This window comes from Salvelinus namaycush, chromosome 5 (assembly GCF_016432855.1).
Source record: "Salvelinus namaycush isolate Seneca chromosome 5, SaNama_1.0, whole genome shotgun sequence".
Classification (NCBI taxonomy): domain Eukaryota; kingdom Metazoa; phylum Chordata; class Actinopteri; order Salmoniformes; family Salmonidae; genus Salvelinus; species Salvelinus namaycush.
Window position 1 is genome coordinate 55,587,470 of NC_052311.1, and position 144,179 is coordinate 55,731,648.

General features: G+C 44.5%; 1 non-coding gene across 1 annotated transcript; it reads left to right on the forward strand.

Moving 5' to 3' along the window:
* The first annotated feature begins 103,916 nt into the window (after positions 1 to 103,916).
* On the forward strand, positions 103,917 to 103,993 carry trnas-uga. Its single transcript has one exon. It is a non-coding gene; the product is annotated as a tRNA-Ser (tRNA).
* Positions 103,994 to 144,179: the final 40,186 nt, after the last annotated feature.

Sequence of the window (144,179 nt, forward strand, 5' to 3'; positions counted from 1 at the left end):
GCATGTGAGGAGTGTCGCGAGCAGCCAAGCCCAGCAGACTCTGTTTACACACCAGCAGCACAGGCCAGGGACCCCTCCCCCCTCCCCCCTCCCCCCGTGTGTCTGTCTGTGTCTGTCTGCCTCGCGGCTGTTGCAGGGATTTTACTCACACACTTTAAGAGCTTTCTCTGAAAGCAAATAAACAAACACCACAATCCCGCAGAGCATTCATTCAACACACTCATGCGCGTGCGTACACAGACATACACCCACACGTGCACACACATACACACGTTGCAGTGCCACAAGGACAATTACAGTGTCTGAGTGACAAATGAGTGGTGTTGTAAATGCAGAAAAAAGAGGAAGAATGAATGAGAGTAATTGAAAGTGAGACATTTAAAGAGAGGTGTGATAGAGAGAGAAAGAGTGAGAGAGACTTGTTGTTGATGATGATGATCGTAGAGATGATATCATTCTAGTGATTCTATTTATTATGTGATGACGATGATGATTAGGCTGATTATCATCATGACAACAATATTTGACCATAATGTCATAGACATCCATGTTGACGGTGACGATGGCGCTGTTATAAGTCGATGACGACTGACTGAGACACCAGACAGATCTCGACAGTGAAAGCCCCTTCTCTTCTTTTCCCTTCAGACGGGACAGGGGCTGCACGCTGCAGCTAACAGGCAGGTTAGGTTCTCCATGGTGACTGAACATAGTGTACATTTCTCCTCACTGGAGAGGGAGGTGAGGTCAGGCAGACCTGGCTTCAAATAGTATTCACAATCTTTCAAATACTCTTGAGTGTTTACTCTAGCCTGCCTGGAGTGCTAGGTGGGAGGGGTTTGCCCTTTTGAGACTTTTCTATTGGTTCCTTGCAACAGGCAAGCTCAATCAAGCACAGATTAAACGCAGAACTTTAAAATGATTTCAAATAGTATTTGAACTCAGGTCTGAGGCTGGTCTGTTGCTCTGTGGTTTAGCTCTGCGGCCGATAAGAACGGAGCGAGCGACGGAACAATGACATGGATTGTGTACTTAAAGCCTGTGGGTTGAGTGAGGAGTCATGCAGGTATGCAAACAGCCGTCAAAACTATGAAAACAAACAACTTTTGGATGTGGTTTGGTTTTATCTCGCTCTCCTGGAGCTCTTTGACTTGACAACCTGAGTGCTTCTCTAAAGACATCAGATGCGTTACTTTGTTTTAATCCCATAGTTCTGTTCTGGATAGCCTCCTCTCTCTGCTTTACTGCTCACCACACTCAGTCTATACTGACATCTCAGACCAAACAACACAGAGAAATACATGTCAGTCTAGAGAAGAATGTTGTATATTATTGTAGATGTTCTCTGTGTATTATTTTATGTATTTTATAACTGTCAATTGTAATTGACAGTGATTGCTGCCTCAGTTGAGTTTAAAACAAGTTTTCATCTATCTGCAGAGGGAGATGGACCCCTGTGGTTGTGTTAAGAAGACGTCTACTTGACTATTGTACTGTACACTCCCCATGTACACATTCCACAGAGAGACAGCAATCTCTGAGTACCTTATCTGTCCAACCACTTAACCTAGGGGATGAGAGAACAGTCGCTGTGTCTGTCTCTGTGTAAATCTTCAAGAGATAAACCTCAACTGCTTCCCTTTGTGTGAAGACGAGACACCTCACCATGGGGGAGATAGAGATGAGAGATTCCCTTTCAACACAAAACAGAAACAAACAGACAGATGGCTTCCAGTTCCACGATCCTGCTACGTGCTCTCTGGGTTTCGCCATGAGGGACTCCTCTAAACTTTGAGTCAACCATTGATTGACTTGCTCTTTGGGGTTTAGGGGCGGGGTAAGTGTAAAGCCCTATGTGATAACTGCTGATGAAAAAAAGGCCTTTGATTTTGAATTTGATTGACTGAACCGTGCTTCAGTTCAGACCTGAGATGGGCAGGAACCTGAGCGTTAAAAGAACCTGTGCTAAATCAGTGGTGATGCGTCACGTGGGGCAGGTGGGGCCGAGCCATCCAATATCCAGGAGATTTGCATGCAATTATGTTATTTCATGTCACAACAATATAACACATCAGTTAGCAAAAATGTTATTTTATTTAAACAATTGCTTGATAAAAATAAGCATATGTGGTCGCTTTCCCATTGTATTGTTGTTTTGGTAAATTTTCGTTGAGTAAGGCAGCTCCAAAATGCAGTTGTTTTAGCTTCACTCTGCTTTCTGTGGTGGAGGGGCAGACAGAGAAAGCACAGAGCGCATGCCTTGTTGATCTTCTCTGGCTGCACGTGATTGGCTCAGGGTGCTGTCACTCATGGGGACACTATGTCACCGCAGCATCTGCTTGGAGAGCTAGCCAGCAAAAGCCCCTATTCTGTGCTCCATTGATTTACAGTAGAAGAGACCGTCCAAGAAGGCTCATTGTCATTGGCCACAGATAAATAAACGTCTTATGCTTTGATTGGACTGATGTGTCAACTTCATAGCTAGCTAGTTGTTTACCACACGCTGTTACCACGTCTTCAAACTAGGTGGCTAGGTTATCTATCTCCTAGCAAATAATTGTCAAACTTAACATTATGAAGGAAATGTAGCGATAAAATGTTTCGCTGCTCATTAGCCACCTACACTTTAAAATATGACCAACCATTAAAATAAAGCAAGCTGTAAAAGAAGATTCACGTCAAATAGTTGGTGGTGGATCATGGAGCAATGGCTAGCATCTGTTTTGAGGTAGGCTAGCTATAATGTCCTAAAGGCTATATGTCTTATTTTTTATGTTTGATGGCAGACTGTAATACCCATGGAACCACATGTAGAAGAAGGGTTAGTTATAAATATATTTGATGAAATTGTAACTGTGCAATAGATGAAGCAAAGGAATAATGTTATAAACGTTGCATATTGTTAACCGGGTCCTTCGTAACAGGCAGGCCAACACACAAAGTGTCACAATATTGTAGACTGATTTCTAGCTATTATACTTTATAAAAGTATCCTCGAGTACCCCTGGTCTTCTGTGCAATAACAGCTAAAGTTATGGGAAGTAGCCATAAACTGATCAATACCCAAATGTTATAACGATTGTGTGTATGGCTCAAAACTCATTTATGGGATTGGCTATTAGTGCATTTAATGTGTAGCCAGTGTAGACTACTGATTTCGATGCATATGAGCTTTGTTGATTAAGTTTTCCCCACCAATACTTCCATGTTAAAATCGTCATTGTGTTCAATGTAATCATCTGAATTTGATGACTGTCGCCCGTCGCCCCTCCAGACAGCTCTAGGAAAGTTACTGTAAGTCAAGGGAGCGGGAGGGCAGATGTATGCTTTCAATTATATCAGCCTCTTACTCATTGTCCTCATTCATCAAAATGCATCTGTATAACAGGTCTGTTACCTGTGTTTATAACTGTTACCTGTGCTGTGCAACCAGAGGCAGTGGAGAAAAACTGGACGGACGGCACCAAACATGGATCAGATCAGTCGCTGTTGATCACTCTCCTAAGCTGTTTAGGGGAGGAGGGCAAAGAGCGTTTTGGGATAAAGACAGAGGTTTGATGGGTGTGTCATAATCCGCTTCATTCCTATAGTGGTGCATGAGTGGCCCCCTGAACCACCCCCCTGTCGACCACGTCCCGCCAAACAGTCCACAGCTGTGTGAGCCACGTACCCCTAGACTGGGACGCTTCACTGGGGTCAGACTCTGAATGTGTCAGTAATGGGACCCTATTCCCTTTATAGAGCACTATGTTTTACCAGGGCCCTGGTCACTATATAGGGATTAGGGTGCTATTTGGGACGCATGCTCTGTCTGGACTCTCAACATGTTCACAGCAGTGGAACAGCCAGGGGATTTCTATGGCTAAACAATACTGTTGTACGATGCCTCAAATAGTGCACCTGTGGAAGGGTATTGCGATGCAAAAATGCAGAAGTTGTTGAACGTCATGTTGATGTACAGTGCCTTCAGAAACTATTCATACCACTTGACTTATTCCTCATTTTGTTGTGTTACAGCCTGAATTCAAAACGGATTCAATATTTTGTTTTCTCATCCATCTACACACAATATCCCATAACGACAAATTGAAAACATGTTTTTAGAAATTTTAGGAAATTTATTGAAAATGAAATACAGAAATTCCACACCTGGATTGTGCAACATTTGGCCATGATTTTTTTTTAATTCTTCAAGTTCTCTCAAAGTTGTCGTTGATCTTTGCTAGACAACTATTTGCAGGTCTTGCCATAGATTTCCAAGTAGATTTAAGTCAAAACTGTAACTCGGCCACTCAGGAACATTCAATGTCTCCTTGGTAAGCAACTCAGTGTAGATTTGCCCTTGTGTTTTAGGTTATTGTCCTGCTGAAAGGTGAATTCATCTCCCAGTGTCTGAACCAGATTTCCCTCTAGAATTTTGGCTGTGCTTAGCTCCATTCTGTTTACGTTTTATCTTCAAAAACTCTCCAGTCCTTAACGATTACAAGCGTACCCATAACATGATGCAGCCACCACTATGCTTGAAAATATGAAGAATGGTACTCAGTAATGTGTTTTATTGGATTTGTCCCAAACTTAACACCTTGTATTCGGGACAGTATTACTTTAGTGCCTTGTTGCAAACAGGATGCATGGTTTGGAATATTTTTATTCTATACAGGTTTTCTTCTTTTCACTCTGTCAATTAGGTTAGTATTGTGGAGTAACTACAATGGTGATCCATCCTCAGTGTTCTCCCATCACAGCCATTAATCTCTGTAACTGGTTCTCAATTAACTCCTCTCTGGCAACTGAGTTAGGAAGGACACCTGTATCTTTGTAGTGACTGGGTGTATTGATACACCATCCAAAGTGTAATTAATAAATGAATAACTTAACCATGCTCAACGGAATATTCAATGTCTGCTTTTTTTTTTACCCATATACCAATAGGTGCCCTTCTTGGTGATGTATTGTAAAATCTCCCTGGCCTTTGTGGTTGAATCTGTGTTTGAAATTCACTGCTCAACTAAAGGATCTTACAGATAATTGTATGTGTGGGGTACAGAGTTGAGGAAGTTGTTCAGAAATCATGTTAAACACTATTATTGCACACAGAGTGAGTCCATTATTTTACTTGTTAAGCACTTTTTCTCTCCTGAACTTACAGTATTTAGGCTAACCAGGAGGTTGAATACTTATTGACTTTTTTTAAATTTCTTTTTTACAGCTTTTCATTTTTAATTCACTTTTTTTTATTTTAATTTTTTTACATAATTCCACTTTGACATTATGGGGATATTGTGTTTAGGCCAAGGGGTTTGAACACTTTCTGAAGGCACTGTATATGTTTTTTTGGGAACCTGTCTTTTTGAGTGTTCTAGCTTGTACTATTGATAGGTTTGATCTCAGGTCGGTCTGTCTTGTATTGTTGCTGTGATGCGTTCCTCTCAGACATTCCTGCTCTGTTTTCCTGCATCTGTGACTCATTCTGTGCAGAGTGCAGGCAAGGTGTCTGCTGTGTGTTGGTTATAACATGGGGTGGGGAAGTACAAGGGATGAGATGAAAGTGACAGAGTCACTCCAGAAGGGTCTCTTTGCTTAGAAACGCACACTGCCCCATTCATAAAGAGCTTTACTTCAAAGATCAAACACAGGCATCTCCGGTATGAACAGAGGAAACGAGGAGCCTTGTGTCTCATGGCTAAATGTCCTAAATGTCTCCCTATTCACTATACAGTGCACTACTTTTGACCATGGCCCATATGGATCTGGTTACAAGTAGTGCACTCTATAGTGATTAAGGTGCTATTTGGGACTCAGACTTGGTCTTCGATCCTCAATGGATCTCCTCTATTCATTCACAAACACACACAAACTCTCCACGCAACACTGAATTACTGAGTGATCCACCAGATCTGGAAGGTTCAACTCTCCCACTACTGATCGAGGCCCTGGCTGTATCTTTTTACTTTGAGCACTGCTGATTATACCCCAAAAATATAATTACAGAGGAAATGGCTATAAGCTGAATCATCAAACCTACTCTGTTATAATTCACGTTCCACCGCAATTATCCCATTGGTAACAATATTTGTGTGTTAAATTTAAAGGAAGGAAAAAACATTTCTGATTGGATTAACCCTGATCTACCCCTCCCACTGACTACAGACTTTCTCCCTCTCTTTGTTGATTCAGAACCCTGACATATCCTGACAGACATATCCTCCTGGACCTACATGTCCTCTGCATTATCTCCCACATTATCTCCTCAGGCTGATTGGCACTTCTCTATGGCCATTATCAGATGGCTCAGCCAACCGGCATGCATGTGATCTGCTGCCCGCTGCTCATCCATGGTGATGATTCCGGAATGATCCATGGCATGATTCCGGAAATGGAGGCAGAATAAGTTGGTGCTGGTAGCGTCTTAGTTGTGGTACAACTCTTCCTTCTTCTTGTGTCTAGTCTCACCAAACCCAACCCAAACCACCACTCAGCCACCCAAACTAATCTCAAATATGAAAGCACACACTGGAGACCTTCCTCACTCTTTGGGAGACAGAGGCCCTTCACCCCTATTGTAGAATGAAGAGGAACAGTCCAAGTGGGGGAAGTTACTGTTCATTTCATTTGACCTGCATTTGAAACAGATTCCAAGTCCAGTTCAATTTCTCCACTGAGTGGAATCATACATTTTTTTCCTCTTCAGGGGTCTCAGTAGTCACCATTCACCAGAGCAGTAACAGAACAGCCCCTCTCTCTCTCTCTCTCTCTCTCTCTCTCTCTCTCTCTCTCTCTCTCTCTCTCTCTGTCTCTGTCTCTCTGTCTCTCTGTCTCTCTGTCTCTCTGTCTCTCTGTCTCTCTGTCTCTCTGTCTCTCTCTCTCTGTCTCTCTCTCTCTCTCTCTCTCTCTCTCTCTCTCTCTCTCTCTCTCTCTCTCTCTCTCTCTCTCTCTGTCTCTGTCTCTCTGTCTCTCTGTCTCTCTGTCTCTCTGTCTCTCTCTCTCTGTCTCTCTCTCTCTCTCTCTCTCTCTCTCTCTCTCTCTCTCTCTCTCTCTCTCTCTCTCTCTAATCTAATCTAATGTTTTGCTTTTCTCTCCCAAAGAACATGTCTTAATGGCTGACATTGATGAATGCATGTAAGAGATCTGCTGCAGGTAGGATAGGGTTACAGGCTGAGCTAGGAGAGGGAGGGGGGGGAGATGAAGGGGAGGGGTGTTTGTGTTGTAGGGGCAGGGGGCAGGATGTTTGTGTTCCAATGAGGCGTGACCCTGGGAGAAAGAGGTGGGGCCGCAGAGGGTTAGAGCATCCTCACAGAGAGGTCCTCAGAGCAGGTGAGGAGCGAACATGACTTTGAGGGGGTCCAGGGGGTGTACTTGTACATCAAATCAATCAAATTGTATTTGTCACATGCTTCGTAAACAACAGGTGTAGACTAACAGTGACATGCTTACTTACAGCCCTTTCTTACAATGGAGAGTGAAAAGTATAGACAAAATTAAACTCATCAAAAAAAGAAACGTCCTCTCACTGTCAACTGCGTTTATTTTCAGCAAACTTAACATGTGTAAATATTTGTATGAACATAACATAATTCAACAACGGAGACATAAACTTAACAAGTTCCACAGACATGTGACTAACAGAAATGGAATAATGTGTCCCTGAACAAAGGGGGGGTCAAAATCAAAAGTAACAGTCAATATCTGGTGTGGCCACCACCTGCATTAACTTCTTGACGCTACGGATCCCGTTACCGGGATCATTTATCAACAACAACGCTAAACTGCAGGGCGCCAAATTCAAAATAATACTAAAAATATTTATAATCATGAAATCACAAGTGAAATATACCAAAACACAGCTTAGCTTGTTGTTAATCCACCTATCATGTCAGATTTTGAAAATATGCTTTACAGCGAAAGCAATCCAAGCGTTTGTGAGTTTATCAATCACTAGACAAAACAGTAAGAACAGCTAGCCCCAAATTAGCATGGTCACGAAAGTCAGAAAAGCAATAAAATTAATCGCTTACCTTTGATAATCTTTGGATGTTTGCACTCACGAGACTCCCACTTACACAATCAATGTTCTTTTTGTTCGATAAATATTAGTTTTATAACCAAAAACCGCCATTTGGTTTGCGTGTTATGTTCAGAAAACCACACCCTCGTTCCGTTCCTGAAAGGCAGACGAAAATTCCAAAAAGTATCCGGAATGTTCGTAGAAACATGTCAAACGTTTTTTATAATCAATCGTCAGGTTGTTTTTAACATACATAATCGATAATATTTCAACCGGACGGTAACCTATTCAATAAAATGAGAAAGAAAATGTCGAGCTACCCCTCTCGCGCACAGGAACTAATCAAAGGACACCTGACTCGTTTTGAAAAATCTCGCTCATTTTTCAAAATAAAAGCCTGAAACTATGTCTAAAGCCTGGTCACAGCCTGAGGAAGCCATTGGAAAAGGAATCTGGTTGATACCCCTTTTGTCACGCCCTGGCCTTAGTATTCTTTGTTTTCTTTATGTTTTTTAGTTAGGTCAGGGTGTGACATGGGGAATGTATGTGTTTTTGTAGTGTCTAGGGGTGTTGTATGTGTATGGGGCAGTGTCTAGTGTAGTTGTCTAGTTATGTCTATGGCTGCCTAGATTGGTTCTCAATTAGAGGCAGCTGTGGTTCATTGTCTCTGATTGAGAGCCATATTTAAGGCAGACATAGGCATTGGGGTTTTGTGGGTAATTGTCTATGTTGAATGTTTGTTGCTTGTCTATGCACTTACGTCATTTAGCTTCACGGTCGTTTGTTGTTTTGTTTAGTTTGTATTCAGTGTTCGTTTCGTGTTTTTCCCTTCTCTCAATAAAAGAGAAATGTATTTTGCGCCTTGGTCCTCTCTCTCACCCATAGACGATCGTGACACCTTTAAATGGAAGAGGGGCAGGCAATGAAACAGGGATAAAAAAAAATGCACTTCCGGGTTGGATTTCCTCAGGTTTTTGCCTGCAAAATCAGTTCTGTTATACTCACAGACAATATTTTGACAGTTTTGGAAACTTTGGAGTGTTTTATATCCTAATCTGTATTTATGTAATTATATGCATATTCTACGATCTGGGCCTGAGAAATAGTCCGTTTACCTTGGGAACGTTATTTAAAAAAAAAAAAAATTCTGCCCCCTAGCTGAAAGAAGTTAAGTACTGCAGTGCATCTCCTCCTCATGGACTGCACCAGATTTGCCAGTTATTGCTGTGAGATGTTACCCCACTCTTCCACCAAGGCACCTGCAAGTTCCCGGATATTTCTGGGGGGAATGGCCCAAGGCTACACCCTCCGATCCAGTAGGTCCCAGATGTGCTCAATGGGATTGAGATCCGGGCTCTTCGCTGGCCATGGCAGAACACTGACATTCCTGTCTTGCAGGAAATCATGCACAGAACGAGCAGTATGGCTGGTGGCATTGTCATGCTGGACGGTCATGTCAGGATGAGCCTGCAGGAAGGGTACCACATGAGGGAGGAGGATGTCTTCCCTGTAACGCACAGCGTTGAGATTGCCTGCAATGACAACAAGCTCAGTCCAATGATGCTGTGACACACCGCCCCAGACCATGACGAACCCTCCACCTCCAAATCGATTCCGCTCCAGAGTACAAGCCTCGGTGTAACGCTCATTCTTTCGATGATAAATGCGAATCCGACCATCACCCCTGGTGAGACAAAACCGCGCTTGGTCAGTGAAGAGCACTTTTTGCCAGTCCTGTCTGGTCCAGCGACAGTGGGTTTGTGCCCATAAGTGACGTTGTTGCCGGTGATGTCTGGTGAGGACCTGCCTTACAACAGGCCTACAAGCCCTCAGTCCAGCCTCTCTCAGCCTATTGCAAACAGTCTAAGCTCTGATGGAGGGATTGTGCGTTCCTGGTGTAACTCTGGCAGTTGTTGTTTCCATCCTGTACCTGTCCCGCAGGTGTGATGTTCGGATGTACCGATCCTGTGCAGGTGTTGTTACACGTGGTCTGCCACTGCGAGGATGATCAGCTGTCCATCCTGTCTCCCTGTAGCGCTGTCTTAGGCGTCTCACAGTACGTACATTGCAATTGATTGCCTTGGCCACATCTGCAGTCCTCATGCATCCTTGCAGCATGCCTAAGGCACATTCACGCAGATGAGCAGGGACCATGGGCTTCTTTCTTTTGGTGATTTTCAGAGTCAGTAGAAAGGCCTCTTTATTGTCCTAAGTTTTCATAACTGTGACCTTAATTGAGTACCGTCTGTAAGCTGTTATCGTCTTAATGACCGTTCCACAGGTGCATGTTCATTAATTGTTTATGGTTCATTGAACAAGCATGAGAAACAGTGTTTAAACCCTTTACAATGAAGATCTGTGAAGTTATTTGGATTTTTAAGATTTATCTTTGAAAGTCAGGGTCCTGAAAAAGGGACGTGGAATAAATACACAATGAGTAACAATAACCTGGCTATATACACGGGGTACCAGTACTGAGTCAATGTGCAGGTGTACAAGGTAATTGAGGTAGATATGTACATATGGGTAGGGGTAAAGTGACTAGGCAATAGGATAGATAATAAACACAAGTGTGTGATGAGTCAAAAGAGTTAGTGCAAAGAGCAGATAGTCTGGGTAGCTATTTGGTTAACTATTTAGTAGTCTTATGGCTTGGGGGTGGAAGCTGTTCAGGGTCCTGTTGGTTCCAGACTTGGTGCATCGGTACCTCTTGCAGTACGGAAAGCAGAGAGAACAGTCTGTGATTGGGTGGCTGGAGTCTTTGACAATCTTTTGGGCCTTCCTCTGACACCGCCTGGTATAGAGGTCCTGGATGGCAGGGAGCTCGGCCCCAGTGATGTACTGCGCCATACACACTACTCTCTGTAGCGTCTTGCGGCCGGATGCCAAGCAGCTGCCATACGATGCGGTGATGCAGCCAGTCCAGATGCTCTCAATAATGCAGCTATAGAACTTTTTGAGGATCTGAAGGCCGATTAAGGTGCATCACGGTACAGAAACAGGCTCCTACCCTATGGGTCATTTTGGCTTGGACAAGGTTTACACATGATCATTAGTACTGATAATGACATAGTTCTAGACAATGTCATCTTTTACACTGACTTGTTCTCTGGCGAGCGTATATGGAGGGGTGATCTCCATTTCCTCTTCACTTGGGGGGAGATACAGTGTGACATTACAGTTCTTCTTTCAGTCATAGACAGTCATAAGACAAAGTGCTTTGTGTCTAAACCACATGAAGAGAGAGAGAGAGATGTCCACAGACAAGACAGTAGAGAGGATCCCTACAGTTATTAGGAACATTCCCTGGATAAAGGAGAGCAGGAGACAGAAACAGAGGCATAATGTGCTTTGATGTTCCCTGGATTTGGGCACAGAATCAACATGTAGCTGAACACAGAGCGAGCAGGGGTCGTCTTTGTGGTTGGATGGTTTGCATCAAACTCAAAATAGGCACGGACTTTAGACAGTACAAATAAGCAACTGCAAAATGTGTGTGGCTGGGAAAAATTGTTAGGAAAATCAAAACTGATCCCCCAGAAAGGACTAAAATTACCAAAATGAGACAAAAATACTCTGAAAGTACAGAGGTATGCAGTTTCCTTTGTGGTCTGTTGATAACTTAAAACCTCTTAAGGATTAGGGGTGGAGTTTACACTTTTGGGGAAAATCGTTCAAAATTTAAAACGGCCTCCTACTCAATTCTTGCTCGTACAATATGCATATTATTATTAATATTGGATAGAAAACACTCTCTAGTTTCTAAAACAGTTCTAATTATTTCTCTAAGTGAAACAGAACTCTTTTTACAGGCCATTTCCTATCCGGAAGTGAGATTTCCAAAATCGAGGTCTCTCTTCAAGAGCTTGTCTATAAAAGGGCATGTCACTTATGACTGTAGAAACACGCCATACGCCTTCCCCTGGGTGTCATGCGGAAGTGAGAGCAGAAATGAGGTGATTATCTCGTTCAGGGATTGAATACAACCTCTTTGATTGAGAGGACCGCCATTTATTTTTTGTTGGGAGGCGCGAATTTGGACCTGGTATCGCCTCCTGGAAAACCGTCGTTATTGATGAATATGATCTCCGGCTTCGATTTTATTCGATACATGTCACAATATCATCCTAAAGTATGTTTTTTCAATATAGTTTAATTATATTATTGAAATTTATTCGGGACTTTAGACGTGATGCGTTGGAGGAATTTCTTCAAAAAGGAGAGGTTAGCGCCGCACTGCCAGTGTGCTTGCTAATTCAAGAGGGAAATAGTTCGGACTGGACCCAAACAAAGACGGTTCTGAACAAAGGACCCCTTGTACAACATTCTGATGGAAGATCAACAAAGATAAGGACCCAATTTGGGATGCGATTTCATATATCTGTCGAACTGTGCTATCGCTACGTTTGCCTTGAATCAATGCTGTTTTGTGCTAGCTATTGTAGTAAGCTAATATAACGATATATTGTGTTTTCGCTGTAAAACACTTAGAAAATCGGAAATATTGGCTATATTCACAAGATCTTTGTCTTTCATTTGCTATCCACCATATATTTTTCTGAAATGTTTTATGATGTGTAATTAGGTAGTTGACGTTGGTGTCTATTTACCCTGGCTACTCCCGTGCTATTTCTGACTGTAGCTATGATGGTAGCTATGATGGTAGCAGTAATGTAAAACTGATTTATAGCTCAAATATGCACATTTTTTTAACAAAACATAGATTTATTGTGTAACATGTTATAGGACTGTCATCTGAGGGAGTTGTTTCTAGGTTAGTTAGGTTGGTTCTAGGTTAGTTAGGTTGGCTTTGTGCATGCTACCTGCATGCTACCGGTGCTGTGAAAAATGTCTGTCTATCTTTTGTATTTGGTGGTGAGCTAACATAAATATACGTGGTGTTTTCGCTGTAAAACATTTTAAAAATCGGAAATATTGGCTATATTCACAAGATCTTTGTCTTTCATTTGCTATCCACCATATATTTTTCTGAAATGTTTTATGATGTGTAATTAGGTAGTTGACGTTGGTGTCTGTATTTACTCTGGCTACTCCCGTGCTATTTCTGACTGTAGCTATGATGGTAGCAGTAATGTAAAACTGATTTATAGCTCAAATATGCACATTTTTTGAACAAAACATAGATTTATTGTGTAACATGTTATAGGACTGTCATCTGAGGGAGTTGTTTCTAGGTTAGTTAGGTTGGTTCTAGGTTAGTTAGGTTGGCTTTGTGCATGCTACCTGCATGCTACCGGTGCTGTGAAAAATGTCTGTCCTCTTTTGTATTTGGTGGTGAGCTAACATAAATATACGTGGTGTTTTTGCTGTAATACATTTAAAAAATCGGACATGTTGACTGAATTCACAAGATGTGTATCTTTCATTTGCTGTATTGGACTTGTTAATGTGTGAAAGTTAAATATTTCTCAAAAATATTTTTTGAATTTCGCGCTCTGCCTTTTCAGTGGAATGTGGGAGGAGTTCCGCTAGCGGAACCCCTATCCTAGACAGGTTAAAAGGACACGGTTATGGTTCAGGTTTTTTGTAGGTAGAGGTGATGGTAAATTGAATTTGTTGTTTTACTGTAATACTACACAGGCCTCTCCAATTTAAATTAATGTGGATGAATGAATGAATTGATGAATAGATGACTGACTGACTGAAATGTTTCACATACATTGTATATCTTGTGTCCCATAACTGTTCAAATCCTTCCTTCCTGGAACTGTGAAGTCACCTGCCCTGAAGCAGTCGACCCCCACCCCACAGACGCACCAATTTAGCCGTACATGGGTCAGCTGAACCTCTAAGAGGGGGAGATTGAAAAGTAATTCTTCACATTTCCCCTTTAAAGTAGCCTCTGCTCTCTCCATAGTCCTCTGGCAACGTTACAAAAATGTCCACACATGGCCCGCTCCAGAGGGGCTGGCGTTTATATGGGCTTTATATTGGATTTATCTGAAAAATGATGCGGAGTAGCTGTGCCAGCCAAGCCCAAGAACTGGAGTTTTCTGTTTCCAAAATTGCAAGCAGGTGTTCCTTCCTTCCTCCATCCATCTCTCTCTCCTCTTCCTGCACCGCTCCATGTCCCCCTGGCCTGTGTAATTGTGGAACATAAGTTCACAATGTACCAAAACCTTTTAAAATGTTTACTATTTATAATCTAAACATAGGTATGTTGTTTCCGATAAGGTTTGATTATTCTCTCTCTCTCTCTCTCTCTCTCTCTCTCTCTCTCTCTCTCTCTCTCTCTCTCTCTCTCTCTCTCTCTCTCTCTCTCTGTGTCTCTCTCTCTCTGTGTCTCTCTCTCTGTGTCTCTCTCTCTCTGTGTTTCTCTCTCTCTGTGTTTCTCTCTCTCTGTGTTTCTCTCTCTGTGTTTCTCTCTCTGTGTTTCTCTCTCTGTGTTTCTCTCTCTCTCTCTCTCTCTCTCTCTCTCTCTCTCTCTCTCTCTCTCTCTCTCTCGCTCTCTCTCTCTCTCTCTCTCTCTCTCTCTCTCTCTCTCTCTCTCTCTCTCTCTCTCTCTCTCTCTCTCTCTCTCTCTCTCTCTCTCTCTCTCTCTCTCTCTCTCTCTCTCTTTCTCTCTTCTGTTTCTTTCTATGCTTGGAAGGAAAAAACCTGGGGGAGAAATGTGAGTGGACGATGTGGCATTTAACGGCTATCCAGACAGGGATGCAGGTGATTTACAACCAAAGTGAAGGGGTATAAGAGGAAAGCATTCCACAGGCTTTACTACACTTCAGAGGAGAGTGGAGGGAGGGGGAACCCACCCACAACACAGCCTAGACCAGCCTGGAACTCCTCTCATTGAGGCTGCAGTAGCAGTAAGAGAGAGACACACACAGAGAGAGGGAAACACAGAGAGAGAGAGAGAGACATAGAGAAAGAGAAACAGAGAGAGAGAGAGAGCGAAAGAGAGAGACACACAGAGAAAGAGAGAGACACAGAGAGAGAGACACACACACAGAGAGCGAGGAACACACACATAGAGAGAGAGACCCAGAGAGAGAGAGATAGAGAGACAGAGAGACAGAGAGAGAGGCACACAGAGCGACACAGAGAGAGAGAAACAGAGAGAGACACAGAGAAAGAGAGAGACAAACAGAGAGAGAGAGAGAGACAGAGAGAGAGAGAGACAGAGAGAGAGAGAGAGAGACACAGAGACACACAGAGAGAGAAACACAGAGAGAGACACAGAGAGAGACATATGGAGAGAGAGAGAGAGAGAGAGAGAGAGAGAGAGAGAGAGAGAGAGAGAGAGAGAGAGAGAGAGAGAAACACAGAGAGAGAAACACAGAGAGAGAGAGACACAGAGAGAGAGAGACACAGAAAGACACAGAGAGAGAGACACAGAGAGAGAGAGAGAGAGAGAGAGAGAGAGAGAGAGAGAGAGAGAGAGAGAGAGAGAGAGAGAGAGAGACATACACAGAGAGAGAGAAACAGAGAGACACACAGAGAGAGAGAAACAGAGAGACACATAGAGAGAGAGAAACAGAGAGACACACAGAGAGAGAGAAACAGAGAGACACACAGAGAGAGAGAAACAGAGAGGCACACAGAGAGAGAGAAACAGAGAGACACACAGAGAGAGAGAAACAGAGAGACACGCAGAGAGAGAGAAACAGAGAGAGAGACATACAGAGAGCGAGAGACAGAGAGAGAGAGAGAGACAGAGAGAGAGAGAGAGAGAGAGAGAGAGAGAGAGAGAGAGAGAGAGAGAAACACAGAGAGAGAAACACAGAGAGAGAAACACAGAGAGAGAGAGAGAGAGAGAGAAACACAGAGCGAGAGAGAGAGAGAGAAACACAGAGAGAGAAACACAGAGAGAGACATATGGAGAGAGAGAGAGATACAGAGAGCGAAAGAGAGACATACAGAGAGAGAGACACAGAGAGAGAGAGACACAGAGAGAGAGAGAGAGAGAGAGAGAGACAGAGAGAGAGAGAGAGAGAGACAGAGAGACAGAGAGAGACATACACAGAGAGAGACATACACAGAAAGAGACACAGCGAGAGAGACACAGAGAGAGACATACAGAGAGAGAGAAATACACACACAGAGAGAGAGAGACACACACAGAGAGAGCGAGAGAGAGATAAACAGAGCGAGAGAGACACATACACAGAGACAGACAGTGAGAGATACACACAGACAGTGAGATATACAGAGAGAGAGAGAGCAGGGAGAGAAAGAGATACATTGAAAGAGAATAAAGCAAATTGAATTGATAGGCAGAGAGCGAAAGAGATTGACAGAGCCTGTGTAGTGTAGGGGTTTCCCTGTCGAGTGAGAGAAAGAGGTGAAATGTGTGAGTCTCCTCTTTAGTATGCCCTGAGGGTACAGCTGTAATGACCTGCTGGGTTACCTGGTCTTTGTGGAAAGAACATGCTGACAATACATCTCATCAAAGCCTGCACAAAGCCTGTGTTGTTGTATTCAAACTAACCAAGCTGACAGACACACACGTAACCTGCCTTAATTCACTTTCTCTAGCCCTTCTGATCCCTCGGTCTATCTCAGTTTGTTTTCCAGTAATTTTGTATATCTGTGTCCAATACTTTTTCACATTTTCTGCCGCTCATTCTGCAAGGTAATTTTATCTTCTTCAAAACTGTGAATCACAACTGGGTATGGGACGGTTTGGAACCAACATTTTCAGAAAAGGAAGACTATCATCTCCTGTCTTCTTTCTTTCCCTCTGTCCTCCTTTTTAAAATCTCCATCCCTCTGTAAGCTGTGTGTCTCTCTGGAGCTCTCAACTCCACCGTGTATAACTGGTCTCTCTCCTTGTCTACTACCCTCTCGTGGCCCTGAGGAACTCAGACAACCTCTTTGCTCCTAGATAACCAACTCTCTCCTTCTCTCTCCCGCTCTCTCTCTCTCTATTGCTACCCCCATTCCTACCTCGCTCCCTCCATTCCTCTCAATTTGTCTTCACATATCTGGGTAAAGCTCTCCAAAAAGCACTTGCCAGATCTCAAGGATTTGGAAAGCTCTGGTCTTTTTCCACCCCTGTACCGTGAGATTGATGGGCTGCCTAAGTGCTCTGATTTCCTCCAGTTATTAAACACATTCATCACACGCCTTCCTCTCAATTATTAAGATGAGAGAAAGAGAGAAAGAAAGGTATAGAGTTGGTAAGTCAGTAAGTGCTGTATGGCAGGGCTGCTGCTGGGGCTCGCCTGGCCTCGCTCGCAGTGATTAAATAGCATTTAAGAGGGCCATGCAGGCTTCCTCTCATTCTCCTCCTGTTGCCCTGGCCTGGGAATGTGATGCTGCATTTCACATGAAGGAGAAGCTATCAGCAGGAGGTTTATGTATCTTAACGTCAGGTCCAACTTCAGACTTATTACATAATTGTATCGGGCCTGGCCACTAATTCAACCTGTGATTAATTGCTGGGTTGATTGAGCCTGTGAGGAGAGTTTGCTGTCTGCCTCATTTCATTTAGACTACCAAAGCACAGTGTTCTTTTTTCATTAACACCAGCCAGACCTGGGTTCAAATACTATTTGAAATGAATGAAAATACTTAAGCTGTGCCTGATTTAGTTTGCCTGGCACAATGAAACCAACATAATAGTGCCAAAACCCACCCAACGGGCACTCCAGGCAGGCTGAAGCAATAGCTGAAAGTATTTGAAAGATTTCAAATGGTATTTGAACCCAGGTCTGAGACAAGCACAGGTACATTACTGGGTTTTAATGAGATGCTGAACTAGACTAGTGCCTTAAATAGATGATGTAGTCACATTTTAAACAAGCAACGTATGCTGGAAGCAATTAATACTATGTTTCTCCAAATGCTTCAACTGCCATTCATGTAAATGGTGGATATTTAAAAGAGCTGGTTCAGAAGGTCATCTGAACATTAATATATCAAAATATTTTTTTAAGGGCAGCTGCAACTACAGTATTTTCTGCAGGAACCGTTGGTCCACTTTATGAAGCTTATTTACATTTAGCATCAAGTTAAATCAAATCAAATCAAATTGTATTAGTCACATGCGCTGAATACAACAGTGAAATGCTTACTTATGAGCCACTAACCGACAGTGCAGTTTCAAAAAATATGGATAAGAATAAGAGATAAATGTAACAAGTAATTAAAGAGCAGAAGTAAAAAAGAACAATATATACAGGGTGGTGCCGGTACAGAGTCAATGTGCGGGGGCACCGGTTAATTGAGGTAGTATGTACATGTAGGTAGAGTTAAAGTGACTATGCATAGATGACAACAGAGAGTGGCAGTGGTGTGGAGAGGGGAGGGGGGGGAGCAATGCGAATAGTCTGGGTAGCCATTTGACTAGATGTTCAGGAGTCTTATGGCTTGGGGCTCTAAGCTGTTTAGAAGCCTATTGGAGGTCGGAGGCCGAGCAGTTGCCATACCAGGCAGTGATGTAACCAGTCAGGAAGCTCTCGATGGTGCAGCTGTAGAACCTTTTGAGGATCTGAGGACCCATGACAAATATTTTCAGTCTCCTGAGAGGGAATAGGTTTTGTCATGCACGCTTCACGACTGTCTTGGTGTGCTTGGACCATGTTAGTTTTTTGGTGATGTGCAAACCAAGGAACTTGAAGCTCTCAACCTGCTCCACTGCAGCCCCGTCGATGAGAATGGGGCGTGCTCGGTCCTCTTTTTACTGTAGTCCACAATCATCTCCTTTGTCTTGATCACGTTGAGGGAGAGGTTGTTGTCTTGGCACCACACGGCCAGGTCTCTGACATCCTCCCTATAGGCTGTCTCGTTGTTGTCGGTGATCAGGCCTACCACTGTTGTGTCATCTGCAAATGTGATGATGGTGTTGGAGTTGTGCCTGGCTGTGCAGTCATGAGTGAACAGGGAGCACAGGAGGGGACTGAGCACGCACCCCTGAGGGGCCCCTGTGTTGAGGATCAGAATGGCATATGTGTTGTTACCTACCCTTACCACCTGGGGGCGGCCCTACAGGAAGTCCAGGATCCAATTGCAGAAGGAGGTGTTTAGTCCCAGGGTCCTTAGATTATTGATGAGCTTCGAGGGTACTATGGTGTTGAACGCTGAGCTGTAGTCAATGAATAACATTCTCACGTAGGTGTTCCTTTTGTCCAGGTGGGAAAGGGCAGTGTGGAGTGCAATAGAGACTGCATCATCTGTGGATCTGTTGGTGCCGTATGCAAATTGGAGTGGGTCTAGGGTTTCTGGGATGATGGTGTTGATGTGAGCCATGGCCAGCCTTTCAAAGCAGCTCATGGCTACAGACGTGAGTGCTACGGGTCGGTAGTCATTTAGGCAGGTTACCTTAGTGTTCTTGGGCACAGGAACTATGGTGGTCTGCTTAAAACATGTTGGTATTACAAACTCGGACAGGGAGAGGTTGAAAATGTCAGTGAAGACACTTGCTAGTTGGTCAGCGCGTGCTCGCAGTACACGTCCTGGTAATCCGTCTGGCCCTGTGGCCTTGTGAATGTTGACCTATCTAAAGGTCTTACACACATCGGCTGCGGAGAGAGTGGTCACACAGTCTTCCGGTACAGCTGTTGCTCTCATACATGTTTCAGTGTTATTTGCCTCGAAGCAAGCATAGAAGTAGTTTAGCTCGTCCGGTAGGCTCATGTCACTGGGCAGCTCTCGGCTGTGCTTCCCTTTGTAGACTGTAATGGTTTACATCCGACTGTCACATCCGACGAGCGTCAGAGCCGGTGTAGTACGACTCAATATTAGTTCTGTATTGGTACTTTGCCTGTTTGGTTCGTCGGAGGGCATAGCGGGATTTCTTATAAGCTTCCGGGTTAGAGTCCCGCTCCTTGAAAGCGGCAGCTCTAACCTTTAGCTCAGTGCGGATGCTGCCTGTAATCCATGGCTTCTGGATGGGGTATGTACGTACGGTCACTGTGGGGACAACGTCATCTTTGCTCTTATTGATGAAGCCAATGACAGATGTGGTGTACTCCTCAATGCCATCGGAGGAATCCCGGAACATATTCCAGTCTGTGCTAGCAAAACAGTCCGGTAGCTTAACATCTTCTTCATCTGACCACTTTTCTATTGATCTAGTCACTGGCGCTTCCTGCTTTGATTTTTGCTTGTAAGCAGGAATCAGGAGGATAGAATTATGAGCAAGAGAGGATGGCTTTCATTTAAAAACCATTGCTCACATTCTATTGTAATCAGAGTGATATTACTGGAACAACATTTACAGCATATTAATGGTTGAGTAATTCCCCTTATGGCAATCTCTCTCTCTCTCCCTCTCTCTCTCTCTCTCTCTCTCTCTCTCTCTCTCTCTCTCTCTCTCTCTCTCTCTCTCTCTCACACCCTTTCTCACCTTCTCTCGCTCTCTTTGTCTCTCTCTCTGTCAGTGATTTTCATTTGCTCTCTGTGGCCTGTTTGCCATACATTCTGCAGCCTTCCATGAGCGCAATTTATAGATTTTATTACATTTCTTAAGACTTATGCCTTTGGCACTGTCGGATCAGGTTTGTTAAACGCAGGCACACACACGCACACGTGCACGCACACACACACACACACACACACGCACGCACGCACGCACGCACGCACGCACGCACGCACGCACGCACGCACGCACGCACGCACACATACACACACACACACACACACACACACACACACACACACACACACACACACACACACACACACACACACACACACACACACACACACACACACACACACACACACACACACACACACACACACACACACACACACACACACACACACACACACACACACACGTATCAGTTCCATCTGACTGTTCAATTCAGGGCCATGATGGCCAGAAGCAGCCTGGTCTAATTGAAGTCTAGGCCCTCAGTTTGATGGAAGGTAATGATACGTAGTATCTACTGCTTCTTTGATCCAATCAGGAAACTCAGCGGGACATGTCCCTTCCAACCACTGCCAGAAAGAATGTCTGCTTCTCATACTTTTGAAAATACACCAGATTGGTTTTGTTTTTTGATTACCACATGTTTAACAGTTTCTCTTGGACTGCCTACTAGCGTTGCCTGCCTCTCACTACAAAGTTCTCCTCTTGCAACAATTGACTCTGTGTTTCAGCTCCCAACATGCCAACACCCGCTCCTGCCTCCGCTGCAACCAGTCAACCTCCATGGCGATCTCTCTCCGCTTTCTCCTCTCTCTCTCCCTCTCTCTCTGTCTACTACACTCTCTCTATCTCCCTCTCTATCTCCCTCTCTCTCTCCCTCTCTCTCTGTCTACTACTCTGTCTCTCTCTAACCCTTACACTCTCTCTATCTCCCTCTCTCTCTCTCTCTCGCTTTCTCTCTCTTGCTACTTATGTCTGCCACTCAAGCAGAGCCTCGTATAGTCATCACCTCCCTACATAAAGCTCTGGGTGGTCAAACAGAGCAAGTAGGGGGAATCTGGAGCATCAGAGAGACAGAGAGAGAAAGAGGGAGAGAGACGAAGAGGGGAGACTACTGGGTGTATGTGTGAGAGAGAAATTGAGAGAGCTGGTGAGGGAGATGGAGAGAGATATGGATGGATGGAGTGAGAGATAGAGGCCACAGAGAGGGTGTTGAGTCAGAGAGCATCCTGTTGTTTCACACTACGGGAATGTGACTGTCTGTCTGTGTGTGAGTCCCTGGGACCTGCAGATGACCTGGTGTGTTAATGTAGCCGACTCTGGAGAAGATTGATTTCATTCAGCAGGCCATTACACACTGTCCATGAGAACATGCTCTCACACAAACACAGGTGGCCCCAAAACCCACCTCAAGCCACCGTCACCATCGCAATGCCTTCTGAACTCTTTGATCTTCATTTGACGTGAGGGTGACACATAAAGCATAGAGCGCCCAGGGTGGTACTAAAGACTGGAGAGGGAGTGGCCTGTCCCATCCAACCACATAGCACCTGTTTCATAAAAGACATCCATAAAGTCTTCATGGTTCGCACATGCTTAGTACACCACATCATCATGACAACCAAAACAGGTGGTACATGTTTTACTACTGAAATAAACCTGGATTGGGAGTTCTGTATACAGTATATAAAGAATGAATGGGTGAAATTAAGAAAAAGGGTTGTGCAGTGATCAGCTGTGAGTCTTTCTGGGTAAGTCTCTAAGATCTTTCCACACCTGGATTGTGAAACATTTGCCAATTATTGTTTTTCAAAATTCATTGCTAGACAACCATTTTCAGGTCTCGACATAGATTTGCAAGTACATTTAAATCAAAACTGTAACTCGGTCACTCAAGAAATTTCACTGTCTTCAGTGTAGATTTGGCCTTGTGTTTTAGGTTATTATCCTACTGAATGGCGAATTTGTCTCCCAGTGTCTGGTGGAAAGCAAACTAAACCAGGTTTTCCTCTAGGATTTTTCCTGTGCTTAGCTCTATTCTGTTTCTTTTTTTATCCTGAAAAAGTCCTTAACGATTACAAGCATACCCATAACATGATGCAGCCACAACTATGCTTGAAAAGGCCAGCATCCCGGAGTCACCTCTTCACTGTTGATGTTGAGACTGGTGTTTTGCAGGTACTATTTAATCCAGTTGATGACTTGTGAGGCATCTGTTTCTCAAACTAGACACTCTGATGTACTTGTCCTCTTGCTCAGTTGTGCACCCGGGCCTCCCACTCCTCTTTCTATTCTGGTTAGAGCCAGTTTGCGCTGTTCTGTGAATGGAGTAGTACACAGCGTTGTATGACATTGTTACGATCGTCATGGGAAGAAGTGGACCAAAGCGCAGCGTGGTACGTGTTCATTCTATTTATTTATTTAATGAACACCAACAACAACAAAACAAAATACGAACGTGACGTTCTGCAGGGCAAAATAACAACCAATGCAAAAATAAGATCCCACAAATGAAAGAGGGAAAAAGGACTGCCTATGTTTGATCCCAATCAGAGACAACGATGGACAGCAGCCTCTGATTGGGAACCACACTCGGCCAAAAACCAAGAAATAGATAACATAGAATGCCCACCCCAAATTACACCCTGACCTAACCAAATAGAGAAATAAAACGTCTCTCTAAGGTCAGGGTGTGACAGTACCCCACCCCCCAAAGGTGCGGGCTCCCGGCCACAAACCTGAACCTATATGGGAGGGTCCGAGTGGGCATCTACCCTCGGTGGCGGCTCCGGTTCGGGACGTAGCCCCCGCTCCCTACTCTGATCCCTCCGCTTCTGTGGAACCGGACCGTGGATCGTTGCCGGGGACTCCGGACTGTGAATCGTTGCAGGAGGAACCGGACTGTAGATCATCGCCAGAGGCTCCGAACTGGGAACCCCCGCTGGAGACTCTGGACTGCAGATCGTCGCTGAAGACTCTGGAATGCAGACCGTCGCTGGAGGCCCCGGACTGCGGACCATTGCTGGAGGCCCCGGACTGGGGACCACCTCGGGGACCGTCGCTGGAGGCTCCGGACTGGGGACCGTCGCTGAAGGCTCCGGACTGGGGACCGTCGCTGGAGGCTCTGGACTGGGGAGACACACTGCAGGCCTGGTGCGTGGAGCAGGCACAGGATTCACCAGTCTGGGGAGACACACTGCAGGCCTGGTGCGTGGAGCAGGCACAGGATTCACCAGTCTGGGGAGACACACAGGAGGCCTGGTCCGTGGAGCAGGCACAGGACTCACCGGGCTGGAGAGAGACACTGGAGGCCTGGTTCGTGGAGCAGGCACAGGACTCACCGGGCTGGAGAGAGACACTGGAGGCCTGGTTCGTGGAGCAGGCACAGGACTCACCGGGCTGGAGAGACACACTGGAGGCCTGGTTCGTGGAGCAGGCACAGGACTCACCGGGCTGGAGAGACACACTGGAGGCCTGGTTCATGGAGCAGGCACAACCCGTCCTGGCTGGATACCCACTTCAATCCAGCAAGTGCGGGGCACCAGCACAGGACACACTGGGCTGTGAAAGGACACTGGAGTTCTGGAGCTTAGAGCTCGCACAACCCCTCCTGGCTGAATCACCACTTTAGCCTGGCACGTTCGAGGCGCTGACACAGGACGCACTGGGCTGTGCAGGCGCACAGGAGACACCTTGAGCAGAGCCGGCGCAGGATATACCGGTCCGAGGAGGCGCACTGGAGACCAGGAGCGCTGAGCCGGCACCACCCTTCCTGGCTGGATACCCGTCTTTACGCGGCAGGTACGGAGAGCATGTACTGCACGCACTGGGCTGTGACTTTGCACTGAAGGCACGGTGCGTAAAACCGGAAAACATGGCACTGGAACCGTGACCAACTCCGCTCGCCCCGCTCACCAACCCGTGTACCCCACCCAAAATGTTTTGGGTTGCCTCTCGTGCTCCCGTCTCTGCCGTAACTCCTGATCTCTCCGCTCCTCTCTATCTGCCTCCGCCTTTTCCATGGCAGGCTTTTGTCGCCTGCCATGTTCTCCTCCCATGTCCACGATGTCCTAAACTCCCTTCTCTCCCGTGCCCAGGATCCCTTCTCCTCCTGGCCACGCTGCTTGGTCCTTTTGTGGTGGGATCTTCTGTCACGATCGTCATGGGAAGAAGTGGACCAAAGCGCAGTGTGGTACGTGTTCATTCTATTTATTAATTTTAATGAACACCGACAACAACAAAACAAAATACGAACGTGACGTCCTGCAGAGCAAAATAACAACCAATGCAAAAATAAGATCCCACAAATGAAAGAGGGAAAAAGGACTGCCTAAGTATGATTCCCAATCAGAGACAACGATGGACAGCTGCCTCTGATTGGGAACCACACATGGCCAAAAACAAAGAAACAGATAACATAGAATGCCCACCCCAAAACACACTCTGACCTAACCAAATAGAGAAATAAAACGGCTCTCTAAGGTCAGGGCGTGACAGACATCTTCAGTTTCGTGGCAATGTCTTGCATGGAAAAGCCTTCATTTCTCAGAACAAGAATAGACTGATGAGTTTCAGAAGAAAGTGCTTTGTTTCTGGCCATTTTGAGCCTGTAATTGAACCCACAAATGCTGATTTTAATTTAATTTAATTTTTATTTCAACTTTATTTAACCAGGTAGGCCAGTTGGGAACAAGTTCTCATTTACAACTGCGACCTGGCCAAGATAAAGCAAAGCAGTGGGACAAAAGACAACAACACAGAGTTACACATGGGATGAACAAAAGTACAGTCAATAACAATAGAAAAATCTATATACAGTGTGTGCAAATGGCGTAAGGAGGTAAGGCAATAAATAGGACATAGTTGCTAAGTAATTACAATTCAGCAAATTAACACTGGAGTGATAGATGTGCAGATGATGATGTGCAAGTACAAATACTGGTGTGCAAAAGAGCAAAAAAAGTCAATAAAAACAATATGGGAATGAGGTAGGTAGTTGGATGGGCTATTTACAGATGGGCTGTACAGCTGCAGCGATCGGTGAGCTGCTCAGATAGCTGATGCTTAAAGTTAGTGAGGGAGTTATAAGTCTCCAACTTCAGCGATTTTTGCAATTTGTTCCAGTCATTGGCAGCAGAGAACTGTAAGGAAAGGCGGCCAAAGGAGGTGTTGGCTTTGGGGATGACCAGTGAGATATACCTGCTGGAGTGCGTGCTACGGGTGGGTGTTGTTATCGTGACCAGTGAGCTGAGATAAGGCAGAGCTTTACCTAGCAAAGACTTATAGATGACCTGGAGCCAGTGGGTCTGGCGACGAATATGTAGCGAGGGCCAGCCGACGAGAGCATACAGGTCGCAGTGGTGGGTGGTATATGGGGCTTTGGTGACAAAACGGATGGAACTGTGATAGACTGCATCCAATTTGCTGAGTAGAGTGTTGGAGGCTATTTTGTAAATGACACCGCCGAAGTCGAATATCGGTAGGATAGTCAGTTTTACGAGCGTATGTTTGGCAGCGAGAGTGAAGGAGGCTTTGTTGCGAAATAGGAAGCCGATTCTAGATTTAATTTTGGATTGGGGATGCTTAATATGAGTCTGTATTTGTAGTTGTCCACATATTCTAAGTCAGAACCGTCCAGAGTAGTGATGCTAGTTTTACTAGCGTTTAAGAGCAGTTGGAGGCCATGGAAGGAGTGTTGTATGGCATTGAAGCTCATTTGGAGGTTTGTTAAAACCTCAATGGGCTTGGTGTACCGCTAGCGTGCCACTACGACAACATCCGGTAAAATTGCAGAGCGCGAAATACAAAATACAAAAATCGTAATATTAAACATTCATGAAAATACAAGTGTCATACATCATTCTTTAGCTTACAATCTTGGTAATCGAACCACTTTGTCCGATTTACAATAGGCTTCACGGCGAAAGCATAGCATTTGATTGTCTGAGGACAGCGCCCCACATAGACCCGCATAAAAATATTTTTCAAACCAGCAGAGGCGTCACAACAATCAGAAATAGCGATAAAATAAATCACTTACCTTTGAAGATCTTCCTCTGTTTGCAATCCCAAGGGTCCCAGCTACACAACAAATGATTGTTTTGTTTGATAAAGTCCTTCTTTATATCCCCAAAAAATCTGTTTAGTTGGCGTGTTTGATTCAGTAATCCACCCATTCAACTCGTTCAACATGCAGACAAAGGAATCCCAATGTTACCGGAAAACTTTGTCCAAACAAGTCAAACAATGTTTCGAATCAATCCTCAGGTACTCTAATATGTAAATAAACTATAAAATTTAAGACAAATGTAGTATGTTCAATACCGGAGATAAATAATGAAGTGCGTGCCCTCATTCACGCACGCCACAAGACTAGAGTCCTAATGAGGGACACCTTGGAAAAACTACAACTACTTGTTCATTTTTCAAAAAACAAGCCTGACATCCAGTGGAAGCCATAGGTACTGCAATCTGGGTCCTTTCTGGTTGGAAGGTCAAAAGGCCAACAGGAATGGCCTTGGAGCTAAAAAAAAAACAATTTCCGGATGGATTTTCCTCGGGTTTTCACCTGCCATATCAGTTCTGTTATACTCACAGACATTAATTTAACAGTTCTAGAAACTTCAGAGTGTTTTCAATCCAATTCCACTAATTATATGCATATCCTAGCTTCTGGGCCTGAGTAAAAAGCAGTTTACCTTGCCCCCTAGCCCAGAGAGGTTAACACAGTGTCCAAAGAAGGGCCAGATGTATACAGAGTGGTGTCATCTGCGTAGAGGTGGATCAAAGAATCACCCGCAGCAAGAGCGACATCATTGATATATACAGAGAAAAGAGTCGGCCCGAGAATTTAACCCTGTGGTACCCCCATAGAGACTGCCAGAGGTCCGGACAACAGGCCCTCCGATTTGACACACTGAACTCTATCTGAGAAGTAGTTAGTGAACCAGGTGAAGCAGTCATTTGAGAAACCAAGGCTGTTGAGTCCGCCGATAAGAATATGGTGATTGACAGAGTCGAAAGCCTTGGCCAGGTCGATGAAGACGGCTGCACAGTACTGTCTTTTATCGATGGTGGTTATGGTATCATTTAGTACCTTGAGCGTGGCTGAGGTGCACTCGTGACCAGCTCGGAAACCGGATTGCACAGCGGAGAAGTTACGGTGGGATTCTAAATGGTCAGTGATCTGTTTGTTAACTTGGCTTTCGAAGACTTTGGAAAGGCAGGGCAGGATGGATATAGGTCTGTAACAGTTTGGGTCTAGAGTGTCACCCCCTTTGTAGAGGGGGATGACCACGGCAGCTTTCCAATCTTTAGGAATCTCAGACGATACGAAAGAGAGGTTGAACAGACTAGTAATAGGGGTTGCAACAATGGCGGCGGATAATTTTAGAAAGAGAGGGTCCAGATTGTCTAGCCCAGCTGATTTGTAGGGATCCAGGTTTTGCAGATCTTTCAGAACATCTGCTATCTGGATTTGGGTGAAGGAAAAGCTGGGGAGGCTTGGGTAAGTAGCTGCGGGGGGTGCGGAGCTGTTGGCCGGGGTTGGAGTAGCCAGGAGGAAAGCATGGCCAGCCGTAGAGAAATGCTTATTGAAATTCTCGATTATCATGGATTTATCAGTGGTGACCGTGTTTCCTAGCCTCAGTGCAATGGGCAGCTGGGAGGAGGTGCTCTTATTCTGCATGGACTTTACAGTGTCCCAGAACTTGTTGGAGTTAGAGCTGCAGGATGCAAATTTCTGTTTGAAAAAACTAGCCTTTGCTTTCCTAACTGACTGTGTGTATTGGTTCCTGACTTCCATGAAAAGTTTCATATCGCAGGGACTATTCGATACTAGTGCAGTACGCCACAGGATGTTTTTGTGCTGGTCGAGGTCAGTCAGGTCTGGAGTGAACCAAGGGCTATATCTGTTCTTAGTTCTACATTTTTTGAAAGGGGCATGCTTATTTAAGATGGTAAGGAAATTACTTTTAAATAACAACCAGGCATCCTCTACTGACAGAATGAGGTCAATATCCTTCCAGGATACCCGGGCCAGGTCGATTAGAAAGGCCTGTTCTTAGAAGTGTTTTAGGGAGCGTTAGACAGTGATGAGGGGTCGTCGTTTGACCGCGGACCCATAACGGATGCAGGCAATGAGGCAGTGATTGTTGAGATGCTGATTGAAAACAGCAGAGGTGTATTTGAACTGTTTGGGCATAGACCTGGAAAGTATGACAGAACTTTGCAGGCTATCTCTGCAGTAGATTGCAACTCCTCCACCTTTGGCAGTTCTATCTTGAAGGAAAATGTTGTAGTTTTGGTGGCCTTCCTAAGCCTGGATTCAGACACGGCAAGGACATCAGGGTTGGCAGAGTGTGCTAAAGCAGTGAGTAAAACAAACTTAGGAAGGAGGCTTCTGATGTTAACATGCATGAACCAAAGGCTTTTACGGTTGCAGAAGTCAACAAATGAGAGCGCCTGGGGACACACAGGGTTCTGGGTTAACCTCTACATCACCCGAGAAACAGAGGAGGAGTAGGATGAGGGTACGGCTAAATGCTATCAAAACTGGTCGTCTAGTGCTTTGGGAACAGATAATAATAGGAACAGATTTCTGGCCGTGGTAGAATAGATTCAGGGCATAATGTACAGACAGGGGTATGGTAGGGTGCGGGTGCAGTGGAGGTAAACCTAGGCATTGAGTGATGATGAGAGAGGTTGCATCTCTGGAGGCACTAGTTATGCTAGGTGAGGTCACCACATGTGTGTGAGGTGGGACAAAAGAGGTATCTGAGGCATGTTGAGTGGAGCTAGGGGCTCCGCAGTAAAATTAAACAATGATAACTACCCTAAACAACAGTATACAAGGCATATTGACATTAGAGAGAGACATAAAGCAAGGCATAAAGCAATCACAGGTGATGATTGGAAGAGTTAGCTAAGACAACAACTGGTAAGACAACAACAGCTAATCAGCGAAGACAACAACAACAACAGGTAAAATAGCGATGAATGGGCGGAGAGGGTCAGTTAACTACACACAGGGTCTGAGTTCGAGACTGGGGCCGACAGATAAACAAAATAAACAAAATGAAGTACCGTGATTAATTAACAGTCCAGCAGGCATCAGCTATGTAGTCAGGTGATCATAGGGTCCAGTGAACAGCAATAGATGAAACAGGGAAGCCGTTAGGTAGTCGTTACTACGCTAGCAAGTGGGAGACACGGAGTTCATAAAGATAGCAGGCCGGGGCTAGCAGAAGCATCTTCTCTGGCGTCCGGCAAAGGGCGGTTGAGGGCACAACGGACGGAATTATGTCGGCAGACCAGTCGTGATGGATCGGCGGGGCTCCATGTCGACAAATACTAAACTAGTCTTAAAAGGCCCGTTTTATTGCTTCTTTAATCAGGACAACAGTTTTCAGCTGTGCTAACATAATTGCAAAAGGGATTAGTTAACACAACGTGCCATTGGAACACAGGAGTGATGGTTGCTGATAATGGGCCTCTGTACGCCTATGTAGATATTCCATAAAAAATCAGCCATTTTTACAATAGTCATTGACAACATTAATAACAATGTCTACACTGTATTTCTGATCAATTTGATGTTATTTTAATGGACAAAAATGTGCTTTTCTTTCAAAAACAAGGACATTTCTAAGTGACCCCAAACTTTGAATGGTAGTGTATATACATGTGTGAATAACTAGTTTACTAACAATTACAAATGTGGTAGTAATGATTAATAAATGCTGAGCAAACAGTTTGTAAATGGCTGGTTTTGCTTGTAAATACCTTTTTAGTTTTATTACATTTTCTAGTTTTAATGGTTTATTATGGACCCTGAAAATAAAGTGTTACCATAGGATGTTGCTGGGCCCAGCACAGGCAGTGTGGTCCCCGTTCTACTGGTCCCAGTGATACTAGGCTTACAGTGCATTCGGAAAGTATTCAGACCCCTTGACTTTTTCCACATTTTGTTACGTTACAGACAAATTGAGTAAATTGTTTTTCCCCCTCATCAATACACAAACAATACCTCATAATGACAAAGCAAAAACAGGTTTTTAGATTGTTTTGCAAAAAATTTTACAAAAAAAATGACATCACATTTACATACAGTTGAAGTCGGAAGTTTACATACACTTAGGTTGAAGTCATTAAAACTCGTTTTTCAACCACTCCACAAATGTTTGGTTAAAACAAACTATAGTTTTGGCAAGTCGGTTAGGACAACTTCTTTGTGCATGACACAAGTAATTGTTCCAAATTTTAAAAACTTTTTCTTAACTCTATTTCTTGAACTGCAATGTTGGTTAAGGGCTTGTAAGTATTCATTGTATTCGGCGCATGTGACAAATACAATTTGATTTGATTTGATTTGCACAGCTATTTCAGGTCTCTCCGGAGATGTTTGATCGGGTTCAAGTCCGAGCTCTGGCTGGGCCACTCAAGGACATTCAGAGACTTATCCCGATGCCACTTCTGTGTTGTCTTGGCTGTGTGCTTAGGGTCATTGTCCTGTTGGAAGGTGAACCTTCGCCCCAGTCTGGGGTCCTGAGCGCTCTGGAACAGGTTTTCATCAACGATCTCTCTGTACTTTGCTCCGTTCATTTTTCCCTCGATCCGGACTGGTCTCCCAGTCCCTGCCACTGAAAACATCCCCACAGTATGATGCTGCCTCCAACATATTTCATCGTAGAATCGTAAAAATATGACTTTTTATTTTTTCAACAAAAGTAACGCACTAGCCCTGTACTAGCCCTGTATTAGCTGACTGATATAGCCATCTGTAGCACGGGCAAAAACAATTATTCTGCGCACCCCGTTTCCGCAGCTATGCTTAGGAGTGACAGACAGACAGACTGACAGACAGACTGACAGACATACAGACAGAGTGTGCACACGGTGATGTGAGTTTGTGTGGCTGAAATTCCAAGCCTGAATTTTTGTCCCAGTCTGCCCCTGATGCACTGGACCAAAACAGAGACATTTCCTTTCCATGAGAAACATACTATTTAAATATATAAGTGGACCAAGCCGACCAAATAAGAGTATTTTCCACTTGGACTACAATATGTAAATAGATACACATACTTTCCCCCTCTCCAGAATGCTCTCTCCCCTGCAGGGCATGTCAAATAGCATAGCAGAGGGATGACAGGGCGATATTGCTGAGAGTTTGTTCAGCGCAGGCCTTCTCCTAGTCCAACCACAATCACTGACACATGTAAAGGTTTAGATGCATAAACCCCACTGTGCAGCGCTAGCTCCCACAGATCTAAGGTACACCCAGTGCCCAAAATGTCTCTGTTCAAAAGTAGTGCACTATACAGGGAATAAGCTGCCATTTGGGACCAAGCGCCAGTGAGAGTGAAGGCTACTGTCTGCAGTATCAGCTGGCTCCACAGGGCTGTGGAGGTCACAGGTTAAACCGGTGTACAGTAGACCAGGGTTGGAGTCAATTCCATTTCAATTCAGTAATTAAGTTATGTCATTGTAATTGAATTGACACCATCCCTGATATAGAATGAGTACCTGTAGCCAAAAGGCAACGGGCACAGCTAAATTACATTTTTATTTTTTGTACCTTTATTTAACTAGGCAAGTCAGTTAAGAACATATTCTTACCTTCAATGACAGCCTAGGAACAGTGGGCTAACTGCCTTGTTCAGGGGCAGAATGACAGATTTTTACCTTGTCAGCTCGGGATTTGATCTTGCAACCTTTCAGTTACTAGTCCAATGCTCTAACCTCTTGGCTACCTGCTGCCCCAATGCAGTCGAATTGAAATTCACTATATGTTTCACCGTAGGGATGGTGCCAGGTTTCCTCCAGACGTGACGCTTGACATTCAGGCCAAAGAGTTCAATCTTGGTTTCATGGTCTGAGAGTCCTTTAGGTGCCTCTTGGCAAACTCCAAGCGGGGTGTCATGTGCCTTTTACTGAGGAGTGGCTTCCATCTTGCCACTCTACAGTAAAGGTCTGATTGGTGGAATGCTGCAGAGATGGTTGTCCTTCTGGAAGATTCTCCCATCTCCACAGAGGAACTCTGGAGCTCTGTCAGAGTGACCATCGGGTTCTTGGTCACCTCCCTGACCAAGACCCTTCTCCCCAGATATCTCAGTTTGGCCGGGCAGCCAGCTCTAGGGAAGAGTCTTGGTGGTTCCAAACTTCTTAGATTTAAGAATGATGGAGGCCACTGTGTTCTTGTAGACCTTCAATGCTGCATAAATGTTTTGGTACCCTTCCCCAGATCTGTGCCTCGACATAATCCTCTCGATGCTCTAAGGACAATTCCTTCAACCTCATGGCTTGGTTTTTGCTCTGACATGCACTGCCAACTGTGGGACCTTATTTAGACAGGTGTGTGCCTTTCCAAATCATGTCCAATCAATTGAATCTACCACAGGTGGACTCCAATCAAGTTGTAGAAACATCTTAAGGATGATCAATGGAAACAAGAAGTACCTGAGCTCAATTTCGAGTCTCATAACAAAGGGTCTGAATACTTATGTAAGTAAGGTATTTCTGTTTTTTATTTTTAGTACATTTGCAAAAATGTCTTAAAACCTGTTTTCACTTTGTTATTATTGGGTATTGTGTGTAGATTGATGAGGAAAAACATTTATTTAATCGATTTAAAAAAAAGGTTGGAACGTAACAAAATGTATAAAAATTGAAGGGGTCTGAATACTTTCCGAATGCACTGTAACTAAATATAGGGTGTCTCATATTTTGGAGTTCTGGTAAAATGAGGTGGGAAGGTGAGCTGTGTCTACAGAGAATGTGTAATTGTTGTTACATGGGTAATTCTATACATCAGTATGTCCAGAGCCAGGCTACAACAGTAACCACATGTTAGTGCCTGGCCCTGTTCCCCTCTTTGTTTAACTTAGTGGCAAAAATTCCTGGGGCTTTCCTTGCTTTCCATAACCCAAGCAAGCTGACTGCTTTTGGACAATATTTTTTTTTACCACTTTGTTTTCTTTATGTATTTACGTATCCTATTTTAAATATATTCAACTAGGCAGATCTGGTCTCTAACAAGCCATTTTTGCTTTTCATATTTGATGTTATAGCCCATTTTATATTCAAGTTGGTATTATGGGCCTTCTGTGGTATAGAATTAAGGCCATATGAAGGAGCATGGATGGTTCAGGCATTAGACCCTGAGGGGTAGATGGAGTCGGGATACAGAAGTTACTGAGGATCGACTGGTGTACAGAACTGAATTGCAGCATACTGGTTTCTCTCTCTCTCTCTCTCTCTCTCTCTCTCTCTCTCTCTCTCTCTCTCTCTCTCTCTCTCTCTCTCTCTCTCTGTCTCTTTTTCTCTCTCCTCTATCTCTTTCTCTCTTTCTATATCTACTGTTGTCTTTCCCTCCTCTCTCTCTCTATATGTTACATCTAAACGTACATGTTCAGTACACTTGAAGTTTTGGTGTCTAGCAATTTGACAAATATTTGTACCAAAACAAACACTTTCCATCTGTTCTGGCTGGTTGTTTGAAGGCAAACATTTAGGTAATGACAGTAATCGTGACTGAAATTAATCTGTTGGTTTTGTGCTCAGTTTTATGGCAGCTTTATTAAATATTTTTGTAATGATTAGTATCATATTGAGAATAATACAAATTATTTAATATGTTATTCAACTTCAATGAAAAAGTTTAAAAAAAATTCTAAACTGAGTGTATCTGTTTCCCATCAGTTGTAATTCAAACAAACAGGACTGGTTTCCTTTCCTCACTGCGGAGAAAACTAAACCTCTAAGTGTGGAAGGTTGCCAAAAAAACTTGCCCTTGGTGTTTTGGCCCTGGCGTTTTCTCTCAAGAGGTATTCATTTCATTTGTGTGAAAATGTGATCAATTCAATAACATCAGTCACAATCAGTGAATAACAATGGGAAGATTGTTGTTGAATACAACAATGAATAGATTGTTATCCAGTATAGGCTCAAACTTGACCACACCACTCCCATCACTCAGTCAAATGTGTAAGAGTGCATGTTTTAGTGTATAACTTATGTGTATCCTTGGAAGCATCCCAAATGGCACCCTATCCCCTACATAGTGCACTACCCTACTGTTCAAAAGTTTGGGGTCACATAGAAATGTTCTTGTTTTTCAAAGAAAAGCACATTGTTTGTCCATTAAAATAACATCAAATTGATCAGAAATACAGTGTAGACATTGTTAATGTTGTAAATGACTATTGTGGCTGGAAACGGCTGTTTTTGAAATTGAATATCTACATAGGCATAGGGAGTAGTACACAGCGTTGTACGAGATCTTCAGTTTCTTGGCAATTTCTTGCATGGAATAGCCTTCATTTCTCAGAACAAGAATAGACTGAAGAGTTTCAGAAGAAAGTGCTTTGTTTCTGGCCATTTTGAGCCTGTAATTGAACCCACAAATGCTGATGTTCCAGATACTCAACTAGTCTAAAGAAGGCCAGTTGTATTGCTTCTTTAATCAGGACAACAGTTTTCAGCTGTGCTAACATAATTGCAAAAGGGTTTTCTAATGATCAATTAGCCTTTTAAAATGATCAACTTGGATTAGCTAACACAACGTGCCATTGGAACACAGGAGTGATGGTCGCTGATAATGGGCCTCTGTACGCCTATGTAGATATTCTATAAAAAATCTGCTGTTTCCAGATACAATAGTCATTTACAACATTAACAATGTCTACACTGTATTTCTAATCAATTTGATGTTATGTTAATGGGCAAAAAATGTGCTTTTCTTTCAAAAACATGGACATTTCTAAGTGACCCCAAACTTTTGAACGGTAGTGTACATTTGACCTTATGGGTAAGCCCTTTGGGCCCTGCTCGAAAGTTGTGCACTAGAGAACAGTGTGACATCTGGGACACAGACTGTGTATTTGCCTGTGGCCTATATATGTGTGTTATGTCATGTACCCAGCCACCCCGTGTCTGGCTACGAGAAAAGGAGAGATGGTTGCGTGATTCTGTTCAACTTAGAAGAAGATTGTCATGTCTGTCTTGTTCTTAGTGATCCCAACGGGAGCCTTTGAGTCATTACAAAATGTCCAGGTAGTAAAACTTCATTTCACTTTTCTTCTCTGGAATTGCAACCAGATTGCACATAGACTCACAGTCATTTTGTTGTCAGATGCATCACTACTCTTTCATGTGCTATGTTTGATTTGTGTGGGATCCTAGTACTAGCTGCATCAGAATTCTGAGTTAAATATTGTTATGTTCATCTGATGTCACGCTATCTGTATCTGGTGGGAAAGCTCTAGTGCAGTATCATGCTGAGTGTTTACAGAAAACACTGTAGTGTTTTGTACATTTCCTTGACTAGTTAATAGGCTGCAACAGTATCTTTGACTAGCGTCCATTGATATTAGCAGTATATTGTTGGGTGCTGGTGTATTTCTAACAGCAGTCTGGGTTTATATTGACCCCTGCTCCTGCCTCCATCTCTCGCTCTGCCTCAGTCTCTGCCTCTGCCTCCGCCTCTCCCTCAGTCTCTGTCTCTGCCCCGGCATCTGTCTTAGTCTCCGCCTCTACCTCTGTCTCCCCTGACATGTTGAGCTGCCGGGCTGCTCCGTTAGTTCAGGTGAGGACGAGGCAGCCACAGTGGCTGTACAAACACACGCCAGACCCATGTTACTGTGAACAAAGCCTTACTAAGTGGTTAAACCACGTGCCTAAAATTAGAGCTCCATAAGTTTATTATTGCTTTTATTCAGCTTCTAGTAAGAAGTGTCTGGGAAATAGTGTCGGGGAGGAGTGTTGAGAAGTTACTAGCCCAATAATATTTATTAGATCAGAATACGTACTGCTTTAAATGTTTATTCTATTCTACGGAGCCATTTACTTTATGTTCCTATTCTTTTATTTCTTATTTGTTATTATTGTTGTGTTGTCGAGAATGAACCTAAGCATTTCATTGGACGGTGTATACTATGTGTATCCTGTACATATGACTAATAAAACTTGAAACTTTAATGTGAACATTATGACTCAAGGATAAACACAGACCTATAGCTCAGAGGCTGGAGCAGTCTCCTGTTCTAAACCTCAGGCTAACTGAGAAGACTGAGGAGGCATGCCGTCCACACAGCAACCACTTTAAGTCAATCCCTCCAACTAAAGGTTACTAAAGGTTGTTTAGTTTACACTAAATGGCATGAAATTAACAAGAGGTTTTCTGTGATGTTCTCAAATCAAACATGTCAATACAGGCTATCACTGGTCTGATTACCTACCAAGACTACCATCTTCACAGTGGCTGTGTAACCCACATTCCAAAATATCTTTCAAATGATAACTCAAGTCATGAAAAGTGCTATCAGCTTGGAGGTTAAGTGAGAATGGGACCTTCTCCAACAGCAGACCAGGGTTATCACCATCAGCAGCACTCATCCATGCAGTCTGGCCTGCCATATCGTAGCGTATCTACCGTTCGGGTCCTCTACGGAAGATCCCAGGCATGTCCGGATCTGGGGCTGATGTGCTAATTGAAGAACAATGGGCATCTTGTTTAGTGTGAGGACCATGAAAACCCATTCCCAGTTCTTCCAACTAAACCACTCCAAAAGCACACAGGCTTGGCTTCACAGGGCTTCTCAGAACTTGGATTCTGAGATTGCAGTCATATGTAAGAAAAACATGATTCTGCAAGGAGCCATGGATTCCTGGCATTCCTCAGAATCTGTGAGAAGGAAGTAGGAGAGGTTTCTGGGGGAGAGAGAGAAGGAGAGACAGAGGTAGAATTGGAGGAGGTGGAGTATGCGAGAGAGTGGTGTTGGAGGAATAAGAGGAGGAGAGAAAGAATTAGGGGTGTTGTAGGAGAAGGAGTTGAGGTGTGTGTGAGAGAGAGAGGGAAGGGGAGGGAGGGAGGGAGGGAGGGAGGAAGCTGGGTCCTCTAAAAACAAACCATGCTCTCCCTACACCCCACACCCCACACCCCACAACCCTCACTCCACACCCCACACCTATGCCCTGGGACAGGAAGGGTGTTGCCCCGCCCGGTGGGTCACCTCACAGGTCACCCCTGTTACTAAGACGACCATTAATGCACTGCACCAACTCTAGGAAACAGTGAGTCGTTTATTCACTATGGCTGCGTCTGAAATGGCACCATATTCCCTATTTATTCCCATAAGGCTCCGGTCAAACGTGCTGCACTCCATAGGAAAAAGGGTGCCATTTCGGACACACCCTATGTGTCAGACCCAGCATCAACACTTCCTCATCACCCTCAACATCATGGCAGCGATTTTATGATTTATAGTTATAGGGGCAGGTCTGAATGTCAGCAGTGTAATTACTGTCTACTGCTCCTCTCAAACAACAACAGCTGTGGCCAGGAGCTCCATGGTCCACCCTGCTGAACTCACAGTCAAAAGTTCACTTCTGCTCCATAGAAAATCAGACCTGAAGGGCCCATAGGGCTCTGGTCAAAAGTAGTGCACTATATCAGGAATAAGGTTCCATTTGGGACTGACAGCCTTTCTGTACTCCAAAACCCTACATCACTACTGTACTATACTGTACTGAACTGTACTGTACATTACAGTGAATGGGTATTGGATGGAACCTGAAACAAGTAGGAAATAGTTGAGCTAGCCAATAAGAGGTCAGTATAGAGATGATGGAGGAGGATCAAACCAAAAGCAAATCACACTTTTTTCGTCACATGCTTCGTGAACAAGAGTGAAATGCTTACATACGACAGTCCCTTCCCAACAATAGAGAAATAATAAAAAAGTAAAACACGTAATAATAAATACACAATGAGTAACAATAACTTGGCTATATACACGGGGTACTAGTACCGAGTCGACGTGCAATTACGAGGTAATTGATGTAAATGTACATATAACTAGGAATAAAGTGACAGATAATAAACAGTAGCAGCAGCAGATGTGATGAGTAAAAAAAAGTTCCAAAAAGGGTCAATGCACATAGCTATTTGGTTAACTATTTAACTAACTATTTCTAACTAACTAACTAACTAGTCTTGTGGCTTGGGGGTAAAAGCTGTTTAGGGTCCTGTTGGCCCCAGACTTGCTGCATTGGTACCACTTGCAATGTGGTAGGAGAGAGAACAGTCTATGACTTGGGTGGCTGGAGTCTTTGATCATTTTAAGGCCCTTCCTCTGACACTGTCTGGTATAGAGGTCCTGGATGGCAGGGAGCTCGGCACCAGTGATGTACTGGGCAGTATGCACTACCCTCTGTTGCGCCTTGCGGTCAGATGCCAAGCAGTTGCCATACCAAGCAGTGATGAAGCCAGTCAAGGTGCTCTCAATTGTGCAGCTGTAGAACTTTTTGAGGATCTGAAGGCCCATGCCAAATCTTTTGAACCTCCTGAGGGAGAAGAGACATTGTTGTGACCTCTTTGAATGCTGAGCTTTAGTCAATGAACAGCATTCTCACATAGGTGTTCCTCTTGTCCAGGTGGGAAAGAGCAGTGTGGAGTGCAATAGAGATTGCGTCACCTGTGGATCTGTTGGGGCGGTATGCCCCAGGGTGTCTGGGATGATGGTGTTGATTGTGAGCCATGACCAGCCTTTCAAAGCATTTCATGGCTACAGATGTGATGGCTATGGGGAGATAGTCATTTAGACAGGCTACCTTGGCGTTCTTGGGCACAGGGACTATGGTTGTTTGCTTGAAACATGTAAGTATTACAGACTGGGTCAGGGAGAGGTTGAAAATGTCAGAGAAGACACTTGCCAGCTGGTCAGCGCATGTTCTGAGTAAGTGTCCTGGTAATCCATCTGGCCCTGCAGCCTTGTGATTGTTAACCTGTTGAAAGGTCTTACATCGGCTACGGAGAGCGTGATCACACAGTCCTCCGGAACAGCTGGTGCTCTCATGCATGGTTCAGTGTTGCTTGCCTCGAAGCGAGCGGAGAAGGCATTTATCTTGTCTGGTAGTCTCACTTCTGAGTTTCCCTTTGTAACCCGTAATAGTTTGCAAGCCCTGCTACATCCGACAAGCGTCAGAGCCGGTTTAGCAGGATTCGATCTTAGTCCAGTATTGACACTTTGCCTGTTTGATGGTTTGTCAGAGGGCGTTGTGGGATTTCTTACAAGTGTCCGGCAGCTATAGCCTTTAGCGCAGTGCGGATGTTGCCTGTAATTTACGGCTTCTGGTTGGGATATGTACTGTACATACAGTCAATGGGTGTTGGATGGAACCTGAAACAAGTAGGAAATAGTTGAGCTAGCCAATAAGAGGTCAGTATAGAAATGATGGAGGAGGATCAAACCAAAAGCACTTATTAATGAAGCCGGTGACTTATGTGGTAAATTCCTCAATGCCATCGGATGAATCCCCGAAAATATTCCAGTCTGTGTTAGTGAAACAGTCCTGTAGCTTAGCATCCGCTTCATCGGACCACTTCCTTTTTGAGCGCATCATTGGTACTTCCTGTTTGAGTTTTTGCTTGTAAGCAGGAATGCTGAGTTCGGTGGGATAACAACGCTTCATCTGTTCCTGTCATCCTGATCGGCGCTGCAGAGCACAGATGATTTGTAATGTGGATGGTGGGTTTGGGGGGAGGGGGGGAGAGAAGGAGTGAGGGTTTAACAGCAGGCAGGAGGCGATTGCCACCGGGAATAAAAGTATTTTGGCTCTGCTCTCTCTTGCCCATAGTGTGCTGTGTACAGCCGGATCTGTAAACCTCAATGGATTCCATTCGTGTAGAACAAGGCGTGGACCTGAGGATCTTCCCGCTCACAGAGAAACTCTCTCTCTCTGCCTCTCTCTGACTCTCAGTCTGTCTGTCCCAGATCAGCACCCCGTCAAGCAAACCAGGAGAAAACCAGCGTAATTATTTTTTGTGAAGCCACTATTTTCTGCTCTGCTTTTTTTCATCTTTTATCCGCAAGACAAGAAGTAAAAGCAGATGTTTAGTTTGTTTTAGACATGCAAAGCATCCAGGGATGTGTGTGATGTCCCAGGAGGCCGTGGGGCTGCTACACATTCCTCTGGATGACTACCTGACTACTAAACTACTACAACACTTTATTTTCCAGATAAGCCCAAATGTGAAACACAGACTTTTAATGGACAGTACCTAACTGGCTACTCCCAATACATCCGTGTGTGCACGAGTGTGTGAGTGTGTGCACGAGTGTGTGAGTGTGTGCACGAGTGTGAGAAAGATGCATTCTCTCCAGTCTACATCAGCCCGCGGATGAGACAGTTCAGACACTGTTACATTACTGTAAGTTATGTATTGATGACTCAGTGTTTTCTGGGATTGTGTGTGATGGTCGAACACACGTCACTGTTGTCTACTCTGTGCCCTCTGTCGCCAAGCCCATTGGCAGAAGCCCTCCCTCCCATTACTAGTGGGAAAGTCAGGCCCCATCACACCTTGTCTCCATTTCTACTGTTTTAAGATTAATGAGTGTATTCCAGATTTGACATCCATCCATTTGACTGTCATTACAGCCAATTAGCAATTTAGCAGTTGTAAATATATCATTTAAATGAGGAGTTTGCTGTATAGTGAATAATGACAGGCTGAACCATGGGCGTTACTGTGGATCAGTAATAAGTTAGGAATGTTGGGCAAGAAAATAGACTCACAGACTCCTTCAGTTTTACTGACTTGTCAAACGCTGCTAAGTCAGACATTTGACGCCCTATATATCACTTCTCAAGTTACACGTTTTGGCCACCCTTAAATAAACTCAATAAACTTCAAAATACCACACTCAGTCAGTTAACAATATTTGAATTACAAACACTATTTATCAAAACCCAAAGAACTCAACAAACTGAAAGGTTTTGTATGCCTTCCAATGTAACCAGTTATTTTTCAATTTGGACCACAATTCCTTAGAAATCTGAAGATGTTTTTGAGAAACTTCAAATAATACAGCAATTTGTCAATACATCATGTTATAAAACAATAACAAGAAGCATCCAAAAAGGTAAAAAATGAGTGATTCTGAATTCCTGGTATCCTAGTCAGTCATTCCGGGTCTCTCGCTCCACACATGAAGCAGGATGGATGAGCTTCTGTCATCTGGTTTCAATGATTAGGAGACGCTCTGTTTGGTGAACTTGTTGAAGGGCTCTCTAGCATAAACCTTTCTCTATTTCCGTACCTCTCTCGCTCTTGCTCTCTCTCTCTGTCTCTCTCTCTCTCTCCCTATCTCTTCCTGTCTCTCTGACTCACTCTCCGTATCTCCCTCCCTCTCAGTATCTTTCTCTCTCTTTTGTCTCTCTCTCGTCCATCTTTCTCTTTCTCTCCTCCCCTCTATTTCTCTCTCTCTCTCTCTCTCTCTCTCTCTCGTCCATCTATTTTTCTCCATCCCTCTCTCCCCGTCAATCCCTCTCACGTCTATCCCTCTCTTTCTCTTTCTCTCTCCCCATCCCCCTTTCTCTCTCTCTCTCTTTCTCCTCTCTCTTCCCTTGACTAAATAAACAGGAAAGAGAGCCTTGTAACCAGAGCTTCACATACAGGGCCAGTAAGGCTGGGGATGTGGCAGGCCAAGGGTTCAAGCAGCATACACATATTCACTGCTCCTCCATCCTCCATCCCACCATCCTGTCATGCTACTCCTGCCACAGAGCGCATCTGTAAGCAGGTTTGCATGTCTGTGAGCAGGTCTCTGACAGTATTTTTCTGACTGACTGACAGCCCCAAAGATTAAGAAGTAAGGACTGATTGACTGATGTACTGACTGTAGAACGTACAATATAATTATTCTGAATAGAAAACAACGTGCATAAAGCACCACTGAGCAAAATCCACACAAAAGATTGATTAGAATAAATATTATTTTACACTCAACAGTAGTTTCCTCTAGAGCTAGCTCAGCTTCTGGTTAGCACTGTACTGACTTGTGATTGGCTGGCTGGGGGTTCTTGTGGAGTTGCCCTCGGATGATCAGAACCCGTTGGGCTAAATGCCACGATGGTTCTCTGTGGGATCTGGGAAAGGGTGTGTGTGTTTGTACGTGCGTTCGTGTGTGTGTGTGTTTGGGAAAGTGTGTGGAGTGGAGTAGAGGGGAGGGGAAACTGAATCATGTATGGTTTCTGGACAATGAAGTTACTGTTTTAATCTCTCCAAAACCATATGAGGGCACACTTTATTTTTCCCATGTCTAAACACAGGGTCTGTCCTGTCATCACCTTATCCATGGCCACTGCAACACAGGCTTAATTGAAAGAGATTCCACCAGAAGCATTAGTTTTCTATGGACTCAAGGAATCTGTTGCTGGAAAACCCCCAAAAAGTCATTCATTTAGAGAGAATAATAAATAATCTATAATGCTCTTAATGCATTGTGGTTCATGATCAATTTACTGGTTGTCTTTACTTAAACCCTACAAATTCAAGTCACCCCCAGGCCCCATATTACAGTGTTTTCCAACTGCTTACACACGTTTTCAAAACTGTCTCCTTTTTTCAAAACTCTACACACAATTCCCAAAACTGCACACACAAAATGCAAAATTCCTCACATCTCCTTCAAAATGTAACACTGTATTCAAAATGCCATAAACACATGTCAGAATGAAGCATTTGCATCAAATGGCAAACCCTGCTTTCATAATAGTACATTTTTGGATATACCATGTAAACACTGTTGTTCTAAATCTAAAGCTCTTTGGTCTTTCATAGGCTTATAGCTACATTTCAATACAATGTTCTACAGTGAAAGTAATCTGCTGAGAGGGGTAACAAGTACACTGTAAACACAAATGCAATGTAGAAACAGAAAATATTTATTAGGCCAAACATTACTGTTGTATACAGTAGCATACAACAAAACCATAAACATATAAACATAAACCAAAAGTATATTCTTTAGAATACAGTAAAGAACACAATTGTGTGTGTGGGGTCCCGGGGGGGCAGTCCAGGAATTGGTAGGGGGGGGGGGCAGTCACCAGTGCTAAGCTACGCTTCATCTCTTCTCTGGCCTGGGTCTGGCCACAATACTTCGTCCACATCACAAGATACGTTTTCTCTTGCCAAACATCGAGGGAAGTATCTCCTAGCATGGCGTATCCAACCTTGGACAGAGGCAACCTCTATGTCCCCACATGCGTCCTCCATTGCCTGGAGAAGCGGCATGCGGGCATAGGGTTGGCGATCATACACTTTCCAGCGCCAGGCTGAGAAGAATTCCTCTATGGGATTTAGAAAAGGTGAATATGGGGGTAGGTACAAAACTACAAATTGTGGATGGGTGGCAAACCAGTTTTTGACCAGAACAGCCCGGTGAAAACTAACATTGTCCCATAAAACCACAAATCTAGCAGACTCCTGATCTGGATCAGGGACAAGCATTGTGTAAATTGCATCCAGAAAAGTGAGCATATGGCCGGTGTTGTACGGACCCAGTGTGGCATTGTGATGGAGGACCCCGTTTTGAGTGATGGCAGCACACATAGTTATATTACCCCCACGCTGTCCAGGGACATTGGTAATTGCCCTCTGTCCTATTACATTTCTTCCGCGGCGCCTGGTTTTGGTGAGGTTGAAGCCAACCTCCTCCACATAAATAAATTCATGGCGAATTACATGGGCATCCAGCTCCAATACTCTCTGTAACAGACAAAAGGATATACAGATGAGTAAATATGGTATGTCTGAAGTACTGGAAGTAGTGTTGCATACATACCTCTACAAAGTCATGTCGCATATTCTTGACTCTGTCAGAGTTTCTCTCAAATGGCACCTTGTAAAGTTGTTTCATCGTCACTCGGTGCCGTTGGAGGATGCGTTGTATGGTCGACAGGCTTACAGCATTGATGTTGTTAAATATGGTGTCATGATTCAAGATATGCTCTCTTATCTCTCGAATCCTAATTGCATTGTTGGCCAAAACCATATTTATAATTGCAGTCTCTTGTACATCTGTAAACAAGCGTCCTCATCCTCCATGATGTCTTTGCCTTTCCACTCTGTACAGAATTCAAACACAGTATGTGTTCAGCATAGGAACTGTAAACAATGTACAAAGAAATGTAGTACAGCATGATAACCAACCTCATTCATTCAATGCAGTGCAGTAAATGGATGGCTTAGAGTTACAAATGTTTATGCAATACTATGCAGTCATACGTATTTTACAGTACATTACTGTAATGCTAAAATAGTCATTAGATAGTTGCATACCTGTTCTCATTTCTGAAGGTTCGAATTATGGACGCCACTGTAAATCGACTCAAGTTGGGCTGGACTCTCAGTCCAGCCTCTCTCATGATCAAACCGTGGTTGATCACATGATCAACAAGTGTTGCCCTAATCTCATCAGAGATGGCTCTCCTTCCTTCTCTTCTTTGCCCTCCCTCTCTTCTTCCTCTTCCTCTCCCTCCTACTCCTCTTGCTCTCGGTCCATTGTTAGCATCTATTGTTCAAAACAGGTAATCTGACCTTTGACCTATTTATAGGCCTATACTACAGTAAAGCAGTGATTGGTTAGTGATCAGTTAAGCTATTAGTGTTTGCACATGTGAGGAGTGTGTGTGTGACCTGGTGAATAAGTGTAGCATTTTGATTGGTTGTGTTTGGAAAAGGAAAGCAAGTCACTTCCTGTTAGATTTTTGTGTTTTAGGTAGAGAATTGTGTGTAGTGTTTTGAAAAAAGTGTTTTATGCAATTGACAACTGAGTCAAAGGCTGCGAAATAGCTTATGGTTTTGGATATTTTGTGTGTAGTTTTGCACTTTGAGTGAGAGGTTTCAAAAACCGTGTGACATGAAAAGATTTTGTGTGTAAGCAGTTGGAATAAACTGTAAACCTTTTGGTTTTCGCCTTGTTTTTTCTTGGCTCATAGAAAATCTCTTTCAGTTCTGAGAATGATGGAGGGGTGGATGAGAGAGAAATAAAGAGATAAATAGATACAGAGAGAGAGAGAGGGAGGGAGAAAGAGGCATGGAGGGTTCACAGCTGTGCTCTACCCCATATGTGGGGTGTGTGGGTGTGCATACATCCCCCTCACAGACAATAACAGAGGCTTTGTGTGCTCATGCCAGGTCATGGGTCAAGGTGGCTGAGGCAGAGAGGCAGACATATTTATATGGTGTATGGAGGGGAGGAAGGCTAAGGCTGAGAGACTGACTGGAGGGCCAGTGTGTGTGTGTGTGTGTGTGTGTGTGTGTGTGTGTGTGTGTGTGTGTGTGTGTGTGTGTGTGTGTGTGTGTGTGTGTGTGTGTGTGTGTGTGTGTGTGTGTGTGTGTGTGTGTGTGTGAGTCTCTCTGTGTGTGTGTGTGTGTATGTGTGTGTGTGTGTGTGTGTGTGTGTGTGAGTGTTTGTGTGTGTGTGTGTGTGTGTGTGTGTGTGTGAGTCTGTGTGTGTGTGTGTGTGTGTGAGTCTGTGTGTGTGTGTGTGTGTGTGTGTGTGTGTGTGTGTGTGTGTGTGTGTGGGGGGGGGGGGGGGGGGGGGGGGTGTGGGTGTGTGTGTGTGTGTGTGTGTGAGTCTCTGTGTGTGTGTGTGTGAGTCTCTGTGTGTGTGTGTGTGTGTGTGTGTGTGTGTGTGTGTGTGTGTGTGTGTGTGTGTGTGTGTGAGTACATCACTGTGTGTGTGTGTGTGTGTGTGAGTACATCACTGTGTGTGTGTGTGTGTGTGTGTGTGTGTGTGTGTGTGTGTGTGTGTGTGTGTGTGTGTGTGTGTGAGTCTGTGTGTGTGTGTGTGTGTGTGTGTATGTGTGAGTCTCTGTGTGTGTGTGTGTGTGTGTGTGTGTGTGTGTGTGAGTCTGTGTGTGTGTGTGTGTGTGTGTGTGTGTGTGTGTGTGTGTGTGTGTGTGTGTGTGTGTGTGAGTCTCTGTGTGTGCGTGTGTGTGTGTGTGTGTGAGTCTGTAAGTGTGTGTGTGTGTGTGTGTGTGTGAGTGAGTCTGTGTGTGTGAGTCTCTGTGTGTGTGTGTGTGTGTGTGTGTGTGTGTGTGTGTGTGTGTGTGTGTGTGTGTGTGTGTGTGTGTGTGTGTGTGTTGAGAGAGTGTATGAGTTTGCATTCTGACATTCTGGGACCACTAAGGCTAATTGGGGCAAACTCCCACCTACACCTTTCTTTTTCTGCCTTTATTACCATCCTCTGTCTATAGGCTACATTCCATCCATCCACACTACCTCTGCCACCCTTCACTGTTTTATCCCATCGTTATTCCACTGCCTGTTTCCCATACATTCTGCTCTCTCACCCTGGCCCTTACTCTCCAATCCTGCATCCCTCTCTCCCTGCGCTCACTGCTCTCTTCTTATCGGTGTCGTCTGCAACCCTCATGGTGAGACTAATTTGCTGTCTGTCAGTGGCTGTGTGTGTGTGTGTTTCTGTGTGTGTGAGAGTGTGTGTGTGTGTCTGTCAATGGCTGCGTAACTGGAGACGTTTAGGAGGTAATCTCATCCAGGTGGGCGGGGGCCGGAATGTGTGACGGACCAGGAACCCTAGGTTCCCACACCTGTACCACCCCAGAGCCATGTCGGAATCATCTCATCTCATAGTATATAGAGGGGCATACGTAACCTAACAAATTATTAGGCATACGCAACCTGGTGAAATCTTAGGTATTAGGCATATACTACACTAAAACACTACAGTTTTAGAACACCTACTCATTCACTTACATTATACACTGTATTATTATTAGTGACCTCCTAAATCTATTCTTAAGTCCGACCTAAGATGTCTGAGTTTTATAATAACATGACATGACTCCTTACGTGGTCTGTATAAAATATAACTAGGTTGTTAATGCGTAATAATGATCATAATTCACTATGTAGGTTATGTGCACTACCGGTCAAACGTTTTAGAACACCTACTTATTCAAGGGTTTTTCTTTATTTTTTACTATTTTCTACCTTGTAGAATAATAGTGAAGACATCAAAACTATGAAATAACACATATGGAATCATGTAGTAACCAAAAAAAAGTGTTAAACAAATCAAAATATATTTTATATTTGAGATTCTTCAAAGTAGCCACCCTTGATGACAGCTTGACACACTCTTGGCATTCTCTCAACCAGCTTCACCTGGAATGCTTTTCCAACAGTCTTGAAAGAGTTTCCAGATATGCTGAGCACTTGTTGGCTGCTTTTCCTTCACTCTGCGGTCCGACTCATACCAACCCATCTCAATTGGGTTGAGGTCGGGGGATTGTGGAGGCCAGGTCATCTGATGCAGCACTCCATCACTCTGCTTCTTGGTAAAATAGCCCTTACACAGCCTGGAGGTGTGTTGGGTCATTGTCCTGTTGAAAAACAAATGATAGTCCCACTAAGCCCAAACCAGATGGGATGGCGTATCACTGCAGAATGCTGTGGTAGCCATGCTGGTTAAGTGTACCTTGAATTCTAAACAAATCACTGACAGTGTCATCAGCAAAGCACCCCCACACCATAACACCTGATCCTCCATGCTTTATGGTGGGAAATACATATGCAGAGACAATCCGTTCACCCACACAGCGTCTCACAAAGACACGGCGGTTGGAACCAAAAATCTCCAATTTGGACTCCAGACAAAAGGACACACATTTCCACCGGTCTAATGTCCATTACTTGTGTTTCTTGGCCCACGCAAGTCTCTTCTTATTATAGGTGTCCTTTGGTAGTGGTTTCTTTGCAGCAATTATACCATGAAGGCCTGTTTCACACAGTCTCCTCTGGCCAGTTGACGTTGAGATGTGTCTGAACTCTGTGAAGCATTTATTTGGGCTGCAATTTCTGAGACTGGTAACTCTAATGAACATATCCTCTGCAGCAGAGGTAACTCTGGGTCTTCCTTTCCTGTGGCGGTCCTCATGGGAGACAGTTTCATTATAGCACTTGATGATTTTTGCGACTGCACTTATGAAATTAACTTTCCATATTGACTGACCTTCATGTCTTAAAGTATTGATGGACTGTAATTTCTCTTTTCTTATTTGTGCTGTTCTTGCCATAATATGGACTTTTACCAAATAGGGCTATCTTCTGTATACCCACCCTACCTTGTCACAACACAACTCAAACTAATTAAGAAGGAAAGAAATTCCACAAATTAACTTTTAAGAAGGCACACCTGTTAAAACTGAAATGCATTCCAGGTGACTACCTCATGAAGCTGGTTGAGAGAATGCCAAGAGTGTGCAAAGCTGTCATCAAGGCAAATGGTAGCTATTTGAAGAATCTCAAATATAAAATATATTTTGATTTGTTTAACACTTTTTTTTGGTTACTACATGATTCCATATGTGTTAATTCATAGTTTGGATGTCTTCACTATTCTACAATGTAGAAAATAGTAAAAAATAAAGAAAAACCCTTGAATAAGTAGGTGTTCTAAAACGTTTGACCGGTAGTGCACATAACCTACATAGTGAATTATGATCATTATTACGCATTAACAACCTAGTTATATTTTATACGGACCACGTAAGGAGTCATGTCATGTTATTATAAAACTCAGACATCTTAGGTCGGACTTAAGAATAGATTTAGGAGGTCACTAATAATAATACAGTGTATAATGTAAGTCCATCCAATAAACACCTGTCATGATCTTTGTCAAACCTTTATAATTAGATTCATTCACTTCATGATAAATCCCGACATGACTTGACATGGTTATCTTGATGGAGAGTCGTTATTATTTATGAGAGTTGTCAGCTTTGAGTGGCCAGGACTCCCCCACTTTGTTTTTGTGTTCAGAACTTGTGTTGTGTTGGGTTTCAGATGAGCTTTGCGATAGCATTTTTCACAGATGTAATTGCTAAGGCTTGGGAGAGTCTTGCCCTTGAGTTGCGTGCGTTGTGTCAGATGTAATTACTGGGATGGGGTTTACCCCGTAAAGCATCTCATGTTGCTGTGGAAAATAGCAGAGAACGGAAGACAGTCTAAATCGACAACATACAGCAACATGAGGTACATTTGATTACATTTGTGAAACTGCTGTGCAAAATAACTATCAGAATCTCCCAATGCTCTTGTTAGCTAAGTGGCAATCTGAAATGGCACCATAAAGTTCTCTTAATCAGGCCAAAAGTTGTCAGAGGGAGGGAGGGAGGGAGGGAGGGGGAGAGAGAAATAACTACCTGTTGTGTGTGAGTGAATGGAGAGAGTCATGAGAGCAGAGCAGAGGCGACATAACAATGTAGGTTTGTTGTTCTGTCTGCGCTGGGTTCACAGAGAGGGGTCACGGAAATCAGGCGTGCTTTTGGAAATAAATACTTTATCACCTGGTGATTCCCTGGGGTAGAGTTACTAGTGAAAGAGAGGGAGATGGAGGGAGAGAGAAAAATATCATAGATGATAAGGGAGGAAGCGAGAGATGGGGAGAGAGAGAAAGAGAGAGCGTAGAGACAGACAAGTTTAATTGAAACATATACAGTACTGTATTTTATGTTAAAAGATAAAGTTGCAAACATGGTACATTGTAGAGTAATGTCTTTAAAAGATAATAATTTGTACCTCCCTGTACAATACCCTGATGGAGATCGACTGAGACTGTAATGTTAGTTAAAAGATCCATTACATTTTTGGAAGCATCAAGATTGGAACGAAAACCGGAAAATAAAGAACATTTTTGAGGAACTGAATCAGACCCGGGAACAAAAGTGATCTATACTGTCCCACAAAAAACGCAACAAAGCACCTATGCAAAGCCCTCACTCTGTCTCAGAAACGTATTCCAGTGTCTGCCCGCCAGCTGAAAATCTTTGCCAGTGTGTGTGCATGTAGGCTACCTGGCCCTCCCCCTCCAAAGCATACTAGCCTACTGATGTTACAAGCAGGATTCAGAAATTAGGGGGAGACATTTTTTATTTCAGAAGAATAGATTCACTTTTTCAAGACTAGTTAATGATATTATAGTTATTACGTTTCACATTGGATTTATTAACTACACAAATGTGAGATGTGTTTCAATTTTAATTCTGTTGCTGCTTTGCACACGCTTGTTAGTTAGCACTAGCTAGCTCTGGTCTAATGTTAAGCCTACTCTTGGATGTTCAAAGACAGATCCACTCCTCCGTAGGTATAATTCTGTGGGCCTAATTCAGATAATGCATGTCATCATAACAAGATGCCTAGCGCTTTAACCCAAGCCTCCTCCTCCACCCTCTCTCGCTTGCTTCCCACCTGCAACAAATTCAAATTGTGGTATGGACTCTACATGGTGTCAAAAGTGTTCCACAGGGATGCTGGCCCATGTTGACTCCAATGCTTCCTACAGATGTGTCAAGTTGGCTGGATGTCCTTTGGGTGGTGGACCATTCTTGATACACACGGGAAACTGTTGCAGTTCTTTACAGTTCACCTACTACCATACCCCGTTCAAAAGCACTTTTGTCTTGCCCATTCACACATACACAATCCATGTCACAATTGCCTGAAGGGCAATTGTGACATGGATTGTGTATGTGTGAATTAAAATTCCTGAATTAAAATGTGTGAATTAAAATTGAAAGTGAATTAAAATTAAAAGTGAATTAAAATAAAATATGTGTGAATTAAAATTCCTTATTTAAACTGTCTCCTCCCCATCATCTACACTGAATGAAGTGGATTTAACAAGTGACATCAATAAGGGATCATTGCTTTCATCTGGATTCACCTGGTCACTCTATGTCATGGAAAGAGCAGGTGTTCTTAATGTTTTGTACACTACATATTTCAGTGACATAATGCTTTAGATGTTAAAACTATGTTTTTATTGGTCTATCTCAGGCAAAAGCATTAGACAACCCTAACCCTAACCCTAGCTTCATGTCCACCTCCCAGTTCAACCATAACCCAATTCATGGCTTTATTCTAAGTGGCACAGTATGCTAGTTAGGTGTGCACATGGGAACAAAGCACATGTTTTTGGACTGGTGCTCTCAACATGTAAGATAGTGAAGGCCTGACCACAACTCCCACCCTACATCAACCTGAAGGGACACTCCCATTGCATCTAGTTCAGATGTCAGTGAAAGGGGGGGGGGGGGCATGGGCATGCTTACTCATGCGTTCCCTGCCCGTCCCGTGTGTCATGTCCACGAGGGTGATGACAGGGGTGTTGGGAGGTCTGGTGGGTTAGGGGGGCTGGAGTCCGCTCCCTGGGTTGAGGCGGTTCTCTCTGAAGTGTCCTAGTGACAGTAACTAGATCCCTTGTAAGGCTGTCTAGCCGATCAGTGAGCACCGAGCAGCTACCTGTCAGAATCATCAACATGACCTCTAACAGAGAAAGAGACACAGAGAGAGAGAGCCTGTTACTGTGCGCTGACCATGGAGACTGGAGGTCACTTACAGGGGTGGTAAGTGACCACCCACCACCCCACTGACAGTGCGGATCACAGAGCCCATCTCTAACTAACTTCTCTCTCTCTCTTCCTGTCACACCCTGACAGGAAGAGCTTTTTATGTCTCTATTTTGGTTTGGTCAGGGTGTGATTTGGGTGGGCATTCTATGTTAATTTTCTATGTTTTGTATTTCTTTGTTGTTTGGCCGGGTGTGGTTCTCAATCAGAGGCAGTTGTCTATCGTTGTCTCTGATTGAGAACCATACTTAGGTAGCTTTTTTCCCACATGGTTTTTGTGGGTAGTTGTTTTCTGTTTTTGTGTCTTCACCAGACAGAACTGTTTCGTGTTGTTACATTTTGTTATTTTGTCTCAGTGTTCAGTTTTTAAAAATATATAATCATGAACACTTCCCACGCTGCGCTTTGGTCCACACCTTCTTCAACAGACGATCATGACACTTCCCTCTCTCTCTCTGTATCTCTCTTTCTCTCACTCCTCTCTCTCATAGGGCACTTATTGAAAAGCAAAACGTCTGTAGCAAGTAGAAACAACAACAGCAACAGCAGTGCTGTAGTACTATGTACTGCTGGTCAATGTCTCTCCCTCTCTCGGCCTCTTCAGAGAGAGTGTTGCATCATGGGTTGTAACCCCCTGTGTGTTGCTTGTGAGCTATTTTCCCCATCCACAGGGTAGTTTATTCTGCTCCTGCCCTGCTGGCCCAGACCTGCTCTTAAATTCCAGCACTCGGCACTATTGGATTACGAGCTTGTAGTGGGAAAAGTAAAAACCTGCTTTATTGCGGCTCATCCATTTGGTTTATGTCTTATTAAATTATGGAGCAGGAAGGCCAGTAACAGGTATGTCAAACATGTCCCCCCCCTCCAAGTTTATATTGTCTTCATTTCAATATGCTGGGAGGACTTGTTTTCACTAAGCGTGTGTGTTGTTTTTCCCTGAGGACCAACACTAGGTAGGTCAATAAACTATAGGGAGAGTCTGTCTCTGTACCTAGACACTCTCAAACCCGAACGACCCCACATCTAGAAGCCTCTTCAACAAATAAAAGAAGAGGGTCTGTCTGTGTGGGGACATTCTACTTTACTGAAATGAGTTAATACTTTCTTTGCTTATTCGTGTGATTTTTCAGCATTTTCACTTTCTATGATTTGAAAATGACAAATGAATACACAAGTGTCAAATTGTCAAGCTCCCTTGAGGCTTAATAATATTGGAAATACAACCTCAAACATCTTTTGGGTACAATTTGTGCACATAGCTGTCTAATAAGTTACCCTTGCAAACATGTTAAGCTGAAACAAATATGAACACGCTGAACTGCAGAATAAGTCAGTAATAAAGAAGTGAATTTCTAAAAATCAATCCAAAATAACTTGACGCCATAATGAATGTTCCTGTGTTTCCTCTTCACGCTAAAGGTGCTAGGTCTGATGTTGAGATAAACAGATATATAGGTCATGACGGCTGTCTACCCTGCATGGGACGTTTAACCAAACACCTTATCTATGGGCAGCCGGCTGATATCTGTGGTGATATCTGATGGTTTGCTGCTCTTACCTGTACACTCACTGGAGAGCTGAGGGCTCTGTAGGCTACTACAAGAGCCAAGGAAGGGTTTCTTTCCAAAACGATGTATATACATTTTCAGAAATGTTGGTAAATTAGCTTTTATTGTTTAAAGATCTTATGAAAGAGATGAATGTGTTTTTTCACTATCTAATCATGGCATGGGCTTGTTAAATGACAGACACGTATTTGTTTGAACTCTATCACTTGCTGGTTTCATTTCAGAGAGACAAATAATCTTGTGTATTTAGCAAAACACTATATATGCCCCCCACTCTCAGAGAAATAAGTAGTACTGCTAGGTTTTTACACAGTCAAATGTAACAAATAACTCATTTTTTAATAAAGAAATGTACAAATTATACATTTCTGACATTAAATGTTTATTAATACATTAATATGAGATCTGTATGTAAAACATTCACATTTGAGATTTTAGTCATTTAGCAGATGCTCTTATCCAGAGCGACTTACAGTTACTGCATCCATCTTAAGATATCTAGGTGAGACAAATCCATATCACTGTCAAATATGCAGTAAATGGGGAGCAAAAGAAAAGAGAGTATCAATAGAGTCGTATTTCGTCCACATGCTTCCACAGGTCTGACCTCCTCAATGTATCAGTGTTGTAATTAAAACTACATTTCATGTCTCAGTGGCTTTCTCCATAATATTTACTACACTTACTTGTGTTGCTGCAGTTCAAGAGAATTCTCCCCGTATATGATATCAGGACAGGGAGAATTCAAATAAACATGCAGTTGGAGGTAACAGGTTTAAGATGTCACAATCAGACACACATCCATCATGGCCGCCGCCAATAGGCCAGCGTGTCGCTGTGGGTTACCAATAACAGGAAACCAGGAAGGGGGATACATCAGTGAAATTACACCACGTGTACACAGGCTGCGTCGCTCCTCACTCAGACATGGGAATAATTAGCCAAACAGTAAATATAGTGAAATAAAATAATATACAAACGGTAACACTGAGACAGATGTACATCAAGACAGTTGCTGGTAACTTTGGGAGAGAAGTGGAGAGTACTATAGGCCTAGTTTCCCCTGCTGCTGTTAAATTACAGGACTATACAGTCTGTCTGTGTACCAAATGGCACTCTATTCCGTATATAGTGTACTACTGTATGTTTCAACAGAACCCTATGGTCCCTGGTCAACAGCTGAGCACCATGTAGGGAATATGGTGCCATTTTGATTGCAAACTATGTATCATCTAGCTACTGAGCCCCTTCACTACTACTATCCCCTGGGACTTAGACAGGAATTACTGCCAGTCAGATAAGGTCACGAAGTCTGTTGTTCTTCTCTTCCTGCGAGTCATATTTTTACTGTTTGAATTATCTGACTGATTAAAAGTCTCCAAATCTCCTCAGACGTTTTTATCTGCAGTCCGTTGGGAGTGAGGAGAACCTAACGTGGTGAGTAGTTCCTCCTCCTCCCCCTTCTCCTCCTCTTCCTCTTCCTCCTCCTTCACCTCTCTCTAATGGCTGTATGTCCCACAGAGTATAAAAATGTCAGGCCAGAGGCCAGCAGAGCAGCAGACACCCCCGCCTCTTATCACCCCAGGAGTGATATTATCATGTCACCGTGACCACGGCAACAGCCATTGCTCTTCGAGAACAGAGAGGGAGGAGAGGAGGAGAGGCGGGGAGAGGAGAGGTGGGGAGGAGAGAGTAGGAGGCGGAGGTGAGTAGTGTGGTCTCATCTAGTAGGGGACCAAGGAGAAATAGGAGCGATAACACTGACTAACTTTTATTGACCTTCAGAGATTCTTGTGGAAAGAATATGCTCCAAAAAGTGACTTAGTACTTTATGCCATGAACAGTAAACAATATGACACGGTCTGCGGGAACACCTGCTAAAACATTGGAACATGTATCTTATTCCAAGAAACTTGTCCAAACCAGTTTTTCACAGACAACTTGATATTGATAAGTTGGGTTGACTGCTTCGGAAATGTTCAGCACAAAACAAAACAAAAATGGCAATAACCATCATCACTATTTATCCAACTAGATATCCCAAAAGACACTCTGTTCTCTGTACCACGTTTGGCCAGAGCTCTATGGGCTCTAGTCCAAAGTTGTGTACCATGAAGGGAAAAATGTGCCATTTGTGGGTTACAGCCACTGTAGTCGGTAGAGAAAAAGGGCACTGTGTCAGATGATGTATAGCTGACCGACGGAAAACCAACAAACCATCAAAACATTTCCATTATGTCAAAGTTTTCTGACAGCCTAGGGCAACCAAAATAGATCTCCACAAAAAAAGGAAAATTGTTGCTATGACAGCCTTTCCCCGGCCTGCTCACCCAAAGTATAAATCCACATGATTATGATCCATGTCTGGCCAGAGAAGCTCTGTGTGTTTCCCCTCGGCCCATTTGACCAATAAGTTATCTGGATATAGTGGAGGCGAGGAGTGCACCTCAGGCCCAATACATCCAACCACATGTCTCAGGCATGTCCCGCTGCACACGGCTCACACACGGCTGGCCCACACACGGGCTTGGTCCTTAGCAGTGACCGCGGGGGACGGCAGGGATAATCGCAGCCACATGCTCCAGACAGTTTTTACTGTAAATACACTTTCACACAGAAAACACAGTGTGAGAACTTTTTCACCAGCACGTCTCAGGCACCCATCCTCATTCCCCCCCCCCCCCCCCCCCCCCCCACGTCGCCCCTCTCTCTCACCCCGACCCCCCTCCCCCGCCTTTCTCTCCCCCTCCCCCACCTTTCTCTCCCCCTCCCTCCTTCTCCCCCTCCCTCTACCCCTCTCCTAGCTGCTCCCCATATGTGTAGGTTTGTGTCCTGTAACTATTGGACCAGGTCAGGTCAGAGACCTATCTACTTACCTGGAACCATGGAATCATGCCTAGCTACTCCTGGAAATCCTGGAACATGCAGCCTGCATGCAGCCTCAGATAGTAAACAGCCTGGTGAACAGGAACATCGTACCATTACATGGGCAGCACAGAAACTAGACAAACAAAAGGTGTAATGGGTTATGTCGCATAAAGCTCACTTCATTTTTTGATTTTTTTCTATTATTTTCACTGCATCAGGGATTGCATCCAAAAATCTGCATCAAGGATAGCGTACAAAAATCTGCATCAGGGATAGCATCCAAAAATCTGCATCAGGGATAGCATCCAAATATTTGCATCAGGGATAGCATCCAAAAATCTGCATCAGGGATAGCATCCAAAAATCTGCATCAGGTATAGCGTACAAACATATTTTTGAGTGCGGACCCATTACACTGAGAATCATCAATTCCATCTGTCAATGCCTCAGCTCCTAACCTCTTCCTATCAGCTTCCTGTCAACAGCTGCCATGCGGACCTCTCCTCTCCTCTCTCCGCTGAGCCTGGACAGTCCCTTCCAAATAACATCATTAAGTATTTTTATTAACAATGTTAGTCACACAGACACACACATCACCACGCACACACGACCACCACCTTCACTCGGCTGATATGACTTTTGACCTTAGGGACGTATTGGAGAGAAGTCGGGGTGAGGGCCTGTCACGGCCGACGCGGCCAGCCGAAGCTTGCAGGGCAGGGGGGGTTATGGGTAATGAGGGAGACGAGGGGAATTGTAGCTCATTTAGAGTTAGAGTGACCTGCTCGTTTATCACTGGTGACAAAGTGTAAAAGTCAGCTGGGGGGATATCATTTACACTCAGGTCGTAAATCAAGACATGGCAGGGCCTCTAACACTCTCGCTCTACTCTCTCCTAAACTCTCTCCCCCTTCTCTCCCTCCCTCTAAACTGCTCCGTCTCTCTCTCTATCCCATTGGTAAGGAGGAATCTAAACAGATGCTACTCAACAACTGAGCTTGGTTTTTGCAATTTCCTACATGAAGAACACTGCACTTATGACTTGCTGTAGTTTTGCTCTTATTAAATGAGAGACATCTTTGTCTCTGGTAGCTTGTAAGGGGGAAGGCTGGGTTGAGATGTCTGAAAGTTCTCAAACCCTCTGTTTTCCTCCCATCTACTCTTCTTTCTGGCACCCCTTCAGAAGAAGTAGGAAGGGAGAAGGTCTGAGGCTGAGCTGAGAGGGAGAAAGGCTGGGTTGAGAAGGAGGAAGGTTGGGTTGAGAGGGAGAAAGGCTGGGTTGAGAGGGAGAAAGGCTGGGTTGAGAAGGAGCAAGGTTGGGTTGAGAGGGAGAAAGGCTGGGTTGAGAGGGAGAAAGGCTGTGTTGAGAAGGAGGAAGGTTGGGTTGAGAGGGAGAAAGGCTGGGTTGAGAAGGAGGAAGGTTGGGTTGAGAAGGAGGAAGGTTGGGTTGAGAGGGAGAAAGGCTGGGTTGAGAAGGAGGAAGGTTGGGCTGAGAGGGAGAAAGGCTGGGTTGAGAGGGAGAAAGGCTGAGATGTCCAAGTGCTCAGTGACCTCTGTGGGGGTCAGTAAGCATCTAGACACATGTGAGCACAACAACCACAACAAAACAAACACCTCCTCAACCACCTTAACAAACATGCACAGCAACCCCCTCCCCTACCCAACACATATCAACCTCTTTCCCTACCCAACCTCCTCCCCTAACCAAAACACATCCACCTCCTTCCCTACCCAACCTCTTCCCCTACCCAAAAAACCCCCAACATCCTCCCCTCTCCAACACACACCAACACACACCAACCTCCTTCCCTACCCAACCTCCTCCCCTACCCAACACACAGCAGCCCCATTCCCTCCCCAACACCAGGGCTCTGGTATTTTAATTAGGAGCACCAGTACACCTAGAAAAAAATCACCCAAATAATCATTGTTATAATTTACATTTTAGTCATTTAGCAGACTATTTTATCCAAAGTGATTTGCAGTTAGTGCATTCATCTTAAGATAGCTAGGTGAGACAACCACATATCACAGTCGTAGTGAATACATTTTCCTTCAATACAGAAGTTATCAGCAAAGTCAGAGCTAGTTCTGATTAGGCTTCGCTGTACCCTTGTTTCCAAGTGCCCTAAAGGAAAAAGATCTAGCACATATTCGCTAGCATCATGGTTGTACCATTACTACAACAAAAAAATCCTCAACAGTTCAGAAGATATGACCCATATTACCGGCGCAGCGTTTTCTTTCTTACTATGGCGGATTGGCGGGCCGCATTTCACATTCATAAACTGTTCTAAAACACTACTTGTGGGTCATTTGTTTACACCTTGTTCAGCCATGTTACCTCATTACCTAGCTTCTCTCAAATGTTGTGTACAAATTTGATTACATCCCTGTTAGTGAGCATTTCTTTGTGGCATATCAAGAAGCTGATTAAACAGCATGATCATTATACAGGTGCACCTTGTGATGGGGACAATAAAAGGCCACTCTAAAATGTGCAGTTTTGTCAAACAATACAATGCCACAGTCTTAAGGGAATGTGCAATTGGCATGCTGACTGCAGGAATGGCCACCAGAGCTGTTGCCAGATAATTTAATGCTAATTTCTCTACCATAAGATGCCTCCAATGTAATTTTAGAGAATTTGGCAGAATGTCCAATTTTATGTTGTGCACCTAACTTGTAAAAGTTGGGAGCACCAGCGCTACCAATCAAATTGTTTAATTTAGAGCCCTGCCCAACACACATTCACATTGCACACCTCTCCCCAAACCACATGCAGAGCAACCACCTCCCCTCCCCACAAATGGGCTGCATCCCAAATGGCACCCTATTCTCTATGAGAATCATGGGTCAGGGGTGGCAGGTCAAGAGATTACTAAAGATCCCCTGTGAGGTGTCATTTTATCCATCTAGAGGCCTGTGAGGGAGGGAGGGAGGAATGGAGAGAGGGAGGGAGAAAGGGGTGGATGGAGGGAGGGAGAGAGAGAGAGCGAGAGAGAGGCAGATAGGGTAGAGGTTTCATGAGGTCTGCCTAGCTGGCGAGCTGGCTGGCTGGGAGAAAAGGAAACTATACATCTCCCACTCACTCAGCGTCCTCTTGACTTCTGCCAACTGGAAATAGCCCAACGGGAGGGCAGCTTTAGTGAAGTGGCCCAACAGGGGGTTGGAGGGGAGATAAGTGGTCCCTCTTTTTTCCTCATCTTTCCCCTCTCCTTCTATTTTTATCTTTCGATCTTCTCCTCTCTTTCCATGGCCCTCTATTTCTCTCTCTCTCTCTCTGTATCTTGTGGACTGGTTTAGTCTATATGATTTACTCAGTGAGAAGCATACTTAGTGATTATACTGTTATCTGGATTCAGCAGGTCTTCAGTGGGAATCAGGTCAAGGCAGTAGGTCAGGAAGTTTATCCATAGTTTGAGTGGCACTCAAACACCCCCTAAAATAATTGATATTTCATAGTGTATCTTTCTACCTAGAGCTTGAAGGGTAGAAAATGACACATACACAGGTACAGAGCACTGAAGCCAACATTGTAAGGCCAATGGTGATCTTTCTGGATACAGTAAAGAACAATAACACACAAATGATGGAAAGGAGAGAACACAGAGGAATTTGGGGATAGGGTCCACAGTCCCAATTTAATGACATTTTATCACACATCGACACATATCTGGTGGTCAAAACATTCACGCCTTCCTTACATAATGACAAAACCTTACACTGACTGTATGGTCAAATGAAAGTGAACAAATAAATAATTTGCCTAAATAATAAGTCACACAATCCAAGTCAATAATGGATTTTACAATGAATATTTGGATAATAAGATGAAGAGAGTCACAAATCCCCCCCAAAAATTTTTTTCTCCAAAAAGGAATTACTTTTTAAAATGTGTCTTTAGTTTTGGAGGACTTCTCAGTCAGAGAGCAGCACTATTTCCCACCTGACACAACATTAGCATTTGTTTAAAACAATCAAAGCAAATTTTATTTGTCACATGCGCCGACAAATAATTAAAGAGCAGCACTAAATAACAATAGCTGGGCTATATACAGGGGGTACCGGTACAGAGTCAATGTGTGGGGGTACCGGTGTCAAGGTAATTGAGGTAATATGTACATGTAGGTAGAGTTATGGTAGAGCAATGCAAATAGTCTGGGTAGCCATTTGATTAGATGTTCAGGAGTCTTGGGGGTAGAGTTTTTAGGGACTTCCTCTGACACCGCCTGGTATAGATGTCATGGATGGCAGGAAGCTTGGCCCCGGTGATGTACTGGGCCGTACGCACTACCCTCTGTAGTGCCTTGTGGTCGGAGGCTGAGCAGTTGCCATACCAGGCAGTGATGCAACCCGTCAGGAAGCTCTCGATGGTGCAGCTGTAAAACCTTTTGAGGATCTGAGGACGCATGCCAAATCTTTTTCAGTCTCCTGAGGGGGAATAGGTTTTGTTGTGCCCTCTTCACAACTGTTTTAGTGTGTTTGGACCATGATAGTTTGTTGGTGATGTGGACGCAAGGAACTTGAAGCTCTCAACCTGCTCCACTGCAGCCCCATTGATGAGAATGGGGGCGTGCTCGGTCCTCCTTTTCCTGTAGTCCACAATCATCTCCTTTGTCTTGATCACTTTGAGGGATAGGTTGTTGTCCTTGCACCACATCCTCAGGTCTCTGACCTCCTCCCTATAGGCTGTCTCATCGTTGTCGGTGATCAAGCCTACCACTGTTGTGTCATCGGCAAACTTAATGATGGTGTTGGAGTCGTGCCTGGCCGTGCAGTCATGAGTAAACAGGGAGTACAGGAGGGGACTGAGCACGCACCCCTGAGGGGCCCCTGTGTTGAGGATCAGCGTGGCGGATGTGTTGTTACCTACCCTTACCACCTGGGGGCGGCCCGTCAGGAAGTCCAGGATCCAGTTGCAGAGGGAGGTGTTTAGCCTCAGGGTCCTTAGCTTAGTGATGAGCTTTGAGGGCACTATGGTGTTGAACGCTGAGCTGTAGTCAATGAATAGCATTCTCACATAGGTGTTCCATTTGTCCAGGTGTGAAAGGGCAGTGTGGAGTCCAATAGAGATTGCATCATCTGTGGATCTGTTGGGGCGGTATGCAATTGGAGTGGGTCTAGGGTTTCTGGGATAATGGTGTTGATGTGAGCCATGACCAGCTTTTCAAAGCATTTCATCGCTACAGACATGAGTGCTACGGGTCGGTAGTCATTTAGGCAAGTTAACTTAGTGTTCTTGGGCACAGGAACTATGGTGGTCTGGCCTTGCGGCCTTGTGAATGTTGACCTGTTTAACGGTCTTACTCACATCGTCTGTGGAGAGCGTGATCACACAGTCGCCCGGAACAGCTGATGCTCTCATGCAGGTTTCAGTGTTACTTGCCTCGAAGCGAGCATAGAAGTTATTCCTGAGGGTTATTCTACACTCCAATGAGTGCCAGTTTTAGGATGACCTAAGTATCCTATTCAGTAAGGTGCCTTTCATATGCATGCCTTTCCTACGCACTTCTCAGTAGTTGCTATTCAGACTTACCTAGTGCAGGTGCTTAATGGGCTTTGCTGGCATGGTTCCCTTGCACGCGCTGAATACATTTAATTCAACCACTGAAAATCCTCCCATTTGCTGGCCAACAGATTTGAATTCAATAGGGTTTTCAGTACATTTATTTTAAGCCATCCCTTTAAGTACTGTGTACCTTTAATAAAAATTTTGTCGACAGACAAAATACATCGAGAGAACAGGTTCAGAATATTAGGGATCAACGAAAGAAAGCCATCTAAATACATGCATATTCATCTTTTGGGAATACATGCATATTCCTCGTTTGGGGAGCCTTTACGCAAAAACTATATTGAGGAATCAAAAATATAGTGGTTTGATTCATCCTGGAAGTTGTCATACTCAAGTCCAAACCATGAAATATTGGAAGGTGGAAAAAAGTGTACAATAAGGGTTGAACAATAGTCCTATGAATCTACTCTATTCCTCACTAATCATGGAGCTGGATGAAAATTGTCCAGTCTTTGTTAACTGTGCGCCAGGCTCCAGGTTTAATCTGCTACTTGTGGCCTGAGTTCTGTAATGATTCAAATAGACTACATGTCCCATATTCTTGCACAATGTTAGCCTAATATGATCTACTAATGCTAGAGACCCTCAGGAACAACTACACAGATGTGACTGAGGACAGAAAGGTAAACGGAATGGAATGGAATGATGCAAAATGTAAGTGTCACGCCCTGACCTTAGAGATCCTTTTTATCTGTCTATTTTGGTTGGTCAGGGCGTGAGTTGGGGTGGGCATTCTATGTTTTTGTTCTATGTTGTCTATTTCTATGTGTTTGGCCGGGTGTGGTTCTCAATCAGAGGCAGCTGTCTATCGTTGTCTCTGATTGAGAACCATACTTAGGTAGCCTTTTCCCACCTGTATTTGTGGGTAGTTGTTTTCTGTATTGTGTCTGCACCAGACAGGACTGTTTCGTTTGTTCCGTTTTGTTATTTTTTGTTCTAGTGTTCAGTGTTATTAAAAGTCATGAACACGTACCACGCTGCACCTTGGTCCTCTCCTTCTTCCTCAGACGAACGGCATTACAGTAAGCTACACATTGAAGAAAACTAACACAAAAGTGACAGTTCTAAATGTATGTGGATATTACTGATGGTGGCTCACCGATAGCAGCTAATATTTAAAATGATACAAATTGTAAAATGAAACTGAGAAAAGCCTGGCATATATACGTATCTGTAGACACACCTCCACCACACCTTCATTTCTTAGATCACCACCCCAAACAAATAGCGTTTGAATAGCTTGCTATTCTCATGCTTAAGTTCAAGGTCAGAATACGCATAGAGAGAAAAGTGCATAAAAAGGGAATTAAAATCCATTTACGCATGCTTAACTCGTGTCAGAATCTGCCCCTAAGAGTGTGTTTGGTTTGGCTACAAGGAGCGGATACTTGGGGTGGTTCTGGCTCTTTGTCCCTACTCAAATAAACCATATTTTATTATATTTATCTGTGTCCTCCTTATATCAATCCTACCTCATTTAGGTTCCTTTTGAATAACAGGTTCCTTTTGCATAACAGAACAGACCAAAAATGGTATGTCCTAAGAATGTGAGGATGTGAAATGAATTTGATTGCGTCATCATGTACTAACAGAACAGTACATCATACTTTTTATTTTGATAATGAGTCACATTCCTGATCATAGCAATGGAAAAAATGCATCATAATATGCCTAAATGTTATTCTGCTCTGTATCTCCCATGTACACTCATCTTTTCTGTCAGGAAACATGTTGAGTTTATTTACTCTATCCAAGAACACTGTCTGGGGCTCACTTTCTCCCCCTCTCTCTCTCTCTTGCTCTCTTGCTCTCTCTCTTTCCCTCCTCTCTCAAACCAACCAAGAGGCAATTAGGCTTACAATATAAAGAATTGCATTTGTGTTGAATTCAGGCCTCAAATCTTAAGCTTTAGTAAAAAATGTATCCTACTTCAGACAAAGACAGTGTTGAAATGAAAACCGAGAGAGAGAGAGAGAGATAATCATTTTGAGTTCAAGTAGCCACTATTGACTTCCCATATTGGAGTATCAAGTGTTTGGACCTCCATCTGCCTCCAGGACCAGGCCAGACGCTGGGGTGCTGACCCGACCCAGGCCAGGAGGAGAGAGGCCCGGGCTGGGTTCAAAGGTAGATCCACCCCCTCGGTCTGCCCACCCGGAGATGAATTAATGAATACTTTATTTTTATATAGTGAAATTTTACATACATACATGCTCAGACAGACGTATACACTGAGTTTACAAAACATTAAGAACACCTGCTCTTTCCATGACATAGACCGACAAGGCCTTGTTGATGTCACTTAAATCCACTTCAGTGGAAAAAGCCTTGAGACAATTGAGACATGGATTGTGTATGTGTGCCATTCAGAGGGTGAATGGGAAAGACAAAATATTGAAGTGCTTTTGAACGGGGCATGGTAGTAGGAGGCACATTGGTTTGTGTCAAGAACTGCAACGCTGCAGGGTTTTTCACGCTCAACAGTTTCCTGTGTGTATCAAGAATGGTCCACCACCCAAAAGACATCCAGCCAACTTGACACAACTGTGGGAAGCATTGGAGTCAACATGGGCCAGCATCCCTGTGGAATGCTTTTGACACCTTGTAGAGTCCATGCCCCGACAAATTGAGGCTGTTCTGAGGGCAACTCAATATTCGGAAGGTGTTCCTAATGTTTGGTATACTCAGTGTGTAGGTATACTGTGGGTGGTGGGTATACTGTGGGTGGTGGGTATACTCAGTGTGTAGGTATACTGTGGGTGGTGGGTATACTCAGTGTGTAGGTATACTGTGGGTGGTGGGTATACTCAGTGTGTAGGTATACTGTGGGTGGTGGGTCTACTCAGTGTGTAGGTATACTGTGGGTGGTGGGTATACTCAGTGTGTAGGTATACTGTGGGTGGTGGGTATACTGTGGGTGGTGGGTATACTCAGTGTGTAGGTATACTGTGGGTGGTGGGTATACTGTGGGTGGTGGGTATACTGTGGGTGGTGGGTTAAGGTTTATAGTCCTGTGTTGGTTGGTATGAATTACTTGCGTGCCTGGAGACTCTTCCTCCAGTGAGTAGATGTTGTACAATACAGTAGGCTAACTCTTTCTCCAGTATTACCTGTGTACGGTGTCCATCTCAGGACAGCCTAACTCTCAGTGTGGATGTCTCAGTAAAAAGGAGTGAAACAACAACCAAGCTAAAACCAAGCATTAACATATCGGCAATCACAAGATAGGCCTGGAATTCACTTCAAAACTGGTCAATCTTTATTGTCCCCTAACAGAGTGAACGGTCGAGATAGGACTAAGGGGCCCAACTAGAAATGTCTTCAGTTGGCCACGTCCCAACAGTCACAATACTTTGGAAATGTATGTTTCTATTCAGGTCTGTTTTTGTTCAAACACAAAATGCTGTTAAGCTTAACTTTTATTGTATTGCTTAAGATTACTCTCACTGGTCATCTCTCATAAACAATGATCCTTCTCTCTTGCGGGAAAGTTAATGACTCATAAGCAGATCATCTTTCACATTGTTTAGGGAGAGTCATTTAGGGCGAGCAGGGAGCGTCGGGGATGAATTTGTGAGAGGTCAAACCCGTCAGACAGAAACACAAATCAGATCAGTAGCTACTGTGTAATAACAAAAACAAATGACTAACATTCCAGAGTGTCACGTTCCTGACCTGTTTTCCATTGTTTTTGTATGTGTTTAGTTGGTCAGGGCGTGAGTTGGGGTGGGCATTCTATGTTATGTGTTTCTATGTTGGGTGAAATGTGTTGCCTGATATGGTTCTCAATTAGAGGCAGGTGTTTGACGTTTCCTCTGATTGAGAACCATATTAAGGTAGGCTGTTCTCACTGTTTGTTTGTGGGTGATTGTTGCTGTGTCTGTGTCTGTGCACCACATGGTACTGTCTCGTTCGTTCACGTCGTTTCTTTGTTTTGTATTTTGTCAGTGTTCTGTTTTGGTTGGATCTTCATTAAATTCCATTATGTATTCAGCACCCGCTGCGCATTGGTCCGCTCAATCACCTATAGAGATCGTTACAGAATCACCCACCAACGAAGGATCAAGCAGCGGGTTAACGGGCAGCAGCAACAGCGCAAGAAGGAGGAATGGACATGGGAGGAAGTTTTGGACGGCAAGGGTTGCTACACATGGGAGGAGATCCTGGCTGGAAGAGATCGCCTCCCATGGGAACAGCTGGAGGCAGTTAGGAGAGCAGAGGCAACCGGAGAGAGGAACCGGCGTTATGAGGGTACGCGGCTAGCACGGAAGCCTGTGAGTCAAGCCCAAAAATTTATTGGGGGGGGGGGGGGGGGGGCTACAAGGGAGTGTGGCGAAGTCAGGTAGGAGACCTGCGCCAACTCCCCGAGCTTACCGTGGAGAGCGAGAGTACGGGCAGACACCGTGTTATGCGGTAAAGCGCACGGTGTCTCCTGTACGTGTGCTTAGCCCGGTGCGGGTTATTCCACCTCCCCGCACTGGCAGGGCTAGATTGAGTATTGAGCCGGATGTCATGAAGCCGGCCCAACGCATCTGGCCACCAGTGCGTCTCCTCGGGCCGGCATACATGGCACCAGCCTTACGCATGGTGTCCCCGGTTCGCCTACATAGCCCAGTGCGGGTTATTCCACCTTCCCGCACTGGTCGGGCTACGGGGAGCATACAACCAGGTAAGGTTGGGCAGGCTCAGTGCTCAAGGGAGCCAGTACGCCTGCATGGTCCGTTATATCCGGCGCCACTTCCCCGCCCCAGCCCAGTACCACCAGTGCTTACACCACGCACCAGGCTTCCTGTGCGTCTCCAGAGCCCTGTTCCTCCTCCACGCACTAGCCCTATGGTGCGTGTCTTCAGCCCGGTACCACCAGTTCCGGCACCACGCACTAAGCCTCCTGTGCGTCTCCAGAGCCCTGTTCCTCCTCCACGCACTAGCCCTGTGGTGCGTGTCTCCAGCCCAGTACCTCCAGTTCCGGTACCACGCACCAAGCCTCCTGTGCGCCTCCAGAGTCCTGTGCGTCCTGTTGCTGCTCCCCGCACTAGCCTGAAGGTGCGTGTCCTTAGCCCGGTACCTCCAGTTCCGGCACCACGCACCAGGCCTACAGTGCGCCTCAGCCGGCCAGAGTCTGCTGTCTGCCCAGCGGCGCCTGAACTGCCCGTCTGCCCAACGCCGTCTGAGCTGTCCGTCTGCCAAGCACCGCCTGAACTGCCCGTCTGTACTGAGCCTTCAAAGCCGCCCGTCTGTACTGAGCCTGCAAAGCCGCCCGTCTGTACTGAGCCTTCAAAGCCGCCCGTCTGTCATGAGCCTTCAGAGCCGTCCGCCAGACAGGAGCCGATAGAGCCGTCCGCCAGACAGGAGCCGCTAGAGCCTTCCGCCAGACAGGAGCCGCTAGAGCCTTCCGCCAGACAGGAGCAGCCAGAGCCTTCCGCCAGACAGGAGCAGCCAGAGCCTTCCGCCAGACAGGAGCAGCCAGAGCCTTCCGCCAGCCATGAGCAGCCAGAGTCGCCAGCCAGCCATGAGCAGCCAGAGCCGCCAGCCAGCCATGAGCAGCCAGAGCCGCCAGCCAGCCATGAGCAGCCAGAGCCGCCAGCCAGCCATGAGCAGCCAGAGCCGTCAGCCAGCCATGAGCAGCCAGAGCCGCCAGCCAGCCATGAGCAGCCAGAGCCGCCAGCCAGCCATGAGCAGCCAGAGCCGCCAGCCAGCCATGAGCAGCCAGAGCCGCCAGCCAGCCATGAGCAGCCAGAGCCGCCAGCCAGCCATGAGCAGCCAGAGCCGTCAGCCAGCCATGAGCAGCCAGAGCCGTCAGCCAGCCATGAGCAGCCAGAGCCGTCAGCCAGCCATGAGCAGCCAGAGCCGTCAGCCAGCCATCAGCAGCCAGAGCCGCCAGCCAGCCATGAGCAGCCAGAGCCGCCAGCCAGCCATGAGCAGCCAGAGCCGCCAGCCAGCCATGAGCAGCCAGAGCCGCCAGCCAGCCAGGATCCGCCAGAGCCAGCCAGCCAGGATCCGCCAGAGCCAGCCAGCCAGGATCCGCCAGAGCCAGCCAGCCAGGATCCGCCAGAGCCAGCCAGCCAGGATCCGCCAGAGCCAGCCAGCCAGGATCCGCCAGCCAGTCCGGAGCTGCCCCTCAGTCCGGAGCTGCCCCTCATTTCGGTGTTGCCCCTCATTCCGGTGTTGCCCCTTAGTCCGGTGCTGCCCCTTAATCCAGTGGGGTTAATTTGGAGGGTGGCCATTTGGAGGAGGCTACGGAAGCGGGGATTGACTATGGTGGGGTGGGGACCACGTCCGGAGCCGGAGCCGCCACCGTGGACAGATGCCCACCCAGACCCTCCCCTAGACTTTGGTTGTGCGCCCGGAGTTCGCACCTTGAGAGGGGGGTTCTGTCACGTTCCTGACCTGTTTTCCATTGTTTTTGTATGTGTTTAGTTGGTCAGGGCGTGAGTTGAGGTGGGCATTCTATGTTATGTGTTTCTATGTTGGGTGAAATGTGTTGCCTGATATGGTTCTCAATTAGAGGCAGGTGTTTGACGTTTCCTCTGATGGAGAACCATATTAAGGTAGGCTGTTCTCACTGTTTGTTTGTGGGTGATTGTTGCTGTGTCTGTGTTTGTGCACCACATGGTACTGTCTCGTTCGTTCACGTCGTTTCTTTGTTTTGTATTTTGTCAGTGTTCTGTTTTGGTTGGATCTTCATTAAATTTCATTATGTATTCAGCACCCGCTGCGCATTTGTCCGCTCAATCACCTATAGACGATCGTTACACAGAGGGTGTCATTACGTAACTATGGTCACATTTCAAATGGTCTTCTCTATTGAAACATCCTCTTCCTGAGTATTATCTTAGTCACACCAACCACATGCCCTCAGTGCCAACCAGATGCCCTTATCTCATCCAGACTGACCTATATCTGCCCTGCAAGATAAAAAAAGGAATGCTAGTGAATAGCAGAAGCTAAGTTGTTTGATTTCTGTGGTGACCAAACCCAAACACGAGGGTGGGATTCCTCAGTTATATGATGATGATGACCTTACAGAGTCTTGCATTGGACTTGATTGGCTGAACTATCCTGTTCTCTTAGGGTGCATCTGAGATTACATCCTATTCCCTTTATAGTGCACTACTTTTGACCAGGGCCCACAGGACTCTATAGGTAATAGGGTGCCATTTGGACGCACACTTTTAATAATTTACCAGCTGGAGAGTTCAACGGTTAAAGGTGAACTTCACAAGACTGGGTGAGGGCAGATGATGGCCAGATCAGGATAGCCACTTAAAGACTCTTTGACCTCTGTATCAAAGTGTTATGGGTCAGCCAAGCAGCCTCACTCTCCTCGCCACAGCTAGGAGTATAGCCTGGTCCCGTCAGTCAGTCACTGGGTTGCCTTAGCCTCAGTTTGTATTGTTTTTCTCTTCTCCTCCTCCTCCTCCTCTCTATTCCTAGGTGTTGTGGATCCGAAGGAGCCGTAAAAAGGGCAATTCAAAGCTCTCAGCCATAACAGTAATAGGTCCTGAGTGTAATGGTACACAGCCATTAGGCTAATGGGCCCTACTCTAACGGCCCTCTTTGGGTTTCAGTTGCAGGGTGAAGGGCCCCTGTACTTCATATTGATATAAACATGGTGCAATGAGTCACGTTTATAAAGCATTAAATAGACCTGGATGGCCGCTCTCAGGTAAACAGAATTAAACCCAGGTGTCGGTTGATATATACCTCCCAAGACAAGTTGTAAACCCTTTTCTGATCCTGATTCCATGCCATCTGAAAAGGATAGGTACAGTATGCTAGTAGTTGGTCCACTACTCTAACTTGAACCCTAACTGTTCTAAACACTAGGGCTGCAGTCAGTCTTCTCTCAGAGACACATAGCCTACAGTACAGCTCTCAGTTACATCCTCCTCGTGAGAACAGGAAGCCAGGCACGGCTTTTACAGTCAGAACCATTTACTGTGTTTTAACCCTGGTTAGCAGGGCAGCACGCACACACAGACCTACCTCAGGTGGAGGGAGGGAGAGTGGGAGAGGGGTAGAGAGAGAGGAGGGGGGAGAGGAAGAGAGGGGAGGATAGATGGGAGTAGGGGTGAGAAAGACAAAGGGGGAGAAAAAGACAGAGAGAGAGAGATATTAGTGCCCCCTCCCTCTCTCTCTTTCTCTGCTCTGTTTGTTTTTACCAGAGAGCAAATGATAGTGTCCTCAATTAGAGGGGAAGTGCTTTTTTTTATGGGGCCTTCTCTGGTGGTGCAGTCCCAAAAACCCTAACCCCCAAAACCTTAAACCAAAACCTTAAGCTTAAAATAACATTTGAACAAACTCAGGACCTGAAAAAAGTTTTTGTTTTTCGACTTTTTCAGGACATTAAGGTGAAATGTTAGGATATTGGGGTTCCTAATAATGTAGGAAAACAAGTGTACACACACACACACACACACACACACACACACACACACACACACACACACACACACACACACACACACACACACACACACACACACACACACTGTGGGGTTGAGGAGAAGGGAATTTGAGCTGCAACTAATGCTCTTGTTACCTACAGCAAATTGAGTTAGAGCTCACCTATGGAAAGTTTGACTTTTGTCCATGTAATGTCCCGACATACTCCCTCTGGGTTAATCCCAAATGGCACCCTATTCTCTGGTCAAATGTAGTGCACTATATAGGGAATATGGTGCAATTTGGGACAGACTCTCTGCAATTCAAAGGAATACTCTGGGGATGTGGAAGCAACCAGCCTCATGCACACAGTAAGTAGTGTGTTTTCAATACATGGCTGCACACTGTCACAATGCTTCTACATCAGCCACAACAGGCTGAGCGGGAATGAACCTGTGAAGGCACTCCTTACGTAAAGACGTGCACACACACACTCTGAAAACCTGCACAGGAACAAATGCTAAGAGTGCCCTTGGATAACTATATATATGTATATAGAGAGAGAGAGTTTTAAATAATCTTTATTGGGTCTGGGAGCCCACCACACAATAAATACTCATACAAAACCACAGTTACACATCAATTAAAAACACAACTCCAACTCCTCCTCCACAGTAACTAAACACAACAGCCTCTGAATACCCCATATACTCATAAACAGATCAATATTATTGACCAGTTTATAATAGGCAAACTCAACCCTTAGTCTCACTGCCAACATTCCCTCCAGCATTCCCACCACATCCACAGACCCCTGTCCTCGAATACTGTTCTTTCGGGTCTTCCATATCGCTAATTTTGCTGCCCCTAACACAAATTAAGCAACACAACTACACCCTTTTGACTGAACCTGTACTTTGGCCCAAATATATACAGTTGGGAAGAGAAAACCTCTCCCAACGTTGAGAACCAATTAGTTATCAGGTCAATCATCCCGACCAACCTGGGACACAGTAAAAACAGATGTGTCAGAGTTTCAGACCCAGCACAAAATGGACACCCCTCCCCAACAGTAGGGTCCAGGTGTACCAGATGCGTGTTGGTGGCTATGGCTCCATGTATTATCCTCCATTGGAGGTCAGCTGTCCTCTTATCAATAGGCAGTTTGTATAATGATCGCCAACAGCCTTTTGGAGAGGCACCTGGACCAAGCACACCCGCCCACCTCGTCGATTTGACCCCTTCCAGGGAAGAGGCATGGGACACCTTTACACATATTCTGTACATGGCCTTCTTTCCCACCTCCTTGAACTCCCCCAGCTCCGGGGTATCGAAGGAAAGCAGCATCCCCACGTCCTCCCCGAATGCCCCCTAAGCAGCACTAACAATCAGTGCAGGGAACACATAATCCAGACCCTCCTTCCACCGATCAGAATTGGAAGTGTCAGTCACATACTGCATATGAAGCACTGGCAAGGAGTCACAGACCTCAGCGACGACCTTCCTCAGTAGGCGAGATGATCAGATCCCCGCTCTTTCTCCCAGCTCCTCCAACGATCTGCTCCTGCTCCGCATCAGATGACCCAGCTTGGTACACCCCACGCCTAACAGGCATGAACGTAGGCTAGCTGAACCCAGAACACGGGACTGGATGGCAGTGTTGTGAAAAAGAGGCTCTTTTTCAAAAAGCCACATCCCTGGTGGCGTGCCGGCCTTACGGGACTTGACAAGGACTCTCCAAGCCTGCATAACAGACTCATAAAATGGAGTCAGGCCAGGCAAATCACCCCCCTCCAGCTTTAAGAGGAAAAGGTGCTTGTCTAAGCCCAAACAGCCCGCTCTCCTCATCAATGTGTAGGCTGTTTCGACACAGCTAGAACCGTCTCTGTACAACAGTCTCTGGGCTGCTTGAAGCCGGAAAGCCAAGATCCTAGAGGAAATGTCCACCAGGCCTTGCCCACCCTTGTGCAGTGGCAGGTACAGGGCTGCAGCTTTAATCCAGTGTTGTCCAGACCAGAAGAAATTGACAAGGGTCCTCTGAAGCTCTTGTATCAGACCCTTTGGTGGCTGCAAAATCATTAATCTGTGCCACAGGGTAGAGGCAGCAAGATTATTAGCTACCAGGACCCTTCCCCTATAAGACAGCTGGGGCAGTATCCATTTCCATCTTGATAGTCTGGCACACACTTTCTCCAATACACCCTCCCAGTTCTTTTTCTGAAAGACATCGGAGCCTAGAAAAAAAAACAAAGTCTTCATCCCAACTCTGCCCCACTGAAGCCCCCCTGGTAACCGTGGAGCGGACCCCAACTGAAGCTGACCTGCCCACAGCGCTTCACTCTTTCCCCAATTGACTCTAGCTGAGGAGGCCCCCTCATACACCTTTAAAGCGTTTGAGAGAACCTTAACATCTTCACCCCCTGTAATAAAAACTGTCACGTCATCTGCATACGCAGACAGTGCTATCGTGGGACCCTTCATTACACCTGGCACAGAGAAACCAGTAAGCTTCGCTCTTAAAAAACAAAGCATTGGTTCAATCGCCAGACTATATAACTGCCCTGAAATTGGGCATCCCTGCCTGATGCCCCTTTGGACAGGGATGGGGCAACTCAAACCACCCCCCACCTTCACCATACACGAGGCCCCAGCATACAGTAAATTCATCCAAGACAAAAAAACATCCCCAACCCCAAAGGCTTTCATTGTTTTAAACAAGTACTGGTGGTCCACACGATCAAAAGCCTTCTCCTGATCCAAAGAAAGTAAACCCACATTTACATCAGACAGTTTACAAATGTCTAAAACATCTCTTATTAAAAACAAGTTGTCAACAATAGAGCGATCAGGTACACAGTAGGACTGGTCCTTGTGGACCAACAATCCCAGATACTCTTTCAACCTGTTTGAGAGACATTTAGAAACAATTTTGTATTCTGCGCACAGCAAAGCAACAGGTCTCCAATTTTTTACGAGAGCCAAATCCCCCTTTTTTGGCAACAGTGAAAGCACTGCACGTTGACAGGATACAGGAAGAGATCCATCATGAAAAGATTCACACACCACTTCATAAAAATCCTCCCCAATAGACCCCCAAAAGTGCTTATAAAACTCAGATGGTAAACCATCAATGCCAGGGGCTCGGCCTGCTGAGAGCTGCATAACTGCTGTGGACAGCTCTTGCAGTGTAATGTCAGAGTCCAATGCGACTCTCTGCTCAGGTCCCAATTGAGGAAGACCGTGTAACAACTGTTCAGTACACAGAGAGTCACAATCCTCCGCCTTATAGAGGGCAGAGTAGAAATCCACGGCATGTTGACGCATTTCACTGTCATCCGTGGTCACCTTCCCATCAGGGTGGACGAAGGCAGACCATCTGTTTAATTTGCAATGTCGACTGTCCTAGTTTTTTTTTTAAGTGCTAGGAGCATCCATATCCTTGAGGGAAGCGAAACGAGACCTAATCAAGGCACCCTTCACTCTTTCATGCAGAAACGACCTCAGTTCATGTCTCTTGTCCTGTAAGTTCATGACTAGTCCAGGGTCATTCTGAGTGAGCAGCTTCAATTCAATAGATTTGATGTCCTGTTCAAGGGCCTTGATAGTCTCTTTAACTTCAATTTGAGACAGAGCAGTATACTGTTGACAAAATAATTGTATTTGGGCCTTCCCAACCTCCCACCATTGTCTCAAGGACTCAAAATTCCCTTTTGTAACCCTCCATTTTTCCCAAAACAACAAAAACCTTTCACAAAACATGACATCGTGTAACAATTTAACATTAAAATACCAGTAAGGTGATGACCTTCGTGGACAGGACAAGTGAATATCAACAGTAACAATATGGTGATCAGAGAAACCCACAGGAGTAATGTCACACCTTCCAACCCTACTACAGTATTGCTCAGATACATACAACCTGTCTAGCCTTGCTGCACTGACACGACCTTCATTAACATTTAGCCATGTGTACTGCCTAACTTTTGCATTCCTAACTCTCCACACATCAGAAAGCTCTAACTCAGTTAATAGGCCAGACAGGCAAGTGGCTGACCACAGGTGAGGTTCTTCAGCGGTGCGATCAACAGTAAAATCCACTGTACAGTTCCAGTCTCCCCCTAAAACCACACCCCTCTTGGTCACACTGTCTTAAGGTTTCTTTTATTTGATCAAACACAACAAGACGCTCTGTACCCTCATTAGGAGCATAAACATTCAGAAAAACAAACAAAAACCCCATAACATCCACCTTGACCAATAAAACCCGACCCTTGACAATCTCTGTTGTAGATACCACAGTCACCCCTAAGCCTGAGGAAAACAAGATTGCCACCCCAGCACTGAAATTAGTACCATGACTGAGTATATGCTGCCCCTCCCACCACATACCCCAGTCAACCTCATTTTCGTCATCACTATGTGTTTCCTGTAGGAAAACTACATTAAGCCTTTTCTGTTTTATTACTTCTAATACCCAAGCCCTCTTATTCCTGTCCCTTCCCCCATTAATATTGAGAGAACCTACCCTTAGTACCTCCATATAGAAAAGATAAAAGAAAAGCAGAAGAAACCACAGAGAAACCAAAGAGAAAAAAGACACCCTATGAAGCATGATCATCATCATTATTTAATTTCTCTCTTATTAACCTGACTACGTTTCCCACCACCTTTTGCTGCTGCAACAGCAGTAACAAATTTCCTCAAGCGAAACCGCTTCTTCTCACTCAACTGGTCTAACCCCACCATCTTCTGTAACATCACAGCTGACCTCACAAACTTATCAACATCAAAATAATCTGCCAATTTGACAGATTTCCCAAAAGTCTGATCCAGAAACCCATTTACCTCCTCTAGATCGTAAATTGAGTCCTCACCAGCTGCTATCATATCAAAAGAGATATCCATATCCTTCTCCTGATCCTCCTCAGCTGAGGCCACAGACCCCTGACTTCCCTCTACCACATCCCTTTCAACACTCCCCACTTGCACCCCATCACTCGTACCAGGCATCTCCTCCACTACCTGGGAGACTAGCCCCACCTGAACCCCATTACTTGTAGTGGGTATCTCCTCCACTACCTGGGAGCCTAGCTACACATGAACCCCCTCCTGTACCCCATTACTCGTAGTGGGCATCTCCTCCACTACCTGGGAGCCTAGCTCCACATGAACCCCCTCCTGTACCCCATTACTTGTAGTGGGCATCTCCTCCACTACCTGGGAGCCTAGCTCCACATGAACCCCCTCCTGTACCCCATTACTCATAGTGGGCATCTCCTCCACTACCTGGGAGATTAGCTCCACATGAACCCCCTCCTGTACCCCAGCACTCGTACTGGGCACCTCCTCACCAGTCTGAGGAACTTGCTCTTCAGATCCGTCCTTACCTTCTACAACAATGTTTTTCTGCTGCATAACATTTCCCTCTAATACAAGTTGCAACTTCGTGCCCTCAACACGGATAACTTGTTCCTCAGCAACAGGTGCTTGTGGCTGCTCAACCACTGTCGGCCCACCTCTCCCTACATCAGTGGGCCCAGGCGTTACGATGACCACCTGCGCCCCTCCCTCTGCCTTCTCCTTTTTCGGGCAAGCATGTCGCTTATGACCGACATCCCCACACTCAAAACACCGTTGACTACCCGTATTAGCATAAGCCATATACAGTCTATTGTCATACTTGATTTTAAACGATAACTCTAAAGTCTGCTCCGGTGAGTCCAAAAACATAAACACCTGTCGCCGAAATGACATAACCTGTTTCAACACCGGGTGTTTGCAACCCAACGGGACAACCTTAATTGAACTTGCAAACTTCCCAAAGCGCAATAACTCGTGCTCCAATAGCTCATTTGGAATAAACGGCGGTACATTTGAAATCGTTACCCTTGTTGACGGAGAAAAAAGCGGCGTAACTTGAATAAACATTCCTTTAAGAAGTATGCCATGCTCAACCATACGATCTACAAGGCGCTAATTTTTAAGAAATACCACCACCGCTTTATTCATCCGTGAAGCATAAGCAACATTCTCATATCCTACCTTCTCTCCTACGGCGACCAGAAACTCTGGTGACAGGGACGGCAGAAACCGAAGTGACAGGGACGGCATCCCCATTCGGGCTGCCATCCGTGCCAAACTCAGGGTAATTTCGATACGAAAAACAGTTCTGAATATCTAATTCTACACAACACACGCACTCCTTCGCCCATACAATTCCCAGCATGCACCAAACACTCCCAGCATGCAGAGCGAGAGAGAGAGAGAGAGAGAGAGAGAGAGAGAGAGAGAGAGAGAGAGAGAGAGAGAGAGAGAGAGAGAGAGAGAGAGAGAGAGAGAGAGAGAGAGAGAGAGAGAGAGAGAGAGAGAGAGAGAGAGAGAGAGAGAGAGAGAGAGAGAGAGAGAGAGAGAGAGAGAGAGAGAGAGAGAGAGAGAGAGAGAGAGAGAGAGAGAGAGAGAGAGAGAGAGAGAGAGAGAGAGAGAGAGAGAGAGAGAGAGAGAGAGAGAGAGAGAGAGAGAGAGAGAGAGAGAGAGAGAGAGAGAGAGAGAGAGAGAGAGAGAGAGAGAGAGTTTGAGTTTTAAATATTCTTTATTGGGTCTGGGAGCCCACCACACAATAAATACTCATACAAAACCACAGTTACACATCAATTAAAAACACAACTCCAACTCCTCCTCCACAGTAACTAAACACAACAGCCTCTGAATACCCCATATACTCAAAAACAGATCAATATTGTTAACAAGTTTATAATAGGCAAACTCAACCCTTAGTCTCGCTGCCACCATTCCCTCCAGCATTCCCACCACATCCACAGACCCCTGTTCCCGAATACTGTTCTTTCGGGTCTTCCATATCGCTAATTTTGCTGCCCCTAATACAAAATTAAGCAACACAATGACACCCTTTTGACTGAACCTGTACTTTGGCCCAAATATATACAGTTGGGAAGAGAAAACCTCTCCCAACGTTGAGAACCAGTCAGTGATCAGGTCAATCATCCCGACCAACCTGGGACACAGTAAAAACAGGTGTGCCAGACTTTCAGACTCTGCACAGAATGGACACCCTTCCTCAACAGTAGGGTCCAGATGTACCAGATGCATGTTGGTGGCTATAGCTCCATGTATGATCCTCCATTGGAGGTCAGCTGTCCTCTTATCAATCGGCAGTTTGTATAATGATCGCCAACAGCCTTTTGGGGAAGCACCTGGACCAAGCACACCCGCCCACCTCGTCGATTTTACCCCTTCCAGGGAAGAGGCATGGGACACCTTTACACATATTCTGTACATGGCCTTCTTTCCCACCTCCTTGAAATCCCCCAGCTCCGGGGTATCGAAGGAAAGCAGCATCCCCACGTCCTCCTCAAATGCCCCCACCGCAGCACTAACAATCAGTGCAGGGAACACATAATCCAGACCCTCCTTCCACCGATCAGAATTGGAAATGTTAGTCACATACTGACGATGAAGAACTGGCAAGGAGTCACAGACCTCAGCGACGACCTTCCTCAGTAGGCGAGATGATCGGATCCCCGCTCTTTCTCCCAGCTCCTCCAACGATCTGCTCCTGCTCTGCATCAGATGACCCAGCTTGGTGCACCCGACACCTAACAGGCATGAACGCAGGCTGGCTGAACCCAGAGCACTGGACTGGATGGCAGTGTTATAAAAAAGAGGCTCTTCAAAAAGCCACATCCCTGGTAGCGTGCCGGCCTTACGGGACTTGTCAAGAACCCTCCAAGCCTGCATAACAGACTCATAAAATGGAGTCAGGCCATTCAACTCACCCCCCTCCAGCTTTAAGAGGAAAAGGTGCTTGTCTAAGCCCAAACAGCCTGCTCTCCTCATCAGTGCGTAGGCTGTGTCAACCCAGCTAGAACCGTCACTGTACAACAGTCTCTGGGCTGCTTGAAGCCGGAAAGCCATGATCCTAGAGGAAATGTCCACCAGGCCTTGCCCCCCCTCGTGCAGTGGCAGGTACAAAGCTGCAGCTTTGATCCAGTGTTGTCCAGACCAGAAGAAATTGACAAGGGTCCTCTGAAGCTCTTGTATCAGACCCTTTGGTGGCTGCAAAATCATTAGTCTGTGCCACAGGGTAGAAGCAGCAAGATTATTAATTACCAGTACCCTTCCCCTATAAGACAACTGGGGTAGCACCCATTTCCATCTTGACAGTCTGGCACACACTTTCTCCACTACACCCTCCCAGTTCTTTTTCTGAAAGACATCAGAGCCTAGAAAAACACCCAATGTCTTCATCCCATCTCTGCCCCACTGAAGCCCCCCTGGTAACCGTGGAGCGGACCCTATCTGAAGCTGACCTGCCCACAGCGCTTCACTCTTTCCCCAATTGACTCTAGCTGAGGAGGCACCCTCATACACCATTAAAGCGTCTGAGAGAACCTTAACATCCTCAGCCCCTGTAATAAAAACTGTCACATCATCTGCATACGCAGACAGTGCTATCGTGGGACCCTTCATTACACCTGGCACAGAGAAACCAGTAAGCTTCGCTCTTAAAAAACAAAGCATTGGTTCAATCGCCAGACTATATATCTGCCCTGAAATTGGGCATCCCTGCCTGATACCCCTTTGGACAGGGATGGGGCAACTCAAACCACCCCCCACCTTCACCATACACGAGGCCCCAGCATACAGTAAATTCATCCAAGACAAAAAAACATCCCCAAACCCAAAGGCTTTCATCGTTTTGAACAAATACTGGTGGTCCACTCGGTCAAAAGCCTTCTCCTGATCCAAAGAAAGTAAACCCACATTTACATCAGACAGTTTACAAATGTCTAGAACATCTCTTATCAGAAACAAATTGTCAACAATTGAGCGATCAGGTACACAGTAGGACTGGTCCTTGTGGACCAACAATCCCAGATACTCTTTCAACCTGTTTGAGAGACATTTTGAAACTATTTTATATTCTGCACACAGCAAAGCAACAGGTCTCCAATTTTTTATGAGAGCCAAATCCCCCTTTTTTGGCAACAGTGAAAGCACCGCACGTTGACAGGATACAGGAAGAGAACCCTCATGAAAAGATTCACACACCACTTCATAAAAATCCTCCCCAATAGACCCCCAAAAGTGCTTATAGAACTCAGATGGTAAACCATCAATGCCAGGGGCTCGGCCTGTTGAGAGCTGCATAACTGCTGTGGACAGCTCTTGCAGTGTAATGTCAGAGTCCAATGCGACTCTCTGTTCAGGTCCCAATTGAGGAAGACCGTGTAACAACTGTTCAGTACACAGAGAGTCACAATCCTCCGCCTTATAGAGGGCAGAGTAGAAATCCACGGCATGTTGACGCATTTCACTGTCATCCGTGGTCACCTTCCCATCAGGGAGACGAAGGCAGACCATCTGTTTACGTTGTAATTTCGACTGTCCAAGGTTAAAAAAAAAGGCACTAGGAGCATCCATATCCTTGAGGGAAGCGAAACGAGACCTAATCAAGGCACCTTTCACTCTTTCATGCAGAAACGACCTCAGTTCATGTCTCTTGTCCTGTAAGTTCATGACTAGTCCAGGGTCATTCTGAGTGAGCAGCTTCAATTCAATTGATTTGATGTCCTGTTCAAGGGCATTGATAGTCTCTTTAACTTCAATTTGAGACAAAGCAGTATACTGTTGACAAAATACTCGTATTTGGGCCTTCCCAACATCCCACCATTGTCTCAAGGACTCAAAATTCCCTTTTGTAACCCTCCATTTTTCCCAAAACAACAAAAACCTTTCACAAAACTTGACATCATGTAACAATTTAACATTAAAATACCAGTAAGGTGATGACCTTCGTGGACAGGACAAGTGAATATCAACAGTTATAATGTGATGATCAGAGAAACCCACAGGAGTAATGGCACACCTTCCAACCCTACTACAGTATTGATCAGATACGTACAACCTATCTAACCTTGCTGCACTGACACGACCTTCATTCACTTTCAACCATGTGTATTGCCTAACTTTTGCATTCCTTACTCTCCACACATCAGAAAGCTCTAACTCAGTTAATAGGCCAGACAGGAAAGTGGCTGACCGCAGGTGAGGTTCTTCAGCGTTGCGATCAACAGTAAAATCCACAGTACAGTTCCAGTCCCCCCCTAAAACCATACACCCCTCTTGGTCACACTGTCTTAAGGTTTCTTTTATTTTATCAAACACAACAAGACGCTCTGTACCCTCATTAGGAGCATAAACATTCAAAAAAACAAACAAAAACCCCATAACATCCACCTTGACCAATAAAACCCGACCCTTGACAATCTCTGTTGTAGATATCACAGTCACCCCTAAACCTGAGGAAAACAAGATGGCCACCCCAGCACTGAAATTAGTACCATGACTGAGTATATGCTGCCCCTCCCACCACATTCCCCAGTCAACCTCATTATCCTCATCACTATGTGTCTCCTGTAGGAAAACTACATTAAGCCTTTTCTGTTTTATTTCTTCTAAAACCCAAGCCCTCTTATTCCTGTCCCTTCCCCCATTAATATTGAGAGAGCCCACCCTTAGTACCTCCATGTAGAAAAGAGAAAGGAAAAGCAGAAGATACCACAGAGAAACCAAAGAGAAAGAAGACACCCTATGAAGCATGATCATCATCATTATTTAAATTTTTTCTTATTAACCTGACCACGTTTCCCACCACCTTTTGCTGCTGTAACAGCAGTAACAAATTTCCTCAAGCGAAACCGCTTCTTCTCACTCAACTGGTCTAACCCCACCGTCTTCTGTAACATCACAGCTGACCTCACAAACTTATCAACATCAAAATATTCTGCCAATTTGACAGATTTCCCAAAAGTCTGATCCAGAAACCCATTTACCTCCTCTAGATCATAAATTGAGTCCTCACCAGCTGCTGTCATATCAGAAGAGATATCCATATCCTTCTCCTGATCCTCCTCAGCTGAGGCCATAGACCACTGACTCCCCTCTACCACATCCCTTTCAACACTCCCCACTTGCACCCCATCACTCGTACCAGGCATCTCCTCCACTACCTGGGAGACTAGCCCCACCTGAAACCCATTACCCGTGGTGGGCATCTCCTCCACTACATGAGAGCCCAGCTCCACATGAACCCCCTCCTGTACCCCATTACTCGTAGTGGGCATCTCCTCTACTACCTGGGAGCCTAGCTCCACATGAAACCCCTCCTGTACTCCATTACTCGTAGTGGGCATCTCCTCCACTCCCTTGGAGTCTAGCTCCACATGAACCCCCTCCTGTACTCCATTACTCGTAGTGGGCATCTCCTCCACTACCTGGGAGATTAGCTCCACATGAACCCCCTCCTGTACTCCATTACTCGTAGTGGGCATCTCCTCCACTACCTGGGAGATTAGCACCACATGAACCCCCTCCTGTACTCCATTACTCGTAGTGGGCATCTCCTCCACTACCTGGGAGATGAACTCCATATGAACCCCCTCCTGTGCCCCAGTACTCGTACTGGGCACCTCCTCACCAGTCTGAGGAACTGGCTCTTCAGATCCATCCTTACCTTCTACAACAATATTTTTCCGCTGCATAACATCTCCCTCTAATACAAGTTGCAAACTCGTGGCCTCAACACGGATAACTTGTTCCTCGGCAACAGGTGCTTGTGGCTGCTCAACCACTGTCAGCCCACCTCTCCCTACATCAGTGGGCCCAGGCGTTACGGTGACCACCTGCGCCCCTCCCTCTGCCTTCTCCCTTTTCGGGCAAGCATGTCGCTTATGGCCAACATCCCCACACTCAAAACACCGTTGACTACCCGTACTAGCATACGCCATATACATTCTATTGTCATACTTGACTTTAAACGATATCTCTAAAGTCTGCTCCGGTGAGTCCAAAAACATAAACACCTGTCGCCGAAACGACATAACCTGTTTCAACGCCGGGTGTTTGCAACCCAACGGAACAACCTTAATTGAGCTTGCAAACTTCCCAAAGCGCAATAACTCGCGCTCCAATAGCTCATTTGGAATAAACGGTGGTACATTTGAAATCGTTACCCTTGTTGACGGAGAAAAAAGCGGGGTAACTTGAATAAACATTCCCTTAAGAAGTACGCCCTGCTCAACCATACGATCAACAAGGCGCTCTTCCTTAAGAAATACCACCATCGCTTTATTCATCCGTGACGCATAAGCAACATTATCGTATCCTACCTTCTCTCCTACGGCGACCAGAAACTCCTCCACCGTGACAGTAGCTTCAGTAACACACCTAAAGCCGTGCCGAAGTGACAGGGACGGCATTCCAATTCTGGAAGCCATCCCCGCCAAAATCAAGGTAATTTCGATACGAAAAAACCCAAATACTTAATTCTACCACACCAAAAAAAAATATATAATAATCTTAATCATGCACAGAAGAAACCAAAGAATGCCACCAAGAAAGAAAAAACCGAAAGAAAGTTCTAAATATCCAACTCTACACAACACACGCACTCACTCAATCATTCAATTCCCAGCATGCACCAAACACTCCCAGCATGCAGAGAGAGAGAGAGAGAGAGAGAGAGAGAGAGAGAGAGAGAGAGAGAGAGAGAGAGAGAGAGAGAGAGAGAGAGAGAGAGAGAGAGAGAGAGAGAGAGAGAGAGAGAGAGAGAGAGAGAGAGAGAGAGAGAGAGAGAGAGAGAGAGAGAGAGAGAGAGAGAGAGAGAGAGAGAGAGAGAGAGAGAGAGAGAGAGAGAGAGAGAGAGAGAGAGAGAGAGAGAGAGAGAGAGAGAGAGAGAGAGAGAGAGAGAGAGAGAGAGAGAGAGAGAGAGAGAGAGAGAGAGAGAGAGAGGCCAAACCACACAACTAAAAACATTGGACACTTGATGGAACACACGCACTCCTTCGCCCATACAATTCCCAGCATGCACCAAACACTCCAAATGAGCTATCTCATCCTGGAATATACAAGGTCTGAGGCCATCTGACTTTGGCCTAAAGAGCAGGAACCTGGACATCACCGAGTACAGAAATACAGAGATTGTCATTTTACAGGAAACATGGTATAGAGGAGATGGACCCACTGGTTGCCCTCTAGGTTACAGAGAGCTGGTAGTCCCATCCATCAAACTACCAGGTATGAAACTGGGAAGGGACTCAGGGGGTATACTAATTTGGTATAGAGTAGACCTAACTCACTCTATTAAATTAATCAAAACAGGGACATTTTACATTTGGCTAGAAATTCAAAAGGAAATGATCTCAACAGAGAAATATATCCTCCTGTGTGCTACCTATATACCCCCACTAGAATCCCCATACTTTACTGACGACAGCTTCTCCATGCTGGATGGGGAAATCAATAATTTCCAGGCCCAGGGACATGTACTAGTCTGTGGCAACGTAAATGCCAGAATTGGACAAGAACCTGACACCCTCAGCACACAGGGGGGCAAACACCTACATGGAGGTGACAGTATTCCCTTCCCCATATGCCCCCCTAGGCAGAACTACGACAACATAACCAACAAAAATGTGTCACAACTCCTGCAGCTCTGTCGCACGCTGGGTATGTCCATAATAAATGGTAGACTCCGAGGGGACTCCTATGGTAGGTACACCTATAGCTCGTCTCTTGGCAGTAGTCCTGTAGACTACTTTATCACTGACCTCAACCCAGGGCCTCTCAGAGCATTCACAGTCAGCCCACTCACACCCCTATCAGATCACAGATCACAGTCTACTTGAACAGAGCAATACTCAATCATGAGGCATCAAATCCAAAGGAATTGAATAATAATAAGAAATGCTGTAGATGGAAGGAAAGTAGTGTGGAAACCTACAAAAAAACTATTATTCAACAACAAATTCAGTCCCTTTTAGACAACATCCTGGACAAAACGTGTCACTGTAGTAGTGAAGGTGTAAACTTGGCATTAGAAGAACTAAACAGTATATTTGACCTCTCAGCTTCCCTATCAAATCAAAAAATGTCAAGCTGGAAACCTAAGAAAATTAACAACAATGACAAATGGTTTGATGAAGAATGCAAAAACCTAAGAACGAAATGTAGAAACCTATCCAAACAAAAACATAGAGACCCAGAAAACCTGAGCCTACACCGTCCCTATAGTGAATCACTAAAACAATACAGAAATACACTTCGGAAAAAGAAGGAACAGCACGTCAGAAATCAGCTCAATGTAATTAAAGAATCCATAGACTCTAACCACTTCTGGGAAAATTGGAAAACACTAAACAAACAAAAACACGAAGAGTTATCTATCCAAAACTGAGATGTATGGATAAACCACTTCTCCAATCTTTTTGGACCTATAACAAAGAACAAAGAGCAAAAACATATACATGATCAAATACAAATCTTAGAATCAACTATTAAAAACTACCAGAACCCTCTGGACTCTCAAATTACATTGAATGAACTACAGGACAAAATACAAACCCTCCAACTCAAAAAGGCCTGTGGTGTTGATGGTATCCTACATGAAATGATAAAATATACAGACAACAAATTCCAATTGGCTATACTTAAACTCTTTAACATCATCCTTGGCTCTGGCATCTTCCCCAATATTTGGAACCAAGGACTGATCACCCCAAACCACAAAAGTGGAGATAAATTTGACCCCAATAACTACTGTGGGATATGCGTCAACAGCAACCTTGGGAAAATCCTCTTTATTATCATTAACAGGAGACTCAAACATTTCCTCAGTGAAAACTTTGCAAATATCAAATTGTCTTTTTACCAAATTACCGTACGACAGACCACGTATTTATCCTGCACACTCTAATTGACAAAGACACAAACCAAAACAAAGGCAAAGTCTGTTCATGCTTTGTTGATTTCAAAAAAGCTTTTGACTCAATTTGGCATGAAGATCTGCTATACAAATTGATGGAAAGTGGTGTTGGGGGAAAAACATACAACATAAAATCTATGTACACAAACAAGAAGTGTCCGGTTAAAATTGGTAAAAAAATAAATAAAAAAATTCTCTCCACAGGGCCGTGGGGTGAGACAGGGATGCAACTTAAGCCTCACCCTCTTCAATATATATATCAACGAATTGGCTAGGACACTAGAACAGTCTGCAGCACCCGGCTTCACCCGACTAGAATCTGAAGTCAAATGTCTTCCGTTTGCTGATGATCTGGTGCCAACCAAGATAGGGCCTACAGCAGTACCTAGATCTTCTGCACAGATTCACAGACCTGTGCCCTGACAGGAAATATCAGTAAGACATAAATAATGGTGTTCCAAAAAAGCTCCAGTTGCCAGGACCACGTATACAAATTCCATCTAGACACCGTTGCCCTAGAGCACGCAAAAAAAATACATACCTCGGCCTAAACATCAGCGCCACAGGTAACATCCACAAAGATGTGAACGATCTGAGAGACAAGGCAAGGGTCTTCTATGCCATCAAATGGAACAGAAAATTTGACATACCAATTAGGATCTGGCAAGAAAATACTTGAATCACTTATAGAAAGCATTGCTCTTTATGGTTGTGAGGCCAACCAAGAATTTACTAAATGGGACAAACACCAAATTGAGACTGCATGTAGAATTCTGCAAAAATATCCTCTGTGTACAATGTAAAACACCAAATAATGGATGCAGAGCAGAATTAGGCTGATACCCGCTAATTATCAAAATCCAAAAAAGAGCCGTTAAATTTTACAACCACCTTAAAGGAAGCGATTCCCAAACCTTCCATAACAAAGTCATCACCTACAGAGAGCTGAACCTGGACAAGAGTCCCCTAAGCAAGCTGGTCCTGGGGCTCTGTTCACAAACACAAACAGACCCCACAGAGCCCCAGGACAGCAACACAATTAGACCAAACCAAATCATGACAAAACAAAAAGATAATTACTTGACACATTGGAAAGAATTAACAAAAAACAGAGCACTAGAGGCTATGTGCACACTGCTCACAAAATGAGGTGGAAACTGAGCTGCACTTCCTGACCTCCTGACAAATGTATGACCATATTAGAGACACATATTTCCCTCAGATTACACAGACGCACAAAGAATTAGAAAATAAACCCAATTTGATAAACTTCCATATCTATTGTGTGAAATACCACAGTGTGCCCTCACAGCAGCAAGATGTGTGACCTGTTGCCACAAGAAAAGAGCAACCAGTGAAGGACAAACACCATTGTAAATACAACCCATATGTATGTTTATTTATTTTCCCTTTTATACTTTAACTATTTGCACATAATACGACATTTTAAATGTCTTTATTCTTTTGGAACTTTTGTGAGTGTAATGTTTACTGTATTTTTTTCTTCTATTGTTTTTTTCACTTTTCTTGATGATCTACTTCACTTGCTTTGGCAATGTAAACATATGTTTCCCATGCCAAGAAAGCCCTTCAATTGAAATAGAATTTAGAGAGAGAGAGATGGGAAATGAGAAATGAGTTTCCCATCAGCTTGCTGTGCACCGTCTCTCCAGTCAGTTGGACCCCTGAGTGGAGACTCCTAAAGACCCAGAGACATGGGAAACCAGTTTCATCAAACTCTCTGTGTGTTCCATAGAGTCTGGGTGGACCCCTGCTCCCCTTCTCCCCTCCACCCTCCTCGCCCATTAACAATGAGGGGGATGTGTGAGAAAAGAACCAAGAAGTGTGGTTCTCCCTCCCCTCTCCGTCAGGCCAGGGGTGTAAATTCCACCCCACCCAGGGGCTCAGGATGAAGGGTTGGCTAAGACCTGTGTGCCCCCTCCTCTCCCCAGCAGGAGCCCCAGAAAATAATGAAGGCTGGGGCGGCAAGGCGGCTGGGGACCATTGGGGGGGCAGTCGGGGCTGGCGGGTTAGAGGATTCCAGCCTGATGGTGTGGAGAGGGTCTTTCTGTAACTCTCCGCAGGTAGCCAGGAGCACAGCCCTGAGGCAGGGATTCCTGGGCCTGCTCCCCTCATCACCTCTGACGACCGGGGTCTTAATCACACTGTTCACACACTCACACCTCACCCTGCATTTCCTCGCCCTCTCTTACTCACTCCCTTCTGTCTCCCTTCTGCTCTCTCTGCTCTGTCCCCCTTCTCTGTCTCCCCACAACACTATGTCTCCCTTCTGCTCTCTCTGCTCTGTCCCCCTTCTCTGTCTCCCCACAACACTATGTCTCCCTTCTGCTCTCTTTCTTTACTCTCTTTCTCAACCTCTTTTCCCATCCACAGCAGCTAACTTCCTCTACGATCATTCTCAGTCTGTCTTGCTCTCTTCTCCCATACTGTAACCAACTATACTTTACAGTAACCAACTATAATATACTGTAACCAACTATAATATACAGTAACCAACTATAATATAATGTAACCAACTATAATGTACAGTAACCAACTATAATATACAGTAACCAACTATAATATAATGTAACCAACTATAATGTACAGTAACCAACTATAATATACAGTAACCAACTTTAATATAATGTAACCAACTATAATGTACAGTAACCAACTATAATATACAGTAACCAACTATAATATAATGTAACCAACTATAATGTACAGTAACCAACTATAATGTACAGTAACAACTATAATATACAGTAACCAACTATAATGTACAGTAACCAACTACAATATACAGTAACCAACTATAATATACAGTAACCAACTACAATATACAGTAACCAACTATAATAAGCACACATAATAGTCCTCCAGGATAGTTGCTGTGAAAAACACGAAGCAAGTCATATCACCTTGCAAACACACACCCAGACAATTCAACCATACACCCCCCCCCCCCCCCCCCCCCCCCCACCAATGGATCCCCTCTCCAATCTACCTTCCATTAATAATTTGCACCCCCCCCCCTCCTCATGTTGGGGGTCTAACTCACAGCTCTCTCCAGGAGATAGAAGCCCAGCCCCTTGCCACTGCCCCCCCCTCTCCCAATCCCACTGACTGCAGACAGACATTGGCCTGGACCAAATAAAACCTCATAAAGGCTAATGTTGCATGCCACTTTCCAGAGGTGGGCCATGTCAGGTCACGGTTTGGAATATAGCTGGGCGCTAACCTAAGTTAATTACACTCTCACCGCATGCACATAAACACACACACACACGCAGGCATGCATGCACACACACACACTAACACACACACACCGGGGGTGGTGATTCCCGTTCCCGGTTTGTTAACTCCCTCCGGGCTATAACGTCTAATGTGGGGACGACCCATGGAGCCACAAAACGCCAGGAAGTGGGGTTTTATTTCCTTTATGCCTATCTGATTACCCACAAATCCCTTTGGGCTCCTTCCGACACAAAAAGTCCCCCTATCTGCTCTCTACGTCTCTCTCAGCCGTAGAGGAGAGAACAGATCTCCATAACTCATCTAATATAATTGAGAAGAATCTATGTAACTCAGAAGAGAACCCTCTGACGTCTGACACCTGGCTCACTTGGCAACAGCATGAGATTTCCTTCTTAAAATATCTCCACATTGTCTGCTGAAAAAGGGAGTGTTGCCATTAGTTAAATTGTTGTACACAAATGGAGGGTTTTCCAGACCCAGGATATTAAGCTTTACTCCTGGACTAAAGTACTTTTAAGTGCTTTTCTCTATTGAAAATTAAGTCTAGGAGTATAGGCTAATTTGTCTGGGTTTGGGAATCCATCATGACTGGTGGAATGTTGCATATACATACAGTGATGTGAAATGTATTTTCCCCCTTTCTGATTTTCTCTATTTTTGCATATCTTTGATAATGAATGCTATCAGATCTTCAACCAAAACCTAATATTAGTTAAAGGGAACCCGAGGGAACAAATAACACAAAGATTACTTATTTATTTTACAAACAAAGTTATGCAACATTCAACGACATGGGTCCTAATCACTGCATTCCACGGTAAGAACCTCATACCAATGGTCAAGCATGGTGGTGGTAGTGTGATGGTTTGGGGATGCTTTGCTGCCTCAGGACCTGGATGACTTGCCTTAACAGAGGAACCATGAATTCTGCTCTGTATCAGAGAATTCTACAGGAGAATGTCAGGCCATCCGTCTGTGAGCTGAAGTGCAGCTGGGTCATGCAGCAAGACAATGAGTCAAAACACACAATCAAGTCTACATGAAAATAGCTAAAAAGCAACAGATTGTACGTTTTAGAATGGCCTAGTCAAAGTCCAGAAATAATCCCAATTGAGATGTTGTGGCAGGACTTTAAAATGAGCAGTTCATGCTTGAAAACCCACAAATGTTGCTGAGTTAATAAAGCAGTTCTGCATGGAAGAGTGGGCCAAAATTCCTCCACAGCGACGTGAGAGACTGATCAACAACTACAGGAAGCGTTTGGTTGGAGTCATTGCAGTTAAAGGTGGCACAACCTGTTATTGAGTGTAAGGGGCAATTACTTTTTCACACAGGGGCATTGGGTGTTGCATTTGTTTACGAAATAAATGAAATAAGTATATAATTGTTTATTATTTGTTCACTCAGGTTCACTTGATCTAATATTAGGTTTTAGTTGAAGATCTGATTACATTCAGTATCAAAAATATGCAGTAGTAGAGAAAATTTGAAATGGGGCAAATACAGTGGCTTGCGAAAGTATTCACCCCCTTGGCATTTTTCCTATTTTGTTGCCTTACAACCTGGAATTAAAATAGATTTTTTGGGGGGTTGTATCATTTGATTTACACAACATGCCTACCACTTTGAAGATGCAAAATATTTTTTACTATGAAACAAACAAGAAATAAGACAAGAAAAACTTGAGCATGCATAACTATTCACCCCCCAAAGTCAATACTTTATAGAGCCACCTTTCGCAGAAATTACAACTGCAAGTCTCTTGGGGTATGTCTCTAGAAGCTTGGCAAATCTAGCCACTGGGATTTTTGCCCATTCTTCAAGGCAAAACTGCTCCAGCTCCTTCAAGTATGATGGGTTCCGCTGGTGTACAGAAATCTTTAAGTCATACCACAGATTCTCAATTGGATTGAGGTCTGGGCTTTGACTAGGCCATTCCAAGACAGTTAAATGTTTCACCTTAAACCACTTGAGTGTTGCTTCAGCAGTATGCTTAGGGTCATTGTCCTGCTGGAAGGTGAACCTCCAAATCTCTGGAAGACTGAAACAGGTATCCCTCAAGAATTTCCCTGTATTTAGCACCATCCATCATTCCTTCAATTCTGACCAGTTACCCATACCCTGCCGATGAAAAACATCCCCACAGCATGATGCTGCCACCACCATGCCTCACTGTGGGGATGGTGTTCTCGGGGTGATGAGAGGTGTTGGGTTTGCGCCAGACGTAGCGTTTTCCTTGAGGGCCAAAAAACTCAATTTTAGTCTCATCTGACCAGAGTACCTTCTTTCATATGTTGGAGATTCTCCCACATGCCTTTTGCATGCCTTTTTTCTTTAAGCAAGGCCTTTTTTCTAGCCACTCTTCAATAAAGCCCAGCTCTGTGGAGTGTACGGCTTAAAGTGGTCCTATAGACAGATACTCCAATCTCCGTTGTGAAGCTTTGCAGCTCCTTCAGGGTTATCATTGGTTTCTTTGTTGCCTCTCTGATTAAAGACCTCCTTGCCTGGTCTGTGAGTTTTGGTGGGCGGCCTTCTATTGGCAGATTTGTTGTGGTGCCATATTCTTTCAATTTTTTAATAATGGATTTAATGGTGCTCCGTGGGATGTTCAAAGTATCTGATATATTTTTATAACCCAACCCTGATCTGTACTTCTCCACAACTTTGTCCTTGACCTGTTTGGAGAGCTCCTTGGTCTTCATGGTGCCGCTTGCTTGGTGGTGCCCCTTGCTTAGTGACCTTTCAGAACAGATGTATATATACTAAGATCATGTGACAGATCATGTGACACTTAGATTCCACACAGGTGGACTTTATTTAACTAATTATGTGACTTCTGGAGGTAATTGGTTGCACCAGATCTTATTTAGGGGCATCACAGCAAAGGGGTGAATACATATTCACACACCACTTTTCATTTTTCTTTTGTTCAACATTTTTGTAATAAGTTATTTTTTTCATTTCACTTCACCAATTTGGACTATTTTGTGTATGTCCATTACATGACATCCAAATAAAAATCTATTTAAATTACAGGTTGTAATGCAACAAAATAGGAAAAACACCAAGGGGGATGAATACTTTTGCAAGGCACTGTACTCTTTCGCGGCACGGTATCTAGGGCAAGAGTACAGTGTGCACGTAATCAGTCTGTAAGGTACACTCATTTTTATGAAGTGACTGGTTCCACAGCATTTTTATTGTTTACTTAACTTTTCGGTCTAAGTGTTACCTGAACAACAAAAAAGGTGAAGGTATGGAGGGGCAGTTCCCCTTGCTGCTCCGTAGGCAAGCACCATGGTCTTGTAGTGGATGCGAGTTTCGACTGGAAGCCAGTGGAGTGTGTGTCACGGAGGCAAAAGCCTCCGTGACACAGAGGAGAACGGTCTCAGTTGAGTGAGCCGCCTTGAAGCCTCACCGGTTAGGGTCAAGAAGATAGTTCTGAGAGAGAAGTGTTTTGGAAAGAAAAGAAAGAAGGGATACCGGTCTGTAGTTTTTGACATCAGAGGGGTGAGTGATGGTTTTGAGTGTTGGTTTCTTGTGGAAGGGAGCAACGCTGGCCATCTTGAAGTCAAAGGTGACGCAACCAGTGGTCAGGGATGAGTTGATGAGGGAAATGATCTGGAATGGGAGAAGGTCTCTAGAGATGATCTGGAGAAGGGAGGAGGGGATGGGGTCAAGTGGGCAAGTTGTTGGGCGGACAGACACTAGTCACAGGATTTAATCTCTTCTCCTCGCATCCTCCTCTGCGCTCAGTGGGTGACCTTGCTGTCTCAGACAGACAGACAGGTACAGTATTATCGGAGTCTCTCTGTCCCTCAGTCTCTCAGAGACACCACATACATATGGACAGATTAATATCAAAACCTTTTTTTGACTCCTTAGTATCTGGCTGTACATTAGCTGAGAATGTGGTCCGCCAGGTATCCTATGGGTTTCTGTTGTGTGGGCCAGAAACAGGAAGTGAGGTTGATTTTTATTTATTTTATTTTATATTTAAACTTTATTTAACTAGGCAAGTCAGTTAAGAACAAATTATTATTTACAATGACGACCTTAATCAGAGCAGGAAGTAAGTGGGATATGTGCTGTATCCACCATGCTAAGACACATTGATCCTCTTGCAGTTACCTAATTTCTTTGTTTTCCTGAAACTCTGGAGGTAGTAAACAAATCATTTTAATGTTTCCAGCTGGAAACATGGTATATAATGGAATTAGGCTGGTCAGTGTGTGTGTGTGTGTGAGTGTGAGTAATAAACGCGGTCTCGCTCATTTGTTCCGCTGTGCAGGGTCATGGTGGTAAAGCTCTCTTCCTCTCCGTAGGGTGTGTGTGTGTGGTGTCCCACTCCCAGGAGGAAGCATCTGTGTGGCCTCCACGGCTGCATGTTTACCAACCTGACAACCAGGGAACAACCATGGAACCATCTGCCTAGGGACAAGCCAACCACCACCATGGACTCTCTCTGTGATGTGAGTGTGTGTGCGTGCCTGCCTGGTAATATAATGTGTGGGGTAGAGCCCATGCTGTGTCCTAAACACACCGTTTAGATGACATCATAGCTCTTTGGAACCTAGAGCAGACAGAGAAACTTAATAGCAGGTAATGCACATTGGCTGCATCCCAAATGGCAACCTATTTCCTACATAGTGCATTACTTTTAACCAGAGCCCTATGGTCCCTGGTCAAAAGTAGCTATTTAGGGAATAGGGTGCCATTTAGGATGCACACATCCTCTCTGACCTTCACTTCCCAAAGCTGCCCCCCCACACATTATAGTATATGTCTAAGTATACAAATTCTTAGAAGAACGTATTGACAAACTGAACAGGGAACTAATGTTGGAAAGTTGGAGAGAGAGTTTAACCATGTTTGGACCACCAGACAGAAACCGAACCATTGAACATAGACTGTGTCTGGTCTGGAGGGAAGGACCTCTATTTCAGGTGAGCCCTAAATTCAGCCAGCTGCATACCTTTATAATGAGAGGAATATCCAGCCAGCTATTCCAGCTCCGCCACAGAGAATGGCGCTCCCTCTTCCAAGAACAGCTAAGCCCTGTTGTTCTCCTTCTTCCTTCCTAAGCCGTGTTGCAGCCACATTACTGAACTAGAGCAAAGACTCTTCTCTCCTCTCCTTTCCTCTTCTCTACTCTCTCTTCCTCTCTACTGACAATGTGCTGGTTCTCTTTTCCCTGTCTCACCAGGCCAGACTCACTCGAGCAGCGTAAAGCTCCGCTCTGATCACACAATGAGCCACGACAGACAAACTGCCATGGGAGTTTTGGAAACTGCCGCGCTGGAACATGTGTAGTCGCCGATACGGACTTATCGCTGAGTTTCCGTGAGCGCTGCTCAGGGCGATGGGTGGCATTTCTTCCCCACTTTGTCCTTCGCTGCTCCTAGGGGAAAATTCAGTGATGTGAACTCAGTGGAGAGGTACATAATGGAGTCATCATTTGTCCTGACTTCCTTCTCTCTAAACTCCAGAGAGAGAATTGGAGGACAGTTAACCGACTCAATGGAAAACAACTGCAATCATCCACATCAGTCTTATTTAAAAAGGACCAAATATAGAATAAGAGTACAACTAACACATTTAGGAAAAATCACTGATGACAACCATTTGTGTATCTCTCTCTCTCTCTCTCTCTCTCTCTCTCTCTCTCTCTCTCTCTCTCTCTCTCTCTCTCTCTCTCTCTCTCTCTCTCTCTCTCTCTCTCTCTCTCTCTCTCTCTTTCTTTCTTTCTTTCTTTCTTTCTCTCTCTCTCTCTTTCTTTCTTTCTTTTAGAATTGTCAGTCTGGTTGGCGGACAAGGACCAGAGACCCTTATTGACGTCACAGCATTGGTCTCTAAAGACAGATCCACAGCTGCTCAAGTTAGGTGTTTGTTTTTTTTCAAACGAGGAAGAGGAAGCAGGTATAACTCTGAGTGCATCTTAAATAGCTCCCTATTCACTATATAGTGCACTATTTTTGACCAGAGCCCTGTTGGCCCTGGTTAACAGTAGTGCACTAGATAGGGAATTAGCGTGCCATTCGTGACGCACATTTTGTCTTTGAAAACACTCGGCAAAGCTTCCTGACTGGAGAACCACAGGCCAGACAGATACAGCTCAACCTGTCATTCTGTCAAACAACCTTTTCTCACTCTGACTCACTTTGCACTCACACAGACATACACACAGATTGATGTTTACACGCTCGCATAGACAACACACACTTGTATACACATGCACACAATTGTACACATATACACACCTTGTTTGGCTCTAAATCTGGGATTCACAAAAGTTTCTGTTTTGTGTGTTATGTGCTAATTTGTGCATTAATAGCTACTATCTGTGTTACTAGCTGACTGATTCCTAATTGTGCTACCATCAGACATGATGGCATGCATGAGTAAACATACACTCAGTTAATGTTCTTAAAGGGAACAAACAAACAGTCCTGGCGCTCCTACAAAAATAAACACTTTCCTGAAGAAAAAAAAATCTCCACATAAAAAAGAAGCTGTTAGATGGTGAAGTCTAATTTTCAACACCTTCCTTATTCCAAAGCCTGTTGGTTTCGGAGTCACTGGAATCTGACCTCATCAACGTCATCCTGGGGGAAAAAGACAATTACACAGGACATCATCTAAGTGCGAGTAATACATGTAGCATAAAGACCTGGAGAAGAAAGGAATTTGAGGGGAACTGATTGGCTGTAGCTTTGAACAGGACCTTCGGAGCGTTCAGGCCCTCTGATGACAGCCAGATGGCATCGTCTGATAATGGCTGTTCATCATCACCTCCATGAGCGCGCACACACACACACACACACACACACACACACACACACACACACACACACACACACACACACACACACACACACACACACACACACACACACACACACACACTCACACACTCACACACCTATATGCAGGTACACACACGCAGGCACACACACATACGCACGCATACATTCAGGCAGACATACATGCACGCACGCACAAACAACAATGATGAGACAGCCTACAGGGAGGAGGTGAGGGCCCTGGTGGAGAGGTGCCAGGAAAATAACCTCTCCCTCAATGACAACAAAACTAAGAAGCTGCTCGTGGACTTCAGCAGATGGAGCACGCCCCATCGACGGAACTGCAGTTGAGAAGGTGAAAAGATTCAAGTTTCTCGGCGTACACTTCACCAAACAGACAGTGTGGTGAAGAAGGTGCAACAGCGCCTCTTCAAACTCAGGAGGCTGAAGAAATTCAGCTTGGCTCATAAGACCCTCATAAACCTTTACAGATGCAGTATTGAAAGCATCCAGTTGGGCTGTGTCACCGCCTGGTGCGGAAACTGCACCGCCCGCAACCGCAGGGCTCTCCAGAGCTATGGATGCAAGGACTGACCATCCATGATATAACAATAATTGTTTTAACCTTGCTATGAGGCTATACAGTGTTTGTTTGCATTTACAATGTTTACAAAAATTTGAGAAAAACAAGTTTATATTTTGGGTTCTGATGGAGGGTGACAGTTGAACTAAGCTCATGAGGCATTTATACATTTATTCTTCAAGAATCAATGTATATATATACAGTTGAAGTCGGAAGTTTACATACACTTAGGTTGGAGTCATTAAAAACTCGTTTTTCAACCACTCCACACATTTCTTGTTAATAACAAACTATAGTTTTGGCAAGTCGGTTAGGACATCTACTTAGTGCAGGACACAAGTATTTTTCAAACAATTGTTTACAGACAGATGATTTCACTTTTAATTCACTGTATCACCATTCCAGTGGGTCAGAAGTTTACATACACTAAGTTGACTGTGCCTTTAAACAGCTTGGAAAATTCCAGAAAATGATTTCATGGCTTTAGAAGCTTCTGATAGGCTAATTGACATCCTTTGAGTCAATTGGAGGTATACCTGTGGATGTATTTCAAGGCCTACCTTCAAACTCAGTGCCTCTTTGCTTGACATCATTGGAAAATCAAAAGAAATCAGCCAAGACCTCAGAAAAAAATGTAGACCTCCACAAGTCTGGTTCATCCTAGGGAGTAAATTCCAAACACCTGAAGGTACCATGTTCATCTGTATAAACAATAGTTCGCAAGTATAAACACCATGAGACCACGCAGCCGTCATACCGCTCAGGAAGGAGACGCATTCTGTCTCCTAGAGATGAACGTACTTTGGTGCAAAAAGTGCAAATCAATCCCAGAACAACAGCAAAGGACCTTGTGAAGATGCTGGATGAAACAGGTACAAAAGTATCTATATCCACAGTAAAACCAGTCCTATATCAACATAACCTGAAAGGCCGCTCAGCAAGGAAGAAGCCACTGCTTCAAAACCACCATAAAATAGCCAGACTACGGTTTGCAACTGCACATGGGGACAAAGATCGTACTTTTTGGAGAAATGTCCTCTGGTCTGATGAAACAAAAATAGAACTGTTTGGCCATAATGATCATCGCTATGTTTGGCAGAAAAAGGGGGAGGCTTGCAAGCCAAAGAACACCATCCCAACCGTGAAGCACGGGGGTGGCAGCATCATGTTGTGGGGGTGCTTTGCTGCAGGAGGGACTGGTGCACTTCACAAAATAGATGGCATCATGAGAAGCAAAATGATGTGGATATATTGAAGCAACATCTCAAGACATCAGTCAGGAAGTTAAAGCTTGGTCGCAAATGGGTCTTCCAAATGGACAATGACACCAAGCATACTTCCAAAGTTGTGGCAAAATGGCTTAAGGACAACAAAGTCAAGGTATTGGAGTGGCTATCACAAAGCCCTGATCTCAATCCCATAGAAAAGTTGTGTGCAAAACATAAAAAACGTGTGCGAGCAAGGAGGCCTACAAACCTGACTTAGTTACACCAGCTCTGTCAGGAGGAATGGGCCAAAATTCACCCAACTTATTGTGGGAAGCTTGTGGAAGGCTACCCGAAACATTTGACCCAAATTAAACAATTTAAAGGCAATGCTACCAAATACTAATTGAGTGTATGTAAACTTCTGGCCCACTGGGAATGTGATGAAAGAAATAAAAACTGAAATAAATCATTTGATATTACTTTAATGGACAAAAATGTGCTTTCCTTTCAAAAACAAGGACATTTCCTTGACCCCAAACTTTTGAACGGTAGTATATGTAGATATATGTATCATTTATAAGTCCAAAAATGGACGTAGCAACAGATTGCCCCTTTAAGTCTATCAAAGTGTGCAAGTTTGAGCATATGTCCATCAGGCCTATTGATTTTGTTTTTATCAGCATGAATTACAGTGGCAAAAAAAAGTATGTGAACCTGCCCAGGGACAGCGGTTGAAAATTAGCCGGCTGGCTAAAACCGGCACTTTTACTGAAACGTTGATTAATGTGCACTGTCCCTGTAAAAATAAAATAAACTCAAACCCTTTGGAATTACTGGGATTTCTGCATAAATTGGTCATAAAGCTTGATCTGATCTTCATCTAAGTCACAACAATAGACAAACACAGTCTGCTTAAACTAGTAACACAAACAATTATACGTTTTCATTTGTTTATTGTACACAATGTGTAAACATTCACGGTGCAGGGTGGGAAAAGTATGTGAACCCTTGGATTTAATAACTGGTTGACCCTCCTTTGGCAGCAATAAACTCAACCAAACGTTTTCTGTAGTTGCGGATCAGACCTGCACAACGGTCAGGAGGAATTTTGGACCATTCATCTTTACAAAACTGTTTCAGTTCAGCAATATTTTTGGGATGTCTGGTATGAACTGCTCTCTTGAGGTCATTCCACAGCACCTCAAATCGGGTTGAGGTCAGGACTCTGACTGGGCCACTCCAGAAGGCGTATTTTCTTCTGTTGAAGCCATTCTGTTGTTGATTTACTTCTGTGTTTTGGGTTGTTGTCCTGTTGCATCACCCAACTTCTGTTGAGTTTCAATTGGTGGACAGATAGCCTAACATTCTCCTGCAAAATGTCTTGATAAACTTGGGACTTCATTTTTCCGTCGATGATAGCAGGCTGTCCAGGCCCTGAGGCAGCAAATCAGCCCCAAACCACGATGCTCCCTCCACCATACTTTACAGTTGGGATGAGGTTTTGATATTGGTGTGCTGTGCCTTTTTTTCTCCACACATAGTGTTGTGTTCCTTCCAAACAACTCAACTGTAGTTTCATCTGTCCACAGAATATTTTGCCAGTAGCGCTGTGGAACATCCCGGTGCACTTTTGCAAACTTCAGATGTGCAGTAATGTTTTTTTTGGACAGCAGTGTCTTCTTCCATGGTGTCCTCACATGAACACTATTCTTGTTTACTGTTTTACGTATCGTAGACTCGTCAACAGAGAGGTTAGCATGTTCCAGAGACTTCTGTAGGTCTTTAGCTGACACTAGGATTCTTCTTAACCTCATTGAGCATTCTGTGCTGTGCTCTTGCAGTCATCTTTGCATCTCCTAGGGAGAGTAGCAACAGTGCTGAACTTTCTCCATTTATAGACATTTTGTCTTACCGTGGACTGATGAACATCAAGGCTTTTAGAGATACTTTTGTAACACTTTCCAGCTTTATGCAAGTCAACCATTCTTAATCTTAGGTCTTCTGAGATCTATTTTGTTCGAGGCATGGTTCACATCAGGCAATGCTTCTTGTGAATAGCAAACTCAAACTTTGTGAGTTTTTTTAAGGGCAAGGCAGCTCAAACCAACATCTCTAATCTCGTCTCATTGATTGGACTCCAGGTTAGCTGACTCCTGACTCCAATTAGCTTTTGGAGGAGTCATTAACCTAGGGGTTCACATACTTTTTCCAACCTACACTGTGAATTAAAAAATTATGTATTCAATATAGACAAGCAAAATACAATAATTTGTGTGTTATTAGTTTAAGGTTTCCAAAAATGAATGGATAGGCAGCTTAAACTTCTTGAATTCAACCATTATTGGGTTCAAATACACATTTAGATTTGTGAACAGCCATCCACAATCAGTAAGGCGCAAATAGCTAAATGAGAGAGCAGCAGTGTGATTCACATCAGTACACTATATAGATATCAATAATAAGTGATATCCGTATTGCCGTAGACTACAACACTGCTGTCATCCTTACCCCCAAGCGTTTATTCAAGTTGGATAATCTTTGGATGCCGAGAGCAGTCGCACCATTGGAAGACATAGATTGGACTGTAGCCTACAAAAGACTATTCCTGCTCTTTTCCCGCGATCCATCAAACACACTTGGTGTGTTTTGTTGCTACATTTCGCTACACCCGCAATAACTTCTGCTAAATATGTGTATGCAACCAATACAATTTGATTTGATTTGAAACACACACAGGAGAGTCAAGGAGGAGGGGAGTGAGTATGCACTAACCCCCTTACCCCCCTTCAACACATAGGCTGGATACAGGGTGACTTCTACTCTGACTGCATATTTTACTGTCTAACAAACTCCCCCCCACCTTATCCCACCTCAACCATACCCCCCCCTCCACACACACACACTTCACTCCCTTCACCCCCACTCCTTAAACCCCAACTAACCCACCAACCTTTCCTTCCCAAAATGGTGTAAAACACAGACAAATAGACCCAGGGGAGTGAGGCCATAAATAAGGCCAGGATGACAGATAGACCGAGTGGAGGGGAATAAAGAAAACATACAAAGTCTGTGACCAACAGGGACTCCTCCGCTCACGGCCCTCTCAGGCTGCAGGCTGGCTGGGTTTTAGTGTCAGTGTTCAGATGATGAAACACCCTGGGCCAACCAGAGAGGCATCATTTATTACCCCCTGTTGAGAGGAATAGAAAAGTTATGTCTGTACTGAACCCAAGCCATCAGTGAGATAGTTCACTCTGTCTCTTCCTATGGTCAGATAGGACAGTCAGTTTGAAAGTAAAATCCTTGCCTTTGTCTCTGTCTGTATCTGTCTCTGGATCTTTCTCTGGATCTTTCTCTGGATCTGTATCTGTCTCTGTATCTGTCTCTGGTTCTGTCTCTGTATCTTTCTCTGGATCTCTCTCTGTCTCTGTATCTGTCTCTGTATCTGTCTCTGTATCTGTCTCTGGATCTGTCTCTGGATCTGTCTCTGTATCTTTCTCTGTATCTGTCTCTGGATCTGTCTCTGGATCTGTCTCTGGATCTGTCTCTATCTTTCTCTGTATCTGTCTCTGTATCTGTCTCTGTATCTGTCTCTGAATCTGTCTCTGGATCTCTCTGTATCTGCCTCTGGATCTGTCTGTATCTTTCTCTGAATCTGTCTCTGTATCTGTCTCTTGATCTTTCTCTGTATCTGTCTCTGGATCTGGATCTGTCTCTGGATCTGTCTGTATCTGTCTCTGGATCTTTCTCTGTATCTGTCTCTGGATCTGTATCTGTCTCTGTATCTGTCTCTGTCTCTGTCTCTGTATCTGTCTTTGGATCTGTATCTGTCTCTGTCTCTGGATCTGTCTCTGTATCTTTCTTTGTATCTGTCTCTGGATCTGTCTCTGGATCTGTCTCTGGATCTGTCTCTCTACTACAACGGCTCCACGGGTGCCGGTGACGTGGGTTCTGCTGTGTTTGCACAGCCTTTCCTCTACAGGGAGCCAGGTTTTCTCACTTAGCCTGTACTTTGTCAAGGTTTTTCTAAGGTTTTGATCAGTAACCATGGTCATAGTTTACCATGGTGTACTGTCGATTTAGGGTCAGATAATACTGCATTTTGCTTTGTGCTTGTGTTTTGTGTTTCCCAATAATGAACGTAGATTTGTTTTGACTGTGTTGTAATTTGGTTTATTTTGATTGATTGGATGTTCTGGTCCTGAGACTTCAGTGTGCCTTTTCTTTGCTCATCTTTTGGTATTGCAGGGCTTAGTAACGATATGAGCCATGGTCACTGTATTTTATATGTTTCCAAATCTTAATTGCAATTTTTTTTGTTTTTATTATTAGTGGATATTGGCCTAATTCTGCCCTGCATGCATTGTTTGTAGTTTTCCTCTGGACATATAGGAGAATCTTACAGAACTCTGAATTCAGGATTTCAATAGGTTGTTAATCCCAATGGGTGAAATGTTGTTTTGAAAGTGGATCCCACACCTCACTGCCTTAAAGTGCAATCACTTCAATGACACATTCAATTAGTTTTAGCCCAATTTTAATAGGTATTTCAATTTGAATTAGTTTTTTTAATGGCGCAGAATGTTCTGTGTGCTTTTTCTCTAAATTCACTCACTGCCTCATTGAGGTTTCCAATTGAGCCTCTCTCTCTCTCTCTCTTTCTCTCTCTCTCTCTCTCTCTCTTGCTCTCATTCTATCTCTGAGTGGCAATTGAATGCAAACTTCCCCCAACAATATATTGTTAAAACATTTCTAATCTGGATCTATCTAAGGGTAACAGGGTTGACGTGTTATGCTCGACCCGCTGGTGTTTTCCATCAGAAAACGACCAAAAAAAGGAATAGTTTCACCATATTAAAACGAGAGTTCAGTTCACATAACAGGGTTGACCTTAAAACGAGGGACAGACTTAAATAAATCACTAATCACATGAAATAAATAATAATCTTCAGAAATGACTTTGTCAAAGCAGCAAAATAACTAGGTCTCTGATACAAGCTTGACGGAGGGATATGTCAAAATACTGAATTTTGGCACTGTAGCAAGCCTTTTTCATATTCAAAATCAGATTTATTGAATTCTCCACGTGGTCTATATTAAAGGGCACTTCCATTTAATATAACAGGCTTTTAAAATCCAATATTGGTGCACAATTTCTACTTAAAACGTCAAAGGGCACTAATTTCATGGCACTCATTTCGTGAAAAGGAATGACCCAGTACTGTTCTAAACTCCATCCCAAATGGCACCCTATTCCCTACATAGTGCACTAGGGCCCTGGTCAGAAGTTCTGCATTACAGAGAATAGGGTGCATTTGAAACCTAGTCTATAACAGAACAGAACAGAGCCCATAACTGTCCATCTCTGTCCATTGTTTTCCACCATATGAAAACAGAGAATGTTTTAGTGCAAACTAAACCCAACCGACACCAAAGTGCTGCCAGTTTTTTGGTGAAAGCAGATACACCTCTGTGTTTTGTTTGGCAGACAACTCAACCCCTGGCTCTATAGCCAAACATGTTCTGTCCCAGCCGAGACACACACACACACACACACACTCAGGCAAATGCTTGCGTGCACACACACGCACACGCACACACACGCACACACTTTTCTCTCCTCTCCAGAGTTCAGAACCCTGTGGAGCTCGGGCACACTGGGCTTCAGACCCACAGAGAAGTCTCCGTCTGAGGAGGACATTAGAAGCAGAGACAGACCGAGGACTAGTTTGAACCCATGAACCCACAACCTTGGCTTGACCAGCAACTAGACCAAACCACCTACCCAAACACACACTCTCAGTACTCCTCACCCTGAAAGACAATTCATGAAATCCCAGCCATGCACCCAGCAGATGCTGGGCAGGTGTCTCTTTCTTGCCAAGCTGGGGGTGAAAACCACAAGCACTCTCTGAAATGCCTATGGCTAGCATGAAATAAATTATAAATACAAATTACCATGCAGGCGAGAAAGGGGCTGTGGTTTGTTACTCACAGCAGCCCCATGGTCGAGACACACTGAACACTGTACTTATGATGCTCTTCAGTGAGGACGACACTGAGAGACGTACAGTGCATTCAGAATGTATTCAGACCCCTTCACTTTTTCCACATTTTGTTACGTTACAACCTTATTCTAAAAATATATTAAATAGTTTTCCCCCCTTAAATAGTTTCCCCCACTGGAGGGCAGGCAGTGTGCCCCTGATGATGCGTTGGGTTAACCGCACCACCCTCCACAGAGCCCTGCGGTTGCAGACGGTTCAATTTCCATACCAGGTGGTGATACAGCCCGACAGGATGCTCTCAATGGTGCATTTCTTCAGCCTCCAGAGGTTGAAGAGGCGCTGTTGTGCCTGTCTGTGTGAAGGGACAATTTTAGGTTGTGATGTGCACTCTGAGGAACTTGAAGCTTTTGACCCTCTCCACTGCGGCACTGTCGATGTGGATGGGGGCATGCACTCTGCTGTCTCCTGTAGTCCACGATCAGCTCCTTCTTTTTGTTGACATTTAGGGAGAGGTTATTTTCCTGGCACCACTCCGCCAGGGCTCTCACCTCCTCCCTGTAGGCTGTCTCGTCATTGTTGGTAATCAGGCCTACCACTGTTGTGTCGTCAGCAAACTTGATGATTGAGTTGAAGACGTGCGTAGCCACGCAGTCATGGGTGAACAAGGAGTAGAGGAGGGGGCTGAGCATGCACCACTGTGGGGCCCCGTGTTGAAGATCAGCATGGCGGAGGTGTTGTTGCCTACCTTCACCACTTGGGGTTGGCCCGTCAGGAAGTCAAGGACCAAGTTGCACGAGGAAATGTTCAGACCCAAACCCAGACCCTGAGCTGTGTGATGAGTTTGGAGGGCACTATGGTGTTGAAGGTTGGGCTATAGTCAATGAATAGCATTCTTACATAGGTGTTTCTCTTATCCAGGTGGGAAAGGGCAGTGTGCAGTGCAATGGTGATTTCATCATCTGTGGATCTGTTGAAGCGGTATGCCAATTGTAGTGGGTCTAGGTTGTAAGGTGGAGGTGATATGGTCCTGAACTAGCCTCTCAAAACAATTCATAATGAGAGCTATGGGGCGATAGTCATTTAGTTCAGCTACCTCCACTTTCTTGGGTACAGGAACCATGATGGACATCATTTTTTTTATGTAAGCTTTATTTAACTAGGCAAGTCAGTTTCTTTCTGCCTATAGGTGGGGAGCAGTAGAATGGAGGTATGATCTGATTTGCCGAAGGGAGGGCGGGGGAGGGCTTTGTGGCAGTCCCAGAAGGGAGAGTAGCAATGATCAAGAGTTTGTGATGCGCGTGGTCCCGTGTGGCTCAGTTGGTAGAGCATGGCGCTTGAAACGCCAGGGTTGTGGGTTCAATTCCCACGGGGGGACCAGGGTTCAATTCCCACGGGGGGACCAGGATGAATATGTATGAACTTTCCAATTTGTAAGTCGCTCTGGATAAGAGCGTCTGCTAAATGACTTAAAAAAATGTAAACAGGAGATGTGTTGATTGAATTTCGGTAGTGTTTTCTTCAGATTTCCTTTATTAAAGTCCCCAGCTCCAATAAATGCGGCCTCAGGATATGCGGTTTGCAGTTTGCACATAGTCCAGTGTAGTTTCTTGAGAGCCATCGCGGTGTCGGCTTGGGGGGGGGGATATACACGACAGTGACAATGAACGAAGAAAATTATCTCGGGAGGTAATGTGGTTGGCATTTGATGGTGAGGTATTCCAGATCAGGAGAATAAAAGGACTTGAGTTCCTGTACGTTACCACAATCACACCATGAGTTGTTAATCATGAAACAAACCCCTCTGCCCCTCTGTCCGCGCAATAGATGGAGAACCTTGTTGCCTGAATGGACGGGGACAATATATCCAGAGAGAGCCATGATTCCGTTAAACAGAATATGTTATAGTCCATTGTCATGTCCTGACCATAGAGAGTCCTTATTTTCTATGGTGGAGTAGATCAGGGCGTGACTGGGGGGTTAGTCTAGTTTATATTTTCTATGTGGGGTTCTAGTTTTGTTTTCTATGTTGGTGCTTAGTATGATTCCCAATTAGAGGCAGCTGGCTATCGTTGTCTCTAATTGGGGATCATATTTAAGTAACATTTTTCCACCTGTGTTTTGTGGGATATTGTTTATGTGTAGTTGCATGTTAGCACTCCATTGTCGTTACGTTTCGTTTAGTCTTTATTGTTTTGTTGTGTGGTTCACTTATTTCTAATAAAAGATGTGGGACCCAGATCACGCTGCACGTTGGTCCGAGTACGCTTCCAACGATCGTGACATCCATGATGTCTCTCTGGAAGGATATTCTCACCCTGAGCTCATCTACTTTATTGTCCAAGGACTCAACATTAGCGAGTAATATACTCGGAAGCGGTGGATGGTATGCACGCCATCATTTCTTCTTCCTCTTCTCTGTTGTCAGCGGTTTGTTGCAGCCCCGGGATGAATAGAGCTCAAAACAAAGGATCCAGGTCAGGGAAGTCAAATTTCTTCTTGAGTTTTCTGGTGAGTGACTGCCAATCTAATGGCAAAAAGTTATTTTGGCTGTGGGTAATAATACAAGAAACGTTCTGAGCAAATTACATAAGAAATAAAACAACTAAAAAAGGTAATGCTGCAAAGTTGGCAAGGAGCTAGAAATAGGGTGACTGTGTCTGTCATTACCATCTTGTCATTAGCCTCTGTCATTACGTCTTGTCATTACCCTCTGTCATTACCGTCTTGTCATTACCCTCTGTCATTACCATCTGTCATTACCCTCTGTCATTACCCTCTGTCATTACCCTCTGTCATTGCCATCTTGTCATTACCCTCTGTCATTACCATCTGTCATTACCCTCTCTCGTTACCATCTTGTCATTACCATCTTGTCTTTACCCTCTGTCAGTGAGGTAGTGACCGCATTGTCTGTCTGTCCTATTTTCCTGCCTGTCTATCCGCCTGCCTGCCTGTTCATCTGTCTGCCTGTCTCAGCCTGGGCAATGTGACCAACGGGCAGAACAACCAAGCAGGCCGAGACAGGGCAAGGGAGCTGCCGTCTCTTCTCCAGTCTCTCTTCACATCTCTCTTTCCGCGTCGCTGCTGTTTTACGCCACATAGTTGGAGCCTGGAGCAGGAGGCTTATAGCTGCCAGACCCAGTCAGGGGCCATTGGACGCTCAGTTTGTTTTGCCATGAGTCATCTTTAAACATCGCTCAGGTGCTCGCCGTTCCCCTCCTCCCGTGCTTTACCCACGCGTCACTGTATGGGCTCTCTGCCAATGATGTCATGCGTCTAGGCCTTGTATGCTGAAAAAGCCCCCCCCCTCCCCCAAAAAACATTTGGTCAAAATAAATTAAATATTACTTTTTCAATATGACTTTTTGTTGGTTACTTCTATGGTAACCAACAAGGGGTTTATGACAAGGTCAGTACACATTCACACACCTAACTGTGATACTATCTGAAGCCTTGGTGGCTATACAGTACAGCTACTGTACATATTGTTCTATTGTTGTGTTAAACATGGTGGCCAGGCTTCATTACTGTATGTGTCTTCATCAGGCAGTTTAATGTTCAAATGTTACTGCCAGATACACAGATTCACTCTTACAGTGTCATCTGAGAGTGAGGTGGCCCTGACTGTGACCTCAATTGACCTCTCTGGTACAGGAGAATCTTTAGCATTTCACCTGATATCAGCCCTGTGTCAAATCCATATTTCAAATATTTGAAATACTTAATGTGCACTTGATTTAGTATACAGATGTCATACTTTTAGAATTATTCCATTGGCTTCATTGTGACTCACTCTGTAAATCAAGGTCACTTAAATTATTTCACACATTTGAAATATGTATTTGACCCAGTTCTGCATGATATTGTCACGGCTGTTGAAGGAAGAGGCCTAAGGTGCAGCGTGGTGAGCGTACATTTTCCTTTTATTAATAAAAATGACGCCGAACAAAACAATAAACACTATAAAAACAAACCGTGAAGTTAAAGGCTATGTGCCCTAAACAAAGTCAACTTCCCACCAACTTCCCACCAAAGGGCTACCTAAGTATGGTACCTAAGTAACGATAGACAGCTGCCTCTGATTGAGAACCACAAAGAAATAGAAAGCATAGAAATAAAGAAACTAGAATGCCCACCCTAGTCACACCCTGGCCTAACCAAAATAGAGAATAAAAGCCTCTCTATGGCCAGGGCGTGACACATATCAACAAAAACGATTTAGTGTGTTGTTCTTTTGGCATAGTTTTAGAGCTTCTAAGATTCTAAAACTAGTTCTAAAGCTCCATGGTTCTATTTCTTCTACTCATTAATCATATCTGGGAACCTTAGTCAGAGTTATGTGTTCTGTCTGTGTTCTGTGGCATGTTAATGAAGTGGGAGAACTATGAGAACATACTACAACTCTCTAGAACCCTTGAGAACTCTCTACATATCCGGACCTCTGGAGTGTCGGTCGGTCAGTTCATGGTCACCGCTGGTTCTACCTTGCCTCAGGACTCTTCTAGGCACTAGGCTAGCTAAGGTTTGGTGTGCTGTTAAAGAAATCCCAGATAGAGCCACCCTCTCTGTTCTTCCCTTAAAAATAGCCTTTAAACAAAAGGTCCTCTTGCCCGGCCAACATCAACATCCAATAAAGCCCAAGAATAAACATGGAGCAGGCTCCGTGGCAGAGTAGATTTCATCCCCTGGGAGCCACAGCCAAGTCTCCTCCATCTGCTCAAACACAAACCTGCTGCCTGGGTTGCATGGGCTTCACAGTGAACTAATCCAGTCTTAAATAAATGGTACCTGGACCTGAGTGTGTGTTTTAATATGAGCTCCAGATTGGTGGAATTCTGTCTGGTCATGTCCAGGGTGAGGGTTGTACCTTTCTAGTTATTGTCTGGTCATGTCCAGGGTTAGTGTTGTACCTTCCTAGTTATTGTCTGGGGTTGTATCTTTCTAGTTATTGTCTGGTCATGTCCAGGGTGAGGGTTGTACCTTCCTAGTTATTGTCTGGTCATGTCCAGGGTTAGTGTTGTACCTTCCTAGTTATTGTCTGGGGTTGTACCTTTCTAGTTATTGTCTGGTCATGTCCAGGGTGAGGGTTGTACCTTTCTAGTTATTGTCTGGTCATGTCCAGGGTGAGGGTTGTATCTTTCTAGTTATTGTCTGGTCATGTCCAGGGTGAGGGTTGTACCTTTCTAGTTATTGTCTGGTCATGTCCAGGGTGAGGGTTGTACCTTTCTAGTTATTGTCTGGGGTTGTCCAGGGTGAGGGTTGTACCTTTCTAGTTATTGTCTGGTCATGTCCAGGGTGAGGGTTGTACCTTTCTAGTTATTGTCTGGTCATGTCCAGGGTGAGGGTTGTACCTTTCTAGTTGTTGTCTGGTCAGGGTTAGTGTTGTACCTTTCTAGTTATTGTCTGGTCATGTCCAGGGTGAGGGTTGCACCTTTCTAGTTATTGTCTGGTCATGTCCAGGGTGAGGGTTGTACCTTTCTAGTTATTGTCTGGTCATGTCCAGGGTTAGTGTTGTACCTTTCTAGTTATTGTCTGGTCATGTCCAGGGTGAGGGTTGTACCTTTCTAGTTATTGTCTGGTCATGTCCAGGGTGAGGGTTGTACCTTTCTAGTTATTGTCTGGTCATGTCCAGGGTGAGGGTTGTACCTTTCTAGTTGTTGTCTGGGGTTGTCCAGGGTGAGGGTTGTACCTTTCTAGTTATTGTCTGGTCATGTCCAGGGTGAGGGTTGTACCTTTCTAGTTATTGTCTGGTCATGTCCAGGGTGAGGGTTGTACCTTTCTAGTTATTGTCTGGTCATGTCCAGGGTGAGGGTTGCACCTTTCTAGTGATTGTCTGGTCATGTCCAGGGTTAGTGTTATACCTTTCTAGTTATTGTCTGGTCATGTCCAGGGTGAGGGTTGTACCTTTCTAGTTATTGTCTGGTCATGTCCAGGGTTAGTGTTGTACCTTTCTAGTTATTGTCTGGTCATGTCCAGGGTGAGGGTTGTACCTTTCTAGTTAATGTCTGGTCATGTCCAGGGTGAGGGTTGTACCTTTCTAGTTATTGTCTAATCAGGGTTAGGGTTGTACCTTTCTAGTTATTGTCTAATCAGGGTTAGGGTTGTACCTTTCTAGTTATTGTCTGGTCATGTCCAGGGTGAGGGTTGTACCTTTCTAGTTATTGATTAATCAGGGTTAGGGTTGTACCTTTCTAGTTATTGTCTGGTCATGTCCAGGGTGAGGGTTGTACCTTTCTAGTTATTGTCTGGTCATGTCCAGGGTGAGGGTTGTACCTTTCTAGTTATTGTCTGGTCATGTCCAGGGTGAGGGTTGTACCTTTCTAGTTATTGATTAATCAGGGTTAGGGTTGTACCTTTCTAGTTATTGTCTGGTTATGTCCAGGGTGAGGGTTGTACCTTTCTAGTTATTGTCTGGTCATGTCCAGGGTGAGGGTTGTACCTTTCTAGTTATTGTCTGGTCATGTCCAGGGTGAGGGTTGTACCTTTCTAGTTATTGTCTAATCAGGGTTAGGGTTGTACCTTTCTAGTTATTGTCTGGGGTTGTACCTTTCTAGTTATTGTCTGGGGTTGTACCTTTCTAGTTATTGTCTGGGGTTGTACCTTTCTAGTTATTGTCTGGTCATGTCCAGGGTGAGGGTTATACCTTTCTAGTTATTGTCTGGTCATGTCCAGGGTGAGGGTTGCACCTTTCTAGTTATTGTCTGGTCATGTCCAGGGTGAGGGTTGTACCTTTCTAGTTATTGTCTGGTCATGTCCAGGGTGAGGGTTGTACCTTTCTAGTTATTGTCTGGTCATGTCCAGGGTGAGGGTTGTACCTTTCTAGTTATTGTCTGGTCATGTCCAGGGTTAGGGTTGTACCTTTCTAGTTATTGTCTGGTCATGTCCAGGGTGAGGGTTGTACCTTTCTAGTTATTGTCTAATCAGGGTTAGGGTTGTACCGTTCTAGTTATTGTCTGGTCATGTCCAGGGTGAGGGTTGTACCTTTCTAGTTATTGTCTGGTCATGTCCAGGGTGAGGGTTGTACCTTTCTAGTTATTGGCTGGTCATGTCCAGGGTGAGGGTTGTACCTTTTTAGTTATTGTCTAATCAGGGTTAGTGTTGTACCTTTCTAGTTATTGTCTGGTCATGTCCAGGGTTAGGGTTGTACCTTTCTAGTTATTGTCTGGTCATGTCCAGGGTGAGGGTTGTACCTTTCTAGTTATTGTCTAATCAGGGTTAGGGTTGTACCTTTCTAGTTATTGTCTGGTCATGTCCAGGGTTAGGGTTGTAACTTTCTAGTTATTGTCTGGGGTTGTCCAGGGTGAGGGTTGTACCTTTCTAGTTATTGTCTGGTCATGTCCAGGGTTAGGGTTGTACCTTTCTAGTTATTGTCTGGGGTTGTACCTTTCTAGTTATTGTCTGGTCATGTCCAGGGTGAGGGTTGTACCTTTCTAGTTATTGTCTGGTCATGTCCAGGGTGAGGGTTGTACCTATCTAGTTATTGTCTGGTCATGTCCAGGGTTAGGGTTGTACCTTTCTAGTTATTGTCTGGTCATGTCCAGGGTGAGGGTTGTACCTTTCTAGTTATTGTCTGGTCATGTCCAGGGTTAGGGTTGTACCTTTCTAGTTATTGTCTGGTCATGTCCAGGGTTAGGGTTGTACCTTTCTAGTTATTGTCTGGTCATGTCCAGGGTTAGGGTTGCACCTTTTTAGTTATTGTCTAATCAGGGTTAGGGTTGTACCTTTCTAGTTATTGTCTGCTCATGTCCAGGGTGAGGGTTGTACCTTTCTAGTTATTGTCTGGTCATGTCCAGGGTTAGGGTTGTAACTTTCTAGTTATTGTCTGGGGTTGTCCAGGGTGAGGGTTGTACCTTTCTAGTTATTGTCTGGTCATGTCCAGGGTTAGGGTTGTACCTTTCTAGTTATTGTCTGGGGTTGTACCTTTCTAGTTATTGTCTGGTCATGTCCAGGGTGAGGGTTGTACCTTTCTAGTTATTGTCTGGTCATGTCCAGGGTTAGTGTTGTACCTTTCTAGTTATTGTCTAATCAGGAATAGGGTTGTACCTTTCTAGTTATTGTCTAATCAGGGTTAGGGTTGTACCTTTCTAGTTATTGTCTGGTCATGTCCAGGGTTAGGGTTGTACCTTTCTAGTTATTGTCTGGGGTTGTCCAGGGTGAGGGTTGTACCTTTCTAGTTATTGTCTGGGGTTGTACCTTTCTAGTTATTGTCTGGTCATGTCCAGGGTTAGGGTTGTACCTTTCAAGTTATTGTCTGGTCATGTCCAGGGTGAGGGTTGTACCTTTCTAGTTATTGTCTGGGGTTGTCCAGGGTGAGGGTTGTACCTTTCTAGTTATTGTCTGGTCATGTCCAGGGTGAGGGTTGTACCTTTCTAGTTATTGTCTGGTCATGTCCAGGGTGAGGGTTGTACCTTTCTAGTTATTGTCTGGTCATGTCCAGGGTTAGGGTTGTACCTTTCTAGTTATTGTCTGGTCATGTCCAGGGTGAGGGTTGTACCTTTCTAGTTATTGTCTGGTCATGTCCAGGGTGAGGGTTGTACCTTTCTAGTTATTGTCTGGTCATGTCCAGGGTGAGGGTTGTACCTTTCTAGTTATTGTCTGGTCATGTCCAGGGTGAGGGTTGTACCTTTCTAGTTATTGTCTGGTTATGTCCAGGGTGAGGGCTGTACCTTTCTAGTTATTGTCTGGGGTTGTACCTTTCTAGTTATTGTCTGGTCATGTCCAGGGTTAGGGTTGTACCTTACTAGTTATTGTCTGGGGTTGTCCAGGGTGAGGGTTGTACCTTTCTAGTTATTGTCTGGTCATGTCCAGGGTTAGGGTTGTACCTTTCTAGTTATTGTCTGGTCATGTCCAGGGTTAGTGTTGTACCTTTCTAGTTATTGTCTAATCAGGGTTAGGGTTGTACCTTTCTAGTTATTGTCTAATCAGGGTTAGGGTTGTACCTTTCTAGTTATTGTCTGGTCATGTCCAGGGTGAGGGTTGTACCTTTCTAGTTATTGTCTGGGGTTGTCCAGGGTGAGGGTTGTACCTTTCTAGTTATTGTCTGGTCATGTCCAGGGTGAGGGTTGTACCTTTCTAGTTATTGTCTGGTCATGTCCAGGGTGAGGGTTGTACCTTTCTAGTTGTTGTCTGGTCAGGGTTAGTGTTGTACCTTTCTAGTTATTGTCTGGTCATGTCCAGGGTGAGGGTTGCACCTTTCTAGTTATTGTCTGGTCATGTCCAGGGTGAGGGTTGTACCTTTCTAGTTATTGTCTGGTCATGTCCAGGGTTAGTGTTGTACCTTTCTAGTTATTGTCTGGTCATGTCCAGGGTGAGGGTTGTACCTTTCTAGTTATTGTCTGGTCATGTCCAGGGTGAGGGTTGTACCTTTCTAGTTATTGTCTGGTCATGTCCAGGGTGAGGGTTGTACCTTTCTAGTTGTTGTCTGGGGTTGTCCAGGGTGAGGGTTGTACCTTTCTAGTTATTGTCTGGTCATGTCCAGGGTTAGTGTTGTACCTTTCTAGTTATTGTCTGGTCATGTCCAGGGTTAGGGTTGTACCTTTCTAGTTATTGTCTGGTCATGTCCAGGGTGAGGATTGTACCTTTCTAGTTATTGTCTGGTCATGTCCAGGGTGAGGGTTGTACCTTTCTAGTTATTGTCTGGTCATGTCCAGGGTGAGGGTTGTACCTTTCTAGTTATTGTCTGGTCATGTCCAGGGTGAGGGTTGCACCTTTCTAGTGATTGTCTGGTCATGTCCAGGGTTAGTGTTGTACCTTTCTAGTTATTGTCTGGTCATGTCCAGGGTGAGGGTTGTACCTTTCTAGTTATTGTCTGGTCATGTCCAGGGTGAGGGTTGTACCTTTCTAGTTATTGTCTGGTCATGTCCAGGGTGAGGGTTGTACCTTTCTAGTTATTGTCTGGTCATGTCCAGGGTTAGTGTTGTACCTTTCTAGTTATTGTCTGGTCATGTCCAGGGTGAGGGTTGTACCTTTCTAGTTATTGTCTGGTCATGTCCAGGGTGAGGGTTGTGCCTTTCTAGTTATTGTCTAATCAGGGTTAGGGTTGTACCTTTCTAGTTATTGTCTAATCAGGGTTAGGGTTGTACCTTTCTAGTTATTGTCTGGTCATGTCCAGGGTGAGGGTTGTACCTTTCTAGTTATTGATTAATCAGGGTTAGGGTTGTACCTTTCTAGTTATTGTCTGGTCATGTCCAGGGTGAGGGTTGTACCTTTCTAGTTATTGTCTGGTCATGTCCAGGGTGAGGGTTGTACCTTTCTAGTTATTGTCTGGTCATGTCCAGGGTGAGGGTTGTACCTTTCTAGTTATTGTCTAATCAGGGTTAGGGTTGTACCTTTCTAGTTATTGTCTGGTCATGTCCAGGGTGAGGGTTGCACCTTTCTAGTTATTGTCTGGTCATGTCCAGGGTTAGGGTTGTACCTTTCTAGTTATTGTCTGGTCATGTCCAGGGTGAGGGTTGTACCTTTCTAGTTATTGTCTGGTCATGTCCAGGGTGAGGGTTGTACCTTTCTAGTTATTGTCTGGTCATGTCCAGGGTGAGGGTTGTACCTTTCTAGTTATTGTCTGGTCATGTCCAGGGTTAGTGTTGTACCTTTCTAGTTATTGTCTGGTCATGTCCAGGGTGAGGGTTGTACCTTTCTAGTTATTGTCTGGTCATGTCCAGGGTGAGGGTTGTACCTTTCTAGTTATTGTCTGGTCATGTCCAGGGTTAGGGTTGTACCTTTCTAGTTATTGTCTGGTCATGTCCAGGGTGAGGGTTGTACCTTTCTAGTTATTGTCTGGTCATGTCCAGGGTGAGGGTTGTACCTTTCTAGTTATTGTCTGGTCATGTCCAGGGTTAGGGTTGTACCTTTCTAGTTATTGTCTGGGGTTGTCCAGGGTTAGTGTTGTACCTTTCTAGTTATTGTCTGGTCATGTCCAGGGTTAGGCTTGTACCTTTCTAGTTATTGTCTGGGGTTGTACCTTTCTAGTTATTGTCTGGGGTTGTCCAGGGTTAGGGTTGTACCTTTCTAGTTATTGTCTGGTCATGTCCAGGGTGAGGGTTGTACCTTTCTAGTTATTGTCTGGTCATGTCCAGGGTGAGGGTTGCACCTTTCTAGTTATTGTCTGGTCATGTCCAGGGTGAGGGTTGTACCTTTCTAGTTATTGTCTGGTCATGTCCAGGGTTAGGGTTGTACCTTTCTAGTTATTGTCTGGTCATGTCCAGGGTTAGGGTTGTACCTTTCTAGTTATTGTCTGGTCATGTCCAGGGTTAGGGTTGTACCTTTCTAGTTATTGTCTGGTCATGTCCAGGGTGAGGGTTGTACCTTTCTAGTTATTGTCTGGTCATGTCCAGGGTGAGGGTTGTACCTTTCTAGTTATTGTCTGGTCATGTCCAGGGTTAGGGTTGTACCTTTCTAGTTATTGTCTAATCAGGGTTAGGGTTGTACCTTTCTAGTTATTGTCTAATCAGGGTTAGGGTTGTACCTTTCTATTTATTATTTTTTTTGTGTCACTAAAACACAGTTTTAGTTTGCGGTCTGAGTATGCGATTGTATTCGTAGCATGTGTTACAAATCTCACCACACTCATTTACAGTTAGGGAGAGACAGATAGTGGGAGGTTTTAAAACGTCACTCTTACGATCTCACTTTCATAATGTCTTTGACTTTATAACAAGATCGTACCAAGGAGAATCTTCATTTTGGAACAGGTTTAGCCAAGTGGATGCACAACAGATGTTTTCTGTCATCACAAATAGAGGAAAATGGTTCCAAGGTAAATATACAAGGTTCATAAAGTAAAGTATCATTTGAAGAGGAAAACATGAGAGGTCCATCTAATAACATATTCAACTCCAGCTACCAGCTGCCAACTGGAACAACAGCACCGTCTAAAACAATTTCATGTGTGTCCTGGAAAAATGTGATAACCTTGAGTTTGGGTTTACTCTGTACTAAACTCATTTCAGTCTCACAGGATACAGGATACAGCATGAGATTTTTTTTACAGTCCTTTGTTTTCCAAGCTTTTTATGGGTGAGTGCTGGGTGTTTGTGTTCAAGAAGCAGTTAGTCTGAAGGCAGGCATCCATGAACATGACGATTTGCCACTAACTGACCCTGTTGTATATTATAATGACCCACTGCTGTAAGTGCCACCGCAGCTGCTGAGGTGTATAACAGGTCAGCTGCGTGTGTATGTGTGTGTGTGTGTGTCTCTCTCTCTCTGTGTATGTATATATCTGTATGTGTGTGTGTCTCTCTCTGTGTGTGTGTGTGTGTGTGTGTGTGTATATATCTGTATATGTGTGTGTCTCTCTCTCTCTCTGTGTATGTGTATATCTGTATGTGTGTGTGTCTCTGTGTGTGTGTGTGTGTGTGTGTGTATGTGTGTGTGTGTGTGTGTGTGTGTGTGTGTGTGTGTGTGTGTGTGTGTGTGTGTGTGTGTGTGTGTGTGTGTGTGTGTGTGTGTGTGTGTGTGTGTGTGTGTGTGTGTGTGTGTGTGTGTGTGTGTGTGTGTGTGTATATCTGTATGTGTGTGTGTGCGTGCATATGTGTGCATCAGTGTGCATGTGTTGGTGTGCGCATGCGTGCCTGCGTTAGTGTGTGCACACGTGTGTCTGAGTGTGTGTGTGTGTGTGTGTGTGTGTGTGTGAGTCTGCTATTGACCTGTCACTCTTTGCCAGCACACATATGTTTGGCTGCTGCCCTCTGAGACAACGTCTGGAATCTGGTAAGATAAACATAAAGGACAGTGCTACATGCTCAACAACAACTGTCTTCTGTGGATCTCACAGATAGTATAGGGGAAGGGTATGGGACACAAGTGAGAACTCTACTGTAATTGTTCACTATTGATTCCCGTTTCCCATCTCTCCGTGTTAGACACTGAAAAACCACTACACTAAATCCTTTGTTATTGCCTACATGGACACCAACCATGTGGGATGTGAGTCAGTGTATTCCCTAGAATGTTCTAAATAACAGCATTATTCCATTCACAGTGTTATAGTTGGTGCCCTCACTGGGGAGCCCTACACACCGCCAGTGGATCTGATTTTGCGTCCCAAATGGCAACCTATTCCCTTTACAGTGCACTACTTTTGACCAGAGCCCTATGGTCAAAAGCAGTGCACTATAGAGGGAACAAGGTGCTATTTGGGATGCCTCGTAACTAACGGGAGATGACATCACAAAGAAGGAGAATTTGATTATACTGTATATGGAAGCAGGCAGTGCAGACCTGTGAGCGCAGCGCTGCTGGCCATCTGGACAGAGAGAGGCAGAGGCAGTAGGAAAAAAAGGGTCAATTAAATAACATGAATGTGTGTGCGTGCATACATATGTGTGTTTATGTGTGTGTATGTGCGTGTGTGTGTGTGTACAGCTAGCCCAGCGCGCCCTGATAAGAAGTTAACCTGATGAGGGCCCTGCACGAGGCCAGAGAGGCTGGTTGATAGATGGGCTGGGTGGAGGTATTTCCACAGATGGAAAAGGAGTGTGTGTGTGTGTGTTTGTGTGTGTGTGTGTGTGTCTGTGTGTGTCTGTGTGTGCGTGCGTGTGCATGCGTATACGTGTTTGTGTGTGTGTGTAAGAGAAAAGAGAAAATAAGAGAGTGGAGGAGAGAGAGAGAATGTGGAGGGTGAAGAGAGGAGAAAGAGAGAGATAGAGTCTAGATTGATCTGACCACAGAAAACAAAAACAGGATGCTCTAGAGGTACTATGGGTCACTCAGTGTCTTGTCATTGTTTTTTTGTGTCTCCCCTTCCACTATAACACCGAAATATGCTTTGCAAGGTAATTCAACATAGCAGTACGAACATGTTTGTGATATGCTGATAAACACAAAGGGACGTTGACTAATCAGTGGATATGGAACCTAAACCTATATGTTAGAGCCATGATAGACAGAGAAAAACAACAACAACAGAGAGAGTGAGAGACAGAGAACAACAACAACAGAGAGAGTGAGAAAGACAGAGAACAACAACGACAGAGAGAGTGAGAGAGACAGAGAACAACAACAACAGAGAGAGTGAGAGAGACAGAAAACAACAATGATAGAGAGAGTGAGAGAGACAGAGAACAACAACAACAGAGAGAGTGAGAGAGAGAGAGACAGAGAACAACAACAACAGAGAGAGAGAGAGAGAGAGAGAGAGAGAGAGAGAGAGAGAGAGAGAGAGAGAGAGAGAGAGAGAGAGAGAGAGAGAGAGAGAGAGAGAGAGAGAGAGAGAGAGAGAGAGAGAACAACAACGATAGAGAGAGTGAGAGAGACAGAGAACAACAACGATAGAGAGAGTGAGAGAGACAGAGAACAACAACAACAGAGAGAGAGAGAGACAGAGAACAACAACAACAGAGAGAGTGAGAGAGACAGAGAACAACAACAGAGAGAGTGAGAGAGACAGAGAACAACAACGATAGAGAGAGTGAGAGAGAGAGAGACAGAGAACAACAACAACAGAGAGAGAGAGAGAGAGAGAGAGAGAGAGAGAGAGAGAGAGAGAGAGAGAGAGAGAGAGAGAGAGAGAGAGAGAGAGAGAGAGAGAGAGAGAGAGAGAGAGAGAGAGAGAGAGAGAGAGAGAGAGAGAGAGAGAGAGAGAGAGAGAGAGAGAGAGAGAGAGAGAGAGAGAGAGAGAGAGAGAGAGAGAGAGAGAGAACAACAACGATAGAGAGAGTGAGAGAGAGAGAGAACAACAACGATAGAGAGAGTGAGAGAGAGAGAGAACAACAACGATAGAGAGAGTGAGAGAGACAGAGAACAACAACGATAGAGAGAGTGAGAGAGACAGAGAACAACAACGATAGAGAGAGTGAGAGAGACAGAGAACAACAACGATAGAGAGAGTGAGAGAGACAGAGAACAACAACGATAGAGAGAGTGAGAGAGACAGAGAACAACAACGACAGAGAGAGTGAGAGAGACAGAGAACAACAACAGAGAGAGTGAGAGAGACAGAGAACAACAACAGAGAGAGTGAGAGAGACAGAGAACAACAACGATAGAGAGAGTGAGAGAGAGAGAGACAGAGAACAACAACAACAGAGAGAGAGAGACAGAGAACAACAACGATAGAGAGAGTGAGAGAGTCTGAGAACAACAACAATAGAGAGAGTGAGAGAGACAGAGAACAACAACGATAGAGAGAGTGAGAGAGACAGAGAACAACAACGATAGAGAGAGTGAGAGAGACAGAGAACAACAACGATAGAGAGAGTGAGAGAGACAGAGAACAACAACGATAGAGAGAGTGAGAGAGACAGAGAACAACAACGATAGAGAGAGTGAGAGAGACAGAGAACAACAACGATAGAGAGAGTGAGAGAGACAGAGAACAACAACAACAACATACCTGAGAGAGAGAGAGAGAGAGAGAGAGAGAGAGAGAGAGAGAGAGAGAGAGAGAGAGAGAGAGAGAGAGAGAGAGAGAGAGAGAGAGAGAGAGAGAGAGAGAGAGAGAGAGAGAGAGAGAGAGAGAGAGAGAGAGAGAGAGAGAGAGAGAGAGAGAGAGAGAGAGAGAGAGAGAGAGAGAGAGAGAGAGAGAGAGAGAGAGAGAGAGAGAGAGAGAGAGAGAGAGAGAGAGAGAGAGAGACCTTCCAATGCAATCCAATAACTCTAATGACTATCTGGTACTGGACTGGTTGTAATCAAAGGCACCTGAATCGGGCTCCGTCTAATATCCCTTCAGAAGAGCATGGTAATAATACAAGCTCTGTTATTAGAGGACAACCTCCAAGGAATTTACCATCATCATCCAGGGTCTGCCCAGGGTCACCGGGGTATAAACACTTGTTATTGTTACTCCTTCACAGTCTGACTCAAATCACTTTCTCTTTTTTTTTCTTGTTGAAAGAATCAATATCCTCTTAACCAGTCAGAACCATAATCCTGGCTTGGATCACGAGAGAGACGGCCTTTGACACCAGTAAACCTGTTACAGACATGGTGTCGAGTAATTATATAAAAAAACATTGTTATTGGGGCTACCGAGTGGCGCAGTGATCTAAGGCATTGCATCTCAGTGCTAGAGGCATCACTACTGACTGTGGTTTGATTCCAGGCTGTATCACAACCGGCCGTGATTGGGAGTCCCATAGGGCGGCGCACAATTGGCCCAGCTTCATCCGGGTTTGGCCTAGGTAGGCCGTCATTGTAAATAAGAATTTGTTCTTAACTGACTTGCCTAGTTAAATAAAGGTTCAATTAAACCCTAATTTTTTTTTATCGTGACCCACTGTTCTCTTGAATGAAAAGCATTAAGGAGAGTTAAGTAAATCAATTGTGAAGTATTTCGTATGGTTGTACCATGATCTGATCTCACACAGAGTCAGTGTGTTGTGGGATGGGATCCGAGAGAGAATGAGCCAATAGCTGGGTCTGTTCTAGGTGTGTTTATTTGGGTCTGATCCGCCCCGGAGCGTTTTACTAAGCTCCAGACAAAAGCCAGGTCATTGAGGGCATTGGCTTACCCCATTACACCAGCAGCACATGACGTGGTCAAGCAAAGCATCACAAGGCTTTACCTGGCTACGACCCATCCTCTCTATCCTCCTTGGCTTATGGAAAGACAGAGCATTGTGTTCGTTTCTTTCTAATGCATATCACACCCGTGTGTGACCTAACAGTATGTTGTAACACAGGGAGGTGGGCAGCAGGCCATGGTAATACTGCTGACTCTGTGAAATGGACAAGAAAGCTTAGACCTCTAGTTGTGATTAGCAAGTCCTCAGATCTATTACCCCCCCCTCTTTTTCTCTTTCTCTCCCCCTCTCTGTCATTCCCTCCTTCACTATGCAGTCCGTTTGACTGTACTGTAGCTCGAGCTGTGGGCCAGCTGCCTTCCGAACACCATGTCTAATTTCAATTCTTCAGCGTTTTTATTCAGTTATCTAATTGAATCTGCACTGAGTGGGTCTTGGGCACGGGAAGAGTATTGTGGCAAAACAAATCGAGACCCCAGAAATGCCAGATTAGAAGCAGACCCTCCATGTGGCTTTTGTATGGAGCAGAGTAGAGTATAGAGGAGGGGGTGAAACATAATACAAAGAGCCACAGATACTTTCTCTCTCTCCCTCTCTGTGTTGTGTGTGTGTTGCTGTGTGTGTGTGTGTTCCGCATCAGTATACATGTCTCTCTTCTCAGCCAAAAGGAACAAACCAGTGAGAGAGTAAAACCGAGCTGAGCAGAGCAGAGAGGTGGGCATTGTTAAAAAAGTACCACAAAGGGTAGGCCTACAAACGCTTCAAGTGCAGACAAAGTGCTGCCTGCTGACTGTGTGTCTGTGCCCCTTCTGGATTAAGCCACTTCACCTTGAAGTGCTTCAGCACATATCCAGCTGTGTAAATACTGGATGTGTCAAATGAACCCTAGGACTGAGTGCCCTGCATAAGGGGATCTGTTAAGGAAACAAACAAACCACCGCCATGTTAACCTACTATCTGCTGTGGTGTGGGGGTGTAATCAGATTAAGTGTGATTTTGGGGTTTTTGTGGTCTTCTTTTTTTCCTCTCGGCCCGTTACCTGTCACTGCACGGGGAAATCTTTCAGAGAAGTCTCAGGGGTCAACTTTGATCTTCGTGCTAAGAGTTCAGAATGATTGACAATCACGTAATAAAGTATCCTATTTTACTTAACCTTTATCCAGCAAGTCACTTGAGATGAATTATATATATTCTTTAGAAAGACTTTAAAGCGTCCTATGAAGTTGTTATTTAGGTCAATTATAAGTGTTGGGATGTCATTTTGTGGAGTGTGGCTCATCTGTACACCCTATGAGCCGAGCATAGTTACACGTACATAGTGATCTCTGTTATTTCCTTGCCGTTGTCTAATAGACCTAAAGCCTCAGCAAGTCAAATATGACCAAAGACCTCCCTCAAGACTTCCTCAAAATCCCAACCATGACCAATGAGAACAGGGATAGAACTACAGTACATATGAGTCAGCAACTGATGCAATTAGACAAATACAAATACTTCTCCTAACTGTCTCACAAGAGACGAGATCGTATAATCTACATTAAATTAGGAAAAACTAAATTGACCTCTACAGTTTGAACGGGAAATGGGAAAAGACAGAATAGAACAGTCTGTACAGGACCTAAGTAAAACCAGTGTGTCTATGTATGCGGATGACTCAACACTATACACGTCAGCTACTACAGCCACTGAAGTCACTACAGCACTTAAAACCTCTACCGATTCACCCTCCCGGATCCGGGATCCTCTTCATCAAAAAAGCTGACTAGCATAGCCTAGCCTAGCGCCACAGGGATATCATATAATATAATTTCATGAAATCACAAGTCCAATACAGCAAATGAAAGATAAACATCTTGTGAATCCAGCCATCATTTCCGATTTTTAAAATGTTTTACAGCGAAAACACAATATTTATAGGTATAAATCGTAGTTTTACATTGCAGCCACCGTCACAAATAGCACCAAAACAGCCAGAATAATTACAGAGAGCAACATGAAATACATAAATACTCATCATAAAAGATTTATGAAAAATACATGTTGTACAGCAAATGAAAGATAAACATCTTGTGAATCCAGCCAATATTTCCGATTTTTTAAGTGTTTTACAGCGAAAACACAATATATATTTATATTAGCTCACCACAATAGCCAAACACACAACGCCATTTATTCACCGCCAACATAGCTTTCACAAAACCCACAAATAGAGATAAAATTAATCACTAACCTTTGAACAACTTCATCAGATGACAGTCTTATAACATCATGTTATACAATACATTTATGTTTTGTTCGAAAATGTGCATATTTAGAGCTACAAATCGTGGTTTTACATTGTGAATACGTAGCCATAATGCACCAAATTGTCCGGAGAAATTTTGGACAGTCACGTAATCTAACCAAAAGACTCATCATAAACTTTACTAGAAAATACATGTTGTACAGCAAATGAAAGATACACTGGTTCTTAATGCAACCGCTGTGTTAGATTTAAAAAAATAACTTTAGTACAACGTACAGCATGCAATATTGTGAGACAGCGCCCACCAATTCTCCGCCTTGTTGGAGCCAACATAACCCACAAAAATACGAAATAACATCATAAATATTCTCTTACCTTTGATGATCTTCCATCAGAATGTAGTGCAAGGAGTCCTAGTTCCAGAATAAATCGTTGTTTTGTTTTAGAATGTCCATTTCTTCTGTCGAATTAGCAACTTTGGCTAGCCATGTGGAGCGCACATGTCCAAGAACTCTTGGCGCATGGAACGAAAAATTCCAAAATTCACAATAAACGTCGAATAAACTGGTCAAACTCAGTTGAAAATCCATCTTTATGATGTTTTTCTCATATGTATCCAATAAAGTCCGAGCCGGAGCATTTCGTCGTGTATACCTAACGCATTTCAGAAGACAATGTGGGGTTCCCTGGTGCGCAGTTGAATACTGCCAAAAGGGCGGACCTGTCACTCCAAAAGCTCACATCAAGCTAGACACCCCATTCAACATTCTACTGCCTGTTGACATCTAGTGGAAGGCGTATGAAGTGCATACATATCCATAAATATAAGGCAATTCAATAGGGAGGCCCTGACACAGAGCCCCATTTTCAGAATTTTCACTTCCTGTTTGGAAGTTTGCTGCCAAATGAGTTCTGTTTTACTCACAGATATAATTCAAACAGTTTTAGAAACTTCAGAGTGTTTTCTATCCAATACTAATAATAATATGCATATTGTATGATCTAGAACAGAGTACGAGGCCATTTAATTTGGGCACGATTTTTTCCCAAAGTGAAAATAGCGCCCCCTATTAAGAAGAAGTTTTAACAAAGAGCTGCAGTTAGTTTCAGAATAGGTCGCAAGGAATAAGTTAGTCCTAAATATTTCATAAACTAAAAGCATTGTATTTGGGACAAATCATTCACTAAACCCTAAACCTCTATTAAATCTTGTAATTAATCATGTGGAAATTGAGCGAGTTGAGTTAACTAAACTGCTTGGAGTAACCCTGGATTGTAAAATGTCATGGTCAAAACATATTGATACAACAGTAGCTTGGATGGGGTGAAGTCTGTCCATAATAAAGCGCTGCTCTGCCTTCTTAACAACACTATCAACAAGGCAGGTCCTACAGGTCCTAGTTTTGTCGCACCTGGACTACTGTTCAGTCGTGTGGTCAGGTGCCACAAAGAGGGACTTAGGAAATTGATAATTGGCTCAGAACAGGGCAGCACGGCTGGCCCTTAAATGTACACTGGGCGCTAACATTAATGATATACATGTCAATCTCTCATGGCTCAAAGCGGAAGAGAGATTGACTTCAATACTTTGTTTTTGTAAGAAGTGTTGACAAGCTGAATGCACCGAGCTGTATATTTAAACTACTAGCAAACAGCTCAGACACCCATGCATACCCAACAAGACATGCCACCAGAGGTCTCTTCACAATCCCGAAGTCCAGAACAGACTATGGGAGGTACATAATACTACATAGAGCCATGACTACATGTAACTGTATTCCACATCAGGTAATTGAAGCAAGCAGTAGAATCAGATAATAAAAAAACAGATACAAATATATCTTATGGGACAGCGGGGACTGTGAAGAGATACATACACACGATACACACACGTACATTGTAATATTGTTTTATGGTGGTATTATACATTTTGTATTGTAGATATGTAGTGGTGTAATAATGTTATATGATGTATGGTTTTATCTTTTGTTTAATGTGTAATGTAAGTGCCTTGATGTGTTTGGACCCCAGGAAGAGTAGCTGCTGCCTTGGCTAATGGGGATCCATAATAAATACAAATAAATACAAATAGAGACTTCACAAGAAATGGAGGCTCTGATACTTTTGGGAATGGAATGCTGTATGAATCATATCCAGTTGATTCATTCCAGTATTGGCTGTCAAAGTGCTGGTTCCCTTTCAGTCGGTCACTATGGGTAGTCAACGATCAATCCTATTCAACTGAAGCAAAGTGAAATCACGCTCAACGGGCCAATCAATCCCGAGCCTGCCCTCGGAAGCCCTGTCTTCCTGGCTGTAATAACGGGGATCGCAAACATTTCCTAAATTCTTCGCACTTCTGCTCGACTGGAAGAACATGTCACGCAATTTACAACTTTTTAAGAACAAGGAAGTTACGAGATTCGGCTCTAACTTAGGTTTCTGTTAGTGGGGAGAGAGTACTCGTCCCCCTAGATGTTACGAGATTCGGCTCTAACTTAGGTTTCTGTTAGTGGGGAGAGAGTACTCGTCCCCCTAGATGTTACGAGATTCGGCTCTAACTTAGGTTTCTGTTAGTGGGGAGAGAGTACTCGTCCCCCTAGATGTTACGAGATTCGGCTCTAACTTAGGTTTCTGTTAGTGGGGAGAGAGTACTCGTCCCCCTAGATGTTGCGAGTTTTGGGTCTTGGTATCGGTTTTTGTGTTTGCTAAAAGCTAACTACTTTCTGCTCTGCTTGTGTAGCCAGTGCTCCCTTACTTGAGTAAAATGGTCAGTGGTAAGAGTAAGTTCAAAAAGGCTATCCTGCCGAGTTTGAACCGGAGATGATAGGAGTCCGGATTCCAGGAATGATACACTTTCCTTGGTTGGCTCTGGTGGGTTTTCAGAGTGTCAATCAGATAACATCAATCTGTGGGAGTCTGAAGCCCCGGCTTTGGATTCGGTGGGGGAGAGGTGATTGAATGTCTTCTCCCCCGTAGCAGAGTTCTTCCAGGTGTGGGGAAAGGTTTTTACCTTCTGTCCCTGCAGCGGTGGAGCGTTGCTTAGCCCTGTTTTAAAGATTTTGCAGGTGAGCTATTGGTGACCTGGGATTCCCTTCATTCAGCCAGGCTGGTGCTACCAGGTTATGATGAGTTCATGAATGCAAAGGGTATGGAGGAGGCGGGGTTCGTTTGCACATTGCCGATGGATGGCGAGCTATGTAGATCCAGAGGCTATCGAGGGGGCTAATCCAGCACAGTACTTCTGAGTAAACAGTGCTGGTTCTCGGCGGATCAGCTGGACAAAGTGTATCAGGCTGAGGGTGAGGCGGTCCGGTCGTTGAATGTGGTCACTATGCTGCAGATGTATCATATCGATGTAGATGTATCAACTCTGGTTGACGTTGTCCTGGATTCCCGAGAGGCACAAGCAGATGTATTTGGATGAGCCAATTTCGCCAACAAGGACAACAGTGCTCCCAAGTGGCTTGGTCAATGGGGACAAGTTTCTGGTTGCTGAAGACCATAAAAGAACATTGTTTTTCTACCCAAGTTTCCTCTTTGTTCAGGAGTATCGAGAGTGCGGTGTTGTCTAGGTCTGGGCATAATAAACACAGTTCTTTCCCCACATTCAAAAACACGGTTGTCAAGAGTGGTGGATATGAAAACAAGAAAGACAAAAAAATTACATTTTCCCAGACCTGAGCGTGGCGCTCTGCCCCTTCAGGACTTAATGTATGGGAGACTGGCAGCATGCCCCATCCAATGTTGGGCATGCGCAGTTTCACCATTGGTGACGTGTGGGTACGGTTTACAGTTCGCTGTGCGTCCTCCTCCTTTTCGTGGCATCATTACGTCAATGGTTCCCAAGGTCCTAGCGCCTCTTGAGAGAGAATATTTCCTGTTTCTTTCAAAAGCAGGAAATTCGGATGGTTCTGTGTCAGAAGTACAGAGTGGTTGGGACAGCTGGTACTTCTTAGTTACCAAGAGAGATGAAACGTTGCGTCCCACCTTGGACTTGCGTGTTTTAAACAAGCAGCTCAAGGTTTGCAAGTTCAAAATGCTCACATTCGCCGGCTATTGCACTCGGTTCATCCCAGCGATTGTTTCATGCATATTTTCATGTGGCTATACATCCTCCCCACACAAGGTTTCTGAGGCTACATTTCGAGGGTGTGGGCTACGAGTTTCTGCTCCTGCATTTCTATGGTGGTGGAGGTGGCTTTGGCACCGGTGCGGTGCCAAGGGATCAGAATATTGGCCTATCTGGATGATTGGATGGTCGTAGCGAGAGAACAGGTGGAGCTCCACACTGCCACGCTGGTTTTCCATATTCAGTCACTGGGGTTCATAGTGAATCACAAGAAAAAGTTGTATGACTTCTGCTCAGCGCAATCAGTTATTGGGTCTCGTTCTAGACTCCGTTGCTCAAGGTATCCCCGTCGTGCCTAAGGGCATTGACTCCTTGGAGGGACCCGCGACTGTTGTTGCAGGGTGGTTCTCATGGGCAGGGTAGTGTCCCGCAGGGTGATTATGACAGATGCATCCTTACTGGGATAGAGAGCGCTGTGATTTGGTCAACAGTGCAAAAGGCATTGCACATCAATTACCTAGAGCTACTGACTGTTTTGCTAGTGCTGAAGTGTTTCCTTCCGATGTTGGAGGACCAGCATGTGTTACGGTCCGCCAACAGGATGGCGGTGGGGTACATCAACAGGGTTACAACAACCGTTATCTGCTAGTATGGACCAGTGTGGATTTCCTGTCGCTCAGGGCAATGTATCTTCCAGGATCTGTCAACGTGGGTGCAGATCTACTTTCCATTGGGGATCCTATCTCTATGGAGTGGAAACTGCATCCCTCGGTGGTTGCCTAGATACTGTATGGGACCGGTTTAGCAGGGCCGACATAGACCTTTACGCATAGTGAGAAACAGCGCATTGTTGTCTGTTTTTCTCAATGAAGGATCTGAGCACTCCATTAGGAATGGATGCTTTGGATTATCAGTGGCCTTGGACCTTGCTCTATGCGTTTCCTCCGGTGGACCCGATTCAGGCCACCGTAGAGTGGGTCCGTCACGAGGGTCTGTTGTTTTCTGGTGGCTCTCCGTTGGCCCTACAACCCTGGTTCCCGGAGATCATCCGCCTGTTAGATGGGAGACCTGTGGTGGGTCATCAGGATCTATTGTTCCAGGCGCACGGGAGAGTTTGGCACCCACAATCACAGATACAGGATCTGTGGGTTTGGCCACTGAAAGGTTGAATTTGACGGCTAGGGGTTTACCCTTGAATGAGATTATGACTATACAGTCTACGCTTGCGCCCTCTACATATAAGTAGTCCACATTTATGGTTGGTGCCAGGTTAATGGAGTTTCTTCTTTTCAGAGCTCTTTGGTGGACATCCTCTGGTGGTGCAGTTCCTGAAAGGCTTGGCTCAGACCAGTGTCTAAGCCTATGGCACTGACCTAGGACCTGGCCCTGGTCCTGGACACTCTGTGTGAGCCTCCGTTTAAACCACTGGAGTCTGTGTACCTGAAGGTCCTTTCTTACAAGACTGCCCTGCTCATGGCCTTGGCATCGGCAAAGCGCGTTGGGGATCTCCATGTGCTATCAATACACCCTTCCTGTTTGGAGTTCGCGCCTGACAACTCCAAAGTGATGTTACGTCCTAAAGCAGCTTTTGCTCCCAAGGTTATACCTATGTCATTTGAGCTGTTCCACTTCTCACCTCCTCCATTTGCTTCCAGTGAACAACAGAGGTTACATGGCCTGTGTCCGGTGGGTGCTTTACGCATGTATATGGGTAGGACCAAGGATACCAGAGTTTGTGACCAACTTTTTGTTCGTTTCGCTAATCCAACTCGGGGTAGGGCGCTTTCTAAGCAATGTCTTTCTCGTTGGATTGTGGAGGCTATCTCCCTGGCATATGACAACAAAGGACAAGGGTTGCCTAGCGGTTTGTGTGCTCACTCCACATGGGGTGTGGCGGCTTCTTGGGCATTGTTCAGGGGCATGACAATTGGTGATATCTGTGCTGCAGCAAGTTGGGTTCCCCACAGGCAAGGTTTTATCACTTGTATGTAACTGCTCCCAGGGTGGCTCATAGTGTTCTTATGGCTGGGTCCGGAAGTGGTTGTTAGGCAGTGCGCAGGTTGCGCATTTATCCGGATTACCACAGTTCCCCTGTGGGATTGAACCTTGGGCTGCCTTGGTGTCTGGCAGTGTGCAGATTGCGCATTTATCCGGGTTACCACAGTTTCCCTGTAGGTTAGAGTCCTGGGCTGCCGTGGTTGGTTGAAGAGGCGGAGCACGAATGTGCATTATCAAGTCACAGCAGGTGCCCTGTTGTTTTGGACTTGTGGCTCCTTGTGTGAGTTCTGGCATTCCAGAATCTTTGGGTCTCTGTGTGATCCTTTTTTGTGTGCGCTTTCCCAAGTCACAACAGGTAAGTATTGTTCTTGGAACTGTGTGGTCTATGGACTTGGGCTGCAGTGGCAGCGTGTCAGTGTGCATTACCAAGTTGCAGCAGGTTCTGGTTTCCTATATGGGTCTCTGACAGCTCAGGCCTCATGAGGCTCTAACATTTCAGGCTTCTTGGGTAATAAAATGGGGGAAAGGTGGCTTCTGTAACCCCTTTTCGGAGAAGGTGGAACCTGTGTCTGTTTGGGCTGCTGAGGGCCTCCTAGTTTGGTACCCTCTGAGCCAGCTTGAGACGTGATTGTATGTCTTCATAGTATGTTATACAGAGTGACCGACTGAAAAGGAACGTACAGTTATGAATATAACTACTGTTCCCTGAAGGAGGGAACGAGGTATAATATATTTTGGCGGAACTGAATTGAGGAAATGTATGCGAGCCCCGGTATTATAGCCAGGAAGGCGGTGCTTCCGACGGCAGGCTCGGCATCCATTGGCCCATTGGTCTTGATTTCAGTTTGCTTCATGTGAATAGGATTGGTCGTTGACTCCCCATAGTATGTCACACCTCGTTCCATCTTTCAGGGAACAGTAGTTATATTCATAACTGTACGTTTCCAGAGAATTGAGTGATGTGTCTCCCGACCTGACACGTATGAGCTCAGAAACATCACGAAGACGAATGGCTAAAATCAGCAGGTGGCTGCGGTGTGTTAGCAAACGCCTGCTGGGTTTCGATGAACATTTCAACATGTAGAATTGTCGGGAAATGAACAGAAAATGACGTCTGCTATTGTGTACAGGGGTGATAGGACGGCCACTCTCTGTTTTTGACTGTTCATCTTGGTGTGTTTGAGCTCTATGTGTGGTGGTGCCCATCTGGTCCAACTTGATTCAAAGTGAGTGGGAATATGCAAATATGACGTGTGGAGGAGTTATAGTAAGCACCCACTGACTGCCCTGTTCCGTTCTTTAGGACTCCTCCGTACTGAATGACCTCCTGGTGTAGAGAGATTCACTGGACAGGCAGGCAGGTGGTAGATGGGGTGGCAGGATACTCAGAGTACATCTATCATATCGTCACTCTCTGATGATGTCACCATCTCACACCTGAAAAGAGCCAGGGAATGTGTGTAAGAGAAAGAGAGAGAGATAAAGAATGAGAATGAGAGAGAGAGAGAGAAAGAAAAAAATAGCTGTTGAAGACAACTACTGCCCTATTTTCCCCTCATCATGCCAGTGACCCAAACTGGCATGCCCCTTAGTCCCCTCAGAGGTGGAAGAACCAGGACCAGTTAAGTTCCGTTAGCTCACAGCTTTGTGACTCAAACTTCCCCTTACAGCAGAATTATGATTTTTAACTAATATAATAATATTAGGCCTCCCGATGGGATGGAAAAAGAAACCCGTAAAAGACGAAAGTGGCCAATTTTTCTGTTTTTGACGTATGTCTTAGGCAATCTCTGTGGCAGTGTTCCTAGCTTACTCCTTCTTAGGCAGCTGGTCACTTCTCAACTCTCTCTCACACACTTTCTCTCTCTCTCTCTCTCTCTGTCTATCTCTGTGTCTCTCGCTCCATCCTGCGACATACCGTATCTCGCCTCTCTGTTCCACTGCAACCATATTTCACACAGAGGTACATCCACTTCATTCCACTAAAGAAAACACAGATGGATGAGCTGCTCAAAGATGGAGATGTGAACTCATACTATGAGTCTCTTTACTGCGCTGCTGAATCTGACGATGGGGGTCATCATCAGAACATGACTGATGGAATTCATAGAAGGCATTCTACAAACATTCAGTTCCTCCCGCATCTCCACTGGCTCTCATTAGAAATGAGAAACTGGTTCAGTGCTGCACCATTTCATCTAAGTTGCCTTTTGATAAGATACATCTCTCCCCTAAAACTAATGCAGCTGCATATCCCCTAAACAGTTACAGGACAGATAAGGGATGTGATTTGTGTGTTGGAGAGAGAGCTGCATGAGGGAGATCAGTCAGTCTGTGATTTTGTCGTTTCAGTACCATCGCCCTCTACTGGACATGTGATCAAGGATCAGTTTAGCCTTATATTGTAAATCACAATGAATAAGTTAACCTGGATCATTCCTCCAGACCTGCCTGCCTCTACCTCCCCACAGGTGAACAAACCCCACCCTCTAGAGCTGCCTCGGCTGCACAAACAATCATGACGATGAGAGAGGTGAGGTGGATAGATATCAAAGTAAGAAAAATTAAATAAATGGAAAAAAATGTGATACTTAAAGACAGAGAGAAAAGAGAGGTCTGGAAAAAATTACATTCATGTCATTTTTGGAATGTGTTATCAAAGAGGTGCTGGCTGGTTGCCCCTCCATGTTGAGGTCCAGGAGACAGGGGTGTATACACAGAGCAACGGAGGCCATGTTAGGTCTGAGGCCATAGGGGATCAATCAATCCCTCACTGGCCAATTAGCTCTGACAGTGGGATTAGGGCGGGATGACTCCCTGGTCATGTGATCTCTGTTGTCTGATACTGTTTCCCAGTGAACGGAGAGACACGGGATACGTCCCAAATGGAACCATATTCCCTATGTAGAGCACTACCTTTGACCAGGACCCATAAATTCAAGGTCTGTGATCTATTTGAACTATGATAGACCTCCGTATGGAAAATGTGCCATTTCTAAAAGGAAAAGAAAAGAAGAAGTTGTTGAACCCCGCAGTAGAGTAGCCTCAGGAGAGGCACAATAACCATTTAGTTATAAGAGTTTTGAATGACAAATATCTGACACATTTTTAAAGAGGCTGGCCATCCAATACTTGCCTGGTCAAGAGGAGAGTGAAATATTGTCTGACTGAACTCCCCTGTTTGAGAGCTGACTTGGTGAGGCATCTTAGAGATAATGACACTAGTGTTGTCAATGGCTCTCCGCCAAATATTTTGTTTTTCACCCGAGGAGAGGGAGGGAGAAGACACTCTGTACAGTTACTCAACCGTGTGTCAGAGTATAATGTATTACCCAAGCTGAGTGGCACAAATGGTTTATTAACAGGTATTAAGTAATAGGGGAAATCCAAATACATGAGGGTGGGTGAAGATCATTGCTGTAGACATCCTGAACTGATACTGCCCATCAGAAGGCTAGTGTCCACAGCACACTACACACACATTCTTCAGGCATGAAATACCCCTACAGGTTTAGAATAGAGCAATATTAGGGCTAGATTCAATCTGGAGCACATGATCCACATTATAGCGCAATTGAAATGTAAAAGTCATTTCAGATTGAGCTGTGATATGCAACGTTTACTGTGAATGCAGTCACCGCGAATGCAGGAAGATTGCCTTTCCATTTCAATCGCGCTATAGCGCAGATCTTCCACGCTAGGGATTACATCTAGGCCTTAGTGAATAAGAGTTCAGTACTTCAACCCATCAATCCCCATTTCTGATTTAGCTCCCATTTCCTTATTCCCTATCACTTCATTTAGAAGTGTATTATTCCTCGCTCATTAATGCTCTATGCAAACATACACTATTTGTAACATTTCAATGCAAACATATTTCTCGCTCTCTCTCTCTCTGTTTCTCTCTGTCTCTCTCTCTCTATCTCTCTCTCTCGTGGAACAACCGCACAATTATTTGAACACATTTCTCAGAACGATTGACTGTATTGATCTGTACAAGAAGCATTGCCTTGGGGGTTCTGCACCGAATCACCTTTAGTTTTAATCAAATAAGCCTCCCGTCGTCATGAAATATAAATAAACTCTGTGTGTTAACTTAAAACATGTCCGGATCTCTGCTCAGTGTTAACGTGACTGATTTGGTGCGGGAACTGGGAACGATGTTTAAATCTTCAGAGGCTAAAAAACACATTCAGCTCCATATCAAGGTGGCTGGCTTCCCGGGGCCAAACTGTGCCAAGACCGAGATACAGCCAGAGTAGGAGGAGTGGAGGCCAAGCTAGAACAGCCCGGGTCAGAGACTCCGACTGATAGACATGAACAGGAGAAAGCATATGGGAGCAATCGGGTTATAAAGAGCAATATAAAGGACTGTAAATACAGTTTAAAAAAACAAAAATCACACAAAATCACACAGAATCACACAGACCCATGAATTCATCTGTGGATGAATTCATGGGTATTATGCAAAAACCAAAAATCACACAGATTTGTGAGCATTTTTTAGATAGATAATGTATTCATTAGCTTGTCAAACAATTAAAATGTGTCACAATGTAAATGAGGGTGATTTACAGTGTTAAACTGTAATTCATGCATGCTGGCGACTCCTTGACAGGTACAAGAGCAACTCAACAGATAAGACAAATATAAAAACCACCAGGAACTACAAACACCGGGCCAGAAGGATGGCTAGACAGTACAGAACTGGGGCACACACTTGGGTGTGAGTGTACAGTAGGCCTAAGCATCAAACCAGGGCCATACTCGACAGGAGACCATGTTTGGTCCACACATACAGTCATTCATCTCTTACTCTGATTAAACAAAGCCCAACCAGGGGGGACATTCCTAACGCTATGGAATGATTTACCTCGGGAATCCATCGTAATCAGTGCGCTAGCTCAGACACAAGGGGCTATTTCTCATCCCCTGACAGAAGAAAAGCATGTCCAACGGTGTGAAAAGCACTCACTGGTGTGACTAGAAACGTTACAGCTCTCGGAGCTGCTTACAACAAGCCATGGGAGTTCGACAGAAGAAATATTTGAAATGCTAACTGGAGATCGGACATGAAAAATGTGTATTTCTCCCATTACTCTGGGCTTGACAGCTTGCTAATGAGTGTATTGATTGCAGAAACACATGCTGAAGAAGCAACGCACCACCCATGATTAAATTCATTTGCACTTGGAAACCCAATCCAGCCAATCACTGACGGGGTGCCTCTAAAGAGGAATGCAACGCAATGCTGCTGTCCAACCCAGAACATTCTTGGGTCTTGAGCTCAGACAAACAGCATTATACAGAGAGACAGCGAGAAAAAGAGATGGAGGAGGAGAATAGTTTTTTTTCCAAACGTGTTTTTGTAGGAGTAAAGAAACTAAAACACCAGAGCAGTTTTTAATCAGAGCTTCAACATTGTGATCCGACATGTTACCTACACAAACATGAATCAACTTCAATCTGAGAAAACTAGTCACATGCAACAAAGAGTCAATGGTTGAGTCCGAAATGACACCCTATTCCCTATATAGTGCACTACTTTTGACCAAAGCCCTATGGGGAATAGGGTGCCATTTGGGACGCACACAATGACTGAACCTGAACCATCCATGGTCTTCAGGCAGAGAGGTAGCTAACTTCATAGCCATGTTATTCAGGACAAGCCCAGTGATATGGCTCTGTGTTATGGAGCCACTCTCCAGAGAAGGATCATCAGAGCTATATCCAAGAACAAGCCTTAATGATGAAGCCTTAGCAAATGCACAGGACTGGGAGGCTAACGGGGGGGTGGTCTGGTAGAGACTATAAATCCAGGTCTCTGGTGTGTTATCACACACACACACACACACACACACACACACACACACACACACACACACACACACACACACACACACACACACACACACACACACACACACACACACACACACACACACACACACACACACTCACTGACCCCCCTACGAGCTAGCTGTGCCATTCCTCGCCTGCACCCTGGATTACACCAGGAAATTGTCTTGTTTTCAGTGACTCATCCATCTTATTGCAGCCTGTCATGAGATGCTGCAGCGCAGGGGGTCTGCAGACTGACTCGACTGACTCTGCACTGGGGGTTTCTGAGTGCACCTCTACCTACCAGCACTGACTATGAGTTAATGTACATATAGGCCAACAGCATGACGGTACTGTATGTCATGCTGCAACTCTATTTACACACCCTTCCTAAAGTCTAGGTATTACCTCGGGGAACTAACAAAGGTCAGGCAAGGTTGCTCATCATGAAACCATGATCCCGAACGATCTCCGCTACCCCAGAAAACAACTCAACTCTTCAGTGATGTAGCCTCTATGTCCTCAGTACTCTAAATACTGCATGGAGCTTGTGGCATCCTGTTCCTGCTCTCCTCTCTGTCCACACAGGCCTTGTTCACGCTCTTGACTGCTGAGTTAATTTGGCTCTGGATGGAGTTTGATTTCAGCTCTTAGTCAAGTAGGGGCAATGGGCCTGAATAGTAATATCATTCTACCTCTTATTCAGGGTCCAGCTTGCTGTTTCAAACTGCATAATAATATCCTCCCATCCCCTGTAAACAGAAAGAGGCACATAGCCCAGAGACACAAGTACGTGCACAAGTATGTACACACACACGCACACACACATACACTGCAAGTGTCCAGAGCACTTCAGGAACCCCATCCAAAAGGTTTTCCAAACAACACTAATGATTTCAACAGAAAAAAATCGAACAGCTTTTCTTGTGCATCTGCATGATAGCCATTTGTGTGCAATTTAAATCTATGAATACCTCATTTTTATAATTGGAGGTCATCGCAGGGGCGTCTCCAACAGCTGGTCCTATAGCAGAACAGTGTCTCCAATGGAAGGAAAGCTGAGAGGCACGGTCAGTTTTCCATCATGCCAGAGCTTTTGCCAAAACCTAACAACCCGACTGAACTGATTAAAGGAGAGGTCCCTGTTCACCCCCCCCCCCCCCCCCCTCTCTCTCTCTCTCTCTCTCTCTCTCAGACATTATCAGAGCATGGAAACTTCAGAGAAGAAAAGCAGGGGAAATGGCAAGTAGCATCATGGAAAGAAGAAACTTAACTTTTCCCTAAATTCTGTTGTGTCCTGAACTTATAGAATGCAGAAGTGGTGTGAGCCATGGTCCTCATCCATCACCTGTACAATAGAGGAAACAGAACCAGTATCCCTGGATCAACAGTACCAGCCATCCTCAATGAAGAACAACAAAGGAACAAATGGCTGCCTGTAAGCAATTACGAAACACTAAACAAACAGAGTGGATTTAGTAAACTCTCATTAACCTGGGTGTGAATGATGCCCAGAGAGAGAGAGAGAGAGAGAGAGAGAGAGAGAGAGAGAGAGAGAGAGAGAGAGAGAGAGAGAGAGAGAGAGAGAGAGAGAGAGAGAGAGAGAGAGAGAGAGAGAGAGAGAGAGAGAGAGAGAGAGAGAGAGAGAGAGAGAGAGAGAGAGAGAGAGAGAGAGAGAGAGAGAGAGAGAGAGAGAGAGAGAGAGAGAGAGAGAGAGAGAGAGAGAGAGAGAGAGAGAGAGAGAGAGAGAGAGACGGACGGGCATCAGTTACTGTGACCAAACAATACAGCCAAGAGTAATTTGTTATGTTCTCAACTCCCCACATGCGTCTATAGCATCACCATCACCATCACCATCACTACAGTTGAGGAGAAGGTGGACCCGTCGTCCAATTCTCGAGGGGCACCAGGAAAGGGAAACCAGACACTTTCACGGCTTCCTTGCAGGATGCGGCTGATTGTTTTCATGTTCAATCAACCATCAAATTCTGTCGAGGCCATCTCAGTGCAGAAGGAGAACAAAAGGACTGCGTCAAGCCGCCACTCGACCCCTAAGCCTGTGGCTTGTAAACATTACGAGATGGTACAGCAGCACTCAGATAACTTCCATAGCTATTGCAAAGCATTATATCGGCTGTGAGGTAGAGCAAGACTGACCCGAAACTAGAAGTCATACAGATGTGGAAACAGAGTGTTAGTGGGGAGTGATGGATGTGAGTACTAACGCTAGTGTTCAGTATTGTATAAGTACTGAAGGTCCTAAAGTCCACACAGGCAAACAGGGTATTGGGGTACAGCCAAGCAGATGCTGACAGGGTTTCCTCTGTACAAGGGTTTAGTCGGTGTGTGGACATGAAGCTAGTGTTAGGATTATGGCTACGGTTAGGGTTGAGCCAGGATGTGGACATGAAGCTAGGCTAAGGGTTAGGGTTATGGCTATGGTTAGGATTAACCCTAGCTTCATGTCCACATCCCAGCTCAACCCTAACCCTAATCCTAACCCTAATCCTAGCTCTGTGGTTACAGATAAGATCTTAATTTGATCACTCTTTTGTTGCTGAGAATTTTACTGCACCACTGGAAATGCAGATCAACTTTGTGATTTATATAAATTCACTGAAAACCCACATTAACACACAGTTATATTAACAGTATTGCACTTTCCATGTAGCCTACTTTTGGCCAGCTAATAGCCTAACAACTGATCAAGCAACATTATGGACTAAACTTTCAAATCCTGTTGCTGCAGTATTATTTTGCTGTGACAATTCAGGTCAAATTCATCTCTATGAGGATTTTTTTTTTTTTTTTTTTACAAAAGAAGGAAATGTGCAGTAGCAGGAAGCTGCAGATCAAACCAGGGGAGTTCATACAGGAAGTCAGAAGAGGATGAAAAAGAGCTTTCATTGTCTCTCTCTCTCTCCCTTCCTCTCTCTCTTTCTTTTTTTATGATTAGCCCCCTGTAAAGCCGCAGTGCACCAGTCGGGGTTTCCGTTCACATCCCACCACCAGACCTTCTCCACCTCCAGTTCTATAAAGTCCAGACAGCTGCTTCACTCCGGTTAATTAGACCTCATTACCAAACAGATGCACGTGATTCCATCTCTACCAGGCCACATAACGCTGCTGCTATTGTTACCATGATACGCCCACAGATACAATGCAAATACAGGCTACTCTACATGGCATGTTCACACATCCACAGGTACGATGCACAGGAACGGACTAAGACTGAGAGAGCAAGCCCCCTCTGTCTCTCTCTCACAAGCACAGTGTAACAAAACAACACACTCAGTTTTGGGAACCTGATGACTAAAGCTGAGTTGGTTAATGACACGTATCAATCAAACTCACATAGACAATCATTTACACACACACACGCACAATCCACGTGAACACTTCAGCATTTACTGCAACCACTTCAGACATGATGTGTCAATCAGCCTCATTATTTTCATCATGCTCGTCATTTCATAGGACACGCATGCACACAGTCACCAAGCAATGGACCTTTGTGGAGTCCATTGTGAGGCCACATCCTGAACGTATTCCATTATTAGCATCAGGAGCAGCAGTGTACCACCCTTTGATGTGTGTGCGTACATGCCTGTGTGTATGAGCAGAAACCCCACACCAGAAAACCTCTCCTTCAAATAGAGTTTTAAATCACAGTGTCAATATCTCCACAAAACTAAAAAATTTGTTGAGCACCTGTTACTGTTTATTGCTGTCATTAGCCAGCTATCTATACAGAGGTCATGAGTATATTGCATCTGGCAGAACTTAATGTATCACGCCAACTACTGTAATGGCAAGTAATCATAAAACCACATATGTAGTACTTAATATCCAGCTCACTTTGTTCCGTTAAAAGCAGTTTAAGATGTTCAAAACTCTGCCTTTCTTTATAAAGACAATAAGGCGTGTATAAACATGCTGTTTGGGACTGTTGTGGTGTCTGTCTGTTTGGGACTGTTGTGGTGTCTGTCTGTTTGGGACTGTTGTGGTGTCTGTCTGTTTGGGACTGTTGTGGTGTCTGTCTGTTTGGGACTGTTGTGGTGTCTGTCTGAGCATTAATGTGGTGAGAGCTGCTCTCAAACAGTACTGTAATTTACTGGAGATCAGAGAGACCAACTGGACCTCATCATCATCAAGACCTGGGTTCAAATACTACTGAAACTCTTTCTAATACTTGAGCGTTTTGAACTGTAGCCTACCTGGAGTGCCCGGTGGCTGGGGTTTGCATATTTAGAACTTTTGTATTGGTTCTATTGCAACAGGCAAGCTCAACCAAGGACAGATAAAGTATTTGAAGGGATTTCGAATAGTATTTGAACCCAGGTCTGATCAGGTCATCATACTGTAGTTACTAAAACACAAAGGATGACTTTCAGATGGCAGGGCAGGGCCATGACACAGGAGCTCGTCACTCTGTCAGTAGCACCAACAGACAGTGCCACTGTGGCAGGACTGGGTCATGTTCAATAGGGACATATCATGCAGTAAAATGCAAATTAATTACTTAAAAATCATACAATGTGATTTTCTGGACTTTTGTTTTAGATTCCGTCTCTCACAGTTGAAGTGTACCTATGATAGAAATTACAGACCTCTACCTGCTTTGTAAGTAGGAAAACCTGCAAAATCGGCAGTGTATCAAATACTTGTTCTCCCCACTGTACATGCCATTGCTAAAATACCCAGCTGCTTATACAAATCCATATAAATTCTATCTCACGTTAACAGATGCTACGCGGGTATTTCAGATTTCAGAGTCTTGCACCTGAAAATAAACTGAAACAGGCTTTGAAAACGACAGCATTCTTTTCGGTGGGAGCAACAGAAGAAAGAACAGCAGCTAGGTACTACTACTCTTTGTTGGTCTCCCAAAACGCTAAGTATGTGAAACATCTGCAAAGCGTTTTCAGAATTAAAAAGAAATAAATTAATAATAATGGAACTGAAACATTGCCAGAACTTTAAGTCCATTTTAATGGCACATGTTTCATGGTTTCTATTAATTCATCTGGGCTTTGGCAGTGGGCAGTGTTGTTCAAATGAAAGAGAGTTGCCTCAGGGTATATACATCATATTTACTAATCAAACGATCAGTTCAACAGTTTGAGTTCTATATCATAGCAGTATGAAGTGCAAATGTGTCTGTGGCAAGTGAAAGGCTATTCATTAATTTCAAGTCATGTGATTACATTTATATAAATACAAACCACATACATTTAATGAGTGACACTACATACCTGAATTCTACATGCCTCACAACAATGTAATTTAACTTTTTTGGTGATGACCATAGACTTACATATAGAATCACTGAAATAATAGGATTTCTATGGTGGTGACATCACATGAATCAGATAGAGGGCAGTCTGGGTAATATGTGATTAGTGTACCTAAGCCTTTATAGTGAGGCAACAATTTTTGGGGGGTTCTCATTGGTGTTTCATGTGGCTAGATTTATTTTATAGGCCAGCAGAGAAGGGGGACCTGCCCTTTAATGAAGGCAATTGAAAGCACCACACATGGCATCACATATTTCAATGGCAAGGTTATGGAAATATTCAAAAATCATTTTCTGTTTGGTCTAAAACAGAAGCAGATTGAACGGGTGGATGCAAGTTGGCGGCAGCTGAAGGGCAATGCTATTGATAACACATTTTTTTGACACCCACACCAACTCAGAGATTGAAAGGTAAATTGATAATAGCACGCCCATGGTAATTCATACTGTACGGAAATAAACTTTTCATGCTGGCTGTCGCAACATTTACTTCATAGTATCACAACACTAACACCAAACTGGAAAGTCATTTAACTCAAAGGTCATATGAGCCATTTTAAGTGACATCATTATTCTGAGTCAACTGTTTTCCTGAATAACTGTTCCACAAAACCATTTTGATAATTATCAAGTAATTTGCAGGCCACAACACATTTTTCCACTTTCTGTTGGGAAGTAGTAGGCCTTGGGCTCACTAGGCGATCAAAGAGCTTTCATACATCATTAACCAGGAAGTGCTGCTACAACCACTGCAGGCAGTAAAGCTTTACCACCCTCATCTTCACACTCGGCACACAATCCCTCGATTTCTTCACTACGTACCCACTCCCTACCCTCCCCCACCAAAAACGATTTGTTTGATTCATACAAATAAAAACAAAAAAATCCATTCTTTAAAGACTTTTGACAGCCCAGTCATTTAGATGTATTTAGCAGAGATGTGATATATTGTGTCATTTTTACCCAGAATCCAAGTGAATGCTGATGAATATGGTGACGGCCTATATACATGTTATATTGTATTTTGTCCTATAAAATATTTCCCTAATCTTCAAGGGACTCTTCATAAAACGTACACGTTACAAATACTTCATAACACCAAAGATATTTGGAGCAGGCCAGAGGGAAGCACATAAAAAGACAACTGATACAACGTAGGCCGTCATTGTAAATAAAAACATGTTCTTAACTGACTTGCCTAGTTAAATAAAGGTTAAATCAAAAATATAAAAAATCAGGTGCAACTGCAAACCTTCCTTCCGTCTGTATTGCAGGTGGGTGGTGTGAGGTGCAAGCCTATTTCTGAATGGTTTGGTGTGGCCTAAATGTGATCAAGCCATGTGAAAGAGAGGCATTCAATGCTTCTGGTGGTGGTTTTGTCAAAGCATGGGGGTCGGGACAACCTGTGGGGTATTTCACCAATCACCAGAAGGCCTCTGTACAGGTCAAACTAAAGACCGCGTAACACTTTTGGACAAGGTGATTGGTTAAACGTGCGATGAACGGTGTGCCTGGTCCAATCAGGTTTCTGTGAAGTGAATACCACCAGCTCTATGACTCTCAACACGGGGTATGACCTGTTGATTGTGTGTGTATAGTGTGTGTGTGTATGTGTATGTGTGTGTGTGTGCTCTTTCAGACCTCCATCGTTGACAAGAAACCTAAAACGGGCAAGAAACGCAGGGAAATGGCAGCCAGATTCACAGCTAGAATGTGTCAAGGGTTTTCTTGTTCCTGGTGAATATCAATACACCTTGGTAGGCTATACCATAATACCATAGACGCTGCACATGTGCGTAGGTGTGGGCATCGTTTGAACCATACACGTGGCAAAGAAGAAAAGAATTCAATGCGTTTTCAATATAATCATTCACCCCTCTATTTTTTGATGTGGTGAGAATTTATGTTCTTTCTTTTGGCCTTGTGTGTGAGGGTGTGTGTTCAGAAACAACGGATATTATGTTACCTGAAGTTAAGATATGCTCTCACACAACCTAAAGTATTAATCTGATGTTATTCTCTTAGTTTAGACACAAACAGAGTGATAGTGGCATTTTAGTTGGACTCTGAAGATGCCGCTCTGAAGATGCCAAGAGGTGATTCAAGTCAGACGCAAGTCTGTGGTGGGGGTACTAATGTAAGTGTATGCATACTATATATGTATACTACATATACAAAGGTATGTAGACACCCCTTAAAATGAGTGGATTCGGCCATTTCAGCCACACCCATTGCTGACAGGTGTGTAAAATCGAGCACACAGCCATGCAATCTCCATAGACAAACATTGGCAGTAGAATGGCCTTACTGAAGAGCTCAGTGACTTTCAACGTGGCACCGTCATAGGATGCCACCTTTCCAACAAGTTAGTTAGTCAAATTTCTGCCATGCTAGAGCTACCCCGGTCAAATGTAAGTGCTGTTATTGTGAAGCGGAAATGTCTAGAAGCAACAACGGCTCAGCCATGGAGTAGTAGGCCACACAAGCTCACAGAATGGGACTGCGGAGTGCTGAAATGCGTAGCGCATAAAAATCGTCTGTCCTCGGTTGCAACTACCGACGTCCAAACTGCCTCTGGAAGCAATGTCAGTACAATAACTGTTCACCTGGCAGCTGCACACAAGCCTAATATCACCATGCGCAATGCCAAGCTATGGCTGGAGTGGTGTAAATCTCGCCGCCATTGGACTCTGGAGCAGTGGAAACGCTTTCTCTGGAGTGATGAATCATGCTTCACCATCTGGAAGTCTGACGGACAAATCTGGGTTTGGCGGATGCCAGGAGAATGCTACCTGCCCAAATGCATAGTGCCAACTGTTAAGTTTGGTGGAAGAGGAATAATGGTCTCGGGCTCTTTTCATAGTTTGAACTAGGCCCCTTAGTTCCAGTGAAGGGAAATCGTAACTCTACAGCATACAATGGCATTCTAGACAATCCTGTGCTTCCAACTTTGTGGCAACAGTTTGGGGAAAGCCCTTTCCTGTTTCAGCATAACAATGCCCGCGTGCACAAAGTGAGGTCCATCCAGAAATGGATTGTCGACATCGGTGTGGAAGAACATGACTGGCCTGCATAGAGCCCTGACCTCAAACCCATCGAACACCTTTGGGATGAATTAGAACGCCGACTGTGAGCCAGGCCTAATCACCCAACATCAGTGCCCTACTAATGCCTCACTAATGCTCTTGTGGCTGAATGGAAGCAGGTCCCGGCAGCAATGTTCCAACATCTAGTGTAAAGCCTTCCAAGAAGAGTTGATGCTGTTACAGCAGCAAAGGGGGGACCCACTCTTTTTTGGTATTTGGTATTTTATTAGGAGCCCCATTAGCTGTTACAAAAGCACCAGCTCCTCTTCCTGGGGTCCACACAAAATATGAAACATGACATAATACAGAACATTAATAGACAAGAACAGCTCAAGGACAGAACTACATGAATAAATAAAAACATTTTACAAAAGGCACACATAGCCTACATATCAATATATGTATATATAATATAATAGGGGAGAGGCGTTGTGCAGTGAGGTGTGCTTTATCTGTTTTTTGAAACCAGGTTTGCTGTTCACTTGAGCCATATGAGATGGAACGGAGTTCCATGCAATAACGGCTCTATATAATACTGTATGCTTTCCTGAATTTGTTTTGGATTTGGGGACTTTGAAAAGACCCCTGGTGGCATGTCTGGTGGGGTAAGTGTGTGTGTCAGAGCTGTGTTTAAGTTGACTATGCAAATAATTTGGGATTTTCAACACAATAATGTTTCTTATAAAAAGATAACGTGATGCAGTCAGTCTCTCCTCAACTCTTAGTCAAGAGAGACTGGCATGCATAGTATTCATATCAGCCCTCTGATTACAATGAAGAGCAAGACGTGCCACTCTGTTCTGGGCCAGCTGCAGCTTAACTAGGTCTTTCCTCGACCACACGACTGGACAATAATCAAGATAAGACTAAACTAGAGCCTGCAGGACTTGCTTTTTGGAGTGTTGTGTCAAAAAAGCAGACCATCTCTTTATTACGGACAGACCTCTCCCTATCTTTACAACCATTGAATCTATATGTTTTGACCATGACAGTTTACAATCTAAGGTAACGCCAAGTTATTTATTCTCCTCAACTTGTAGCTACACCATTCATTCTCAGATTCAGCTGAGGTCTAGAACTTAGGGAGAAATTTCTACCAAATACAAAGCTCTTAGTTTTAGAAATGTTCAGGACCAGTTTATTACTGGCCACCCATTCCAAAACAGACTGCAACTCTTTGTTAATGGTTTCAGTGAATTCATTCGCTGTGGTTCCTGCTGCGTATAAGGTTGAATCATCAGCATACATGGACACACATGCTTTGTTTAATGTCAGGTCATTGGTATAAATAGAAAAGAGTAGAGGGCCTAGAGAGCTGCCCTGCGGTACACCACATTTTACATGTTCGACATTAGAGAAGCTTCCATTACAGAAAACCCTTTGAGTTCTATTAGATAGCTCTGAATCTACAATATGGCAGACATCCTCAACAGTACTCCCGCCGGCTTTGGTCTTTGTCACGGTAGCTAGCAACGTAGGTTACGCTGTTACTCCTAGCAGTTCCAGACAGGGCAAGTAACAGGGAAGATTGAAAACAACAAACAGCAGGGATCCAGACAGCCACAAACCCGGGAAAATCCGCGGTCCCAGCCACAATGGCTAACCGCGTCGCGGGCTGCTTTCAAGCCCTCAAGAAACCCTGCTAGCTTGATAGGCTAGCTGCTATGCCAAATAGCTCCTCAGACCCGGCCTTGGTTGGCAGGATCACTGGACAGAGAGTAGCAGTCTTAGCAACTGATGCCAACTGGGTCGCAGGATCCAAACTAAAAAGTTAGCTAGCCACAATTAAACTTTCCAATACAGTTTTTAAAACAACAAACTTTCCAAAACAACAAACCGAGCTCTCCCTTATTCCGCGTTCCCTCGTTCCACGTTCAACTCCATATGAATGCCCATGATTTTGGAATGAGATGTTCGACAAGCAGGTTTTCACATACTTTTGGTCATGTAGTGTACGTTGATGGTATTCCTCTCTCTATGCATGTCTCCCCAGGCAGGGAGCATGACCTAGTAATCATTGTTCCATGTCTGCAGTCAGCAGGGGGTCCGCTCACAAGAGCAGGGCTTCAATAGATTCACCACTTATCAGGATGTATCAGGGTGCAAACTCAATTTTATTTGGGATTTTAAGAATAAATATTCTTCCATGTGTATGTGTGTATGTATGTAGCATGCAGCCTTTACTGAGATACTGTAGGGCTATAGACCAAACGTACACCACTTGTTACCCGAGTAGGGTCAAGACAAGAGTGAGATTGTAAGTAAATGGATTAGTTGTATCATGTCCTCTGTGAGGTGATCTCTTCCTGTCTCTCTCTCTCTCTCTCTCTCTCTCTCTCTCTCTCTCTTTCTCTCTCTCTCTCTCTTTTGTTTCAAATTACAGCTCTTGTCAAATCGCACAGTTTCATCAGAGAGGGAAAGGAGAGGGGAGAGGGACGGGGAGAGAAGAGAGGGACAGGGAAGAGAAGAGCATACCACCCTGGATCCCACTGCTGGCTTGCTTCTGAAGCTAAGCAGGGTTGGTCCTGGTCAGTCCCTGGATGGGAGACCAGATGCTGCTGGAAG